Source organism: Rhipicephalus sanguineus, chromosome 7, assembly GCF_013339695.2.
Source record: "Rhipicephalus sanguineus isolate Rsan-2018 chromosome 7, BIME_Rsan_1.4, whole genome shotgun sequence".
NCBI lineage: Eukaryota > Metazoa > Arthropoda > Arachnida > Ixodida > Ixodidae > Rhipicephalus > Rhipicephalus sanguineus.
In genome coordinates this window covers 26,832,035-26,973,173 of record NC_051182.1, presented here as the reverse complement: position 1 = coordinate 26,973,173, position 141,139 = coordinate 26,832,035, and the positions used below count along the sequence as shown (strand labels likewise).

General features: G+C 48.7%; 1 protein-coding gene and 1 long non-coding RNA gene across 4 annotated transcripts; both read right to left on the bottom strand.

The window, feature by feature from the left end:
- Window positions 1–50,991: 50,991 nt before the first annotated feature.
- Window positions 50,992–92,991, bottom strand: LOC119399341 (uncharacterized). 3 transcript variants are annotated; one of them, XR_005184802.2, is made up of 3 exons: window positions 92,865–92,991; window positions 72,323–72,437; window positions 50,992–51,301 (listed from the first exon to the last, which is right to left on the bottom strand). It is a non-coding gene; the product is annotated as an uncharacterized LOC119399341 (long non-coding RNA). The 3 variants fall into 3 exon arrangements; XR_007416828.1 differs by lacking the exon at window positions 92,865–92,991 and adding an exon at window positions 91,563–91,580; XR_007416827.1 differs by lacking the exon at window positions 92,865–92,991 and adding an exon at window positions 78,999–79,039.
- A 21,355-nt stretch (window positions 92,992–114,346) lies between these two features.
- LOC119398566 (uncharacterized) lies at window positions 114,347–114,754 on the bottom strand. The gene has a single exon (XM_037665403.1). It carries the CDS (start codon window positions 114,752–114,754, stop codon window positions 114,347–114,349), a length of 408 nt encoding a protein of 135 aa, XP_037521331.1.
- Window positions 114,755–141,139: the final 26,385 nt, after the last annotated feature.

The window sequence follows — 141,139 nt, the reverse complement described above, 5'->3', positions numbered from 1 at the left end:
GAAACGCTCGACGTTGACGCGCTGCACACAGGGACACCTGCTAGGGGCCGAAATCGGGCTTTTAAATTGTTTTTTTAATTCTGGGTATTCCCAGATCGTAATTAGAGTTGAAACACGAACACTGGGACAAAAAAAAACCCCCAAAAATTACGAGCGAGGAGCGGTCGAACCCATCACGTCGACGCACCGTGCATTCCGAGCCTGACACGTTACCGCTACACCACACTTGGAAAACGACAGATGTAATTTTTCTTCATGTAATAACTAATTCGGGTAGCCAGTATTTTCAATTTCTCAGAAACGCAGATCTGAGTCTCTTCGTGCTCGTGACAAGCTAACAGCAGATAGTTAACTTGTTTATGTGCTGCCTAGGATAAGACGTCTATCTGGCACGTTTTGCCGCAAAACATATTAGCGTAACCGCAGATGTGTTGTGGAAGTCGCACCGACTTGCTTAGCGATTAGTCATACCTATGTGGAAAACAACGTGCATCTTAACTTCACACTGAACAATTTAGTTTTGTTCACCCGTTTGGATATATTTTCTCCCCTTCTTCTTTGCATTCCGCGTATTATGCAGCCGCAGTATTTCACTCTAGCCGAACTGACCATTAGGCTTAGAGCTCTGATCCGTACGCCACGATCCCTGTGAAGGATGTGGATATTCAATGACGAACAATCCAATAACCGTTCAAACGTATTTTTGATCATAACTGACTCAAAAAAGGTCATATTTGCCTCCTAGACTACACAAAGAAGCTAAAAACGCCGAGACTGGGCGTTACAGTGGCTAACTGCTGCCGTTGACGTGCGGCTTTCGGAGGTACGAGCCCATATGGAGAGACTAACTGCTACAGTCGGTTCATGTTGATTATCAGATTAATACTAATATCACATTTTGTAGCGAATGATAACTGCTTTCGATGAAGTTATATGAACTACATTCATGACACTAGGTCACACACCTCAGTGAAAGCGCACGCGGCCGCGCTCGACAGATGAATGTTGTAAGCGTACATGTACATCCGTTGCCTAACTAAAACTAAAGCTAAATGTGTGTAGGGAACGGAAATGATTATTTTGCAAAAATTCGATAAATTTTCCTTTCGAAATCTCGGGATCCATTATCAAATCTTCTACGATGTCCATCCAGCGCCTGATTTTTTTCCGCAGTGCAGCTCGTGTTCCCAGTGCGCGGGTAGACGCTGCACCGCGTGGCCAGTGCCTCCCAGTGCGCTCTCGCTGTAAGATACTGGGCCACACTGTACGGTATTACCAGTCTCTTTCAGCGTACTGGGCGGCAATAACCACGCGGTACGGTCTGCACCAGTTCCTCCCAGCGCGCTGTAGTACACTGGGACGCATTATGCAGCGTTTCGAGTGCAACCCAGTGCGCTGAAAGGCAATGCGACGAACTGGAAACGCTGTTTTACAGCGAAAGCTGTTATGAGATCAGAACAAGGGCCGTTTTTGGCGCCGTAGTTGTCGGCCGCCGCGGGTGTCCGTAACCACTATCGCCCGAAATAAGAAAAAAAAAAGCTAAATAGGAAAAAATATCTGGGATGGAACGAGGTCCGAACCTGGGCCCTCTGCGTGGGAGCCCAGTGTTCTACCTTAGAGCCATGCCGGTTTTTCTCTTGCTTTATTGCCTAGCTTGAAAGTGCGTTGCAAAAAGACCCCATACAGGCTTTATTCTGGGAAGGAACCACATTACCATGTAATGTAGTGTGGTAGAAGAGTGAAATAACATTTAGGGCGTCACAAAACGCGAATTCTGTAACCAGGCGTCACACAATGCGAACTGAGCAACGAGTGGGTTGTTGAATGCTTCCAACCTATTACAAAGGGCTCTGCCATAATTCTTTTTGCGTAGTGGGTTCCTCGCAAGTGCACTTCTATTGGTTGCCAAGGAAGCCCATAAGACTCCCATGATCCATTTCTTCAGGGTATCAATAAAGTTAATTCCCTCTCACTCTCTCTCATTCTTTCTCACGTTAACGTATGTTATAAAGCATGGTGCGAGAGTTAAAGACCGGGCGTCACACAATGCGAATTACGTAATTAGTGGGTCGTTTACAAAGGGCTCAGCCATAATTATTCAACATCATTAACCGTCGTATCAACAAAGTACACATGATGCCTTAGAGAAGGTACCCATTACAAAGGGCTCAGCCATAATTCTTCAGCGTCATTAACCACCGCATCAACAAAGTGCACATGATGCCTTAGAGAAGGTACCTCTCTTCTCCGCAGAATAACGAATAATGGCGTGATGGGTGCCTTCCAACTTCACAACAATTATGATTTATGGCGTAGTGGGTACGTTGCTAGTCTACTTGTATTAGTTGCCACAAGAGAATTTATAACGGGCTCTAGAAATGCCGCTCTTCCAGCTTTCCCTGTGACTGTGCTGCGCTTTCCGCGCAGGCCTGGCGTTCTGCTAGGGTTGCCATGGACTTCTTAACCTATCACGGCGCCGTCATGAACTTAAGAACCAAGTCGATGACTCTATCGTGGGACAAAGCGACACCGCCTAATACGAACCCATGTCAACATGCCCTCAACGTGCTCGAGGATCAAGTCACCATTCCGCCTAGATACCAACACCAGAAGCGCTAAGCCGATGTGTAGCGCTTGTGCTTGCTAAGATGGTGGCCCTGGAGAGTGCTACGCTGAACAACTTCAGTAGATGACGCTTAACTACAATTGACGCTAACCAGACCTGACGCCTGAATCAGGAGTTCATATGTGATGTTTATAAAATTAGATAGGCAGCAGTGCTACCACAACAGACGTTCCACCAACATTGCGCCTGCGTAGGGTCTTTTTCCAGAGAATTTACAAGACCTGGCGTCAACCTGTGGTAGAACACCTGACTGCCACGCAGAATGCTTGGGTTCGATTCCTGCTGGGACCCTGATATTTATTCTTTGAATTCACCGCGTCAACGCTACCGATGTCAGTTTTTCTTAACTTTCTCGCATTTAAATTACCAATGTCTGCTCTTGCCATTGCTGCGTAGATATAAACTGTCAATCACCTGTGGCGCATACCTGCATACCTAGCCCGTGGTATAGGGGTATGTGCCTTAGGTATCTGGAGCAAAGGGTTTGACGATGTACGCGACGAAATTTTCGCGTTCGTCATGTCATGACCAGCCAGACGTATTCGTCGAACCCTCTTACCCTCCCATACTAATTTTGGTCTACACCAAGTTAAGGAGGCATTCACCAGAGCACGCAGACGTAGGCGGCTAGCTAACTAGATAGATAGATAGATAGATAGATAGATAGATAGATAGATAGATAGATAGATAGATAGATAATAGATAGAGCAGATAGATAGATAGATAGAAGATAGATAGATAGATAGATAGATAGATAGATAGATAGATAGATAGATAGATAGATAGATAGATAGATAGATAGATAGATAGGCTCAAGTGTCTTATGTTCGCTAAGAAATGTTTCGCATTTACAACAAGACCGAGTAGAAGAAAAGGAAAAGAACTGAACACGAACAACATCGAAAAAATACAGAGCGATGGGGTTTGTGGTTCTCCTTGAAAGGATGGAAAGGGGGTAGTTATTGTGCAGAATCAAGGTTTTCACAAGTAAGCACCACATTAAAATTGAATTCAGGATGTTCTGAATACTTAGGAATTCTTAAAGATCAGGTTTAAATATCCCTCGTTTTCCTTGTCCGTTTACCGACTGAGCTGGATTCTAGAGCTACCATTGAAACATCTATATCCATTAGCTGTAGTGTGGTAAACTTGTCAATACGATATGATTTTCGAATTTTCCGTGTCGGGGACAGATTTTTGACTGAAGTAAACAAAGTTTGATCTCATCAAAACTGGTTTGTGGTGTCGTGTTGTACTGTATTTTATGGAAATACATGACACTACAACGTGACTAGAGCGCGGGAGCACCTTTTATTAAATTTACGAATTAACATTGCCAGAACACATTTTAGATAGAATTGACAATGGAGCAACCTCAGCGCTTATTCTTCTATAGCCCTGCATGTTTCATTGCATAAAATGTGTGCTCTTCATTACCTATGCCTGTGGCTTGTGCATGATCAAACTTATCGGATGACATAAAAATTACTGCAATATTAGAACATCGGGGCATTTGATCACGTCAGTGTAATCAGTGAGCGAGGAATCAGAATGACTCGTTTTACCTCATATGATACCATTATTGAAGTTATCTGCAATGAATATGTATGCGAAAGTTCTTTTGAATGGGTTTGTGTTGCGGACGTGTCGTTAAGGCCAGAGTATTCTAATGCCCTTCTGCACAAGCCCTTATACAGCAGCTACAAACGCTGTGACGCGGCCATTGTAGGGAAGACAAACACGTTACTGGCCCCTACATAAATAGTGTATAGGTTTAGAGAAAGCTGTTAACCTTCAGCTAAGCTAGTACTCCGAAATATGGACTGCCTAATGCATAATCCCGATAACCACAGACATGGTATTTGCATGCCCGCTGCCAATGGTTACTCCTTTATGCACTTTCTTGTATTCGAAGCCCGCACAACCCAGGCTGTTTTGTTATGGGCAACACAGCCGACTAGGGACACAAAGCCCACCGGTGGTGCGGTTGGTTGAAGCGTCCCACCTTCCAACACCGCGGTCAAATTTGTTTTCCTTGGCCACGGCATGGTTAGTAGAGGATGCGTTTTTCGTTGCTTATATACCTGCAGGTAATGATCGAATAATGAAACCACTGTGCTAAAAGCGCTAGTTTCGTCCGAAAAGTAGCAGCAAGAAACTAGATGGGCGCATGCAGCCTTGCAGCAAACACGGACTAGGCAGCTCCAGCTCGTGCGTCTCGCAGGGCTTGTGATGTGGCTGCAGTGCTGGACTTTCCTCTTCATTACAATTTATCCCCCGTCGAAAAAGAACCCACTCTGGCTACTTATGGAGAACATCGTACGACGGCATCGTAATAAGTCTTCAGACGCTATTCGTGGACGGTTTCACGACCCAGAAAGCGTTGGTCTGTTGATAGTGTAACTGATTCGATGATATAGTTCACAGGTGAGGTCTACGCAACAACACGGTACGGTCCCCTATATTTGGAAACAAGCTTGTAAAAGAGGCCAGCAGGGTCGAATGGAACCCAAAGCCACACAAGGGATTCCGGAACAAAGTCAGAATGCGGGTGGTCATCGTCGCACCGATATTTTGTCTCCGGCATCATTGACAGCGCACAACAGCTTCTTGTATCTTCTTAAGCCACAAGGGTGGAGAACGTGGTTATTACCCTGGATTCCACGGCCAGCTCGAGCTGATGGTAGTCTTTGAGGTCGAGCTTTGAAAAGTAGGCAGCACCATTTAGAATGCTGATGACATCTGCAGTGGGCATGATGTGTCTTCTTTAGCAATGACCGTGTTGGCTTCTTGCATGTCGACACACATTCCACTGCACTAGGGTCATCACGTTTGGGAACGATGACTATCGGTGACACCCAAGGTATTGGTCAGGAGACTTCCTCAATAAGGTCAAGCCGCTCCAGGCGTGTGAGTTCGTTCTCCAGGCTTTCCTCCATTGGAAAGGGATGCGACCGGTGTTATCGGGCTACTGGTTTGAAGTCTTTTGAGATGTTAAGCTTCACTTGGAATTCTTAAGTCTCCAATCTTGCCAAACAGCTTTGGGTAACTCTTTCTTCGCATCAAGGCTGCAGTGTTCAGCGACGAGCTGAAGTATCGTGATGAACTGTAGGTCTGATGCTCTCTCTATAGCTTCAGGAGGATCGGTGCGCTCTCTGACGACGTATTCGCAATGCCCCCGAACTATAGGTGGCGCGCCGTGCGATTCAACATGGCGCCCGGAGGAGGTTCAACCCCTGTTTGTTAGCATAGGAACAGATAGGACGTGCGGACGTACGGCCCGTGCCACTTTCACCGGATGAAGTCATGAGCTGCACTGAATTGGATATGAGACCAAAATACTTTCCCAAACCATGGAAAGTGCTAAGTACTCGCCACCTAATTATTTGCTGCGGTTTGAAAGGTTATATTTCCGCTCAGTTCCCGCGCATCAACGATGATGCGTGAAATCCTGTGCGTGCTACATAAAACTGCATGAACTAGAACTGACGTATGAGCCGACCGGCACTCCGAGGTAGTACGTACCGAGCCTGACTTACGGATTTGCCCAGTAGTACGCCGACAGCGAGTAGTGCCATCGCTGCTGCACGGGACCGCACGTTTAACGTGGTGATGGTTTGCAAACATATTACGCCGTCGTCATTACTTGCGCAGTCCGGAACGCGGAGTTACTTCTTCAACGGAACACAAGCATTTAACATCCCATTCAGTAGCACTTGTGTCACAGCCATGCTGAGACTCTAGCCGTGTGCAACTCACTTCACTCGCATGTTGCAGGTTCGATCAGCACGATCGAAACATGAATATTGAAAAGAATGCACACGTATGCTTTTCGCAACGTCGAATAATTCGACGATGGAAAACATTCGTGGAATAACAATGCCGTTCGGAAGCTGCCGGTGAAGTACAGGAGAAGTTAGCCGAGAGGCGGGGATTGTGGCCGTGACTGCACGTCCCATCACTCTAACCATTTCGCTTCGCTGGTCGAGCTCGAGTGTGTTGGCGGCAAGCGGCGCTCCATAATATCCACAATAATTGTGCTACATGCAACGCACACGAAGAACTATGCTTTTATTTTGATCGCGCTCAAGGATATTACACATTAAATACAATCAAAGTGACTTACGAGCGTGAAAGAACATTACCGCACGATGTGACGTGAAATGCAACTCGCCCCTCATGAGTTAGCAGCTGATCGTTCATCGTCGCTGTCACTCTCGGTGCTTTCACAGCCTTCTGCGTCCAGTGAAAAGTCCTCGTCGTCAAGATGGTTTCTTTTGACATCACTGCTGAAAGCAATCTGAAGAATATCCTCCGCCGAACGACTTCGACCACTCCGCGTCACCATGTTTACAAGTAGAGAGACGTTTAGGCGCGGACGCAGGCGGACGCGCGAAGAACATATTTTGCTCTCAAACCGGTCAACAAGCAAATCTCTTGCAGTGTGCTGCCACCTATCAACAAACGTACAAAAACAAGCGGCGCAGCGCTGGCTATGAAACCAACACACTGGTGAAGGACGGCGCTGAAAGCGTTCGCTCCACGAAAGGCGTGGAGCAGACGCGTCTTCGAATGATTGAAACGTCGCTCGCACGATTCATAACAGCGCTTTCCTGACAAAAACATAAGAGACCCTATTTTATTGTATCACCGACTTGAAAAGTTATTGTGAGCACATCGCGAGCCCGCGCGACCTCCGTACGTACAATGTTATGGGATTCATGCACTACAAGAAACACTGACGAATGCTATGTGCAAGTAAAGCAGGGTGAGCTTCAACTGAAAATGTCAGACGATAACATTTAGCTAACCTACGTGGCTACAGAAAGCCTCGCGAAGCTGATAGTATGTGTACGCTGTGGGCTAGCATTGAAAGCGCGAGTTGCCACATATTTTCACGAAAACTTCGCGTCTCGCAAGAACGAACCAGATTTCTCGTGTCACGGAGGGCCCGGTTTGTTCACTGATGCAGGGAACATGCAAAGTCATAGTGTTCGTTTCTTCCCAACGCGTTAACACTGAGGCTAGCACAGCCGAACAAGGGAGCGACTACGTAGTGCTGCCATTTTGTCGTCTACTCACCCTCTTCGAGAGGACGCTCCTGAATTCCGCTTGGAGGCGCGACAGTCTATGGGCATTGCGAATACCTTCTGCCACCTTGCGGAAAAGCGGCGGCAACTCGAGCACCTCCGTGACACGCGAGGCGCATTGGCGGAGCGCCGCGTCGGGCCACCTGTTATTCTACCACCGTGGCCAAAACTACCGACGATGACGTAGTTCTAGTCACGCCCACACTTTCGGCGCGTTCGCGTGGGCGTAGCAAGACGAACTTTTCTTTCGCGTATTTTAAAGCTCCTGCTGCCACAACAGCGAAAAAAATTACGCCATCGTCGACAATAATGTTGGTCCTTGTTAACAACAAAGTTTAGCGAATTGTAAAACCACTTCAGTATCCCTTTAAGCGGCCGCGATGAAAGCCCCCTTGACTGCAGTAATGCCCCCTGGCGGGAGGAGCTGTCCCTATACCAAACTTGGCCCGAAGTTTCGTGACCAGTAAAAAAGTATTGAGGGACTATGGTACAAGTCACCTACTCTTCGACGTCGTTTTAGATGCGAAGCAGCTTTTTCTCGGGGCTGTGTCCGATGGTGGCGTCCGCGCTCCACTGCCCATGCCCCTACTCTCTCTCTACTCTCCTACGCCCCCCCCCCCCCTATCGCGCGCCTCATTCTCCCCCGCGCGACGAACGCCAGCGCATGCGCGTCCCCTCCCCTCTCTCTCCTCTCCTGCGCTCCCCCCTCTCGCGCGTCTGCCTGCCGACCGTATTCCCCGCTCGCCCTGTGAGAATTAACGACCAGGCTAGAGGGAAGACACGATGCGCGTAGCATTCCTCTTCACGTTCCACGATGCTTTGAATGGATAGATGCAGCTTACGGCGTGGGACTTCGCCCAAGCGTAAGAAGCCAGCTCCTAAAAAAAAATTACACCATCTCCCGTTCAAGCGAACTATCTCCCCGCTGCTTCGCTTCCACACGTGGTTCCCTTTAGCGGGAGATGGTGTAATTTTTCTCTTCTAGTATTGATACCATGCTCGACGTCTTCCTCTTCTCTCATATTTTCACTCTACCTCTCAATTGTGACAGCCTCGCATTAGATCGATTCCCACGGTACGTGGGATCTGCCATATTTTTTAAATGCAAAGCATTTCTTAGCGAACTTCTGCGATTTTGAGCGTATATATCTATCTATCTAGCCGCCTACGACTTTGTGTTCTCCTGGCCGTTTTAAATGCGAAGCATTTCTTAGCGAACTTCTGCGACTTTGAGCGTATCTATCTATCTATCTATCTAGCCGCCTACGACTTTGTGCTCTCCTGGTCGCTTGGTTCATCGAATGTGCACCAAAATTGGTATGGCGTAACATGACTGTATTACGAACATAAATTACAGGTCATAACATGAAAATCATGACACGCATGTCATGTACAGCATGATTTACATGCTACGCTCATGGTGCGCTGGCGGCCGTTTCTCTAGTTTGATATACACCAAAATTGGTATCTTGCGACGTGACTGTGTGACGAACATAAATAACACGAGTTAAGATGAAAATCATGACACGCATGTCATGCACAGCATGACTTACGTGCCACGCTCATGGTGCGCTGGCGGCCGTTTCGCTAGCATTATATAACCAAAATTGGTATCTTGCGACGTGACCGTGTAACGAACATAAATAACACGAGATAACATGAAAATCATGACACGCATGTCATGTACAGCATGACTTACGTGGCACGCTCATGTGGAGCTGGCGGCAGTTTCGCTAGCTTGATCTACCCCGAAATTGGTATTGCGCTACGTGACTGTATGACGAACATAAAAACTCGAGTTAACATGAAAATCATGACACGCATGTCATGTACAGCATGACTTACGTGCCACGCTCATGGAGCGCTGGCGGTAGTTTCGCTAGCTTGATATACACCAAAATTGGTATCTTGTGACGTGACTGTGTAATAAACATAAATAACACGAGTTAAAATGAAAGTCATGACACGTATGTCATGTACAGCATGACTTGCGTGCCACGCTCATGGGGCGCTGGTGGCCCTTTCTCTAGCTTGAGCGACCCCGAAGTTGGTATTGGGCGACGTTACTGTTTGACGAGCATAAATAATAGGAGTTAACATGAAAACCATGACACGCATTTTCCTCAATGACATACAAGACGATGTATGCAGCTCTTTGCTCGCTGCTTCGCATTACATCGATTCCCACATTGCGTGGGGTCAGCCGGCTTTTAAATGCGAAGCATTTCTTAGCGAACCTCTGGCACTTTGAGCGTTTCTATCTACGTATCTATCTATCTAGCCGCCTACGTCTGGGCGCTCTCATGATCGCCTCCTTAACTTGGTGTAGACCAAAATTTGCATGGGAGGGTAAGGGGATTTGACGAATATGACTGCCGGGTCATGACATAAATAACGTTATAATCCTGTCGCGTACGTCGTCAAACCCTTTCCACTAGACACGTGCGGCACATACCCGTTTACTACGGGCCGCGGTGTACGGGTATGCGCCACAGGTGATTGACAGTTTATGTCTACCCAGGAACGGCGAGAACAGACATTGGTAACTTAAATGCTAGAGAGTTAAGTAAAACCAACATCGGCAGCCTTGACACAACAAATGGAAATAATGAAAATTAGGATCCCAGCAGGAATCGAACCCAAGAATTCTGCGTGGCAATCAGGTATTCTACCACTGAGCCACGCCAGGTCTATAAATTGGTTTGGAAAAACAGCCTATGCAGGCGTAATATCGATGCAACGTCAATTGTGGTTGTGGTGCTGGCTATCTAATTTTACAAGAAAGCAATAAACACTACATGATACTCCTACGATGTGTACTCCTACGATACGGGCGTCATATCAGATTGACGTCTGGAGTTCCAGTGTTGGCTCCGCTTTCAGAGCAGTCGAATAAACATTACGATTGTATTCCTAGGATTCAGCAAGCTATATTGAAGCATTGCTCGACCCCGGAGGAATACATTAACGAAAGTTACATATGATATCCACATCACCGCATCGTAAAGTGCATATTTGAAGTCTAAGGCGCGAATAAGACACGGAAGAAGAATAGGAACGCACGCACGGAGCGCCTTATTCGCGACTTAAACTTCAAATATGTTAAACCAACAAGCCCAATCTGCCATTCTTACATCGTAAAGTGAACTTCGTCCACCAGAACAACGAAGTGTCTTCTTCATTTCTTAAGAGGCTGGGCGATGGCCTCATGCTGACCGAGGATGATGTCAGATTGATTGACAGCCATTTGTAGACTAGGCTACGTAGGCCACATACGCCCAGGTAGTGTACGAATAGGAAAAACACCATCCACTGATGTTGGTCTACGTAGCACTATCCAGGCCTACCAGCCTCGACGGCCATGCCTCACCAACGTGGAAGGTGGCTTCAGGTTCCGACATGTCGCCGGCTCTGTCGACAGACAATTTGTCGACGAAATGACCGAGGCATCCACGAATTCCAACAGCTATACTATACCACATACTTCAATACATATGGACCCCTCTTCACCACGGTCACGACCAGTTTCTATAACAAGTCATGACCAGCTGCTGGTGCTCAGTGATCACGGTGATGATGCCCTTGTTCAAGAACTGTCAAGAACTTCTTGCACACATGCACACGGGTTCGTGAAACGCGCGTGCGTTCTCGGGACACGTATAAGCACTACATATCAGCTTACCGCTTCTGGTGTTGGTAATACCCACGTTGTCATTGGCAGCGTTACCCAACCGTAAACAATTGCTTATATAACACATATGCAGCTCTTCAACACATATTTGTGTGCGTATAAAATGTATACAAATCTTTAGCGTCATTTTGTAACGTGTCGCTCAGTAAAAAAAGTTACGCCACAGTCACCTACCCGCCGCACGCTTCGCATAACATCGACTCCCACGGACGTGGGACCTGCCGAATTTTTTTGTTAATAGTATGTATACCAAAATTGGTATAACATAACATGACCACGTTACGAACATAACTGACAGGTCGTAACATGAAAATCATGACATGCATGTCATGAACAGCATGATTTACATGCCATGGTCTTGGGGCTCTTGCGGCCGTTTTGTTTATTTGATATATACCAAAATTGGTATGGCGTGACAAATTTGTATGACGAACATGGGTGACAGGTCCTAAAGTGCAAATCAAATACGCATGTCATGTACAGCATGATTTCCATTACATGGTCTCGGGGTGCTCGTGGCCGTTTAAATGAATGGGTACAACCAAAACTGGTACAATTAGACATTTCTGTATGAAAAATATAACCGACACATGGTAACATGAAAATTATGATATGCATGTCATGTACGACATGATTTACATGCCACGCTCATGGTGCACTCGCGGGCGTATCGCTGGCTTTATATACACAGGATTGGTATTGTGTGACGATACTGTGTGATAAAGGTAAATCAGAGGTGGTAACGGGAAAATCATGACATGCAAGTCATGTACGAACTGATTTACATGCCACGTTCATTGTCCGATCGCTGCCGCTTCGCTCGCGTGGTATACGCAAACATTGATATTGCGAGGCGCGTCTGTAAGATGAACGTAAATGAGAGGTGGAAACTTGCAAATCATGATGTGCAAGTCATGCAGGACATGATATACATGCTGCTCATGGTACACTCACAGCCAGTTTCGCTCGCTTGATATACACCAAAATTGGTATTGCGCGACTTGACTGTATGGCAAACAAAAATGGCAGGTGGTAACTTGAAAACTATGAAATGCAAGTCATGTAGGATATGATTTACATGCTACGCTCACGGTGCACTCGCGGCCGTTTCGCTAGCTTGATATACACCAAAATTTATATTGTGTCCCGTGAGTGTATGGCAAACATAAATGACAGGTTTTAACTTGAAAATTGTGCTATGCATAGAATTTACGGCATGATTTGCATTCCACGCTCATTTTCCGATCGCTGCCGTTTCGCTCACTCGATATACACCAAAATTGTTATTGCACGACGTGACTGCATGGCGAAGTAAATAAGAGGTGGTAATACGAAAATCATGACATGCATGTCATGTACGACATGAATTACATGTCATGGTCATGGCGCATTCGCGCCAGTTTAGCTGGCTTTATATACCCCAAAATTGGTATTGCGTCACGCCACTGTAGGACGAACGTAAATGACAGGTGGGAACATGAAAACCATGACACGCATGCCATGTACGACGGCGGGTTCATGGTGCACTCGCGGCCGTTTGGCTACCTTGATATACGTCAGTATTAGTACTGGGCGGCGCGACTGTATGGGGAACATAAATGAATGGTGGTAACATGAAAAATCACGACATAATATACATGCCACGCTCTTGGTGCTCTCGCGGCCGTTTGGCTAGCTTGAAGTACACAGAAATTCGTATAGCACGACGTGACTGTATCGCGAAGATAAATGTCAGGTGGTTACATGAAAACCATAATAGGCGTGTCATGTATGGCATGAGTTACATGCCACAATCATGGAGCGCTTACGGCCGGTTTGCTGGCTTGATATACACCAAGATTGGTATTATGCGACGTGACTGTACGACGAACGTAAATGAGAGGTGGTAACATGCAAATTATCACATGCGTGTCTTGTACGGCATGATTTGCTATCCACGCTGATGGTGTGCTGGCGGCCGGTTCGCTAGCTTGATATACACCAAAATTGGTATTGCGTGACGGGACTGTATGACGAAAATAAATGACAGGTCCTAACATGCGAATCCCGACATGCATGTCGAGTGCGGTATAATTTACATGACACTGTCATTGTGCGCTTCCGGGCGATTTCTTAACTGGATATATACCAAAATTAGTATGGCACGACACGAGTGCGTGTGAACATAAATTACAGGTCATGCATTGTATATTAAAGAATAATAGACGTTTCATTGGCATGGTATATACCGGATTGTACATTCATGCATGCATGGCAAACATGCGATATATAGTGAACTAGATGCCATGGCATGAATGACTTCACTTGCCTCAAAGACAAACAAGGCGATGTAGCAGCTCTTTGCCGGCTGCTTCGCATTGCATCGATTCCCACAGTACGTGGGATCTGCCGTATTTTTTACCGGAATATGTTCATACCGAATATCCAGACATTTATTTCTGTGGTAACGTGGAATTTGGAGTATCTAGCGGCACTGTACAAGCAGTATTGACATAGAAGCTTGGTTTCAAGTGGTCTCCAAACCGCGAACTGAACTAAATTGATTATTAATGGCGGATTTTCTAAGAGTAATGCTAAAACTTGTTTCGATTGTCAGCCTGGCGATGAGCAAGTCATACTTTTTTCACTTTAGTAGCTTTCATTACACTCTATTTGGCCCACTTTGAGCCTTGGAGCTCTGCTTGTAGAATCTACCGTTCATAACAAATAATGGCACCAATTTAGACAATGTCATGCGAGAGCATTTGGCTAGCTGGCAGGACTTTGGTCTGTATCTGCTACCTCTGTACGACGGTGACATAAAAAGAAGTAAATCCGTTTTGTGTAATTCATTCTCACTTTCCGATTTTCTGGCAAGTCGTATAAATACGAGTGTTTGCTAATTTTGAACTATTAAACAAGCTGATTAAGTCCATCACAAGAAGAACAATATCATAACTATATTCTCAAAGAGGTATTTCTGAACAAAATATACTATAAGCGCTACATTACTGCTGAGCAGGGGTATTGCCAAACTCTGCGTTGTCTGTCATGAAATATTTATACATTGCCATGAGACAATAGTAAATGTGCCAAATCTTGTCCAGGAGACGCCAGTGTACATATTGTTTGAATGTTATTTTGTGAGATTCTGCAGATTTTACTTCAGCTCGCCATTAGCTCGTAGAGGGAGTTTAGGAAATATCAATTGTCTATTCGGTCATTTTGAACTGACTTATCAAGGAGCAAGCCTTATAGGTCAGTCCGCAGTTTGCCTCCTTAAACAGGAAGTGTGACCGTCGTCGCAGTCATAGGCGTGAACACAAATGAAGCCAAAAATCTCACGATGACGAAATTTGTGACGTCAGCTGACGGATGACGTCGTAATTGGCACCATCTCTTTATCACAGGTAAGCCAATCCCCGACGCACTGCAACATCACGTGGAGAACGCTTCAAGGCGTTTGGGCAAGGATCAATGCCCTCCACTGATAAGAAATAAAAGCAACCTAACAATATTACCATGGCTCTCGCCTTTTAATTGCCTTAGACAAATGCATAAAAGACCCTACGAATTTTTGCAGGCTATTTCTCGCCCAGCGCCGGCATTCCTCTACAAATTGCCTCAATATAATACGTTAAATTGTTGCAGTCTAGTTCGTACACGATTCAGATGAACAGACAGCTACAAACTAAATAGATACAGAAAAACACATTGGAGCCAGGCGGCTTTTAGCTTAGGACTTTATTTTACTGTGTCCGTTGTGTGGGTAGCTCTCTTTGCATCTTTCATTAATACGTGATGCGAAGCTGAATATTCGTCCATCATATACATATCTAGATTTGACACGTAAGCTCCCCGAGTGTACAGCTCCCGAATACTGTTATTTTTGTCGGTTCAGTCAATTGCCAATGCACGATCCGCTCACCAGAAGTGCATACTGATACTCGCTTCACTAGAGACCAACTCGACATTTTCTGCATATTGATTGGTGCAGTTTTAGAGCCGGTTGTTCATACTTTTTTAATAAATATTTCCTAGTGTATTCTGGTACCCCAGTAAAAAAGTTCACTTGCCTGGCCTATACAAAGCACTCTTCTAGTAATAACGTTTGAAAGTTCATGTTCTTCAAAACGTGAACTTTAATGACGTAGGCTGTGTAAAAGTCACTTCAAATTTACCATGACGTGCGAGACACGTACACAGAGCATCGACACCATTCGAAGCTAAATGATTATTTTGAAAGGCCTTTTAAGCTGTGCGCTTATAATATATTGAAAGCAGTTTGACACTTTCTTCTTGGAGAACTGCATGCCCAACCCGGCGCATGTACTGTGATTCTGGAGTAGAAACAAAGAAAAAATTGTGTAAACTTTTTACGTGCCCATTGGTTTCCTTACCGAAAGTGCGTACAATGTTGCCTGGTTTGTCGCGTAGGTGAGACAGACTTCAGGAAGAAATGAGCTGCTACATTATTGCAGTAAAATTGTTGTAGAAAACAACTGTGAGAATCCCATACCTAGGGATGCACATTCGAAAATGTGGAATAGAATTGTGTGGTGCCTTTTGTAGCAGTCGGAGTTCCGGCGTAGCGCAAGGCTCTTAACATAATTTCGATCACAAAATATTGTGCTTGAGACTTGCCGATGCTGTACTAGACAGTCGCTCTTTTATAATAATAATAATAATAACGTTTATTTCCACAAATACAAAGTTGATGGAGGGGGTGAGAATAAAAGCGACAGTCCGCTTGATTTAATAATATTTGGTTTAATAATAATTGATAATTCGATGAATTCGGCTGCTACACACGTATGGTTTTCTTGATATGCCTAAACATATCCTTCAACCAAGAATACATCACAAGCTTAAATTAGGACGACTCAACAAATAAAAGTATTGTGGTTAACGAGACAAAGACAGCACCCGCACTTCGGAAGCTGTTCTATTCTGTTCTACTTCGTCCTTCTCGCTCTAACTGCCCGCGCGCCCGAACCCCAGCGTCGTTCCTCGTCATCATACTCGGCCATGATTGCGAGCGCGTGGAGCTACTGAGAATACCACTGGTGGGAGCATAGAGTTTCCTACAATACTTACTAGAGGGAACTCTGGCGCTAGTGTCTATGGGAGCTGCAACGCACGACGCCTCAGCCAGCATGGGAATGATGGGTAGTACACAAATTTGTCTAAACTTCGTTCTTTCGGCTCCGTTTGGCTCCGCGTCGGCTGCATCCGCTTTGTCGCAAAACTAAATTCAGCAAAAGTCAGCAGTTCCACTTCACCACTTTAACTTTTTTAGGCTAACCAAATCAAACCTGGTCACGAAGTTCACAACGGTCTATTCTTTTATCCGAAACGAACGCCAAAACACAGCAATAAACAAAGCCACAAGTACGTTTGAAGCCGCAAGCACGAAGACTAGGCAAATTTGTGTACTACCCATCATTCCCATGGCAGCTGAACGATCGCAGCGCCAGAGTCCCCTCTAGTTAATTTTAGGAAACTCTATGGGTGGGAGGAACTGCCTGCATCACAGTGGTCGGTCCCGGCCACGCTGCGACTGTGCTTGGCGATCTACCTCTGTGTTTTCTGGCGGGCAAAATTGGCTCTGTCGCTGTGGTTGGTCTCTTCCATAGTGCGACGTCCTGTGAACACTTGCCGACGATGTCTCTGGCGGCCGGACTTGACTGTTTCCAGATTGCCACAGGTCCAGCGGACGCTTTTCCCGCCGCAGTTCTAAAAACAGGGCAAGACAGTGCGCATTCGCAAATGTTGAATGTTGCACCTTGTGTAGTTGGCCTCGCTGATTGCGGTGGGTCGACGAGCTGCGTCGGTGTGCTCTACCACCACTGTGCGACGAAGTGGGGCCGAGTTTCTCAGCTGATTTTCGATGCAGATTATTATGCTTTTGCGGCAGTGCTCTCGTCTTGTCCACCGAGGTGCTCGAGATCGCGGTCCTTGACAAAGTGCTGCGAGCGTTTGAGCCGTACAGGTAAGAATTTGTGTCACGAGTAGTGTACTGGGGCTCCACCGTGAAGTCCTCGATGGCGGTGACCACGACCGCGACATGCATGTCGGCTTCTTGCACGGAAGAGCACTCAGCTTGTGACATTTGGCCACGCGTTCGCCTTTAAATAACTGCTGTGACGTCCACGAATATGGGTTCGCCCATCCGGTCAGCATCACCAGAGAGACCTGGCCCGCGGAGTGGTAGGGCATTCATCGTATTAACGGAATCCGTGGACAGGTATGGTTGCATTGTTAATGCGTCCACTACGACACGTACTAAGTGCCGAAGCGGTGGCGAGCATGGGGGAAGCTTTTCCAATAGACGTGGGTGGCAAACACTCTCGGCCATTGGCACTCATGTTCTGGCGTCGGTTGCCGAGGCAGAGTCACAGCAAAGCTCGAGTACGTTGCTTGTACAAGGTCCGGCTGCGCAGCCGTCTGCCGGTGAGCTGCAGTTCGCAGTTGCAGCCTCGAGGTGGTGACCCTCCTCAGCTCCGTCCTCGGTGGAGGACGAGTTGGGCTCAATGGAGGCACAGGGAATCTGTCCGAAAGCGGCAATCAGGGCTGCATTCCATTTCGCCCAGTACTACTGCCTGACGCCTACGCACCTTTGCCACGCCGCGGCACCTTTCCGAAGGCGCTCTACGGCCACGGACCATTTCTACGGTTCTGTCCAAACCTCGCGACTCCCGATAGCGTTGATGGCCACCACCCAATTCTCAGCATCGTCCTGAAAGCCGTTGAATTCGGCTGGTTTGAAAACAGCCGGTGGTGGCGGGACGGAAGGCGCAAATCCCAAGTGTGCCGACGCCAAGGCGCCCAGTTTGTTTGAAAGCTGTGTGAGGGCACATTTGAGCTCTCTGCAGTTCTCCGCTAAGCTGGATTCAGTGTCTTGCGAGGCCGCCGCAGCCAACAGGGCATTCGCTGCGCAGAATCGTGGTATAGCAGCAGCACATACTCGGAGCTCCGCGCTGTCAGTATCAGGAAACACCGCTCGTAAAAACAAAGACGAAGCATAGGAACACACCGCATGACGCGCTGAATATCAAAACAAATTTATTCCGGTGAAAAGCGTATATAAATACATATGTAGAGCACCTCATCACAAAGAGAATACAAACAAAGCAGGAAAAAAATACAGAAAACTAAAATGGCATGGTCACCATCTCAGGATTCTGCGTGTGCATGACGCAAACGGATCAATCATGACAAGTTAGCCCAGAGATATTAAATTTCTTTGCGACACATCTTTTTTTCTTTTGACATTGCTATGTTATGCGCCTGGATAATGTCTCTCGTCATTTGATTACGGCTCCTTGCCAGCACGTCACATTTTCAAATTCAGGGCGACAGCCACATTACTTGCAATGAACGCCTAGATGACCACTAACGGCTCGGGTTACGTTATAGTCGTGCTCATGAAGGCTGTCATTTAAACATCGGCCAGTCTGGCCGATGTCGCAGTTTCCGCATGACAAGGGAATGTGGTAGATGATGTTCTCGACACGAAGCACGAATGGCGGCTTGTGTTGCTTGCTATAGGCGAGACCTTAATTAGGAGGGTTGTTAACACGGTTACATAATTTGGAAAGCTTATTTGGCGCACACAAAACAGCCCTGACATTAACTGAACTGCCTATCCGGTTCAAATTATATGACACGTTATGTAAGTATGGTAACCCAGTGGATCGGCGAACTTGCATTTCCCTAAAGTTATGGTTGGCTCTACGTTCCGTGGTCTTATAAGAGTTCATTGCTTTAGAAGTCTTTTGTGCTACAGAAGCCAGCACATCATATGGGTAACCAGCTCCTGTCAATCTAGTCACATGGGCTTGAAAGCAATCAAGCTTACAGTGCACGCACGATTTCTTGAGCGCGTTAGACATGCACAACTTTGCGATTGCTCTTTTATAGCAATAACAATTGTATGGACACTCTCACCTGATTTTTGCCGTCGCCGTGGCCGTCATGTCTCTTATATGTATATGTTTGTATATATGAATAAATAAAAATAATTCAGCCACAAATAAAAATAATTCAGCGCACGACCGGGGGTTCTCACGTGCGACTCCTCGGTCTGCAGCACGCTGCCTCAGACAATTACGCCATGCGTCATTTTTTCTCCAGGATACTAACGGCTGAATACAAACGCACGCGGCGTTTGGTAAAACGCAAGGGACGCCACACGTGACGAAATTAAAATTATGTGAGACGTGGGTCAGGCTGCATTGTTGCTAGCGCTGCGTTTGCGTCGTATCCCTGGCGACCCACGCTCGTTCTCCATTTTGGGGTTGTAGCACCGCGCCACTCGTGGCCAGTCCGCCAGGAAAAAAGAAGAGCGTCCCGTGGCTCGTGGCGGCACGAGCTAGTGCGAATACTTTGGGTCTCTTTGGCTTATGCCACAGGAGGGAAGACGAGACGGCTGAACCAGAGTCACAGTATATATCTTACACCATGACAAGAATCACGAGTATCCGGTTTTGTTCGCTGCCCAAAGGAAGGCGCTGCACGGTCTTGGGACAAAGCCAGCGCAAGAGCCCGACAGTGGCTTGCGCATATGTCCTGGCGCCTTGCAAATCACTTGGGTCCCCAATTCTAAAACTCTCTAGTGTTTCGCGGGAGTTAGGATGTGCGCCTATGACTTGTACTTTGACATACAGGGCGTGGTCGACTGTGCTCGCGCGATATCTCTTCAGGGGGAGTTTTGTACGTCTCGTGCTTTCATCGCAAAGTTAGCGTTGAAGCTGCAGACCACAGGAAGGTCACTTCGCTTGCTGCAGCGGCCGTGTTTGCGAAAGGAGTGAGCTGCTAGCTAGAAGTGCCATAGTAGGGGCTAGCTACTTCAAATAACAACTGTAACAGTTCCCACTCATCCTGTGCATACCTGATCCTGCGCGTTATTTTCATGCGTCCTGTTTTGTGTTTGAGCAGCGCGCTTAAAGTGTCGAGCTTTTATAGTCGTTAGTTCACACTCGCCTTGCGTGTTTTCTTTTCCTGCGTCTTTTGTGCTTGAACAGCGCGCAGCAAGATTCTAGCAGCTTGCCGTTCTTCCTGTGACATTCGAATTTCTTGCTATCGCATTCATTGCTTTGCCGTGGAGGTGAAATTATGACCGATTTATCAACATTGAATGGTCAACTCGAATCAACTTTCCTATCAGGGCGTTAATCTCAAAGCGGAGTTGCGGGATGGTACACCTCAGCTGCGCGGCGCCTGTCCGATGATCCGCATGCGAAGCCAGTGGCAATGTGGGACAAGTATGAAGTGGTGTTTCTGCTCAAGGTGGCGTGTTACTCTTCCGAGGGAGCTTGTACAGCATCCCAAAGCGGCTTAGGTGCCGATGGAGTATTGAACGAGAGGGTGTCGCAACGCGAAGCGAGAGCAGCGCTCCCGTGTAACAGTGGGCCGTGCGCTGTTCTGGTGGTGCCGTGGTATGCCTCACCTTGGGCCACGTCGTCCTTGAATGGTGGCACAGGTTCTTTTGCAATTATAAAGACGACGAGCTGCATGATCGCGGGCGTTTTTTGGATGGCATGTTGTTCGTAGGTGGGGAAAACTTATGGCATGGCAACAAAAACGAAGCCTGTATTTCTACTGAGCAGAAATAAAGTTCATATAACTAATTATTTGCGTTATATGGGATGACTCTAACAACGAATTTATTATTCAAATCTACGTTCATATACGACATCTGACAGCCCCAAGCGTCTTGTCGGCAAGGTTTTCCTCAATACCTAAATGAGCTTCCCACATTCGGACCGTAAGAGATCTCAAGGGCTTTTGAAAATAAGCCAGGTGGAAATCGAAACTTGGTTAGTTTGAGGGTATTTCGAAGTACATCATTACTCCTTCCATTTTAAAACCACTTTTAAAGCCATTTGTCGGACTGCATATTGAAACGTCCATTTAAATCCTTAGTTTCGGACAAAAATCGGCCGTTAAAAGGGTTGATAGTGTAAATAAATAAATAAAATAAATAAATAAATAAATAAATAAATAAATAAATAAATAAATAAATAAATAAATAAATAAATAAATGAGAAAGACCGCGGGTTTGCGTGAATGAAAGTGAGCAATATGTACATTTTACCAGCCGCACTGCTTCGTACACTTTGCGTGGTGCTCAGGTTCTCAACAAGCTTGGAGTGCCTACCGCTGCTGGATGACTTCTTCGTTGGCTTTGTGTCGGTGCGTTCATACCACGTTGTTTGCGCAGAAATGAAAACGCAAAGAAATACTGTCTATAAAGTAGAACCAATTAAATAGTTTACGTTAATAAAAGTTACAACGACAGTTTCCTGAATGCGCGATTTTTAACAGCGAAGCTGTCAAAGCTGACGCTGAGACGTCCGTTGACAAAACAAAATGCTACATCTCCCAGAAGAGAACTCTGAGGTGATGCGAAGCATCGGGGGTGGGGGGGGGGGTCCGTTGTAATAATTGCGTAGACGAAGGCGAAACGGTTAACGAATGTCTTTATTGAGCAGCGTCTGGTACTTGAGGTGCGCACTTTGCTTTGAAGAGGATGGCTTTGTGGTCGCTGAAGTGAACCGCGAGAGGATCTTGGTGCAGTGGGTGGATCTTGAAATTGGTGAAGACGTGTCAATGCATGTGCCGTAAATGGTAGTTGGCTGTTCTTTTCGGTCGTCGAATGATACGTGTTGCAGAGAGTGGTGTGATGACATGTGACATTAAAGTCGCAAATGAGCATGAAATGATGTGTGTCTGCGTATTGCTTTTGGTAGTCACCCATGGCCTCGTCGATGTACGTATGATGCTGACGCTTGATTGCGCCAACCCACTAAGTGACGGGACTGTTGCTTCCATCACACTTCATCGAACCATCACACTTCATCGGAAGCATCAACGGAGTCAAGCGGAGTGAACCGAAGCAAGCGCTGAACTGAACGCGCGCAGCGCTCAGCCAACATCTCCGAGAACTTTTCAGGCCTGCGCGCAAGAATTTGACGTCTCAAGCCGTCGGCCGACCAACCCATCCGACGAGTTCGTTTACCTTGCATTCAAATCCTCTGTCTCCCCTGAAGCGCGTGTGTCCACGTCGTTGCTGAGAGCACGTTTCATGTATTTCTGCATTGGCTGGAGAGGAGAGGGGACTAGAGGAGGAAAGTAGCGCATGCGCCGCGAGAGCAGAGGCGAGACCGCAGGAGAAGCGCAAGCAGGTGGTACGAGAGAAGAGGAGAGTGAGTGCGGAGAGTGCGCAGTGTGAGTGCGGACGCCGAGCACGCGGGACATGCCGCCGCTAAGAAATGCTTCCCATTTAAAACCCCTGCTGCACCGTTGCCATAGAAACTAAATATAGGGAAACCGCCGCGGCGCCGAGGAGCAGCCGCCGCCGAGCCGTCGCCGTAGCAACAGTCACAGTTTCTTATACCGGGGCTCAGCGACAGCGACTTCAATACATTCAGAGCGGCAAGCTTTGCGCGTATTCCGGATCCGCCTGTCGCCGTCTCTTGGCTGCCGCTTCTTCGACCAAGCACGCTTGATCCAATCGCCGCCGGCTTTGTGATTCCCGTGCTGCAGCACGAGCTGAGGATCAACCAACTTCGCTGTGCTAAGCTGCGCGCAACTTACCGCAAACTTCCCGCATTTTTGTTGCTCTGTATAAACAATTCACAAAATCAAGAAATAATGTTGCTCGAATACGAAAATGAAATGAAAATGTGGGCTGGTTATAACAGTGACAATATCATATTACCTGAACTCACCAACGCGCCAACTTCGCTAGCATGGGCATTCTAAGAGAACGAAAGGAAGAGATTGAATCAAAGACACGGAAATTAACAAGGACTCGGCTCTGTTGATTACCCTGCGCCGGGGAAGAGAAAAGGGGAGGAAAAGCTTGGGAGAAGAAAAAGTCTACTGTTCATGCCAAGGAAGTGGTAAGAGATCTCTTTCATATGTCGCCGGTGGCCTGGCAGCTTTCAAAACTTTTGAGGCCTTTAGTCGCAGTGAGAGCATTGCCCCAGGGCCTTTGTCACCGTGAACGTTTTTCTGGCTAGCTCATCTAAAGCTGTGCTGTGGTCAAGTGCTTTACCTTCAAAGGACAAGCAGTAGCACATGACGTGCAGATAAGCGTTCAGAAGATTATTTCAAATAGGAAGCCTGCAAGTAGAGAAAAATATGAGCATGGACCCTAATATCTGCTGTTGATTAAGTGTCCTCACTTTTAAGAGCGGAGCTCTTTAAGCTTTTCGTTGCGCCGGGTAGCGCGAAGAGGAATTACCATCATCGTGAACCGGTACGCGCTCACTTCTTCCTCTTCAACTTCTGCTTCGCTTCCGCAACACGTGCAGCGGCATGGAATAGAAAAATTATGATGGGCGAGTCTGTTGCGTGACTAAAACTTAGTGACATCACGTAACAACTAGTCAGATTACAAGAAATTACGTAACATCACGTAATAACTAGCCACGCGACTAAAATCACATTGGGTCATTCCACGCCAACTGTCCCAGCATTGGCGCTCGACCATCTGCGATTTGAATGAAAAAAATCGAGGACTATCTATCCAAAGCCTTCCGCTAAAATATTTTTGGCAAAAAAAAACTTTTCAGTGTCGCAAACCCTATGTGAAGTTTTTCGGAAAGCTCTAAACTATGGCTCGGAAAATGCGTTTTCAAAAACTCTCTTCTTCATATATTAGGCTAGGACAAATTTTTCCCTACATAACGATCGCAGGCTTCTCACTTAAAATAAGTTTCACGAACGTTTACGCTCTCGTGGGTTTTTCATGCGGCCTTAAATATTGACAATATGACCCATATTGGGGATTTTTTCATAGAAAGGCGACATTCAGTGAAATGTAATATTTTGATTTAACTGATTGCCAGGAAGTTTTACTGTAGCCCAAGAATAGTTTGAGACGTATATGGCGTGAAATGTTGTGTAGAGCTGGCGACAAAGTTGAAAGAAAGTTCGTTTTCGCACATGTTTAGTCGTAAATTTAACAGTGAGGTGCTCCTAGTAAAATTATGCTAAATAGCGCATTTACTAGCAACATTAGTTGTCTACTGACTGAGAAAGTTTTAGCAAATTACTTTTTGTTTTAAGGAAGAAAAAAATTTTTCAAGTTGTGTTCTGCTGATGTCCATTTTTGCTCGTGTTTTCTCTTTGCAGAAACGCATCCAGCGGTTAGTACAACCTACATGGGCGCGAGGTTCGCCACGGAACAGCTAGACAACATAATAATCACTGCCCGTGCTTATTCGAATGCTTTACTAGCGAGTATTCGCCTGAGTAAAAGAGAAATACGAACTGCGCTAGAGTGAATTTAACCACATGCAGCTGTCCATTGAAGGCCGGCATAGTGTGCTTACGCAACAGCGGGAAGTGACACCGATGCGTGCAACAACCCGTTGCCTGCGCACAGATATAAAAGTGGCAAAAGGAACAGATTAGTTGCTTTAACAAAGCAGATCACTTGCACTTGTGACGAACACAATCGTATATAAGCATAGGCGTGCGCAGGGTTCCTCATCAGGGCGGGGGGGGGGGCGAAGGTTCGTCGCAGCGAACCCCCCCCCCTACTAAGTAAATGTACGAGGCTGATTTTACGCCCCCCTCCTCTTAGGTGACAAGGAGGTCAATGTATGGGCTGAATTTGCGCCCGTCCTTTTAGGTGATAAGGGGGGGGGCGCCCCCCTGCCCCCCCTGTGCGCACGCCTATGTATATAAGTGATGAGTATATAAGTGAATCGTATGTAAATGATGATGTTTGACCAGGGACCGTGAATTGGTGCAAAAGTACAACATGCGTTTCATATTACAGCAACTGAACTTTTCCTTAATCGTAGTGTTCTTCCCACTTTTATATCTGTGCGCAGGCAACGGGTTGTTGCACACGTCGGTGTCACTTGCCGCTGTTGCGCAAGCACACTATGCCGGCCTTCAATGGACAGCTGCATGTGGCTAAATTCACTCTAGCGGAGTTCGTATTTCTCTTTTACTCAGGCCAATACTCGCTAGTAAAGCATTCGAATAAGCACGGGCAGTGATTATTATGTTGTCTAGCTGTTCCGTGGCGAACCTCTCGCCCATGTAGGTTGTACTAACCGCTGGACGCGTTTCTGCAAAGAGATAACACGAGCAAAAATAGACATCTGCAGAACACAACTTCAAAAATTTTTTTCTTCCTTAAAACAAAACGTAATTTGATAAAACTTTCTCAGTCAGTAGTCAACTAATGTTGCTAGTAAATGCGCTATTTAGCATAATTTTACTAGGAGCACCTCAATGTTAAATTTACGACTAAACATATTCGAAAATGAATTTTCTTTCAACTTTGTCGCCAGCTCTACACACCATTTCACGCCATATACGTCTCAAACTATTTTTTGGCTACAGTAAAACTTCCTGGCAATCAGTTCAATCATAATATTACATTTCACTGAATGTCGCCTTTCTATGAAAAAATCCTCAATATGGGTCATATTGTCAATATTTAAGGCCGCATGAAAAACCCACGAAAAGATAAACGTTCGTGAAACTTATTTTAAGTGAGAAGCCTACGATCATTATGTAGGGAAAAATTTGTCCTTGTCTAATATATTAAGAAGAGAGTTTTTGAAAACGCATTTTCCGAGCCATAGTTTCGAGCTTTCCGAAAAACTTCACATAGGGTTTGCGACACTGAAAAAATTTTTTGCCAAAAATAATTTGGCGGAACGCTTTTGACTTTCGATAGATAGTCCTCGATTTTTTTCATTCAAACCGCAGATGGTAGAGCGCCAAGGCTGGGACAGTTGGCGTGGAATGACCCCATTACATCACTTAATAACCAGTCACGTCACTAAAAAACACGTAACATCACGTAACATCTGGTCACGTGACTAAAATTAGGTAACATCACGTAACAACCAGTCACATGACTAAAATCCCGTAAGATCACGCAACTAGTCATGTGACTAAAATAATGTAATGTCAAGTAACTACTCGCGTGACTGAGAATCACATAACATTACGAAACATCCAGTCACGTGACTAAAATCACGCAACATCGCGTACTAGCTAGTCAGGTGATATGTTCCCGCCATAAACCACGTAACAGCTATTCACGTGACTAAAATCACGCCATCACGTAACAGGTAGTCAAGTGGCATGTCTAGCCACGTCTAGCCATACTCAGTACTACTAGCAAAAACTTAGCATCTCTAGCAAAAGCTTGGCATTACTGTAAAATTTAGCAAGGTTGAACACTAGCTCCCCTGGTGGTTCCAGCCTTGTGCCACTAATGCAAGCTGAGCACTTTTTTTCACTGTGCTGTAATACTAGGGTTTCGAGATGTCCAGAATAACGACACATAATATCTAAATCTTTAACTCCCTTTGCAACATGAACATAAAAATTTTTTTTACCCATCCTGGAAATTAATAGCTGTTGCGCAACCAGGGTGGTGGTATGGGGGGCTCACCGCCCACACCCTGTCACAGATTTTACATTTATATGTGTATATACACACTTATACGTGTTCGCACAAAAACATGCTGCGCATTCTCACGTAAGAGGCCATACCTATCAATCAAGTGCGAGTAGTGGTCTGCGTGAGAGATAGCTGTTCACTCTCTCGACTTTTCTCTTATGTCCGTGTTTCCACGTCATGTCTTCTTAACATGAATACCTACCAACTAGCTCAGCTATATTCTAAGTTTGCGATTGTCTTTACTTCTGTATTTATTTATCGATTTACTCGAGTAAGAATGACAGGCAAATATACTAACGCACCGAGATATATCCATTATTTATCTGTTTTATTTATTTATGCATAGTTTATTAGGCCCACGACTCCAAGAATATGCTATCCAGCGAGTTGGGTCGTTGCCCTTTAAGGCTGGAGGACGCGGCAGCGTTAAGGACAGGCAATACTCGTGATATTTCTGGGGAAGAAAAAGATACTATAACTTCTGGGGAGCTATTATCGATGCTTTCATCCAAAGGAAATGTCCACAGTCCATTTCGGCAGGGCGCATTCAGTGATTCGAAAAAGCGGTGAGCCGTGATGTGACCTCAGTCTTGACCACGCCGCCACACCGAACCCGCCAGCACATTCCTAGCGTAAGAAGAGAGTGGACGAAATTCACAAATACAGGAACTTTTCAAGTCTGAATTTGCATATGAATGTGTCCCAGATGTTTGAGAACGATGCAGGGAATGCGTACCGACCTTACAGCCGCGTTAGACGAGCAGCCGCATTAAACCTAAATCAATGGCTAACACGATGAAAAGACATGTGCACCGAAAATCGGATCTCTCAGGGCTGCGCTCGTTGCATTGAAGCGCATTCCGTCCCTATCATTTGTGTCGAGAGTGTTTGAAAGCTTCGTGATATCATGATGGCGCTGCAGAACAAGAACCGGAAACAGGGGGCGCGCTTCTCGCCTAGCTTCCGCCATTCAGCGGCCGCTGAAATAGACAGTTAATTACATGGACCCATCGAGAAGAGCTCCTCCGGCGAAGTGTTGTATTTTATTTCCAGATTCCCCATTCGAATTAAAAGAAAGTACTAACGGCGGCGCGCCGCAAATATTGCGCTGCGGCGGCGGCGGCGGCGGCGGCGGCGGCGGCGGCGTGATCTCGCATGGGACTTCGGCGGCGGCGTGAGCGGCGTGACCAAAAACAAGCGGCGGCGGCGGCACGGCGCGTCGGCGCACACCTCCAGATTGAAGTCATGGATCCGATAGGCCTACTGTCTTCTCGGCCGCCATTCCTAGCTGGTGGCGGCGCAGTGCCGTGATTACGCCGAAGATATACAGCGCGGCGTCGCGACGTGTCGAGAGCAGCTCCAGACTTCGTGGGTGTGGCGAAACGTAAAAGCAGCACGACACACTCATCCACGCATACGTGTGTATCAAAGGCAGCGAGCCGTAGTTCCTAGATCGGCGAACTCCGAGCGCGACACAACCGGCAACATGCCAGCTCGAACACAAGTTGGAAGACTGACCCGAGCGAGGAGGACGATTAGTTCCCTTCACAAAGGTTTGCACACGGAACGTATCCATGCACACGGCCTGCATCTCCCGCGTCGTTCATCCCTTTGCAGACTAACTGGTTTGCACACGGCACGCATCCCTCTCCGCTTGCTCCTACGACGGTCTAACCGTTCATCGCGCGCGCCTATTGGGCTTCGTTACTCCTCGTTCGGGTAATTTTGCCTTAGAGTGTACCAGCGATGAGACTCGAATGTTCGATGCCACTTGTATAAGCGGCTGACGCTCTCCTCGACGCTATCAGTGTAGTACAGCGTGTATTGCTGTAGTTTGAGTTTGCATTTCCCGGGCACAGGTTCGCCAAATAAAGTTTCATCATGAACTGATGCCTTCGTCAACGTCACGACCACGTAATATCTGGTAGAGGTGCTACTCGTTCATATTCCGGACGCCCCCATCAAGCCGGAACCCAGTCCAAGTCGCAAAAACATTGACGCCAACCCCAGCCAGTGAGCCAGCCGCAGATAATGAGGTCAGGCACCAGAGTATGGGCTGCTACCCGATAAGAGCCGGAAGACAAAGGGCATGACCACGACGACGACAACGATGACAGCCCCTGTTCCACCGCCCGCGACAGTCGTGCTACAGCAACGTAGGGAGCTGCGAACCTTCCGCAGATCATCATTTCACGACCCGGAACGGAAACCTACCTCGAGGCGTAAAACCGCGTCGTCATTGACTGCAGAACCAAGTCGGTATCTCTCTCGCCGGACAAAGCGACACCACCAGATACGAAGCCATGTCACCACGTCCTCGTGGACCAGGTCACCATTCCGCCGCGCTCCAGCGTCCTACTTTCCGTCGGCATCGAAAGGTCTCAACACCTTGAAGGCGTCATCGAGAGCGATCAGGGTTTGCTGCTGGACCGTGACGTTTGCGTCGCAAGACACATTGCTCAGTTGCATGAAGGAAAAGGATGCGCAATGCTTACGAACTTCAGCCAAGAATACAGACACCAGTGCAGGGGCATGACGATTGCATAGCATACATCGAGGAAATCGTGGCCGTCGGCGCTGCTTTCACGCTTTCAGATTCTGACGAAGCTACGCGATGACCGCAATACCACAACCATCCTTTGACGTCAACCCAAGTATTCCCGCATGCCAAGGCCAACAGCTCTAATGCCTTCCGCGGCAATGCAAGGACTGCTTCTCATCGTCAACAAGGGTTTGACAAACACCCCTGCTATGCACCGTATTGTAACGGAAGAAAATGCTCGACCACACCGTCAGAGTCCCTACCGGATTCGGACGCGAGAACGAACGACAAGTCGACGAAATGCTGCAGGATGACATCATACAAACATAGAAGAGTCCGTGGGCACCATCAGTAGTCTTGTTGAAGAGAAAAATGAAGCTTTGCGTTTCTGTGTCGATTACCGTCGCCTGTAGAAGATTTCGAGGAAGGACGCATATCCCCTCCCACGAATAGACGACGCCTTCGATCGACTTTGTAACGCAAAGTACTTTTCTTCAATTGAACTCAAGACGGGCTATTGGCAAATTGAAGTCGACGTGATAGACCGTGAGAAGAGCGCATTCATAACACCCGACCGCCTGTTTGAGTTCAAGGGCATGCCATTTGGACTTCGCTGAGCGCCTGCGACATTCCAGGAGGTTATGGACACGGTGCTGGCTGGATTAAAGTGGCAGACTTGTCTTGTCTACCTGGATGACGTCGTTGTTTTCGCTCCCTACTTTGACGAACCCCTCCAAAGCCTCGGAACACCGCTTCAGGCAATCAGGTCCTCTGGCCTAACACTCAAACCGGAAATGTGCTGATTCGCGTACGAAGAGCTTCTCTTTCTAGGACACGTCATCAGCAACTCTGGAGACTACCCTGACCCGCACACGAAAGCCGTCATCGCTACATTCCCGTCCCCCGCCAACAAGAAGGCTACGCGTCGATTTCTCGCCATGTGTACCTATTACAGGTGATTTGCGAAAGCTTTGCACCCGTCGCCGAGCGACTTACTAAATTGCCCATTACCCACGTCAGGGTAAATGAGAAACGGCGCAAGTCGGAGCATTTGAAGAACTGAAACGACGCCTGCAAACGCCTCCGATACTTGCTCATTTCGACGAAAGCGCCGATTCGGAAATCCACACTGATGCAAGCAGCGTAGGACTCGGCGCCGTCTTTGTGCAGAGGCCTGGCCGACTGGAAAGGCTTATCAATTATGCTAGCCCTTCGCTAATCCAAGACGAATTATGATAGCCCTTCGCTATCCAATTCCACATCAGAAAGGGAGTGCCTTGCCATCATCTGGGCTACGTCAATGTTTCGCCCCTACTTCTACGGCAGGCTCTTCAAAGTTGTGAGCGACCACCATGCCTTGTGTTGGCTAGCTAACTTGAAAGACCCTGCAGGTCGGCTCAAACGATGGAGTCTGACACTTGAAGAATTCGACATTACCGGCGTTTACAAGACCGGACAGAAGCACTTTGACACCGACTGCTTGTCCCGCGTACCATTGATCCGCCGCTGTGTGACGATCTCAACGAAGACAAGCTTGTTGAGATCGATAAGTGCCGCCGACTTCGCCGAACTACAGCACAGCGATCCGGAACTGAGAAGGCTGGCAGAGTATTTGGAAGGCAAGATCACCGTGGTATCCAAGGTGTTCAGGCGAGGATTGGCGTCATTTTTTCTTGCAGAACGATGTCCTCGTAAAGAAACTCGCCTGCCCAAGCCAAGTACCCTGTCGTTGTACCTTCATCGCTGTGTGGCCGGGCTAGTTGGTATTCCATAGCGTTAGTCCTCGTCGGTTACTCGTCCTTGTGTGTATCACGTGCTGTTCACGTCGAGGTTGTACATTCGTCACTGCGACCAGAAATTATGCAGGCCCTGCACGACGACGCAACGGCCGGCCACCTTGGTTTCTGCCACACACTCGCAAGGATGCAAGAAAATTACTAGTGGCTACGCCTTACCGCCGACATCGTTCGTTACGTGGGGACATGCCGGGACTATCAGCGACGCAAGACACCGCCGACAAAGGCCAGTGGGATTCCTTCGGCCAATTCATCCACCTCGTAGACCCTTCGAGCAGATGGGGATGGACTTTCTGAGACTTTTCCGAAGTCAACGTCCGGCAAAAAGTGGATCTTCATAGCCATGGACTACCTCAGCCGCTATGCCGAAACTAGGTCCCTGCCTAAAGGAAATACCGCCGAGGTAGCCAACTGCTTCGGTGAGGACATTGTCCGTCGTCATGGCGCCGCAGAGGTCTTCTTCACCGACAGAGGTACGGCCTTTACTGCTAACCTAACTAAGGCGGTCTTGGAATACGGCCAGACAAGCCACTTCCGTACCACCGGCTGCCACCTACAGAGCGATGGCCTCACCGAGCGTCTAAATACGACGATCGCCTGACAACCGAACACAAACAAATAATTCTTACAGCTCTGCAGGAGCTTACACGTGAGGGTGAGATCGACCCACAGTTCGAAAAGCACTTGTTACGGTACATTCGGCACCAGGTCGTTTTTACATGCTCCCCAAAATTCATAGACAAAAAACACTGGTCGACCAGTATTATCAGGAACGCGCACATTATAATCTATATCTAGTAATGTTGACTCTAATCAAAAACATACCACCCACACATGAGTCTTTCTTGCTCGACACAAACCATTTTCTTCGGGAAATATCGAACGTAAAATTTCGAGTCGACACATTCCCCGTAACATTACACGTTAGTTCACTCTACACAAATATACCGCATGACGATGGTATCAGGGCATTTGTAGAATTATATGGCAATCACAACCCTGACGCATATTCAAGCAAATGCGTAATTGAAATTTTAACGAGACTTGTCCTGGAACTGAACAGCTTCGAATTTAACAATCAGTACTACCTTCAAATGAGCGGCACGGCAATGGGTACAAGAATGGCCCCAAACTACGCTAACATATTCATGCACCACATAGAGTCCAATTTTTTTTCATCCTGTGATATCAGAGATTCATTCTTTAAACGGTACCTAGACGACATATTCATGATTTGGACTGATTCATAAAACGAACTCATCAAATTCATACAGGCATTTAACCAAGCACACCCCGACATTTATTTTACGCATTTCTACTCTAACACTGCAATAAGCTTCCTGGATGTACACATTCGAATAGAGGATGGTGCGTTGGTCACTAGTGTATAGAGAAAACCTACGGACAGGCAACAGTACCTGCACTTCAATAGTACCTCCACTTCAATAGTACCTGCACAGGCAACAGTACCTGCACTTCAAAAACCAGCATTCTTTATTCCGAAGCACACAGATTCAATATAATCTGCTCTCGCACTGAGATTTCCACAAAAACACTACACGTATGCGCGAGGTACTCCTCCATCAAGAATACCCACCAGCTATCATTGATGACGCCATGCAAAAAGCAGCAAATCTGGACGGCCAGACTACTACACCAACAAAATGATATCGATCAGCAGCGCAAGAAAACTCGTGTTAACTTTCACAAACAACCCATCGATTATTATAAGATCTTTAAAAAACACTTTAATACATGGGAACAGAGCAAGGGACTATCCAAAATTTTCACTTCCCCTCCGGGTGTGGTATACAGGCGGCCAAGTATCAGGGATTATTTAATAAACTGAAAGATAGGTACACAGCCTCACATTAGGTGTCGCCCTTGGGGAAAAGGAAGATGCAAAGTATGCGAACACATGGAGACAACAATAGTGGTGGAAAGCTCACTTTCAAATTTTAAGCACAGGATAAGTGGTGCACCCAACTGCGACTCAAGCACCGTGATATACCTTTTGGAATGTGGGATATGTAACATGCAATACGTAGGCCAGATAGACACGCCTTTTAGAATTAGGTTCAACAATCATCGGTCACGTGTACGTTCCCTGCCCGGCCTTCCACTTTCTAAAGCATCACACCTTTGACGGTATCAGTGTTACACTCCGAAAACAAATTTCGAACAACCAGAGAACGGGAACAGCGGGAATTTTACTTTATCTACAAATTCAAGACGATGAAAAATTATGACGGCTTCGCACTAGTGGTGCCAAGCCTGAAGAAAGTGCAGAGCTAGGTGGCCTTCCTTGTTTCTATTTATTTTTCTCTCTCTTTTTCTATTTCGCTTTGTTCTTCCTATCTCTTCTTCATCACTGTTTTTTCTTTCTCTCGCCATTCATTTTTTCTCTTTATCTCTCTCTCTCTCTCTATTTCTCGCTTCCTCTTTTTTTCTAGCTTTGCTCTGTATGTGTGTTTCCTTCTATCTCGTTGTTTGTCTTGCTCTGTTTTCTCTGTGTCTGTTTCTTTCTATCTTTCTCTGTCTACTTCTTTCTATCTCTTTCTATATACTTTTCTCTCCTCCTCAGCCTCACTTCCCTTTCTGGCGCCCTTGCTATTCAAAGCTTTAATTATATCTCTACCTCTTTCATTGCCGCTCTCTTTCTATCTTTCTTTTTGTTGGGCTGACTGTTGCCTTCGTCATTTTTAGTGGACCAGTGGAGAGTAGTTGGATTTACCCGATTTCCGTGGCACATACACGTCTATGATAATGAGTAGTGAGATTGACCCCTTTATGATGATGATAGTTTTTTGGTTCGCCGGGAAAGGAATGATTTGCTAAACAGCTTCGCTGTTAAAGCGGAATAAATGAACTACCGGGGCACCCTCTCCGCATTACGATCATTAAAATACGCAAACGCCATTCTCCAACGAGCCCCGGCCCCATGCCGCCTCTTGCGAGAGTAAATGAGAACGCTCCTTGGTGCAGCTGTAAGGTTATGCGTCTCACTAACCAGGATTTAGTCTGCCACTTCACTCACGGCTGGCATGCACAAATAAGTGGTCCCGGACGTCGTACAGTGTAGTGTACGTCGCATAGCACTGTACTTAAACTATCATTACACTAACAAGCTTTTAGACCGTCTTTTTCCTTTACACCACTTCTCTTTTTCTACACCTTTCTTGCTCTCAAAAACAGCTAATGCGCTTAAGGAATATTGACGACGTGGCAACACTACTGGCCTCTTCAGATCTTACACCCTCGCCGACACGTAAAAGCATGCGCTGAAAGCCCTCATTCCCCACCCCACCAATTCCTTTAACACGGTAAACGTCTAGGAGCGACATTAAAAATGCCGCCCGTGGCCTTACAACTGAAGGTGCTATACTAGACGCGCAGGGTCATTACATTGTCCATTTAGGGGAAGGTGGGGCGCGGATGATTTATTGTTGTAAAGATATGGTATCGCTTTCTAACTAACACAATGTTCGGGTTAAGCAAAATCCTTCTTACTGACCCTCTTGACATCCTTTTTTTCGTCCTTGTTACGTTCCTGTTTCCCTTCTTTTCCGTCCTTTCTCTTCTACTCTTAAAATGGTAGAAGAGCCACACAGACGCTGTAAATATTGTTATGTTATGGCTTGAAGAACCCCGGGATCCCGTCGAAACATCGTAGTAATTACGAAGTAATGAAGTTCAACCAAATTCAATGGCGAAACCTAAACAGAAACATGTGTGGCAACACACTGCGCACAAACCGGCGCAGCCTCCGCCTCGTCACTATTCAGCCCGGCGTGACACGGCTTCATGCTACACCACGCCTCCGATAAGGGACAGCGCCACCGCAGCGTCACCGGAGGCTTACGTCACCGACGGTGGCTCTAAAACCAAGCTGCCAAGCTCGGAAGTAATCATTCCTTCGCTACCCGACTGAGCGCAGCGTCGGTATGCTCGCCCCGCTGCTGCTACTCCGTTAATAAACAGTTGTTACGTTTTATGTTGGGATGCGTACTTCCATTGACACGGCATCCCACATCTGGTGACCCAGAAACCGAACAAACCGCACGGCTATGGCCGACACGGAAGCCCTTGCCGCTCTTCGGCAGCAAGTGGAACAAATTCAACAGCAACTTCAGGAACAGCAGCAGCGCATGCAAAACGGACCGCATTCGCTCGGCGATTCCGCGAAGCCTTTGTGGACTACGCCCCCCAAAGCTCCGTTCTAACGGTCGCTGTCAATGCAGATGCTGCTACCACTGCGGCCGCTACCGACCTGGACATCTGGCGTGTCTCTGCCAAGCTTCCGCCATTTTGGGCGGACTCGCCCGAGGTATGGTTCGCCCAAGTCGAGGCGCAGTTCTCCCTGGCACGCATCATACAAGACCGGACCCGCTACGACAACGTCGTCGCCAACCTGGACGCCCGCTACGCCAACGAGGTCCGGGATATCCTCGCCAACCCACCAACGGCCAACCTGTACGAATACCTCAAGACCGAACTCATCCGCCGGCTTTCACTCTCGGAAGACCAGAAAGTGCAACAACTTCAGTCCGCAGAACTTGCCGAGCGCAAACCTTCGCAGTTACTCCGCCACATGCGTGCTCTCGCGGGTAACATGGAAGTCCAGGAATCTTGCCTGCGATCACTCTGGCTCCAACGACTTCCACTGCACGTTCAGGCAATTCTGCGGGCTCAGCTGACGCTACCTCTCGACCAACTTGCCGAGGTCGCTGATTGCGTCATCGAGGTCTCCTTGCCGCAGTTGTCGCCCACCATCCAGGCTGTCGCCGCACCGATGAACACCACCGAGCTTGTGTAACATGTGTGACTGTTTTAACAGCAGACGCCCTGGCCGTGGGCCGCGTTCTATGTGCTCCTCAACGCGTCTGTGCGCACGGCACTCTCACGTGCGGAGCTATACAAGAAAGCCTAATACAAGCCTATACAAGAAAGCCTAATAAAGGGAACAGGGTTGTTCGTTACCCAACCACACGGTGTGTCGTTTGACTCAGACGCTTGCGTAGACGCTTGGTAGACGACGAATAGAAACAGCGCTAGACACGGGACGAGAAGAGGACACATACACGGTGCTGTTTCTATTCGTCGTCTACCATGCAGAACCAACCAGCCCAATCAAGCACATTGTTATAGCCTAGACGCTTATGTTGCATGGTGTCAGAAGTGGTCGCGGCACCCCAACATGAATGGCTTAAAGCTACCTTCACCACTACAGTTGACTGGCAACGTCAGAAATAACTGGGAGCTCTTCAAGCAACGACTGGACCTTTCCCAAACGGCTACCTCAGCAGACAATCCCAAGACAGAAGCAATTAAGGCGGCCAAAACTCTTGAGCGCTGCGGGGGATGAAGCACTTGAGGTTTACAACAACTTCACCTTCGCCGAAGGTGAGCTCAAAGATGACTATCAAACGCTAGTGAAGAAGTTTGACGAATACTGCGTTGAACAAGGCAATGAAGTGTATGAACGCCATGTCTTCCGTATGCGAGTTCAAGATGAAGGGGAACCATTCGAGCGTTTTGCGCGTGATCTAAGGACGCAAGCCAAACTTTGCAACGCGACAAAGTAAAGAAACGCAAATGCAAATATTGTGATCGCGTGCATGCACCGCGTCAATGCCCAGCCTACGGAAAAACGTGCTATGCATGTAACAAGAGGAATCACTTTGCATCGTGCTGCCCGAGCTCGCAAGTCCACGACATTCAAGAGCATCGTGAAGAAAGCTTCGATGTCCTTCACGTCAGCATCTGTGGAGTAACCACTCATCCTGCAAAAGACTGGAAAGTGCGTGGGATCATCTCTGGTTGTCAGATTCATTTCAAGGTCGATACAGGTTCCCAGGCCAACTTGATCCCTCTCAGCATCTTTCGACGCATCTCGAACGCAACCGCGTTGCTGAAGAGCACAGCAGTATTGACTGCCTACAACGGGTCCGAGATCAAGCACCTCGGTGTCGCCACAAAAGCACTACAGATAAACGGCACAACGAGAGACACTTCTTTCTTTATCGTCAAAAAGGGGCGCCAAGCGCTCATTGGATTGAACGCATGCCTCGACTTCGGCATCATCCCAGCAAGCATCGATTCAGTCAGACGCAGTGGAAACGCAGGCCCCGAAGAGGAATTTGCCCATCTCTTTCATGGAACAGGCTGCGTACAAAGAAAGTACAGGATGGTTCTCCGGCCAGATGCCATTCCAGTTGTGCAACCTGCTCCTAGGGTGCCAGTGGCACCGAAGAAACCACTCCGCGACGAACTTGCACGCATGGAGAAGGCGTCCACCATCGCCAAAGTCGAAGAACCCACCGAATGGGTAAGTCCCCTGGTCCTGGTACGGAAAAAGAATGGCGCTTTACGGGTGTGCATGGACCCCACAGAAGTAAACAAAAATATATTGCGTGAGCACTACCTGATGCCTATTCGCGAAGACATAGAAAGCGAGTTGTCAGGCGCTCGATTTTTTTCACGCCTTGATGCCAACTCTGGTTTTCATCAGATACCTCTCGATGAAGCTACGTCACGGATCTGCACGTTCGCCACTCCTTTTGGACGCTATCGGTTCTTAAGACACTGACGCAGATCTTTGAAGGCATCCCAGGGGTACGCGTTTACGTCGACGATGTTCTTGTTTGGGGCGCTGACAAAGCACAGCATGACGAACGCTTGCGCATCGAACTTAAAAGGGCAGAAGAGGCAGGACTTACATTTAACCCTGAGAAATGCTCGTTTGGTGAAAAGGAGCTAACATTTCTAGGTGACACGATCAGTGAAGGCGGCGTGCGCCCAAGCCCCGAATTGGTTGAAAGCGTCCGAGCAATGCCCGCGCCGAAGGACAAAAATTCAGTGAGAAGAATGCTGGGTGTAGTTAACTATTTTCGAAAGTATGTACCTAGACTCAGTGATAAAACGTCGTTGCTCCGAAGTCTCGTTAAGGAGGACACTATTTTTGAGTGGACCGAAGCCCATGAGCGTGAATGGCAGGGTGTTCGCGAGGCTTTGTCATCTCCGCCGCTGCTGGCGTTCTTTGACGAAAAGAAACAAACGAAGATATCGGCAGACGCGTCGGCAACCGGCTTAGGCGCATCATTACTGCAAGAACACCAGAATGAATGGCGCCCGGTCATGTACGCATCGCGAACGCTAACTGAGAGCGAAACGCTATACTCCCAAATCGAGAAAGAGACGCTTCGTATCGTGTTTGCGTGCGAGAAATTTCATCAGTTTACTTATGGCCGCAAGATATTGATAGAAACGGACCACCGACCTTTGTTGGCAATCGCAAAAAAGAACATCGGAGAAATGCCGCCCAGACTACAGCGTTTCTTTGTGCGTCTCTTGAGGTACGAATATGACTTGCAGTACGTTCCAGGCAAAGATCTGCTCTTGGCTGACATGCTCTCCTGTGCGCCCGTGCTATCTCCTAACTCGGAAACTGCGGAGGATGTGGAGGTTCATGCAGCCTCTGTCGCTTCGTGTGTCTGCGCTGGAGGATGGCCATTCACCTGCCCAACTCTTACAGGGACGCCGCTTGCGCACCAACGTTCCAGAATATAGCGAAGAGCTGGGACTCCCAGTACTCAAGCGTCAACAGCAGGCCAAGGGCAAGACGTTGCACCCTCTACAGCAAGGGGACACGGTGCGTGTACTGGATGACAGATGCTCGAGCAAGGCCAGAGTGCTTCAAGAAGTGGCTCCCCGATCCCACATCGTGGAGACAGAGGATGGAAAGTTTTTAAGGCGAAACAGGCAACACCTGCTTCAAACACAAGAAAGATACCACAGGAGAGAGGCGGGCTTCAATAGCACCGCTGGAAATAGCGAACAAAACGAGAGGCAGGAGCCTCAGCTTCAGCTTCTGCAGCATGGCCCAACTGCACCAAGTTTCGGTGGTCATCCGCAAGCCTGCGCACATGACTTCACCCAATGTGAGGCTTCGCAAGCAGACCACCGCAGGTCGACCTGTCAGCGCAAGGAGCCCCAACGCCTGCAATACGATGCGAACTTTCGTCAAGTGCCATAACTTCTCTTCATGTCTCTCTGTTGTGAGTGCGCGTTTCATTCCTTTTCTTTTGTTTGTTACTGAAAGGAGAGAAGATGTAACATGTGTGGCTGTTTTAACAGCAGACGCGCTGGCCGCGGGCCGCGTTCTATGTGCTCCTCAACGCGTCTGTGCGCACGGCACCCTCACGTGCGGAGCTGTATAAGAAAGCCTAATAAAGGGAACAGGGTTGTTCGTTACCCAACCACACGGTGTGTCGTTTGACTGAGACGCTTGCGTAGACGCTTATGTTGCAGCTTGCACGCCGTATAAACGACATCGACCGGCAGCTCACCTTCAGTCGAACAACGCCTGGGTGAAGGTCTTCCGATGCACCAACGCCGCCACTCGCAAAGCCGCGACCGTAACACCACTTCCTCGCGGCAACCCGACAACAACAGCCACCCGCGTTACTACCACCGACGCTTCGGGGACAGAGCCCGGCAATGTCGACCACCCTGTCCCGCTGGGCATGCGGAAAACGCCAACGGCAGCTCGTAGAGACGGCCGCAAGCTGCCAACCCAGAGGCCGTCGCATCTTCGTCACTGACCAAATCACGAAGCAGCGTTTCCTTGTCGACAGCGGTTCCGACATTTGCTGCTACCCGCGATCCCATCTTCAAGGTCCTCGTCCGCCTACGTCTTTCGAGCTCAGTGCGGCAAACCGCTCCACCATCAAGACGTACGGCTCGCTCCGCCTGCACATCCAGCTCAGAAACTTACGCCGTGACCTTCACTGGAACTTTGTCATCGCCGACGTCGCCGAGCCAATCATCTGCTCAGACTTTCTGGCCCACTACAACCTCCTTCCGGACTGCCGCAACGACCTCCTCATCGACGCGACAACGGGACATTCCACACCAGGCCAGCGAACGACCGCCCAACAGCCAATCATCAAGGTACTCAGTGTTGACAACCATTCGCCATACCACGCCATCCTCGCAGAATTTCCCGGATTGACGCGCCCCAGCGGACTGCCACGCAAAGTGCAGTACACCACCGTGCACTACATCCTGACGACTTCAGGCCCCCCGGTTTTCTGCCGTGCCCGTCGCCTCGCCCCGGACCGCATGCGCATAGCCAAAGCAGAGTTCGAGGCCATGCTCTGCGAAGGAATCGCCCGCCGCTCTGACGGTCCATGGGCCTCGCCACTTCACCTTGTTCCAAAGAAGACCGAAGGCTGGCGGCCCTGTCGGGACTACCGTGCCCCCAACGCACGCACCATCCCGGACAGGTACCCCGTCCATCACATACAGGACTTCGCCCATCGCATTCATGGCTACAACGTGTTCTCCGTACTAGACTTGGTGAAGGCCTACACACAGATACCCGTCAATCCGGATGACGTCCCGAAAACCGCAATCATCACTCCCTTTGGCTTGTTCGAGTTTCCCATCATGAGCTTCGGCCTGAGGAACGCTGGACAAACCTTTCAGCGCTTCATCGACGAAGTCGTCCGCGGCCTCGACTTCTGCTTCGTTTACCTTGACGAAATACTGGTATTCTCCCGCGACTCCGAAGAGCACCACAGTCACCTTCGTCTGCTGTTCCAACGCCTCGATGACCCCGGTCTACTCGTCAATACTCAAAAGAGTACGCTAGGCGCTTCCGTCGTCTACTTCCTCGGCCACGAAGTTTCATCTGAGGGAACTCGGCCGTTGCCCGAACGCATCTCGGACCTGCAAAGTTACCCTCAACCCACCACCGCTAAATACCTTCGCCGTTTCCTTGGCATGCTGAAGTTCTACAGGCGTTTCTTGCCACACGCAGCCGACTACCAGGCTCCCCTCCATGACGCTTTGGCTGGGCTACGAGGAAATCAACCTGTTACGTGGACACCAACGTTAACGAAAACTTTCGAAGAATGCAAAGCCGCCCTCTGCACCGCCACGCTCCACACCCATCCCGTGCCAGACGCTCCCTTGGGACTCTTCACGGACGCATCTAGCTTCGCCATCGGCGCCGCCCTTATGCAACGCGTGGACAACACCTGGCATCCCTTGGCGTTCTTCTCCAAGAAACTCGCAGCTCAGAAAACGACCCCTTCAACCGCCAGTTCCACTGACGAAACCACGACTACCGCCCCGACAAATTTACCAGCCTACTACAGAGAACTTCTGGCGATATACGAAGCAGTGCAACACTTTCGCCATATTCTCGAAGCACAGAACTGCACCATCTATACAGACCACAAGCCCCTTACCTACGCCTTCGCTCAACGTCGCGACAAACTCCCGCCTGTACAGCAGAACCAACTCTCGTTCATTGCACAGTTCACCACCGACATCCAACATGTCAGCGGGAAAGACAACGTGGTCGCTGACGCGCTTTCACGTGTAGCAGCCATCAGCTCGGTGCAGATAACAGCGGACGTCCTCGCCGAGGCTCAGACTACAGACGCCGAACTGTAGGAACTTCTCAAGGGCAGGTCCTCACCACAGCTGCAACAAGTCCCCATGCCAGGGTCGACAACCACAATCTGTTGCGACATGTCGACAGGACGAAGCAGGCCCTATGTGCGCCTGTCCCATCGTCGTGGTCTTTTCAACCAGCTCCACAACCTCAGCCATCCCGGCATGCGCGCTTCTACACGCCTCGTGGCTGACCGCTACGTCTGGCCCTCCATGCAGCGAGATTGTCGCACCTGGGCGCGCTCCTGCATTCAGTGCCAACGCGCTAAAGTCATCAGGCACGTCACGTCACCACTCGGAACATTCCCTCAGCCCTCTGGTCGGTTTGAGCACGTCCACCTCGACATCATAGGACCCTTTCCCCCGGCTGGCCCCTACCGCTACTGCCTCACCGCTATCGATCGGTACACTCGATGGCCCGAGGCATGGCCCCTCGAGGGAATCACCGCGGAAGACGTCGCCTCGGCCTTCCTCACCGGCTGGATTGCTCGTTCCGGCGCCCCCCTTTTAACCACCGACCAAGGACGACAGTTCGAGTCGCACCTTTTCAGGCTCCTCGGGCTGACCGTCGGTTTCGAACGCTTGAGGACCACCAGTTACCACCCCTGCGCCAACGGAATGATCGCGCGTTTCCACCGCCAATTCAAAGCAGCCATTATGTGCCACCCGGACTCAACCTGGCTCGAGGCCATCCCAGCCGTCATCCTCGATCTTCGCGCCACCTTCAAGCCGGACATCCACGCTACACCAGCAGAGCCCGTCTATGGGGAACCACTCCGTCTCCCAGGTGAATTTCTCGCTGCACAGCCATCCAGCACTACGACGTCAGATCCCACCGACTTCGTCGCCCGGCTCCGACGCACCATCGCCGCCTTACGCCCGTCACCTGCAGCCCACCACTGCAAGCCTACACCTTTCGTCTTCAAGGAGCTAGCATCGTGCACGCACGCTTTCCTCTGCGACGACACCGTCCGCAGGCCTTTCCAGCCACCCTACACCAGACCCTACCTGGTCGTCCATCGCGACAACAAAAATTTCACTCTGTGCCTGAACGGCAACGACGTCCGCGTCTCGATTGACCGGTTCAAGCCCGCATACATCGCTGCGAACGAACCGGACAGCGCCACTCCATCCACAGGCATACATCCACAGCCGCCGACGTCGCTCCGGTCACGACACGCTCTGGACGTCTGGTACACCTCCCAGATTTCTACAGACCCTGAGGGCTCTGTACTCCGCGGGGGGGGGGGGGTGATGTGGCAACACACTGCGCACAAACCGGCGCAGCCTCCGCCTCGTCACTATCTAGCCCGGCGTGACACGGCTTCATGCTACACCACGCCTCCGATAAGGGACAGCGCCACCGCAGCGTCACCGGAGGCTTACGTCACCGACGGTGGCTTTAAAACCAAGCTGCCAAGCTCGGAAGTAATCATTCCTTCGCTACCCGACTGAGCGCAGCGTCGGTATGCTCGCCCCGCTGCTGCTACTCCGTTAATAAACAGTTGTTACGTTTTATGTTGGGATGCGTACTTCCATCGACACGGCATCCCACACATGGAAGAACGCAACTGCCATATTCTTCGGAGACGTCCAAAATAAGTGAATCACTTTTTCTGTAGCGCTAGGAATCTTAAGAAGTTAGAGACATGACTTGAGATAGTAATTAAGAAAGTTAAATTAATTAATTTTTTAATTAGTGGAGTTAGGTGACTGTGTCAATTGAGGAATTGAAGTTCTTCGTGCCAGAAACCCATCCCAACATTGAGATTTCGAAAAACCAGCCTCTAGTAATAATTACGAAGTAATGAAATTCAACCGAAATCGATGGCTTTCGCTGTTGAAAGCCGTTGCATTTCGTTGAATTTCATTACGCGACAACGATTACTAGAGGACGCTTTTTGAAATCTCGTAGCTCGGATGGGTTCCTCCCATGAAGAACTTCAATTCTCCCATTTGACACAATCACCTAACTCCACTAATTAAAAAGTTAATTAATGTAACTTTCCTAAGTACTGTCCTAAATGATATCCTTAACTACCTTAAGATTCCTGCCGCTACAGAAAAAGCAATTCTGAAAGCCCCGAGCAAATATCGCATTTTCCAGATTTTTTTAGAAGGCTGGACACATTTCTTGAAACACCCTGTATATATGTATATATATATATAAGGCGATGGTGATCTACACAAAAACGCAAAGTTGCATCCACCTATTTCACTCTCGGCTACTGGTGATGCCCACGGAGTCTTCGGTAGCTGTATGATGTCATCCTGCAGCATTTCGTCGACTTGTTTCTTTGTACCATCTCGTTCTCGCGTCGAAACACGGTAGGGACCCTGGCGGAGTGGTCCAGCATTTTCTTCCGCTATGATACGGTGGCTAGCAAGGGGCATTTCTGGAACTCATGATTATGACAGCGAGAAACAGTGGTTGTTTTGCTGCATAAGGCATCGGAGGTGTTGCTGTTGGCAAGCGGGAAGGCTTGGGTTGACATCGAAGGATGGTTGAGATATTGGTGTCGTCGTCGTAGTTTTGTCAGAATCTGAAAAGATGAAGGCACCGCTGACGGCCACGATTTTATTTATCTATGCAATTGCCGTGCCCCTGCTCAGGTGGCTGTATTCTTTTTTGTTTGTTAGCATCACGCATCCTTTCCCTTCATGCAACCGTGCAAGGCCTCTTGCGACGCAAATCTCGTGGACCAGCAGCACACGCTGATTGCTCTCAATGACGCCTCCGATGTCTTCAGATTATTCGGTGCCGACGGAAATTATGACCCTACAGCGAGGTTGAATGGGGACTTGATCCTAGAGGACGTTCAAGGCTTGATGACATGGATTTGTATCCGGTGGTGTCACTTTGTCCGATGATAGAGTTATCGACTTGGTTCTGAGGCGATGACCGAACCGTAATGGTTTAAATCCATGTCAAGTGTGACATCGCTGGAGCATATGTTGCAGAATTACGAAGCTCACAGGATAAATCCGATTAGGTGACTCTTGCTGTGAAGACTCCAGATGGCGTTATTAGATGGCCGCCAGTGGCCCGGATTTAGGGGCCTTCCCAAACAGTCCAAATTTTCCTCAACTTCGCGGCGAACGGCCCATTGACGTGGGAATAGTTGGCCCCTCTGTTGACGAGAGCGGCGACATTGTGGCCGTCGATGAGAACGCTGACGTCACTAGTTCGTCGTCTTGCGTTGTGGTTAGGCTGTGGCGTCGGATCATGGCTAGTGCCGTTGCTTCTACGTGGTGTCGTCGGGTCTTCTTCCCGCAGAGAAGTTTCGCCGTCAGCGCTCCGTTATATATATATATATATATATATTGTAATGACGAGAAACAAGAGACATAGACACAACGCCTGTTCAATAGGCCGGCTGTTCTATTCTGCCTCGTCTTCTTCGCATAAGCCGATCGCGCGCTAGTGCTCTGTGCCGTTCTTCATCATTACACTCGGCCACGCTGCAAGTATGGCATCCTGTCAACATTGTCTTGGCTGTAGCCGTCCTGGACACCTCACCGGCATATGCAGCATTAATGTCTGGTGGTCTGCATTGGCTGCACCTCAGTGGTCGGTCTTTCCAACGGTGCAGCCTGTCAGGACCTTCTTTCAAAGACAACTCAGGAGGGCGGAATTGGCTGTGCCGTAGTGGTCGCTGCACGCTCAGCTGACAATTTTGTTGCAGCAGTGTGGGGCGCTGGTCTCCATCCCCGTTTGCGCGCTGGGCAGGCAAAAACTTGCACAGCGGAGAATGCGTACGAGCTTGGACAAGCTGTGGAGCATGGTCGTGGTTCGGCGTAGCAGCGTCTGCGTTGCTGTTTCTGCAATCGTTAGTTCTGCGGTAACAAGGACCAAAGGTGGTCTTTGGTGTCTCCGAACCGCGTCCGTACACGTGAACGCCCCCGTAGCTTCGTTCCACGTCGGAATTCTTGAAGTTTTTCGAAGGCATCTCACTACTTTGTTCGAGCTGGTCGCCGTCCGACCGGTCAGTGGCGGATCCCACGACGGCGAGAGCCACTTCGTCCTGATCCGCGCGGCGCTCAGGTGGTGTACCAGGTGTCAGAGTAGAGCATGTGTGGTCGTCAGCAGACACGCACGTGGGACTGCCGGAATGGTCGATACTGGCTCCGTCGGCCTGGAGCGCAAGGCTTCCGGAATGGCCGATGCCGGCTACGTCTGCTCGGGTCGCATCGATAGTCTCCGTATTGGCTTTCTTGAGCGAAGCGTTCGCACCCTCGGCCAGTGACTGCCGTGAAGCCAGCAGATGTTTGTCCGCCTGGTCACAGAAGGTGCTTTTGGTGTCAGCAGACACTTCGGATTGTAGTCTGTCGACTTGGGAGCATAGGGCCGGTGCGGTACTTGGAGTCAAGCGGCTGAGGTGGACTCCAGAAGAGTCTACGGTGAGGCGAACTTCGCCAGAGAGGAGGTAGTCAGCCCCTAGGATCATATCAGTGGGCAGGTCCTCGAAGACGGGAACGCCGGCAAGGAACTTGCTCCCGGCTTCGGTTTGGAGGTGCAGGTCTAACGCCCCGACAGGAAATGCGCAACCACCGAGGCCACGCAGGGGTGCCTCAGGCCATGGTTCGAGGTTCGCTGGGGCATGGCGTCGGTGCAGCGCCGTGCGTGGAGCGCCAGTTTGCACAAGAGCCGTAAGCTCGCCGATTCCGAGCACGTGGACCTGCACGGTTAGAAGTGGTCGCGTTTGGTGGTGTGTGGCTTGATATCGTGGAGCTGGTGGTGTAACGTCGATCCGGCCGAAAACAGCAATGAGCCTGCCACTCCATTCGGTCCAGGAACGTTGCTTGACACCTTCGTACTTGTGCCATGCCTCGGCACCACCGCGAAGGCGGTCTATAGCCACCAGCCATTTTTGGTTGTCGTGCCAGGCATGGCGAGAGCCGAAAGAATTGATGGCCTCAATCCACAGGGCAGCGTCGTCCTGGAAGCCTCGGAACTCCGGCACTGCCCAAACAGCCGATGATGAAGCGGTAGATGCGAACACGGAGTTGGTCGACGCCAGGACGTCGAGCTGCTTAGACAGTTGCGTGAAGGCATGCCAGACCTCCGCGACTCTGTCGGGTGAGGCGCCCGATGAGCAGGAAATCACGTCCGCGGAGTATGCGGCGGTCGCAGTACTCACACCGACGAGATCCACGGCCAAGGGAGCGTGGACGGCGTCTCTTGGCGGCTCAGATATTGGTAGACTCTTTGGTACTCGATCCACACCTTTGGAAGCGTGAGCTGCGTTCTCAGAAAAGTTCCCGGGCGCCGTGAGGTCGTGAACCGGTAGCGCGGCGTCTGTAAACTGAAGTAAAGCCGCCGAGGAGGCCTGGACGCCGTCCCCAGATGGTGCTATCAGCGCCGGCAGGTTGACAGGTACCGAGGAGGCATGGACGCCGTCCCGGAACAGCGCTTGGTGCGGCGGCAGGTAGGCCGGTTCCATGGCCGAGGAAGCGTGGACGGCTTTCCTTGGATGGCGGCTCTGGAACACCGATGACGCACGAGCACAGGCGGTGTGGGCCTTAAGGCTTCGTTTTCGACGACTGCGCCATTGTAATGACGAGAAACAAGAGACATAGACACAACGCCTGTTCAATAGGCCGGCTGTTCTATTCTGCCTCGTCTTCTTCGCATAAGCCGATCGCGCGCTAGTGCTCTGTGCCGTTCTTCATCATTACAATATATATATATATATATATATATATATATATATATATATATATATATATATATATATATATATATATATATATATATATATATATATATATGCGAGGATGAAGTTCAATGGATCCGGTGGGAAATGCAGTCGAGAAAGGAAGACAAAACGTACGAAACAAGCTTTACTAACGTTTCGGCAGGAGGGCCTGCCGAAACGTTAGTAAAGCTTGTTTCGTACGTTTTGTCTTCCTTTCTCGACTATATATATATATATATATATATATATATATATATATATATATGTGTGTGTGTGTGTGTGTGTGTGTGTGTGTGTGTGTGTGTATGACACGGTGCGCCATGGACATGAGCTAGCGCGGTTCTCTCCGAAGATGACGAGTGAGCGAGAAGAGCTTGCGCGTGGCGTTTCTCAGCCATCTTGTTTGGTTGCCGATTAACTGTTGTTAATATCTATTAAATCGTCATCTCGCCTCCATCACATTTGGTGGAGAGGCGTGGTCACAATATATATAGTTTTGCGGATAAGGGCTCGTGGATCGGCCTCGAGTAGGGCCGGTCCGCGACTGCGCCCGCTGCGGTTAGAGGAGTACTTCTTTGCAGACTAGTTCGTTCATAGTTGTAAACTCGACTTGATGCACAACCAGCAAAAAATGGGGGAGACAGGAAAGAGCGCTCTTTTCTGTGTCCCTCCTTTCCTGCTGGTTGCGCAGCAAGTCGAGTTTACTGCGGGTAGATTTAGCGGCCTGGTGACGGTGATCCTGCGAGGTACTCTGCGATATCAGGTGGTCTTTCACCCCGCTGTGGAGGTGTCGCGTCGGTGGCGAAACCACGCAGTCCCATCTATCGGTACTGGTAATGGCGATTGGTGTGGCCAGTTTCTCGATAGTAGTGTGGGTGGTGATCGGGAGTGCGCCAAATGTCGGTCTTCCTCGGAGTGTAGTGTTGACGGACAGGCGGGTGGTATGGCATCGGTGCTGGCGGCTGGCTACGGAACTACGGCGATGGACCGTCCTGACGCTGGCGTGGAGGAGCGTTGCGGGGGGCGGTGGCGGCGTAGCTGATCGCTTGTGTCTCAGGCTGCACTGGGTGAGGTGCTACCAGTGACTGTTGGATTGCCTAGCTTAGGACGCCAGGGATCGAATCCACCAGAGGCTGCGAGGATGGGAACAATTTCCGCAGCTCCTCCCACACCATCACTCGCATGGTCTCGTGTAGGTCGTGCAATTGCGGCGCTTCAACGTCCCCGTAAATAGTAGTGGGCATGCGGCGGCTATACTGCCTGGTACGCACCTCAAGGGCCTTTTCGATCGTCGTAGCCTCCGCAAGAAATTCCGGGACCCTCTTTGGAGGTTGCACACAAGTCCGCCGAGAAGTTCTTGCACTCCTCGCATCAGAAAGCGAAGTTTTTTCGGGAGAAATGGCTGGATCGGCGTGGCGAAAGAGACGAGTTATTTCTTTGGAGTACAGCCTGATATTTTCGTTGGCAGCTGCACACGGGTGTCCAACAGGGTTTCGGCCCTTTCTGTGCTGATCAGGTTCGTAAGCGTGGCAAGAAAGGCTGTGCGCAAGAGCTCTCACGTTGTTAGCATGGGCTCTTGGTTCTCAAACCAAGTCATTGCGCCATTTTAAAGGTTGAGATAGACGTGGCGAGGCTTCTCGTCCCAGTCTCAGTTGCTGAACGTGGCAACTTAGTGAAATGGCTCCTGCGAGCTTTCCGGATCCTCACATGGTGATCCCCTGAAAGTCGGCGGCTCTCTGGGTTGGTGCATGACGACCGTAGTAGGCGGGCGAGGAGCTGTGATCGTCCATGCGGTCGATGTCGTGGTCTTCGGCTGCCTGGTGGCTTAGGGAATTAGCCCGTGCTCCGCCTGCAGTCCCTACTGCCTGCGGCTAGTTCGACGGCCCGGGTTGTCTTTAGCGTCGACTTCTTCGCGGCTTGGGCTTGGGTCAGCGCTTAGCGGGGGAGTCCGGATCATGAACGGAGCAGCACCTCAACCAGTGTCAGGTGGTCGTGACGTCGAAGAAGGCAGCAGTTGACAGGTTCAAAGAGAAACTCTTTACGGGGCGAACTTAGGGCTTAAAAATGATACGTCAAAGTACAAAAAATACACGCTGTAGACCGGTGGTGGTGACCACAGTGTCGGCCGTCGGTAATCTGATCTGCCGTAAGGTACGTCGGCATTTCTACAAGCGGCATCGTCCATATGAGCCTTATCGCTGGTGCTCCCGTAAGCTCTCGAATAAACTTGACTATTCGCGTCCTGCGCATAATCTCAACAGAATAATCTCGAACAATCGCGAAGCTTCCAAAAACATTGCCCCGCAGTCCGCGCCGAGCGTTGCTAGCAGTCTGTGCGGGTGAAACCCGGACACAATATAATAAAGCAATAAACACGCAGGGCAATACACCTAGACGCAGGTGTCTTCGGTATAGCTTGATAATTTCGCCGGATGTGGTAACAGTTCCGCGAAACTAGCGAGTGCAAAGTGAAAGAGTGGTTTTGGAATAAAGCGTCGAACTTGAAGTTTCGTGCAACCCGTTTTAATATATTTCGGTATTGGGTGGATTACAAGGCGTTTGTTGCTGTCTCCTTGTCATCACGTCTGATCTTGAATCATTGAACCTTTATCACATGCTGCGTCTTCCATACTTCAAGGTATGCCGCCTGATTCATGTTTATGAGCTACATTTTCACGCATCTTTTGCCCTGTTCATCGAACCATGAGGCTGGGGCGTAGGCAGAAACTGTTTTCGGGGTGGGGGGAGGGGGCGCACCTCCTTGATCTGAAGTGGGAACAGGGCAGGCAGATGTGGCCGAGTGTCATTGTGTGCTCGATATGCCATGGCAAAAAGAAATTCGGGAGCGGGGGGGGGCACGGGCCTGGTCAGCCCCTGACAACGCCACTGCCATGAGCACGCAGTGGAACAGAAGTATGAACAATAGAAATTGGTTTTACATTTTACCATTCGGGCGTTTAGAACAGGCTTCAACAAGGTGGTCCTCACTCGCCGTCTTCGTTTTCTTCTGCACGATGCCCAATGCATCAGTAATGCATTTTGAGACCATGAAAATTTATGACTTCCTTACACTTTATGGGGTCTTTGGTAAGTACGGCGAGCCTTGTACACAACTGTTATTTCCAGTGAAAACAATAATAAGTGCCTCCATGGTAAACCATGGTACAGGGGCGTAGCCAGAAATTTTTTTCAGGAGGGGCAGCTCCTTGATCTGAAGTGGGGGTTGGGCAGGCAGACGTGATCGAGTGTCATTTTGAGCTCTGTATGCCATGGCAAAATAAAATTTCGGAAGAGAGGGGGGGGGGCACGGGCCCGGTGTGCCCCCCCTCCTGGCAACGCCACTGCCATGATAATACAACAGACCGCTGCAGCTTTTGTATTGCGCTGCGAAGTTCCTGCAAGATACACTAAAATTGCTCAGTATAAGTGGCCCCTTGTCCGTAAAACTCACATCGAATCGTTTTGCTTGTGCAATAGGTAACCGGGCACAAACTAAATAATTCTCCCCGTTTTGTGTATATTTCTTTTGCTGTGATTGTGTTCATTAGTACAATATACTGGATAGCACGTTCAGCAGCACTTGTATTGTAGCGCGCGCTTGCGCGCTCACCTTAAGGGTTACTACCGAAATACCACGAACAATGACAGAAAAAGAATACGTTGTAATCATAATGATGGCAATTGTTTTATTACTGGAAAATTATTGCGACCATTAACTGGTTACGAAATCCTGATTGCATATTGCACCCAGCTTTTATTTTGCGCTCTCACTAGAACGTCTCTTCAATAAGCGCCTTCTGCATTGCCTATGTGAAAATATAGTTCAAAATACTCTACTTGCTAAGGGCTCCTTTGCATGTGTAATGGGGGCAGCAATGGAAAAATTTCTCTGGCGTTTTTCCACGTTTAGGCGTTTCAAATCCAACTTCGCATACTTTTCCTGGAGTTGGCGAAGGAGGGTCGCAGCTGAAAGAAAAAAATATATTTTTTTTAGCGACGGTTGTTACATGCATTCCGAATTTACTTTAGGAAGTGTATAAGAGACCAGATAGGCCAGTTTCGAAGATAACACAACTGAGGGGGTCGAAAACAATTTTCTAATCATCTGAACGCGTTTGCAAAGCAGCGTAGAACCAGGAAAATGTGAAGAAAGTCCATGTGAGCATGTCCGTCGCTGTTTGCAGAATGTACGATCTGTCCGTTGTGTACATTTGCTCAAACGGGTACTTCTTTTTATCGAGGTCCCGATGACTCCACATACTGAGACTGTCACTTTCCACGAAAGCGTCTTGTAGCGGCGCGTAGAATCTGGACTACTTGCCTGCCTTTTCTCAATCAGCTAAGCGGCAATAACAAAAAGGCAGCCTTTCTGAAATTGGTATGAGAATATCAGGTACACCCTGACAAGTGTCGAATATGTAGCTTGGTGAACGCCAAAACTCTCACTGTAATGCCCTTTTGAACACAACCGGCGTGATAGCGGATCAATAAACTGTGGTGGCTTTCAGCGTCATTTGTTTCGGGCTCCCAGCCTTCCATAGAAGCCTTCCATAGAAGCCTCACATGGGAGCGTCCAAGCGGCCATCAATAACCTACGCAGCTGTCAAACGCATGTGTGACGCGAGGCCATTTCGTCCGCCACCCTGATAAATAAGTTAGGCAAGAAGCTTCTTTTGGCAACCAGTATAAGAATGTGAGGCCACGGCGTAGAGGCAGGGAGAGTGAAGTGAAATATAGAAGAGAGCAGGAAGAACAGAGCCCATGCTCCCCACCACCATGTGGCAGCATGGGCTATGTCGCAATTATAAAAGGGAGTGGGTACCCGGCGGAACTGCGAATCGAGTCCTGTTATTATCGCATTGCAGGAGGTGATATAGCACTTAGCCATCACTGTGGTTAATTACCTTTATCTCGTCTCAGCGAAGTTGTCTTTCCTCTTCACAAACTACTATACTATAGTATTGGCCTCGAGGAGTTACGGAGTCGCCCTCTATCGGACGCGCCTCGATTGCGTGCAAGGCAGGATACCGCCGGCGCGCTCCCCATAGGTTTTGCTGTCAGCGCACTACAAAAACACCTCGCGGAAGCCCTCCAGGGCATTTCTGTAAGTACTTTCGAAATGAACTGTGTTCTTTAATCTCAAGATAATCATTTTCGACGAACTGAAGGCACAAGATAGTCTACAGTCGCTGTCTCTTTGCAGAAAACCGAGCACCCGCTTCACGCTGTCACCGCGTTGGAGACCCCTGAACCGGCTTCTTGCGTGAAAGGTAGTCACTCGCTGAGTGCAAACTATGTGAAATATCGCGTTAGAGTAGACTGCCTGTATAACCAAACGGAGCATAACAGAAAGAAGCCTCAAGCCAGCGATCGCACGGGTTCGCGACGACTGACGGTGCCTCTGCATGTAAGAGCGTCTGCATGTATGTTCGTACTGATGGTTTCGCTTTTGCTACGAGCGCGTTTTGGCACCGCGCTCTGATCTTTAGGCCGCAAAATATGAGAATTTGTGAGTAAACAAACAACTACTGTTGCGCGGACGCTATCAGAGCAGTTCAAAAACAATTTCCTTACAACTGCGGCTTCGGTGCGCATGGCAATTTTGTGATCTGCCGTCCCGACGATTCAGTGTTTTTTTTTTCTTTTTCGGTCTAAATTCGGGTACGTTTCAATGTCATTTGACAAGCTGTCTCGCACGGCGTATTGATCGGTCTTCTCAGCGCGCAAATGCCGCTGCTTCTGTTTCTTTATTCAGCGAATTCGTTTCGTTTGGTGCTCACACAAAACGTGAGCAAATGCGACGCCTTTTTTTAATGTTCCTTAATTATTGTTCCGTTTGCATTCCAGTGAACTTGCCGCTCTCTGTCATCAACAAATTCATAGACCAAAGCTTCACCACTTCGAGATTGCTGGTGGAAGAAGAACCAGTCTACGAGACCGAGCATGTAGTAGCATTCGACGCCTATAGGAAAAGAAAGAAAATACAGTAACGTTTGCCGGACTTGTTCTGCAAGCGTCGGCTGTGAACTAGGACCCACATGAACTTGAAATAGCGGTGAATAAAATAGAAGTTATTGCAGCAACCAGCAGCCGCAAAACAGGATAGTAATTATTTGGCGAGTACCCCAGCAATTTTGGCAGCAGTGTCGTGTCTAACGCTAACAGGGTGGCATCTTTCCCACGTAAATAAATGAGGCTCCAAGAAAATACATGGAGTTGGCCGGTGGGCCGATCACGGAGGCAATGCAAAATTTATGTAGCTTATGAAGCAATGCATGCCTCATCAAATGGGAAGGTTGCCCGTCGGCGTCCCGCATCGGCGGCGTCAACACGAGTGATGCAACAAATAATCGTCACGTGATGGTGTCACCATATATGACGTCATCATGATGTCAGAGATCGCCAAAATATCTAGCGTCATTATGACGTCATATATCATCATCATCATCATCATCATCATCACCAGCCTGTCTACGCCCACTGCAGGGCAAAGGCCTCTCCCATGTTCCGCCAATCAACCCGGTCCTGTGCTTTCTGCTGCCACGTAATACCTGCAAACTTCTTAATCTCATCTACCCACCTAATTTTCTGTCTCCCCCTCACGCGTTTGCCATCTCTTGGAATCCAGTCAGTTACCCTTAATGACCACCGGTTATCCTGCCGACGTGCTACGTGGCCGGCCCATATCCATTTCTTCTTCTTGATTTCAACTATGATGTCATTAACCCCCGTTTGTTCCCTGACCCACTCTGCTCTCTTCCTGTCTCTTAAGGTTACGCCTATCATTTTCCTTTCCATCGCTCGCTGCGTCGTCCTCAATTTAAGTTGAACCCTCTTGGTAAGTCTCCAGGTTTCTGCTCCGTAGGTAAGTACCTGTAAGATGCAGCTGTTATATACCTTCCTCTTGAGGGATAGTGGTAGATTAGCATTCATGATTTGATAATGCTTGCCGAATGAGCCCCAACCCATCCTTATTCTTCTAGTTATTTCACTCTCATGGTTCGGCTCCGCGGTTACTACCTGTCCTAAGTAGAGGTACTCCTTTACAACTTCCAGTGTCTCGCCACCTATCGCAAAGCGCTGTTCTCTACCAAGATTGTTCCACATTACTTTAGTTTTATGCATATTAATTTTCAGACCTACTCTTCTACTTTCCGTATCCAGTTCAGTAATCATGAGCTGCAATTCGTCTCCCGCGTTACTCATCAATGCAATGTCATCAGCGAATCGTAGGTTACTGAGATACTCTCCATTAACTCTTATCTCTAGCTCTTCCCAATCTAGGGCCCTGAAAACCTCCTGTAAACACGCGGTGAATAACATTGGAGAGATCGTGTCTCCCTGCCGTACGCCCTTCTTTATTGGGATTCTGTCGCTTTCTTTATGGAGGACTATAGTGGCTGTGGATCCGCTGTAGATTTCTTCCATTATGTTTATATAGGCTTCGTCGATGCCTTGATTCCGCAGTGCCTGCATGACTGCTGATGTCTCCACCGAATCAAATGCCTTCTCGTAATCTATGAAGGCTATGTATAGGGGTTGGTTGTATTCCGCGCATTTCTCTATCACCTGATTGATAGTATGAATATGGTCTATTGTTGAGAATCCTGTACGAAATCCTGCCTGGTCCCTTGGTTGATTGAACTCCAATGTCGTATTAATTCTGTTAGCAATTACTTTTGTAAATAGCTTGTAGACAACCGACAGTAAGCTTATGGGCCTGTAATTTTTCAGGTCTTTGACGTCCCCTTTCTTATGGATCAAGATGATGTTGGCATTCTTCCAAGATTCTGGTATCCTCCCAGTCGAGAGGAACTTCGTATACAGGGTGGCCAGTTTCTCTAACATAATCTCTCCACCGTCTTTCAACAGGTCTGATGTTACCTGATCCTCACCAGCTGCTTTGCCTCTTTGCATTCCCTTTAGGGCTTTCTTTACTTCTGTCAATACTGGTGGGATGTCAGATTCTTCTGCGCTATTACTCCTTCTTACGTTATCATCCTGAATGGCTCGGCTGCAGTACAGATCTCTGTAGAACTCTTCCGCTACCTCAACTATTCTATCCATATTGTTTGTGACCTTGCCTTCCTTATCCCTTAATGCATACATCTGATTTTTGCCTATGCACAGTTTTGTCTTCATAGCTTTGAGGCTTCTTCCGTTCTTTAGAGCCTGCTCAATTCTCTCCATATTATACTTTCTTAAGTCGGCTACTTTACGCCTATTGATTAACTTCGAAAGCTCCGCCAGCTCTATTTTGTCTGTTGCAGTTGAGGCTTTCATAGCTTGACGTTTCTTAATGAGGTTTTTCGTCTCTTGGGATAGCTTACCAGTGTCCTGTCTAACAACTGTACCCCCGACTTCCACTGCACACTCCTTGATGATACTAGTCAGATTATCATTCATTGCGTCAACGCTAAGGTCGGTTTCCTCGGTTTAAGCCGCGTACCTATTCTGAAGTGAAACTCTGAATTCCTCAACTTTCCCTCTCAGAGCTAGTTCATTAATCGGCTTCCTGCGTATCAGTTTCTGCCGTTCCTTCCTCACGTCAAGTTGAATTCTAGATCTTACCATTCTATGGTCACTGCATCGGATCTTGTTAACTACTTCCACATCCTGTACAATGCCCGGGTGGCCGCACATTATGAAGTCTATTTCATTTTTAGTTTCGCCATTAGGACTCCTCCACGTCCACTTACGAGTAGCCCGTTTTCTGTAGAAGGTATTCAAGATGCGTAAATTATTGCGTTCTGCAAACTCTACTAGTAACTCCCCTCTGGCGTTTCTAGAGCCGATGCCATATTCCCCAACTGCATGATCTCCAGCCTGCTTCTTGCCTACCTTTGCATTAAAGTCGCCCATCATATTGACGTCATTATATGACGTCATTTGACGTCATATAATGTGACGTCAAATGATGACGTATTGACACGTCATGGTCGCTTTGCATTGCCTCCGTGATCGGTCACGGAGGCCGTGCAAAACCGCGTTAGGCGCAGAACGCTTTTGGAGGGGGGCGCGGGAGAATCAGTACATCGACTGACAAGAAGAAGATGGCTTTCGCCTTCTAGTCACCTTTAACGAATGCATAAGGGACCCTGTGCGTTTTTTAATTTAACGTATCTAAACAATGACTTGCGCATCTGCAGCCGATTTTGTGGACGCTGAGCACGGGGCCGACGATCAAGAGGTCGCATTGGAGGGTTCTGAGATGGCATCGCACGTGGTAAAAGGTAGCGCTTTTAGGATTCTGTGGCAGATAAGCATCATTTGCCGGCGGGAAGCGCGCGCGAGCCATCGTCTCAGTGCGCGCTGTCTGCTACTCACCGAACATCGCAGGCCCCACGCAGTAACAAGTCTTCGTCGCGGAAGTGCTTGTTGCACACAAGACTCGTAGCGGATGGCTACTTGCCGGTTCTTAGCTTTACAACCCATGCTTCACGCTGTTTCTTGTCCCGCGGTTACCAGTGCAGGCTGACACTGGGCTCCTTTGCGTAAGCGCGGCACTGCGGCACCGAGCGGTAGAACCCCATATTCGTCGCTTTCGGAGGCAGCCACTCTATTACAATGGTTTCAATTGAGTAGAAAATGAGAGAAAACTTCCGAATTTCAACAGACCGCAGCGCATGTGGGACTTGAAACTCGTTTTGAAAGCACGCGGCAGTGCGCCACAAGCAGCCGACACGGCCGCTGAGACCACGTGATCCTGCCAAGCACGTCACGCCGACGGTGGCGCCGGCGTTTCCAGTGGTGGGCCTCGAGGCCATATACACACGCTCTAACCACTCGAGCACTGCTGGAGAAGCCGGACAGTGCAGGCCGGCTTAGTGCAGGCCTCCCCGTCCTTCGTGTACTTGCCACAATTTTTTTCATTAAGTGGAGCATTTAGGCCGCGTAGTAAATTGAAGTGGTGCTATGCCTGATACTGAAAAGCTCCGTGCTTCAGCTTCTTACAGTGCCCCTTGTACAGCCAAGGAACTGAAGAGCTTCATGAGGTTTACCTCGTATTTCCGGCGCTTCGTCAAAGGCTCCGCCAGTCGTAGCATTTGTCTGACTGCTTTGCTAAAGAACAGTCAGTGGACGAGGGCGTCACAGCAGCAGGCTGCCCTCAGTGATATTGTCACGGTGCGTCATGGACATGAGCTAGAGCGGTGCTCTCCGAAGATGAATACAACGAGTGAGCGTGAAACGCTTGTGCGTGGGGTTTGTCAGCCATCTTGTTTGGCTGCCGATTCACTGTTGCAAATATCCATTAACCCGTCATTTCGCCTCTATTATATGAGGTCGAGCTAATGGGTACGACACGCCTCGCAACGGAACTCCGCAAACGCCGTCGTTTGAAGGATCTATCTACAACATGGCGCAAGATGCGGCGTCTGCATCTGCGCCAGGTCTCTCTGCGGATGAAGAAGGTGTGGCGACTGCAGCTGCGCCTGCGACAACAACGGTCGTGCTTGAACACCCCCGGGATCCTGGCGTGTTTAGCGGATTCCGGCGATCTCAATGAAGTGGACGTTGAGGATTGGTTGGCAGAGTACGAACATGTGAGTGCTCGCAACCGTTGGGGTCCGCCTCTTATGCTGGCCTATCTGATGTTATACCTCAAGGGAACTGTCAAAGTATGGTATGAGAACCACGAAACTGAACTCGGGAGTTGGGCGACGGGCAAAGAGAAAATGTTGGACTTGAAAAGCCCGTCGGACGAAAGATAGCCGCGAACAAAATGCTCGCGTCTCGGGCGCCGACTTCCACAGAATAGTACATCTTGCGCATAGGAGATGTGCTACCATTGAGTCGCAATGCCAATGCCGAGATGCCGGAGGCCGGCAAGGTTGGACATATTCTTAAGGGGATCGCGGACTACGCCTTCTACCTCATAATATGCAAAAATTATTCGACAGTGGACGCCATTATAAAGAATTGTCGGCGCTTTGAGGAAACTATGAACCGGTGCATAGACAGTGTGTTTGCTCGGCTTCCGAATACGGCTGCAACGTCGTCCTGCGAAGACCGCGCAAGAACACCACCGCCAGCTCCAGCTTCATCAGACCTCCAGTTTCACTCGAGTTGTATGCCGCGAACTTGAAGCCGTGGCCAGTGCTCCAGCTCACACCCCTGCAAGTGGCACGACCCCAGTCACTGCTCCCATGGTTCAAGCCATCGTCCGTCAGGAAGTCACCAGCATAGGCATTTACTCTGTGTGCTCTGTGACCAGCCCACAGCAAACTTCGAGGCGTCCGCCCTCATGCTATCACGAGCAGCAGTTTCCGGCATGATATCGCGACCCTGCTGCTTTGAGAACCACCAACAATCGATCAATTCATTTTCTATTCGTTTTCACTGCCACAGCATCCGCCATGTAGCCCGTTACTGCGATACCCGCTGGTCCTCGCTACCTCAGCCGTCATCGGCCCCTCACCGGCGACAGGACAGCACCCGCTTCGCACCTCTCTCCAGTCTTCTTCGCCTAACTTCTACAAAAGCTTCACCAGCCGCTCTCCGTCATGGCACGGCCACCGGACGCGTTCGCCTTCAGGATTTCGCCAGTCGTCTCGCTCACCGCAGACTTGCCAACCGTCGTCCCCATTCAACCCTCCTTTGGCCTATCCGGACGCAGTATTTTCTAGTTCTTCCATAAATTCTCTCTAGATGCTTTCGACGAGACGAAGTTTGTTAGACGTTAACATTGTTGGTGCGGGTATTTCTGCGCTTATCGATACTGCAGCGCAAATTTCTGTAATGAGCGCAAACCTTCGCCGCCGCCGCCGCATAAAGTACCCACGCCTACCGATTCCCGCACGCTCCGAGTTGCTGTTGGAGGAACTCCTGCTGTTCAAGCAATTTGCACAGCCCGTGTTTGTATTGCCGGTCATCCTACATCAATTCAATTTGCGTCATTCAGAAGTGTCCTCACGACCTTATCCTTGGCTTAGATTTTCTGTAACGTCATTCTGCGCTCATTTATTGTGCGACTGGTGCTCTTCAGCTTGAGTTGCCCCAGCTTGCTGAATTTCCTGCCGGCCTACCTCCACGTTTATGCTCTCGCCATTACGTCCGGTTGCCTCGACAAGCTGCTACATGAGTACCTTTGTCGTCTTCATGCGGTGTGCCCGATGGTGACTACCTCGTGACTCCTATTGTTGACGTACTCATGGCCCGAGACGTCGCCTTTGCTGCTTCCTTGACTTATAATACAGTAGCCATTCTCCCTCTCAATGTCAGTCTGTTGACTCCAGTTATTCCGCATGGCATGTCTTTGGCCACCATCTCTCTGCTCGACAATTGCAATGTTGCTGATTTGGACGACGATGTTACGTCTCCGTGTCACGATTCTAATCTCACTTTGCCTCTCGATGTCATTAACAAGATGATCGCTCCCGATCTCACCAGAGCGCAAGCTACCACTCTCCATCGTCGGCTAGCATCCTATCGTGACATTTTCGACTTTTACGACCGCCCTCTGGGCCAAACATCTGTAGTGACTCACCTGATCAACACAGGTGACACCAGTCCTATACGCCGGCGTCCATATTGCGTATCTCAAAAGGAACGTCAAGTAATTCTGAGTGAAGTCGATAAAATGCTTATAAAGGCGTCATAGAACCATCGCCCAGGCCTTGGGCCTCCCCGGTCGTGCGCGTGAAAAAGAAGGATGGCAGCTGGCGCTTTTGTGTCGACTATATGTATTACCATTTGCCTCGAATTGATGACGCCCTCGATTGCCTCCTTGTTGCACAATACTTTTTATCTATGGACTTCGGTCCGGCTAATGGCAAATTTCCGTCGACGCCACTGACCGCAAAAAAAAACGTTTCTGTTACGCCCGATGGTCTCTACCAGTTCAAGGTCATGCCGTTCGGACTATGTAGTGCCCCGGCAACTTTCGAACGTATGATGGACTCCCTTCTCGGAGGATATAGTCGTATGCCAGCATATGTTACTTAGACGATGTCGTCGTCTATTCACTTATGTTTGACAGCCATCTCACACGTCTGTCGGCCGTGTGAGATGGCCGTGTGAGGAACAAGATAAACTGAACCTGGCGGCCTCTAATTGGTCTTTGCCGCCCATGTGCCCTCTTAATTTTTATGGACTAGTGTGGCGAGTACTGTTATTCGCCTATTTTACGCGGAAAATTGATGTATAGATATAATAATAATAATTCTAAGGTATGAGCTGGACCACAGTATGAACCAAGGAAGAGAAAGAACGGAAAATTAGTTGGTTCGGTCTATGTACGTCATCATCGTGCCATCATTGCCTCACCTCATCTGTAAATAAGCATATTTAACCTCAATTGTCTTGGAGTTTAACGTCAAAAACCACGACATGATTATGATAAATGCCGTAGTGGAGGGCTCCGGAAATATCGACCACCTGTAGTTCTTTAACGTGCACCTAAATAAAAGTACATATAGGAGAGAGCAAGCATAGCCACGTATTGTAGAGTATGCAAGGAGTGGGAACGAGACATCTGAGAGGAGAAAAGCCTAGTCAAGCCGGGACCAGCTACTTGCCCAGCAGCTCTGCTGTGACCCAGACTTGCCGACTTAGTGCAACATGCGCTGATTTTTTGGGCATATGACGGCGTGTTGCGGGGTGTCGCAATGGTAAAGACCTCGATTCGGAACTTTTGACTGCGGCCATTCCAAATCAGGAAAAGAGCGATTGTCTCTGCATGCTTGGTTCCGGCGATAAAAAAATCGTGTTTGCACACTATGAAGGCGAGCTTTGATCTGCAAGTTTGGCGCCTCTTATCGGCTGGATTTCTCAGTGCGGTAGATTCTTCTGTAGTAGAAGCATTTTACAGAAATGAAAAGGCAAGACTCATAAGTCTGCTCTAAACTGTCAAGAAAAGAAAGCAAGACCGGTAGTTATCCCTTACTCGCATAAAGTCGCGCATAACCTTAAGGGAGCACTGACATCAAATTTACGCATGTCAAGATTTTTGCATCCACGAGTAGTTATCTACCCCCTAGTAGCGATTCACGACCGAAAATGCAACTGAGGGACGAATAACTATCTGTTTTATTGATTTATATCACCGGTATCTAGCACGATTCAAAACGGCCGGCAAGCCCGCCATTTCTTAGCGCTGGCAGCGCTCCCTCGCGGTCAATTCCAGACCGCGCCCAGTTTACCACTTGTACACAGAAAGGAGTGACGTGAGGATCAGCTGCTCAGCTAACATTTCGTCTGCTAGGCGCGCGCGTTCAGTCATGCCTTATCACCAGCATCGCCGTCGTCGCCGTCAAAAGTGTCGACTAGTGTTGAAGACGGCATTCTGGAACTTAGAATCACCGCGATACGCGACGTCGCGAATCATTTTCGCTTCGACGCTTTGCAAAACAGCGATTCAAAAATGGACGCTGTTCCAAGCAGCAACGAGGAGGTGCCCGGGGACGCACGCTTGGGCCATACTCGCTGGTGTGTCTCAATTAGATATATTAGAGAATTTTAGCGTGCACAACATTCCGGTATACGCAGAGGTGTCTATGGAATATCGGCATAGCGAATGCACACCAGCGGACAAATAGAATACGATAGGTTTCTACAATAACAATTCTGCGCCGCCAGATGGCCCCACCTATCCGGCCTCTCACGGTTACGGCTGCAGTAACCCGGTATTACGCTAGCGCAAGGAAGTCCACGGACGAACTAACATTCACTAATAACGCTACATACGTGTTACTTGTTAGCGATGATATTTATCTATAAGCTGCTCCACTTCGATAACTTGTGGTCGTGTTGGCGTGTACCGTACGTGTAAGGAAACGCCACGCACTTTCCGCTTTTTCCGCGCCTCGACGGGCAGGTCCGTACTACGCAGCGGTTCCCCAACATGCTGGCACGTAGTCGCTCCGATTGATCGCACTCGCGCTGAGGATCACACGACAAATCAGTCGATACGACAGGATGCATCGCAGGCACGGATCGGGACAGCGAGGAGAGCCACTGGCTGGGAGTGAGAGCCGGTGAGAGCGTCGCCTGGCGTCGGCGGCAGTCGGCGGCACAATAAATACGCTCAGATCATCGACGTCATTGTTACTAGCGTATCGTCACTCAGGATGGTATGGTCGGAATGTATCACACTTGTTACGTAGCACTAATCATCGAGGTCATTGTTACTAGCGTATTGTCACTCAGGATGGTATGGTCGGAATGTACCACACTTGTTACGTAGCACTAGTCTCGATGTCGCAGCGTGATCAATCTTCCGTTGAGCTTTCGTACGCTGTTTGCCCTCGAAATAAAATTACTTTCACGCGACGGACGCCATTCAAATTGGGCCAAGGAGACCTATGCATACCGAGCAATCGAATGAAGGGCACATCTCTACTTTGAAATTTGATGTCAGTGCTCCTTTAAGAAGGTTACTTGAAGGTTTTACGTTCCTGTGGTCTTTTCTGTGCCATGTAAAATATCTAGCGTTTGTAAGCCTGTTGTGAAAGCTGGTGATCTTAAACGATGCTGCAATAAAGCAAAAACATGATCATTCTTTTGGGGAGCGTTCTGTGGCTGTGGTACTCATGATGCGTTAAGCTGCCGTAACGTATACATCGGTTAAACTGTCATATATTAATGTTCGCTTATAGGAGCACGCGCTGTTCATAAAAATAGACCGGGTTCGCACCTACCGTTTTAGTGTAAGTCTTTTACACGTGTGAATATGTTTTCTTCCACCTTGACCTTGAAGAAAAATCGTGGTGCAGTTGCAAGGGAATTCGCTGAGGATTACGTTATGAAACTGTTTAGTAGTAGGTGTGTAATCGTCTTGCATAGCAATAATTTTTTTCTCAGGATGGCTTTTTACTTTTGCCTTTTGTGCATGTGCGTACTCTTAGGTATAGTGAGAGTTGTTTCGAACATAAACCACGTTGTAATGTGCGCTTGTACTTGTTCCCTCGTCTACGTCTTTGTCCCGTGTTGCGCCGCTTTCCTGTATTTAAGTGTTACAGCGCACCGCTGCTTGCCGCGCGGGCGGGAAGATGCGCGGGAAACCGCCGCGGGGTCATTTCCGTAGTAGCTGCTGCTCTCGGTCAAAAAGCCTGGTTTACCATCGTTCAACCAGGCAATTATATTCCTTGCAATAACGAACTCGATTGGCTAGAGCTGCCAGTGCGAAGGTTGTTCACGATGAAGACGAGCTCTGAGTCGTGAGCTTTCGCACTCTCTAAGTTTTCGACAATGCTATAGGCAACGGATAGCGCGACAGAAAGTCGGCATCTTAATGTGGCGTACTGCGTCCATGTAAAATGGCGAAATCATATTCTTGCAGTTCAAGCGACCATCGTGCCATTTGGGGGTCAAGTTGGTCGAAGGCTGTGTCCAGATTAATTCGTTGTTATCTGTGAGAGCTATGAAACAGAGATCATACATATAGGCTAGAACCTTAATTTAGAGCCGGGCACTACATTTCTGACGAGTGACGGCGCCGTTCCACATCTGAAAGCTGGCGGATAGCATATAACACATGCTGCTCGCCAGTGTAATCTTCTTGCCGCACCATGTCCAGCTCCGCCAGCGTCCGTGTGCAAGACAATAGAAGTATATTCGTCATAATGAACAAGAGTTGGTGTCTGCAGCAACGCTTCCTTAATATTGTGACGGAGGCGAGATGACGGTTTAATGGATATTTACAACAGTGAATCGACAGTCAAACAACATTGCTGAGAAGCCCCATGCGCAAGCGCTTCCAGCTCACTTGTCGTCATCTTGGGAGAGCACCGCGCTAGCTCATGTCCATCACGCACCGTGAAATCACTTTCCGGTGGCGGAAGCGCCGTCACGGCGCTTGGCATGGCAGTGAGAGAATATCAGGGCAATACGGCTTCAGTCTGGAAACCTGCACAACGTCCGTCTGGTGTGAGGAGGCCGAAGAGGCAGTGTCCAGGGGTGTGATCTCATAATTCACGTCACTGAGTTATTGTAACACTTTATAGGGGCCTTAGTAACGGGGGAGAAGCTTCTCTGGTAAGCCGACCAGGCGGTATGGTGTCCAGAGAAGGAATAGAGGTCCCGGCGGGAAGTGAACGCTTCGGTGGCGACTGTCATAACGGTCTTTTTTGGTGTTCTTGCGACAAGGTCAGTCGGTCATGGGCAAGCTGACTAACTGTATGGATTCGAGCAGCGATATCGCTGGCGTATTCAGTAGTCAAGGGTGCAGCCGAAGGAAGGAGCGTGTCAAATGGTAACGCTGGATGTCTGCCAAATAGCAAATAAAACGCCGAATAACCAGCGGTGTCATGTCGTGAAGAGTAGTACGCAATGGGGACAAGTGAGAGTGCTCTGTCCCAGTCACGATGATCTGGTGAGACGTACATACATTGAGAGCATCTGAGTCAGCGTTCGGTTCAGACGCTCGGTCGATCCATTCGTCTGTGGATGATAAGCGGTGGTAAGCTCGTGCTCAGTGCAGCAGGCACTGAGCATGTCATCCACAACACGTGACAGGAAGTACCTCGCTCGATCGGTAAGCAGCTGCCGAGGGACGGCATGATGAAGAATGACTTCATACAAGAGAAAGTCAGCGGCGTCTGCGGCGCAACTTGTTGGCAATGCTCGAGTGATGGTAAAGCGCGTGGCGTAATCTGCGGCGAATGCAACCCATTTATTTCTTGACGTGGACGCAGGAAACGGGCCCTGCAGGTCAAAGCCAACACGGAAGAATGGTTCTGCAGGTATGTGGATTGGCTGTAGGAGGCCCGAAGGTAGCGCAGATGGGTGCTTGCGGAGTTGGCAGAGGTCGCAAGCAGAGACGTAGCGGACCACATAACGCTACATGCCGGGCCAGAAAAAGCGACGTCGCACGCGATCGTAGGTACGATAGACGCCAAGTTGACCAGCTGTCGGTACGTCGTGGAGTTCTTCGAGAGCACTGGTACTTAGATGGTGGGGTAGCACAAAAAGTAGTTCCGGGCCATCGGAGTTGAAGCTGCGACGGTACAGAATGTTGTCGTGCAACTCGAACAGGCGAACGGAAGGGTCTGGTGAAGCGGAGGTTAGATGGTTGATGACGGAAAGTAACGATGAGTCCCGTCGTTGTTTGGTGGAGCTTCCAATCAAAGCGGGGATGGAGAGCACGCATGAACCGGCAGGATTCAAGGCCAGTGAGGTCGGGCGCTTCACGTGGATCACGTGAAAAACATCCTGCGCCTGTGTGTAGTCGTTCCCACTTGTAGTGGACCACGAACGAGTATTCCTGCAGACGCAGGGCCCCGCGACCGAGACATACAGATGGGTCCCTTAGCGATGAGAGCCAGCAGAGAGCGTGATGGTCTGCGACTACGGAACAAGTTCGGCCATACAAGAAGGGCCTGAACTTGGTCACTGCCCACACTAAAACTAGGCATTCACGCTCAGGGATGGAGAACTTCCGTTCGGCGGGCGAAAGAAGACGACTGGCGTAAGCAATTACTCGATCCTTGACGTTCTCTCATTGGCCGAGGACCGCCCCGACTCTATGGCCACTGGCATCGGTCCGGAGCTCTGTACGCGATGATGGGTCGAAATAGCCCAGTATTGGTGGCGTAGTAGCAGATGAATAAGGGCAGAAAAGGAGTGTACTTGCTCGACACCCCACGTGAAGGGACCATCCTTCATTAAGAGATCAGTAAGCGGTCGGGCGATGTCGGCGAAGTTGCGGACGCATCGACGAAAATAGGAACATAGTCCTACAAAACTTCGGACGTCCTTGGTTGAGCACGGGACACGAAATTCTTGTACTGCTCGCACCTTGTCTCAATCCAGTTGAATACCGGCAAAACTCACAAGGTAGCCGAGTATAGTCATTTGGCGCCGTCCGAAATGGCATTTTGCAGAATTCAGCTAGAGAGCGGCTCTTCGAAAGACATACAGAACGGCCGACAGACGTGTGAGATGGCTGTCAAACATAAGTGAATAGACGACGACATCGTCTAAGTAACATAAGCTGACATACGACTATATCCTCCGAGAAGGGAGTACATCATACGTTCGAAAGTTGCCGGGGCACTACATAGTCCGAACAGCATGACCTTGAACTGGTAGAGACCATCGGGCGTAACAGAAACGGTTTTTTTTGCGGTCAGTGGCGTCGACGGAAATTTGCCATTAGCCGGACCGAATGTCCATTGATAAAAAGTATTGTGCAACAAGGAGGCAATCGAGGGCGTCATCAATTCGAGGCAAATGGTAATACATATAGTCGACACAAAAGCGCCAGCTGCCATCCTTCTTTTTCACGCGCATGACCGGGGAGGCCCAAGGCCTGGGTGACGGTTCTATGACGCCTGTCGCGTAATTAAGACCCGAGCCCTAGACCAAGCATTATATCTCCTTTATTCAACTGCTCGTGTCTACGTCTTCTTTCTTCTCTTTGTCCTCCTGCTTGTTGCCGCGCGGCCGCAATCGTTCGCAACAACGCCTTTATAAGCATTTTGTCGACTTCACTCAGAATTACTTGGTTCCTTTTGACATACGCGTTCCTTTTGAATTACTTGACGTTCCTTTTGAGATATTTTACTTGGCACTGAAAAGACCACGGGAACGTAGAACCTTCAAGTAACCTTCTTAAGGTTATGCGCGACTTTATGCGAGTAAGGGATAACTACCGGTCTTGCTTTCTTTTCTTGACAGTTTAGAGCAGACTTATGAGTCTTGCCTTTTCATTTCTGTAAAATGCTTCTACTACAGAAGAATCCACCGCACTGAGAAATCCAGCCGATAAGAGGCGCCAAACTTGCAGATCAAAGCTCGCCTTCATAGTGTGCAAACACGATTTTTTTATCGCCGGAACCAAGCATGCAGAGACAATCGCTCTTTTCCTGATTTGGAATGGCCGCAGTCAAAAGTTTCGAATCGAGGTCTTTACCATTGCGACACCCCGCAACACGCCGTCATATGCCCAAAAAATCAGCGCATGTTGCACTAAGTCGGCAAGTCTGGGTCACAGCAGAGCTGCTGGGCACGTAGCTGGTCCCGGCTTGACTAGGCTTTTCTCCTCTCACATGTCTCGTTCCCACTCCTTGCATACTCTACAATACGTGGCTATGCTTGCTCTCTCCTATATGTACTTTTATTTAGGTGCACGTTAAAGAACTACAGGTGGTCGATATTTCCGGAGCCCTCCACTACGGCATTTATCATAATCATGTCGTGGGTTTTTGACGTTAAACTCCAAGACAATTGAGGTTAAATATGCTTATTTACAGATGAGGTCAGGCAATGATGGCACGATGATGACGTACATACACCGAACCAACTAATTTTCCGTTCTTTCTCTTCCTTGGTTCATACTGTGGTCCAGCTCATACCTTAGAATTATTATTATTATCTCTATACATCAATTTTCCGCGTAAAATAGGCGAATAACAGTACTCGCCACATTAGTCCATAAAAATTAAGAGGGCACATGGGCGGCAAAGACCAATTAGAGGCCGCCAGGTTCAGTTTATCTTGTTAACCATCTGTGCCGAGCGCTTGAGCAGTGAAAGAGCGCCTGCCGGTTCATAAGGATGACAATACTTTATCTACGACCCACGGCAAACCTCGACCGTAACAGCTATTCTGTAAAAAAACTCCTAATGCGCGCATGTGCCACAGAAATTGGGCAAATCGCGCAACTCGCCACACTGGTCCACCTAAAGTTAAGGGATCGCACGGGTGGCAAACACCAATTACAGGCCGCCAGTTTCAGCTGATCTTGTTAACCATCTGTGCCGAGTGCTTGGGCAGTGAATGAGCGCATGCCGGTTCATGAGGATGACATTATTTTATGTACGACCCACGGCAAACATCGACCATAAGAGCTCTTTTGTAAAAAGAAGAGTCAAGACAAAAAACCGTTCGGCTTCATCTTTACGTGCCGCATACTGAATGCAGGCGCGATCTCCCTGTCCAACTAAAAATTCAATCTTCATAAGACACAAAGTGCTGCGGACCAGGGATGACACGCCGATAATGCCAACAGCACCCCGTTTCTTTTAGGAATCACAGCTTAGAAAAAATATAAAATGTTACCGAGGATCACGTTCAGTTTATCGGCTGTTACTGCGGGGTTTAAGAGCCGTTTCTCGCTACTTTTACTGGTTGACGTGTTTCTGAATGTTTATATTAATTGTAATCTCGTTCGATAAATACGCGCGTACTTTATTGAACAACGTGTATTTTCTCGCGCAAACGACGAAGTGCAAGTACAGCGGCCGTGTCAGTGTACTGATTTGCAGCTTTATCGCACTTTCAACCACATAACCGATCGGCAGAAAGCAAACTGAATGCGGAAGAAAGTATGCCGTCATGTTAGTTCAATAAGGTGTACCAAGAGGTGACCCGTAAAAGAAGCAGTGGCAGGGAACTATGGGATGCGGCGGCTTCCGGTTCGACGCACCACGCGGGTGAGCAGCGGCACGCACGGTTTTTTTTGTCTGCTCCGTAAAAAAATGGTCTACCTCTCCGTCCATGTTCCAGCGATGTCAGTGCTTAATAAGATGATATTCTGTTTTAGTTAAACGTGAGTGCGATGATGAAAAACCCCGCCAGCCGTGAAAGGTAAGGATATTGTTTACTGCACACAAATGATACGCAATTCTGTTGTACTGATCGCGGGTACTGTAACTCTTTTGCTGGAAGATCAGTCGACACAGAGAACAGCTTTTATTGTATAATACGTTCCTCCACGTGAGAAGCATCATTTTAAAGATCTTTGCTAGGCGCGCCTGCGCGAAAATTTTGTTCTCGATATAATATTCGCAAAAATAAAAAATAAACGCCAGGCCTGCGCTGAAACCGCAGCACAGTCACAGCGAAAGCTGGAAGAGCGGCGTTTCAAGAGCCCGTTAAGCTCTCTTGGGGCTACAATGCAAGTACACTAGAAAGGTACCCACTACGCCATAAATCACAATTTTTGTGAAGTTGGGAAGCACCTACTAAGCCATTATTCGTCATTCTGCGGAGAAGCGAGGCACCAGCTACACGTCTGTAAGGCATTATGTGAACTTTGTTGACGCGACGACTAATGACGATGAAGAATTATGGCTCAGCCCTTTGTAATGGGTTGGAATCTTTAAACGGCCCACCAGTTACGTAATTTGCATTGGGTGACGCCCGGTCGCTATTTCCCTCTCCCGTCATGCTGTATAACATACGTTGACGTGGGAGAGAGACGGGGGGGGGGGGCAAAGAACTTTACTGAGACCCCGAGGAAGTGGATCATGCGCTTATGGGCTTCCTTGGCAACCTATACAAGTGCACTTGCAAGGAACCCACTACGCTATAAATCATTGTAATTTTTGAGAAGTAGGGCAGCAGGCACTGTGCCATTTTTCGTCATTCTACAGGAGAGCGTTGGTACCTGCTAAACGTATGTAAGGCATTACGCGCACTTTGTTGATGCTGTGCCTGATGACGATGAAGAATTATGGCAGAGCCCTCTGTAATGGGTTGGAAGCATTCAACAACCTACTCGTTGCGCAAATCGAATTGTGTGACGCCTGGTTACAGAATTCGCGTTGTGAGACGTTTGGTGCTTATTTTACTCTTCTACCACGCTATATTGCATATGCTAATGTGGTTCCTTCCCGACATGAAGCCTGTATAGGAACTTTTTGCAAAGCAGTTTCAAGCACCGGCATGGCTCAGAAGTTGAATACTGGGCTCCCACGCAGAGGGCCCAGGTTCGAACCTCGTTCCATCCTAGAATTGTTTTCTCTTTCGTTTTTTTTTCTTATTTCGAGTGATACTGGTTACGGACACCGGCGGCGGCGGCGGACAACTACGGCGCCAAAAACGGCCGGCTGAAATGATCTCATAACAGCTTTCGCTGTAAAATACGTGCGTAAGCTTGCTATTAGCGCGGAATACACACAGTGGTGAAATGGCCTTGGAACACTCTGCATCCAACGTTCGGTATCCAAAGGCTACCAGTTGCGGAGGCTCTCTTCACAGCCACGGCGCACTTCATTTTTCTTCCTTCGTTACACGGGATCCTATACATACATTTGCCTTTAACGCTCGAGTTGGAGGAGCCGATGGCTGAACAGCCGACCATGGTTTTGCAAGGCGATGACAAACAGGTGACCGCGTGCGAGGATGCCGAACAATCAGAAGCCTACGGTGGAACGGTTCGCCGTCTACTTGCCTCGAGCCGGAAACCGGCAGCAGACAGCGCATCGCACAATCCCGCGGTTGGGTTCCTCTCCCTCGCTCTTTTGCCAGTCACCTATTGACAAGTCTGTGTAGGGGAAGTGCCGGTGAGTGCGCCCGGCGGCTTTCGGTGGCTTGTGTGCGTTTGCTGAAAGCGCGTCGCAACGAGGCTCATCGCTTCTTGTGCAGACACCGTACGCTAGAAATAATGGTTCATTCAAGTTAAGAAATACCAAAGCTCTACTGCGGAGCTACTCGTATTCGTGGGCATTGCGTGTCATTAAACCCAGAAGTCATAGGCGTGCGCAGGCTTCCCCCTCAGGGCAGGGGCGTAGGCAGAAATTTTTTTCGGGGGGGGGGCACCTCCTTGATTTGTAGTGGGGGCCGGGCAGGCAGATGTGGTCAAGTGTCATTTTGGGCTCAGTATGCAATAGCAAAAAAAATTTCGGGGGGGGAGCCACGGGCCCGGTGTGCCCACCCCTGGCTACGCCACTGCCTCAGGGGGGCGAATGTTCATCGCAGCGCCCCCCCCCCCCTCCCGATTAAGTCAAAGTATGGGGCAGACTGTGCGCTCCCCTCCCCCTTCTTGGGTTACTAGGCGGCTGTACTGCACTGAGCCGAAACGATAGGATCATTAAACAAGGTGCTGCGCAAAGGAAACATGGGCAAGGAAGTGAACGAGGACGGGCGCAGTCCGTGTTTCCTTCTCCGTCTTTCCTTTGCGCAGCACCTTCTTTAATGATGTACGACCGACTCGCCCAGCAACATGCATTATTGAAGTACGATAAGGTCACAGCTGATAATTGGAAATTAATAATGCGAACGGCGCTGAATATTATGCAGTTTCATAGTAACAGGCCGATGTGCCTACACATACTTACATCTTCTTGCCACATGTTACTTACTCATGTTCTGTGTATGTTTCCTGTTTAAATACGCACAACAGAGCTTTGCCACCAGCATGGAAAGGGGGGTCAAGACATCGTGGGTATATATACCGCTTACCGTATATATGAGTATCGGTATGGGGTCGAACCTTTAGGCTGTTTTAAAGGAGATTCGATTGAACCGTCACGACAATGGGACATACACTTCTTTGTTTTAATGTTTTGTTATATACGTAAGGTGATAACTTACATAATATCAATCATTCTTCTGTGTATACTGTTGGTTTATTGTTAGTAAGTGCACGTAATATGTCGAAGACCGGAAATAAAGAACGGGAAAAAAAGCAGAAGCGGTATATGCTCAGTGTTGCCGTGTTGCGTATATTGTGTGCGGATGTTAGTTCTGCATATGTGGTTTGAGCTTCAGAATTCTCGGTTATCATGTTGGCTGTTAGATTGTAGAAAGCGCTCGACGGATATCTTGTTTTTTAACACTAGTCCTAGCAGCAATAGTGATTATACTCATGGAGGGAATTCATGCACCTTAGCCCAACTAGCACTGTAAGACTCGGTGAGGGAGTAGCGTAGCTCCTACAGAGAGGAAATGTCACTCAATTTCAGAAGCGTTACTTTCCTCTGGCGAGGGAGCTTGTTCAATCTCGTTCAGCCGGAGTACCAGAACTCTGTCGAGAGAGTGGGCCCACTCTGTGCAGCAGAGAGTTCCCAGCACTCCTTAAAAGGGAGTGAAATTTGTAACAAGCCTTTACTCCCTGCAAAGGGGGTTGCTAGCACTCTTAACGCTGTCAGTGCTGTTGCGCTCGTAGTCACGCTTCTGTTGATGATGATGAACTGACTAAAATTGTCAGTCACTAACAAGTACAATAAATTACAATTTCTTGTGTTTTATAGAGCTGTTCGCTGAAGTAGTTCATCCAACAACGTTGTCGACAGATATTGGTTCTATACAAAAGGTACCTACTACTTTAACTGAAGCTGTTTTTGTGTTGCAACGCAAGTCACTTCCATGCACAGTTTCGGATCGAAGTGCTTCTGGCTGTTATTGAGCCGAAGCGAGGAACTCACAATGCATACATCTGAAACAGAGAACAGTAGTCCAATTAAAGAGCTAGAAGAAAGAAGAAAAAGGCACATCCCAGATCGACTGAGATCTACTGACGCGAGGTAGGCTGGCAACTGTAGTGGCCAGCCTCTTGAAAGAGAGCAACGAAATTAATCGGTGTGCGCGCGCTTTTGAGACTTGAACGTTTTCTAAAGTTAACGCCCATTTTGTATCGTCGCACCTGTGTCTTCTAGCATCCACCTCATAGCCTGATGACATTTTCTGGTCACAGACCAAGAGCGGCCATCCTCGATCGGTTCAGGTGCAACAGGACGGCACTATGGAGAAAGGTGGTTGCGTGAAGGGAAAAAATTACCAAAGTGATGTAGTACATGATGCGAAGGGGTGGTGAAGGGTTGCTTATCACTCGTGGGCGTGGTATGGCTTCATGCGTACTACGTGGACAACCTCGGCACGTGGAGCTCGTCGGATCAGATATGTGGGGCACCACCTTGTGATTCACATCACTGAGGTAGCGCACTATCTCCGCAACGGAGAGGTCTCCTACAGGTGGAGCAGTTTACTGCATCTTTTGTAGCTTCTTAATAACAGCCTTGATGAGCCCTCGGCAAGGCACTGATGTCATTGGCGAGAGTGACCAAAGCAACCCCTATTGAATGCACGGCATCGCGGTTATACTGCCTGGCACGCTGTTGAAGGGCCCTCTCGATAGAGGTGGCTTCATCGGGGAACTCCGTAAGTGTCGCAGGCGGGCTCCGAATGAGGCCGGCAAAAATGTCTTCTTTGACACCTGGCATTAGGTCGCGAACTTTCCTGGCTTCACTGATACACCGGTACCGCACGCCTGAAAAGCCGATACATGCCCTCTAAGGATGTTGATACCCTTTCGTTTTGGCCTTGAACTCTGCTCTTCATCACACACTCAGCTCTCTCCTTCCTGTCCACTCTCGCAAAGGCGGTGAGGAACTGCCGACGAAACTAATTTCACGACGTTGGCGTTCCCTCATGGTTCTCAAACCAAGTTCTCGCGGAATCTTCGAGAGCGTAGTACACATAGCGTACCTTACGCTCTTGGGTCCAGTCGTTATTTAATGATGGCAACACGGTAAGGGCTCGTTCACACAGCCGTCAAACGCTCCGTCACGTCACCGTCACGGCACCGATTTCCGTCAGGGGAGGGGATTTCCGAGACGTTTTCTCCGGAAAAAGAGTGTGAAACATCGTGTATATATTAAACATCAAACTTTTATTGTACTGTTGGTTTACGTGGTCCCTTCATTATCACTTGTGATCGGTGAAATGCAAGGAAGAAGTCCGCTCCCGAGCGAAAGAGCGCCAAGAGCGACCGCATTCCCCGCTCGCCCTGTGCGAATTAAAGGCAAGGCTAGAGGGAAGACAGGACGCGCGTTCCACGACGCGAGGTCGGTAGCATGCCCAACGAAAGCCAACGGAACGCGATCGTGCAAGTGCTCCGGCTTCATGGTTCCATTTAGCGTCCCAAAACCAAAAATATTGCTCAAGGTGTGCCTTGCGTTTTTCGTAGAAATAATTTCTTTATCATTACATTAAGACGAAAAGTTGAAAGCTCACTAGAGTGTATCGCCCGCAAAGTATGTCTTTTAGTGTGATTTAACTCTCGTACGGCAGGGTCCTCGCGCCGTTGCCGGTCCACCTCGCCCGTTGACGATCGGGCGAGGTGGCTACATGCAACTACTACTACTACACTTTAAGAAAAACATCTGGCGTTCTTTCGTTCTGCTTTTACAAAACATCTGGCGTCTTTCGTTGGTTTATTTCATCAATCAACGGCGTTTTGAACAAAATTTTTATTGTTTAATCACGCACAGGAGAAATCTCACCAGGCACTACCTTGGAGGTAAACAATGGCTGCTAATGGCAATGAGAGACAGAAGAAGTCGGCTTTTAGCTAACACTTACACTTCTACTTCTACTAACGTTTCCTACTGGAACATGCCAATGGCTGCTAATGGGGAATGAGAGACAGAAGAATTCATTTCATTTCATTTCATTTATTGATACTGTCAGCCCTTTTAGCGGGCTATTACAGGAGTGGAATGGGATCATATTAAACAGAAATGTGCATAAGAGAAACATAAGAAATGGAACCTTCACTACTGGAACACATATCATTTCGCAGCACATATACATACAACAAATCTATCATAATTGCTAGGCAGGTAGATTTAAACAGAGAAGTTCGTCAGTGAAAAATAAGGAAAGAGAGCATCACTGCCGAAACACATATCAATTTTGCGCAAAATATAATACATAACAAAACACATAATAAATAATATGAAACACATAATGAATATCATAACCTAGTTACAAAGCACGTAATTCATACATGTAATCACAATCTTAACGCATGGCATCAAAGTACACTATAGGTTTTATTTCTTCTAAAAAGTCAGTAAGTGATTTAATTTTCACAACCGAATCTGGCAACGAATTCCACTGCTGAATCGCCCTAGGAAAGAAGCTGTACCTGAAACAGTCATTATGAACTTTGGGGGGCGGTATGTACATACTGTGTCTGTGTCTTGATGTTTCTTGCGTTTTTATTTCAAAGTACCTGTCGTAGCTTATTTTAACGTGATTATGAATTATTAAGAAGATGAATTTCAGCCTTTCATATTCGGTTCGTTTTTGTAGAGGTGAGAGCTCTGCAAGTTTACATAATTCGGTAGGTGAATGGAAACGGCGGTATTATTAAATATAAACCTAGAACTAAGACGCTGTACTTTGTCGAGTTTCAAATAGTTAGTTTGGGTACAGGGATCCCAAACTACTTTAGCATATTCGATTATGGGTCTTAGCAAGGTTTTATAGGCTAAAGTTTTAATTTCGGGAGAGGCACAGTGGAGGTTGCGTCTCAGGCCCCATAGCACCTTGTTAGCTTTGGAACAAAGTTCCTCAACATGAAGATTCCAACGCAAATCGGGTGTAAATATGAGACCTAGGTATCTGTATTGATGAGCCTGAGCAAGTTCGTGACCGTTAATACTGTACGGATACCTAAGAATGTTCTTTTTTCTAGAAATGGACATAAAAACAGTTTTTGTTGGGTTAAGCTGCATTTGCCACTTATCGCACCAATTTTTAATTCTCTCTAAGTTAAGATTAAGTTCAGCCTGGTCGCTCGGTGATTTTACATTTTGTATAGTATGCAATCGTCAGCAAACATTCTTATTTGGGCAGTAATATTTTGTGGCAGATCGTTTATAAACACCAGGAACAAGAGGGCCCCAAGACACTACCCTGGGGCACCCCAGATACCACAGGAGATAAACTAGATTGGTGATGCCCTAATTGGACAAATTGTTCTCTGCGTGCAAGATAGGAACTGAACCATCGGGTAAGGGCAGAATTTTTAAAGGTATAATCAATTTTAAGTAAGAGCTTATTGTGCGACACCTTATCGAAAGCCTTTGCGAAGTCTAAGAATATTATGTCAGTTTGACCGCGGGTATTAATTGTGTTCGAAAGGTCGTGTACAAGCTCAATAAGCTGAGTAACGGTGGATAACCCTTTCCTAAAGCCATGTTGACAGGAAACAATTAGATTATGTTCATCGAGATAGGTTAGCAAGTGCTTCGATACAATGTGCTCTAATATTCGGCTTTTAGTTAACGTTAAATTCGGCTTTTAGTTAACGCGCACGCTGCGAATTTTTTATTGTTCAACAACGCACAGGAGAAATCTCCCACCGGCACCACCTCAAAGGTCAAAGCGTAAGACTTGTTACTCACTACTACGACCACGACGACTACGAGGGACGAACGGGTGCCGCCTTAAGGAGCTTCGCCCCTAAAAACGGTTGACGCCGATGTAGAGCAGTGCTCTACGTTTCCGTCGCCGGCACGGGGACGGAGCCCCGCCCCTAGGAAACGAACCAATCAGAAGTTTACGTTTGGCGTTCCGAGTTCTGAGAAGAGCCACGCGTCTAGCATACGGCCCCCGGGTCCGTGGCCTTGGAACACTGAACGCGCGCCTGACTGAATGTGTGTGTGTGTGTGTGTGTGTGTGTGTGTGTGTGTGTGTGTGTGTGTGTGTGTGTGTGTGTGTGTGTGTGTGTGTGTGTGTGTGTGTGTGTGTGTGTGTGTGTGTGTGTGTGTGTGTGTGTGTGTGTGTGTGTGTGTGTGTGTGTGTGTGTGTGTGTGGTGCGAGGAGGAGAGCCCTCTGGAGTCGGGAGAGCGCCAGCGAACCATTTGAGCTGCGTAGACGATTCCTCTTTTGGTGCATCAGTCGGTCAACACTGCACAAAAACGTGCTGCTGTCGACGCTGAAACCGCCGTCGTCTGTTCGTGCACTGCTACGTCGCGTCTGCTGCACGTTTTTTTGACGTGACGGTGACGCGAGGGGTGGTTTGACGGCTGTGTGAACGAGCACTAAAAGTGCTCAAGCCAGTCGTCGGCATCTTCGCAAGCAGCTCCGTGAAATGTCTTCGGCGTCCTGGCTTGGTTGACGACAAGCTGCGCTGGTGCTTGCGCGGTAGCGTTAAGAGGTGCTTGCAGCGAGAGGTTGCTTTTAGCGCTTCTCCTTTGTAGGCAAAGCTATGACAGCACGGCCAAACAAGTCTGGCGTTTTTTTTTTTCTAAAAGCGCCAAATGCACATTAAAGAAAACTCAGAAAAACGCACCTTTTTGCTACTGCCAGTATGGTCCAGCCTGCTCCAACAATTTCTTGCCACTGTGTTCCTGTCCCCTAAATGCATCAAATCTATATTGCGGATGTACGGTATAGCATTATGTTGCGATAAAACTAACACCATCCTTGTGCTTTTGTCGGTAACGTCCGTCGTCGCATGGGCCTAAAGGCGACGACTAGACTTGAAGAGCGAGTGGTCCTTCCTGGCAAAAGGCGCAGTATTCTGGATTGTAGGCAGCGTTTTCTTGTTCTTGACATCTACTGAAGGCCTTGAAAAGTACTCCAGCTCTTCTTCCGCTACTCCTGCTCTTCCGTGCTATTTGGGATCACTTCTTCAAGGAAAAAATTGGCGCCCATTATCTTCATTTCATATATCCTTTATTTCAAATATGCCGTCTTGGAGCAAAAGAAGGACGTGATACTGCAGAGCTAAACTCAAAATGAAACGGTAAGACGCAAAATGAAGTAGTACAGCCGGCCTCTTCATTTTTATCTTCGAGTTTTACCCTGCAACATCATGTCCTTCAGTAAGTGGCAACTCGCTCTAGAAAAACTAATTGTGAAACGTAAACACGATAACAAAGCAACGAGGACACAAATGAAACAGATTTGATGAGACCATGTTGATTGTTTTGGTCATGATTGTTGACGCAGCGCTAGTTTAGTGAATGTGGCTGTTTGATTGAAACAGATGTAGCATTTGGTTCATTTATGATTAGAAACTGCCCTTTTCAGTTCACGTTAGATCAGGAATTGCCCCATTTTGATTCCAACTGTTTTAGAAGTTAAAATACTTAGGCGCGCTTTACACTCCCGTGGCTCTTTGGCTCTTTTTGAAAAAAAAAACGCCACAATCTACGCAAGCGTACACAAGTGTACACTATTTAAGAACTGCACCAAATGAAATAGTTCCTACTAATGCGGTTTCGGCCGATACAACATGGGAGCACACGTAGGAAACCTTTTCAGGGAGAGTTCACTTGGCAAGGCTACCTGAGTAACGCAGTGCGTGTGCGATGTGAGATGAAGAGAGCGTCTGACTCGGGCGGCTGCAACATTACTTGGTGCTCCAGAAAATAGCGGACGCTATCCTCACTCTCATTCTAGCACCATCAATTCGCTGCAGAATCACAGTGATTGCATTTGCATGTCATTCTAGTGCGATTCCACAATTTTCGTGTCCTCCTGTCCCTGTCTGCAAATACATATTCCAAAAGATTTGGTCGACTAGCTAGACCCAGTCAAAGGCATATATCGAGGACGCCTAATAGTGTTGCGGGACTCTTTTCTTCTAATAATCTATAAATTATTCAGTGATACTGCTATCTCTACTGCGTTTGGGCGGTGAATGGCGTGGATTGAAACTTGTCATGGCCGGGTCGCGAGCCCAAGAAAGAGGAGATAGGCACCAAGTTGTAAAATGATAAGTAGCTACAGGGACAACGGTGCACGCTGACAATATTTGTTGAAGAAGTAGGGGGCGGAGGAAGAGAAAGACGGAAGGACAGGGAGGTTAGCAAGGAGTACCGCAGTAAACGACCAAGGACGTCAGCGCGGTCTGATGCATTTCATTCAAGTATGTTCCCAACGTCCTCGGGGATGGCTGAGGTAAGACGGCGGACACAGAACAAGCACGTTAGCGCCATTTCCTGTGAAAAAATATAGGGCAAAAATCTGGTTACGTTGTGTCAGATGGAAGCTTGCAGCAATAAACCACTGAAAAGTCAAGATCGATTTTGCGATAAATTTCAGAAACTGCTTTAGCCTTACGTGGGACGATAAGGCGCCGGTGGACAGGTATGTGTGAAACCTAGTTGAAAAGTGAGGGTGTTGAGCACGCAATACTAATAGCGGTACGGAATGGTAACTTTTAACATATAAATGTGCTACACGAAGTCTTGCTTACCACCTTCGATGACAACCCTTAGAACACACTTCTGAAGCTCATCTTCAACAACGTAATGGGAAGATATTGTCATGAAAAAGAGAAATAGTCGCCAAAACGAACTTTCCTTTCTTCTCCATGCCTCTATTATGCGCTGGTATTGACAGCTCGACGCACGTTATTTCGGAGGGCTCTAGGAACAAGCAGGGTCAATGGATATGCCATGCTCTTCATGGCAAGTGATGTTTCTCGTGCGTGTGTAATACGTCATTGCAAGCGAACGTTTCCGAAAGATCAAGTTGTTTTTGTATATCCATACTACGGAGAAACCTTGTATATGCCGATGGCAGCATTCTCGAACTGACGTCTCCATAAATACGTCTGGAACGTTTGGGCTCCTGGAATTCAGACGACTCGTGATAATTGCATTGGAGCTGTGTGTAAAGGCATGCCGACTGTACTGAAAGAGAGTCACGCACAGAAGATATTTCAGTTACTACAATAGCTTTAGGACCACGCCATCAAAGACAAGAGTGCTTTTACCGCGACAGAAGATCCAACCGAGTAAAAAAAAACTACCCGATCAATTTTACACTTATGAAATAATGCAAAGCGGCACGTTCGGTAATTTTATGGATAAATGCTATTCTACTAGACGACATCCAGATAAATGTTTTATACTCCCATACCGCGCTACCTGCTATGTCGTGAGGTGCTTACGCTTCTGATATCCAACGTTCATTGGCCGTGAAAAGTGCTGGCATTCCATCGGGTGCTTACGTTCATGATATCAAACATTCATTGTCCGTGCAAAAATGCACACATTCGAATGCGCAATGTGAGATATCTACTAACGACGACACCACGTCTAAGACAATGCTTAATGTTTGTACAAAACGGCCCAGGTAAAAAAAAACAGATTGTGGGCAGCTCTTGCAATCTAAGTGAATGCTGGGGAAGTGCAGTGCACGCCCTGTCCCTGTGTTTCTCTGTTCGCAGCATTTTTTTTTCGAACCCGCACCTCGAGATTGGCTCGATACCGGCGTTTTGCTTGTGTATGTATCTGGCTGTCACCTAGGGATTTGCCTTACGTTCTCGCCGTTAGGCTGCTGTGTCCTGTTTTCCTGAAGTAGGGTTAAGCAATCGACGCAGTTGGTCTTTGTCTGCTCACTTAGCCCTGACGGCGGATTCCGCTCTTCGTCGGCACTTCGTCGGCACTGCGTCTTGGGCGAGCGAGCGCGGTCGCTCTCGACGAGCCTCCTCAGCGGCGTCCATCGCGGAAAAGACCAACGTCCACTGGAAAGACCAAGTGGCCAGACCTTGCCCGACGGAGAGAGGCGCGATAGCCTGTGGCGCAGTTTGCGCGTTCGTGCAGTGGCAGCAGTGGACGCAGTCTATCGGTCGACAACGTACACGCGACAGAGACGCTATCAGCCCGGCCGCAGCCACGGCCTCATAGCTTTAGAGTGTTATAGCATCCCTCAAGAGAAGGCCTGCGCACTCCCTACTTGACGTCACAGACCTCGCCCGACGGACCGGGACGCCATCGCCCTTGGCGCAGTTTACGCTTTCACGCAGTGGCAGCGGTTGTCGCACTCAATGAGCCGACGCTGTACGCAAGACAGGGGCGCCATCAGCCCGGCTGCAGCTACGGGCTCATGCGGCGAGGCTCGGCGGCTGTTTCGCTTGAAACTGCGTGATCATGCGGATGGCGGAGGTAGCTCAACGTTATGTTCGCCATTGCCCGTAGGGTTCATTCCTCTCCGATCCAGCAAAAGCTGACACACATGTACAGGCGGGAGCATAAGCATACGGACTACGGGATCACCTGGCAGAACGCATCCACGCACCATTTACCGACGCCGCGCCTGCTATCGAGATCTACACTGAAGCGGCGGTGCACATGCACGTCCCTTCATGATCAGGTGGGTTCTCATGCCGCTTTTTTTGACGTGGTTATCGCGCTCGTAGGCAAAACGTCAACTTGGTGTCGCATTTTTTGCACCATCGCATCTGTGCCGTTGTTTTACGTAGCGGCTGCGCCGGGCCGCCTCGAGCTCCTGCCGCGCATCGCCTTTTTACACCGGTTAATTAACCTATCTGGGCATAGCTAGCATCGTATAACCTAATAAAGTCAAGTATAATTAATAAAGTTTTCTGGCGACACCACAAGGCGTCACCAGAAAACTGAGCCATGCCTGCCTTTGCCGCATTAAGCCACGTTTAGCTTAGATGAGCCTAGTTAGGTCAAGGTAGTTATAGCCGTACCTAATTAAGCCTAGTTAAGCATGGTATCACTTAATAAAGTCAGACATAAGTAAATTTATTTAAGCTAATTCTAGTTATTCCTTGCCCAGCTTGCAGTTGCCATATTAAGCTAAGTTAGCTTATATATGAGCTTAGTTGAGTCAAGGTAAGTATAGCCAAATCTAATTAAGCATAGTTGAGCATGGTATCTTAGTAATCAGAGCATAATTATTCTAATTAAGTCAAACCTAATTAACCTAGCAATCCAAGTCAAATTCCCGATGAAGCTGGTGAAGCCACGCTCACTAAGATACTAATTACAACTGATTGTGTTGAACATAAGTAGCTCAATTAGGCCCAACTAGCACTAATTAGGCATAATTTAGAGGTAATGAGGTTTGGACTATGTAGCTTTAGATATCGCAGGATTATTTAGGCGATGCCATTCTCAACTAGAGAAAGAGAATTTTATTTGAAGGCAGAGAGGTCGGCCTGAGCTAGTGCGCTCTAGCCTGCTACTCTGCACTGGGGACAAGGGAAAGGGGAAAAAAAGGAGTGATGAGGGGTGATGATGGGGAGAGGAAAGAGATATGCGTATATACAATAATACAATAACCATGTGACGTAGTGGTTCGCTATAGTCTTGTGTCCAGTTCTGTGCTCTTACGGAAATCTATCACAGCCTTGATAGCAGTTGGTGACTTTGTCTGGTCGCACATAGCTGACAAAATACCCGTCTCACTTAGTGTTGCCACACCGATTCCTGCCAACGTTGAAGCAAGTGTATTACGTTGCGACACGTAAAGTGGGCAGCCACAAAATAGATGTGCTGTTGTTTCATGTACTTGGCATTGTTCACAGTTCGGGCTGTCCGCACGGCGGATGAGGTGTGCAGAGCGGCTAGTGAATGCAACTCCCAGACCAATCCGGTGCAGCAAACTGGCGTTGCCTCGGTTCATTCTAGCCGGGAGGCGAAAAGTCATTTCCGAATCTATTTCCCGCAGACGCCTGTAGCGATGGTCTGGCTGAGACCAATAAGTGGTTATGCACTTTCGCATGAGCAATCTCAATAAAGAGTTCACGTCACCTCGCGTGTACGGCACTCTCACGTCGGTGGGGGGTTAGAGACAGCGGCTCTCTCTCTTCAGCATCAGCAAGCTCGTTGCCTGCCAATCCACAGTGTCCAGGAATCCATTGCAGTGCAATTGAGTGACCAATCTTCTGCGTAAGGTCGAATGCGGGAATGATTTCTGAAGCTAGTGCATAATATTGTCCCCTTCTTGAGCAAGATTCAATAGCTTGTAATGCGGATTTTGCGTCTGATAGTATCGTCCATTTACGTGGTGATTGTCCGCACACGAATTGGATAGCTTCCCGTGTCGCAACAAGTTCTGCAGCTGTTGAAGACGACCTGTGATCTAATTTGTACTTCCGGGAGGTACCCAGATTAGGAATCACAAAGGCCGCAGTCGAAGAGCACGGAGTCACAGATCCATCGGTGTATATATGCAAAGTGTCGTCGTAACGTTGAGTCAAATATGCCAAGGTGAGTTGTTTGAGAGCAGCACACGGAACACGACGCTTCTTCGTAATCCCGGGTATTTGAACGGACACCAGTGGCCTGTTCAGCGTCCACAGTGGCACTGTGGGGATGATGACTGGTGTAAAGTCAGAAGGGATGACGTGCCTGTGTGTATCGAAGCATCGTGAGTAGGTGCAGCCTGGTCGATCTCTCTGGAGCGAAGACAAGGGATGGTTTGCGTGGTGAGTCAGCAGTCGAAGGTGGACTCGAAGGGGCTCACAAGACAAGTAAACCTCTATAGGGCATGTACGTGATTCCTCTATGGTGCCAGAGGTTGTTGTACACCTTGGTAGCCCTAGGCATGCTCGCAGCGCTCGCGCTTGAAGGTTCTCCAAAGTACGGATGCATGTTGCACGCATACTCGAGAGCACAGGTGCACTGTACCGTAGATAGCCAACAAACAATGCCTGGTACAACTGCAGGAGACTCTTCTCAGAGGGGCCTCATTTTAGTCCTGCTACAACTCGAAGAACGTCTACAAAACTAACAAGTTTGGTCCGTAGTGCAGCGACATGCTTCGTCCAAGGTAGGCTGCGATCAATGACGACACCTAGGTATTGGTAGTGCGTGACAGCAGGAATCACTGCTCCGTCAGCGAAGATCGGGTACCGCGTCATTGATTTCTTTGTAAATGCCAATGCAGCACACTTCGTCGTTGAGAGTGGCAGGCCTTGACGGCGCAAGTACTTTGACTTTACTGATGTGGCGTGTTGAAGTCTTGCTCGCAGTTGCGGACGCGTTGCTCGAGATGCCCATATGCATATATCGTCAGCGTAGGCGCTGACTTTGACAACGTTAGGGAGCTCAGCTGCAAGACCAGTTAGGGTGATGTTGAAAAGTATGGGTCTGAGGACCGCGCCTTGTGGAACTCCACGGCTGACGTGGTGCCGGCCCGTGTCACCATCAGGCTTCGACATGAAAATGGTACGTCCCTTAAGATAGCTGACTATCCACGCGTGAAGGCGGCCTCCTACGCCGATGTCTTCAAGCGCATCAAGAATGGCCTCATGAAGGACGTTATCGTAGGCGCCTTTAATATAAAAAACATTGCGCCTACTAGCCTCCGACGTTGTTTTTCTTTTTCTACCGACGAAACTAGGTCAACGAAACTGTCTATTGACGATCGACCCCTTCGGAAGCCATTCATTAAATCTGGTAAGATGACATTGTTCTCCAATAGCCATTCCAGTCTCGTCAGCACCATGCGTTCCATTACTTTGCCGACACAACTGGCTAGGGCAATTGGCCTATACGAAGAAAGTTCGTGTAAGCACTTGCCTGGTTTCAGTAAGGCCACTATACGACTGCACTTCCAGTTGTCTGGGACTGTTGCCGTGTCCCACGTAGAATTGTAGTAAGACAAAAGAACTTTCCGGGCCTCCTGGCCAAGGTGACAGAGAGCAGAATAGGTGATCTCATCAGGCCCTGGCGCAGACGAGCGTCGGGAGGCGGCAATCGCAGCGTCGAGTTCGTGTATAGTGAACGGCACGTCGAGGCGATCGTCAGAAGATGGTGGTGAGGCGCAGTATGAAAGCGATACCGGTGAGAAGGAAGTGCCTACCAGTAATTGACAATAATCTGCTACGCCTACTTCACTCCGGCCTTGCTTTAGTGCGACAGCTCGGAAAGGCGACAACTGCTGTGTAGGTGTCTGAAGGCTCCGAACAACTTGCCATATCCGCGACAGAGGCTTCCTGGGGTCTAGAGATTCACAAAATGTCCTCCACCTTCGTCTGTCGAGTTTATCGAAGTGTCGTAATATATGCCGTAGTGCTCGGCGAGATGCAGACAAGTCTGATGGTGATCTCCTCCTCCTATACTTTCTCTCTGCACGACGACGGATTGCACGAAGGTGTTCGTATTGTGCATCAATCTGCGATCTTGGTTCTGGTACACTGACATGCCTCGTATTTGCAATTAGGGCTGATGCGATGACACTCTCTATTCCAGAGAGAGATTGGATGTTGGTACACTGGGAGTTCACAGAGGTTTGGAATTCTTGCCATTCCACGCTTCGCACTGAAAAAGGAGCCGAATGGCGGAATGCTTGCAGTTGAATGTATGTCGGCAGATGGTCACTTCCATCTGTTTCCATGTCTACACACCAGGAGGTGGTTGGCAGGAGAGCCCTAGACACGAAACAAACGTCCAGAAAGCTGCTGTACGATGCGCCACGAAGAAAAGTTGGCGATCCATCGTTGATGGACAGCAGGCCCTGATTTAGTAGAAGATCAGCAATGTCCCTGCCGCGGGTGTTCTTTGAAGCTGAGCCCCGCATGGGATGGTGTGCGTTGAAATCCCCAACTAATACATGTGGACCTGGGCAAGCTTGGAGCACAGATAAGAGGTGAATGCAGTCCATACGGCTTCTGGGGGGATATATCCACCGATTATTGAGAGTGAATGCCGTTTGTGTTTCACCGTGAGGCATATATATTCATTTGAAGCATGAGAGGCCACATCATGCCTGACGAACGTTAGGTCACGACGTATACATATCATCACTTTACTCGCACTTCGGTCGTCGCGAGACCACAGTGTCACGTATCCGGAAAGCCAGAAATACGACACCATATTCGGCTCGCATATAATAACCACGGGAAATTGGTATTTAAACATCCGTTGTCGAAAGTCACACAACCGGCTTCGCAAACCTCTGGCATTCGACTACATTATTGCAGATGCTCGAACACGCTCTTCGAATGAATTTGCCATATTATTCTAAGGAAGCGCTACCAGGAGCGGTTCCAGCACGTTGAGGATCTGCACTGCTGCATTCGCGCCCGGCGTCTGTAGCTCGCAGAGAATAGCACGAATGGACTTCAGCAGGTTCTTCAGCATATTCTGAGTCTTTTCAAAGTCTTGCCTATCGTTATGAGCCACCGTTGGAGATGCAGCCCATGATGTAGTCTTGCCTATTGCTCCAGACGGTAGCGAAGGCCATTCAGCATCTGAAGCATCGGCGTGCTTCGCTGGCTCGGCCTCCTTTTGTGCGTCACTCGGACGGGGTGCTCTACAGATGGGAGTAGAGGCGTTATGCTACGCATTCACGTGTTTGTCCTGAACTGTTGTTGATGTATCAATCCGGTGGCCACTGTGGTTCCGTTGGCGCCTGCGTTCGGAGCGGCGTCTATGACGGCGGATGGATGAGACAGCTTCCCTATGTGTCGAGTTGTCCCTCACCATCTTCCGTAGGGCGGGCATTTCCTCTTTTATTTTGGGGCAGTCCTTCGAGGTCGCTTCATGTGCACCAGAGCAGTTTGGGCGTTTCAAAGGAGCAGCAGCATCGCAGTTTTCGACTTTATGAGGTCCGCCGCACCGCTGGCAAGTAATCTCACTTTTGCAGACTACGCTGACATGTCCCAGCCTGCAGCACTTGCGTCACTGCAAAGGCCGTGGCACGTAAGGGCGCACAGGATGTCGGACGTATCCAACCTTGACGTGGCTAGGCAGAGTCTCGGAATCAAACACTAGCTTGATGCAGCGAGACTGCCCGAAGCGGCGGATATTCAGGGCTCGCACGGTCGACGTTACAAGTCTGGAGGTCAGCGTCAGTGATGTCACTGTCCACGTCGTTTATGACGCCAGTCGTTGTTCCTTTTCCGCGAGCGAGGAACGAGCGCACTGAGATAGTCCCCAATTTTGTGACGGCCTTCAGCATCTCGAGAATAGTCTTGTTTGTCACGTCGACTGACAATATGTTCTTCCTGCCATTTATACGAATTTCAGTCACTTGCGCAGGTGCGACTCGCTCAAAATATTCTGTTAATGACTGCCTGTTCAAGTTGTCTGTTATAGAGGTTATTGCTTGCCGGTATCCAGCGCCGGTTGCGAGTCCCTTGAAGATGACGTCTTTCGAAGCTTTCGCTTCAACCGGCGGGAGGTGAACGTCGCGAAGTCAGCTTCCGACTCCATCTCTTCCACGGACGAGCTGTCGGTGGAGTCACAAGGAACGGATACGACGGCACGGTCACTCATCTTCGGTCCATCGGCGGGCAGACGGCTGGGCCCCGCGTTCTCGTTGGGGTGATGGTCCCCCATCCCGAAGGATGACGTCCTCCGTTTCGCACGATCAGTGAGCGTGTCAGGAATTGTCACAATTAAGAAAAAAACGCCAGGCCTGCGCTCAAACCGCAGCACAGTCACAGCGAAAGCTGGAAGAGCGGCGTTTCGAGAGCCCGTTAAGCTCTCTTGGGCTACAATACAAGTACACTAGAAAGGTACCCACTACGCCATAAATCACTATTTTTGTGAAGTTGGGAAGCACCTACTAAGCCATTATTCGTCATTCTGCGGAGAAGCGAGGCACCAGCTACACGTCTGTAAGGCATTATGTGAACTTTGTTGACGCGACGATTGATGACGATGAAGAATTATGGCTCAGCCCTTTGTAATGGGATGGAATCTTTAAACGGCCCACCAGTTACGTAATTTGCATCGGGTGACGCCCGGTCGCTATTTCCCTCTCCCGTCATGCTGTATAACATACGTTGACGTGGGAGAGAGACGGGGGGGGGGCGAAGAACTTTACTGAGACACCTAGGAAATAAATCATGCGCTTATGGGCTACCTTGACAACCAATACAAGTGCACTTGCGAAGAACCCTCTACGCTATAAATCATTGTAATTTTACTGAGACCCCGGGGAAGTGGATCATGCGCTTATGGGCTTCCTTGGCAACATATACAAGTGCACTTGCGAGGTACCCACTACGCTATAAATCATTGTAATTTTTGAGAAGCAGGGCAGCAGGCACTGTGCCAATTTTCGTCATTCTACGGAGAGCGTTGGTACCTGCTAAACGCATGTAAGGCATTACGCGCACTTTGTTGATGCTGTGCCTGATGACGATGAAGAATTATGGCAGAGCCCTTTGTAATGGGTTGGAAGCATTCAACAACCTACTCGTTGCGCAAATCGCATTGTGTGACGCCTGGTTACAGAATTCGCGTTGTGCGACGTTTGGTGCTTATTTTACTCTTCTACCACGCTATATATTGCATATGCTAATGTGGTTCCTTCCCGACATGAAGCCTGTATAGGAACTTTTTGCAAAGCAGTTTCAAGCACCGGCATGGTTCAGAGGTTGAATACAGGGCTCCCACGCAGAGGGCCCAGGTTCGAACCTCGTTCCATCCTGGAATTATTTCTTATTTCGTTTTTTTTTTCTTATTTCGAGTGATACTGGTTACGGACACCGGCGGCGGCGGCGGCGGCGGACAACTACGGCACCAAAAACGGCCGGTGAAATGATCTCATAACAGCTTTCGCTGTAAAAACTGAGAGCAGTCCAAGGCACAAGTATGCCCAAACGCACTTCTTCTTCCTTCCTCCTCTCTCAACTAGGCTGTCAGGTTTGTCTATACATATCTTAGCCCAGCTTAATTAGGTTAATTAAGGGTATTCGCATAAATATGCCACATCAAACTCAAATATGTCGGGTGTGCTTGGTTCGACCTCACATAACATAATGAGTCCCACTTAGATTTGGTCTTCGGTTCGGGTGGGACCGGGGATTCGAACCTGTGACCTTTTGTTCCGTGCCGCGATTTGTTCAGCCGCTCGGCCACCACGCATGCATCCTCTAGCGTTTGAGTGTCTTCCCGCATTAGACTATTCGCCGGTGATTGTACTATATTTAGTTATACCGATCTTGAACTCCATCAATCCGACTTTGTCAGTATTATTACTTGGTGCAGCACATGGTTAATGACCATGAATGAATCCAAAAAAGTTAATGTCATTTACTCAACATAATGCCGGTATACCAACATCGTACGTTTTAAATAATGTCGAAATAACACTGAGTAATAGGTTAAGAATACCTTGGTCTCCACTTCATTGGGTATATGTGTGCATTTAAACCTAGGAGTGTTAGTCAGCGCCGATCGTAGCCATGGCGGCGAGTGTGGGACACTTTTTTTCTGCCTGTAGGCGTCACGTAGTACGTGATCTTTGTACGAGCTGGCAGTTGACGAATAATCCCTCCAATACTATTGGTGCATAATCACAAGTCCCGGATGCGCGACATTCACAAGAAATATAACGCTGAGCATGAGCACCATGTTTTGTCTGTCACTTTGTCTCTCACTCGCATCTGTGACTCATGTAGAGTACATCGCTTACTGGATATAAGCGCAACTATCCGTGGCTTTAGCTACACAGATTGTACACGGCGACCAGTTCCTATGACGGAGGGATCAGCCATGTTTTCTTAACGTCACGCGAACGCCGCAAAACGCGAAGTGAACGCGCCACTCCGGCAGCCTGGCTCTGTATACAATGCGCCCGCTTTTTGCCACGCGACCCTTCGCAAGGCCTTTATTAAAGAAAAGCCTTACAGCGAAAGAGAACATTTAAAGACGGGGTAGGTCAGAGCATTGAACTTGGAGAACATGGTCCCGGCCCCAAGTGCCGCTATTGTCTGAGGAGCTTTGGCTCACTACTTCCAGGCTTTCGAATTTCACCCGTTAACAAACGTGAAGGGCAAAGAACTTGAGTGAGGCGAATGGTTAATGCATCAGACTTAACTTCTGTGTTTTTGCATGACAGAACCTAGACATGATTTCGAGACACGTGGTAGGGGTGTACTGCGAATTAGTTTTGACCAGCTGGCGTTCTTGAACGTGTTCCCAAACCTAAACACATTGCTATTTTTGCAGTTCGCCTACTCCGTACTGTGGTTTTGATGGCCTAGAATCCACTCCATGCCCAAGAGCTCTGCATTGCAATACCGTGGTAACTATGGTAACACAGCGACTCAACAGTGTCGGAATCAAGAACTTGGTTATAAATTGAAGGGGCAGAAATAAAAAGCACCTCTTTGCTCCTCAGCCGTGTAGACTTCCACTTTCGGAGAATGAAGACGAGAGACATTACATCTAATTCTGTCAATAGTCTTTATAAGGTACATCAATTTACTGAGCAAAAACGAGGGAACGAGGATGAAAGAAATGAGTTGTCATAGGCCAAATTGTGCTTAGCGCGAAGAATAATAACATTAGTGAACTTTGGTTTCGGGATGAATTTTGATGTCTTCATGATATACTAAATTTTAGGGGCGAAGCTCCTTTGGGTGTGGGTCTGTCCCTCCTCTGTAGTATGTAGTAGTAGTAGGTAGCCACCTCTAGTTCTTGGAGTGTTCACTAGATGGCGCTGTCGTAGCCACCTCTAGTTCTTAGAAAGATCCCTAGGTGGCGCGGAGGCGCTCCCTATGTGGAGGCATAATACGACAATTTAATGGGAAGCGCTTTACTGTTTGAAGCGTGATCGGGTTGCCTTAGAACGGGTAGTTTTAAAGCGAGATTCAGTAAAGAAGAAGAACAATGCACGTGCTGCGGGGAAGATCAGGAAACGGCGGAGCATGTTCTGATTGAATGTGGAGACATCCACCCAGGTGTACGTTTGGGCACGAGCCTACATGACGCCTTGGGTTCTAGAGACAATGGAAAGCTGAACACACCCGCGATTGAAATAAGTAAGAGACGGTTAGAGTATTGGAGGCAGAGAACTAGAGAGAAATGACAAAAATAAATATTGGAAAAAGAATAAGGACATTCTGCCGTAAAGGGCAGAGAACGGAGCTGAAAACTTTTTTTTTTTCTTCTGGAGTAAAATAGATTTAATTGAAGTAAAGACACTTGGCCAACGCTAAAAGTAAAGTTTTTTTTTTGTCGAGCCTGGTGGCACACTTGTCACCACCCCGTTATAAAGGGGACGCTCATAGCATCCATCCATCCATCCATCCATGTTGCAGATGCGTGCTCTGGTCCCCCCCTCTCTCGCCTCGCGACGCCCACGCTCCGCGCTCTCTGTGTTACAGAGGCGTGTTGCAGATGCGGTACCGCAGCGGTGGCTTCATGGTTGAGCGTCCGCTTCTAATGGGGGAGGTACCGGGTTCGATTCCCAGCGCCGACAGGGAATCCACCGGTTTTTCCAAAGGGGTAGAGGAGTACACCTACCTGGCGCTCGGTTTTTAATGGGTACTCATCTCGAAAGATCGCCCCATAAGGTTCTGCAAAGGCCCCTGGGCGCACCTTAACCCTCCACAGTATTGGTGAAATAGTTGAGCATCCGCCGCTGCTGTGGGAGGCAGAAAAATTGGGGGACGCTTAAGCTTCGCCTTTAAGAGTTGAACGCGATAGCGATGTCCTGCCCCTAGTGCGCACTTCGAACACTACGAGTGTTTAACAGAATGCGCGCACTAAGGTGTGTGCCTTATGTAATGGGTAGCATGCTTTAAACCAGGAGCAATTATGCGCGAGAAGTTTTTTCGAAGTTGCGATGCACCCACTACGTGGTCTTAAGGGAATACGCGCAGCAATGTGTGTGCCTTTTGTAATGGGTGGCTGTCTTTAAACCACCAAGTCGTTATGATATTCACATGGTGTGACGCCCGATGGCAATGTACGCTTGTACCACGCAACATTACTGCGATATTACATCTCGTACTGAGACACCCGTATAGAGGACGCGCATTTTTGGGAAGCATGAAAGTTACTTTCAGTGCAGCTCCAAGCAGAGGCGTGGTTGTGTGGTAGAACACCTGCTTGCCACGCAGACGGCCTGGGTTCGATTCTCACTCGGACCCAACATTTTTATTATTTATTTTATTTACAGCTTTTTCGATTTTTCGGTCACGGACAAGATGATGATATTTCGCTCACAACCAACGGAGCCGACACCGACGGCGGAATTTCTGCGATACGAGCTCTTCAACGCCGTCGCGTTAAAATTGCTGCCGCCGGGTACCTACCGGTAAAATAGGGACAAGCGCACTTCCGGCCTGGTGCTCGGCAGAACGAAGTTCATAGTCCCTTGGGAGGGCACCCACTCTGTGGGAAATTGGTGGCGTGGGGCGTGGGACCGCAAGACCTAAAAATAAGGTCATCCCCTTTTTTTTGGTTTAGAAGTTAAAAATACTTTGGAGCGCTTTACACTCCCGTGAAATATAGCGCAGTTTCGGTTTCTGCATTTGGCTCTTTTTGAAAAACAAAACGCCACAATCTACGCAAGCGTACACAAGTGTACACTATTTAAGAACTTAACCAAATGGAATAGTTTCTACTAATGCGGTTTCGGCCGATACAACGTGGGAGCACACGCAGGAAATCTTTTCAGGGAGAGCTCACTTGGCAAGGCTAGCTAAGTAACGCAGTGCGTGTGCGATGTGAGATGAAGAGAGCGTCTGACTCGGGCGGCTGCAACATTACTTGGTGCTCCAGAAAATAGCGAACACTATCGTCACTCTCATTCTAGCACAATCAATTCGCTGCAGAATCACAGTGATTGCATTTGCATGTCATTCTAGTGCGATTCCACAATTTTCGTGTCCTCCTGTCCCTGTCTGCAAATACATATTCCAAAAGATTTGGTCGACTAGCTAGACCCAGTAAAAGGCATATATCGAGGACGCCCAATAGTGTTGCGGGACTCTTTTCTTCTAATAATCTATAAATTATTCAGTGATACTGCTATCTCTACTGCGTTTGGGCGGTGAATGGCGTGGATTGAAACTTGTCATGGCCGGGTCGCGAGCCCAAGAAAGAGGAGATAGGCACCAAGTTGTAAAATGATAAGTAGCTACAGGGACAACGGTGCACGCTGACGATCTTTGTTGAAGAAGTAGGAGGCGGAGGAAGAGAAAGACGGAAGGACATGGAGGTTAGCAAGGAGTGCCGCAGTAAACGACTAAGGACGTCAGCGCGGTCTGATGCATTGCATTCAAGTATGTTCCCAACGTCCCCGGGGATGGCTGAGGTAAGACGGCGGACAGAGAATAAGCACGTCAGCGCCATTTCCTGTGAGAAAATGTAGGACAAAAAGCTGGTTACGTTGTGTCAGATAGAAGCTTGCTGCAATACGCCACTGAAAAGTCAGGATCGATTTTGCGATAAATTTCAGCAACTGCTTTAGCCTTACGTGGGACGATAAGGCGCCGATGGACAGGTATGTGTGAAACCTAGTTGAAAAGTGAGGGTGTTGAGCACGCAATACTAATAGCGGTACGGAATGGTAACTTTTAACATAAAAATGTGCTACACGAACTCTTGCTTACCACCTTCGACGACAACCCTTAGAACACACTTCTGAAGCTCATCTCCATCAAAGTAATGGCAAGATATTGTCATGAAAAAGAGAAATAAAGTTGCCAAAACGAACTTTCCTTTCTTCTCCATGCCTCTATTATGCGCTGGTACTGACAGCTCGACGCACGTATATAATGGACATGCCATGCTCTTAATGGCAAGTGACGATTCTCGTGCGTGTGTAATACGTCATTGCAAGTGAACGTTTCCGAAAGATCATGTTGTTTTTGTATATCCATACTATGGAGAAACTTTGTATATGCCGATGGCAGCATTCTCGAACTGTCGTCTGCATAAATACGTCTGAAATGGTTGGGCTCCTGGAATTCAGACGATTCATGATAATTGTATTGGAGCTGTGTGAAAAGGCATGCCGACTGTTCAGAAACAGAGGAGAAAGAGGGGGAAGCGTAGGAGAGGAGAGGGCAATACATATCACGTACTGTCGAAGCGCATTGTCTTTAGGGAGCCTTCATGTGTGCACGCCCCCTCCGTTTTTAACAATGCCACCTAGAAAAAAATTCAGGCCTGCTCACTGCCGCCGTGACGTCACGCGTCTTGACCGAGCGAGCGAACGCGCGGGAGACAGTGAAGCCATTGCCGCTATCGTCTCCTATGAAATGGTAAAGCGTTCCCGACTAGTTTTACATGCGAAACAGCTTTATTTTGCCTTTTGCGTCGGGATTGGCGCTGGCTTAAGAATGTGTTATGCTTTAGAGTTTTTGGTGATTGGTCTGTAACCGACTTATTATTCCACTTAAAAATAAGAAAAAGATCGTGCGCTATCGAAAATGTGACCGATTTATAAATGCGAAGGTTGATGGCCCCGGAAAGTGACGAAATAAATAAGGTAACTTTGATTCATACTTCATTCTTTATGTACACACACACACGCGCACACACGTCACACTGTCCATAAGATGCGCAGAAACTGTTCCTGTTCATTTGGTAAACCGAGAAAAATTGTCGGCACTGCGTCCAGAGGTCCAGAGTCAGCCGAGTAGCCCCCATGGGAACTACTACTGTCCTGCCGGTTCTTGGATTGGTGTACTTGGTAGTCGTCCTTACAACTCCGGCGATTTTTCGAGGTCCATGGATCTCAATAAAATTCGCTGGGTACGTTCCTTTTCACGTTCCCGTTATATATGCCAAATTCCAAGCTGGAGACATACGCAGTTCATTGCAAATGAATTTTATTGATTGCCCCGACTCTCCCCACCTCGCTTCCCAAAATTATTAGCAACATTGGGTGCGTGACGTCATTTTTGTTAAGCGGAAGTGACGGAACCGAGGGGCCCTTAGAGCGTCTGCTATCCGCAAGGCAACAATCGCGAGTGTTTGGCGAGCGCTTCGTTGGCTGGGCGTGTGAATTTCAGTTCCTTGTGGTAATGCGTGCCATGGGTGGCAAGTGGTGTCGCGTCGTGGGCTGCACCACGATTCCCCATTGGCAGTCACGATACACTCGCACCTAACGATTACCCTGCGTCTCTATATTAGAGTGTTTTAGCTAGCAATGCCGATTTACCGCACGGAAAGTACGGTAATACCGTACCGGCTAAAGAATCTACATGCGTGAACACCACGGAAACACTTCCCGTAGCATATACAGGGTGCACCGTGACCGGGCCTATCGGTATACGGTGAGCTGCGCATCGTGCGAAATACGTAACCTAATGGTGCGAAAGGTGCCTCATACTTGGCTTACATTAAATTCCTTCGGCCGTACCAACGCGATGTTGAACGCCGCTATTGCCAAACTTATGCACTCTTCCCATAGCAATATTAAGAAGCTTTAGTTAGTCCGCGAACTTCTCAGCGATAGCATTTTACCCAACGGCCGCACAGACTTCAGCTCCCTGGACAGGTGGTGCCATCTGGCGGTGGAATGTGCAACCAGGCAAGCAAAGAGCTAAACAGGTGTGTTCCACTTCACACCTGTTTAACACCTGGTCAAGAGGAATGACCATTGCAGTTGGCCTCCAAATGCGTCGGAATCACAGCTGTCATTTTCCGACAGCTCAGCTTGTGCACGTGACACGGTCAGTCACGCACAAGATTTTCGACCGAGTCACCTTTCAAATGAGCGTCTGCTCTTCGCCGCTTTCGCAGCTTTCATACTACGCGCTGGCGGGACCGGCATGCCTTGCATGATTTCCGGTTTTGTAACCACTTATACGTCACGCGAAGACAGTATGCTCGGTTGGGTTTCGGTTTCGGTGTTGCGCTTTTTTGCTTATTTAAAATTATTCTCCAATTTGCCGAGTGTTTCTGCTATCGGACCCGTGACAGGAGCGTCTCAGGAATATAAAAGCACCATTACTTTGACATGGCCAAAAAATCGCCGGAGTTGGCCTTGAAATCGAGCTCACACACCTGAAAATCATTTAAGAAAGCGGTTTATCACAGGCTTTGCGCTCCACTGTGCTCCTTATTTGCTCAGTTACAAAACAACAAAATTTATGAGGTGTCTACAGGCATCCCAATTCGGCTGACTTGCAGCAGTACACATTTCAAGGAAACAAATTAGGCGAAGGTGCTGGCGAGACTGGCGCATAATTATAATGCCGCAAAAAGTGGTCGGAGTAAGAAATACTATGTACAACCACGGCCGTGGTACAACACAGATGCACGGCGCCACGCACCGACACTCCTTAGCGTTTCTCAGTCAAAAGAAGTTCGCGGTGCTACGCGCAAATAGCGAAATGTTTACCGACCCTGTGGAGATAGGTTTAGCACAAAGCTTACCCTACGAGGCGACCGTGAAGGGACGTGACGTTCTCCACTGCCGCAGCGAACAAAGACGCTACGGCCGGGTTCGTCGATTCTCCGGCACGGCGCAGAAAAGGCACTCGAGGCAGGAGGTCAACAAACAACACAGGGTTTATTAACCCAAGATGCAGCACAGTACGACAGTCACGGGCTTGGAGGCCGTAAAGGGAACTCCGCAAGACCGATCGAGTACACCTGCCAGCGGCGCTACGACTACCACACAAAGGGCAGCAGTCGAGCGCACGGACGAGAAGCCGCCTGCCAGAGCAGCACGTCAACCTCTCGTGCTAGCCTGAGAGCATCTCACGCGGGCAAGCCCGTGCGAGACAGAAGCGAGCTCAAGGGGGAAGGGGTTGTCACTGGCGGCCAATGAAGACAGGCGTTGCGCAGTGACGTAAACTAGCTTGGTGGCGTGAGCATGTCGAGGCATGCCCAGACGCGTGCCCGCGCGCCGGGAAGCTGACGCATGGCTCGCACCAGACAAAGAGGCCTGGCGCTGCCGCCGTGGTCTGCCGATTAACGGCGGTTCCCGGCGCTCGAGCCGCGCGGGGCCAACACGCGCGCTAGCTGGGGAACGAGGCGCCAAAGGGAAGGGCGCGCTCGATTCCCACATTCCCACCTCCTAAAGACCGAGGCCAGCCGGTGAAAGAGGCTGTCCGAGGCCAAGTGGCAAGGTCGGCTCAGCCGCAAGGGGGCTGGCCAACGGGGCAAAGTCCAACAGGGGGGTGTCGTCTTCCCGAAGGTACAAGTCCATAGGTCGGCCATGGTCACACAAAAGTTCCACCAAAAAGTCCACCACCAGGAGGAGCCCACTGCCGGAAGAAGGTCCGCAGCCCCGGAGGAACGGGGAAGACTGCACAACGGCGGGCAGCCAGCCCTCTTGAAGTTCGGCGGACTGGAGAGGTTGGCAGCCGGGTACGTACGAGGCGTGGCTGCCAGTTGCATGCGGCAGACAACCACCGAAAGTCGCTGGGACGGGGGGCCTCACAGGAACGGCAGGCTGGGACAGCAGGCAGCCCGGAACGGATGCCGGAGCGACCACGCTCGGGCCTGGGCCAAAGCTTGAGTGGGCGGACCAGCCGCCGAGGGCGGCTGCCGAAGCTGCCAGGTCGGAAAGGCAGGGTGGAGGTGGCTGCAGGGCAGAAGGCAGGAACCAGGCCCCCGCAGGAAGGACCAGAGAACAGCAGGCCAGCTGGTTCAGCAACAGGCTGGCGGCACGGTTGAGCTAGGCGCAGGGGGACGACAGGGCGAAGCAGGAGTGGACAGTAGTGCCCCCGGCATAGCCGGCTTGCCAAAAAGGGTACCTGCCTGACAGTGCTGCCCAACAAAGGGGGCGCTTGCCAGGTTATGGCTTGGACAACACGTCAGAGGGTATTTTCGGCCAAGAGGGCCTTCTACCACTTCCATACGTGTGCCGCCGTACCTTAGCGCTTATTCTCCATTCGCTGTCATGGTATGGAATAAAGTCCAGCTACCTGTCAGTGGGAGAAAGATTGCTTAGATGCGTTTCCGCAGGTTTTACCGATGGCGTGGCTTGGAGCCAGCCTTCTCACGGCTTTCCTGCGGTTCGGTGACCGCCTCCCCCTCTCCCAAGTCGCTGCTGCAGCCAACGAAAGGGTTTGGGGGCGGCTGCATGAGCCCGGGGGCTTGCCCGCACGAGACTTCACGCATTGCCACACGTGGAGTGAAGAGCGTCACGTTTAAGGCCTGGCCAGGTAGCAGAGCGGCACAACTTTTAGAAAGTCTTACGGCCACTCGCATGTGCGGCCAACCGCGAGTCGTGGAAATAGCCGAGGTGGCTTTACTGAGACTGCGGGGTACCCCCACCCTAAAAGACTCCTGGGGAGCTTCGTCTGGTGGGATGTGGAGCGCAGGAGAACTCCGCCGGCGACAAACAGATGCGAATCCAACGTGCCCGCAGCAATACCAGACTGCGTAAACGGCACACGGGGCCGACAGCAATACCAGACTGTCAATACGCGCCCGCTCCTTGGGAGCACGGCTCTTGGAGCCCAAAACGGATCGCACTGCTGTGCTTTGGTGTCTCTTCTCTGCTTAACAGGATACCGGCTGAAGTGACGTGCTCACCCAAGAAGATCGACTCAAAAGTCAATTCGCCGTCGGGGTTCGCTCCTTTCGACCCATTGGAGCCAGAGGCCCCGGAGTCTACTCGGTGCGATTGCTCTCGGGAGAGGCGGACACAAGTGTCACACCGAAACGGGGGCACGCGACAAGGCGTGAGCCACGACGTTTAAACTCCCTTTCCGGTAGCAGGCAACAAAGCTGTATCGCTGCATAGTCAACGCCCAGCGCGCGAGGCGGCTCGAAGGCTCATGCAAGCGCTTAAGCCAGACGAGCGCCATGGGGTCTGTTTCCTCCACCAATGGCACTCCATTGACATAGCAGACAAGCTTCCGGCGAGCGAAATCTCGAGTGGCGTCCCGAACTTAAATGCAGCGGTAGCCACTACGAGGGTTGCAAGTGGTTGTAGGGCGCCGAAAGGGACGACCTCGTAACCACCGCTTGGGAAGTCAGTCACGATACCCGTGCGCGCGAGTCAAAGACGCGAGCGAGAATCACGGGCAGCGAAAGACCAGGGAGATGCACAAAGCGCTGTCGGCGCGCGCGATTCTCCCAACGCACAACCAACCGCCAAGCGCTGCACGAAACAGCGGTTCTGCTCGCGAGATGGAATGCAATGTTTTGCCTGGAGCCGTGCCGCAGTTGTGTGCAGCGGCTCCGAGGCAGGCGCCGCCGTTTGAGGGTCGTGCGCCTGTTCTCCGCCATGCACGCCAGACCCAAAGGGGCCAATAAACGGCACAAAGAAGAGTAGGGTTTCCGCGCCGACGCAACCGACGGATGCATGATGCCTCATGCGACGGGCAAACTAATCGACAACGGAGCACGGTAGCTCACATTTGCCGAAAGCGTCGCCAAGGCGCGCATGAGGAAAATGATCGTCGGAAAACGCGGCGACGGTGTCGCCTATGCGAGCTGGCTCGCGGACGACACTGTCAAACCTTTACGCCCGTGACAACGATGGGCCAGCGAGCGTGTGAACGCCAGCACCATGTGGCCTAGGAAGGCACGCTCCGGTGCGGCGGTTTGGTCACTCAGCTGCGCTGCTAACAAAGGAAGGCCAGCGAGCGGAGACGACGCATTGGAGGGGCCCGAAAGCACATACTCCGCGTGTGTCTCGAACAGCTGAGAAAACCCGAAACTGGCGAGGCTAGGACTGTAGTCCACATTCGAGCGGTTATCACCAAAGGAGCCCCAAAGACGGGATCTCTCCAGGTGGCCGAAAGCCGAGGGCCGCTAAGGCGAGCTTACCTCGTGCTGCCGGCGTCGTCCGCATCGAACGAGATCAAGTCCGTCGCCACGGGATCAAGCAGCAACGAGCGCCTCAGAGGGACTGCTCCGCTGCCATGACGAAACCAAGTTGGGCGCCAGTTATGTGGAGATAGGTTTAGCACAAAGCTTACCCTACGAGGCGACCGTGAAGGGACGCGACGTTCTCCACTGCCGCAGCGAACAAAGACGCTACGGCCGGGTTCGTCGATTCTCCGGCACGGCGCAGAAAAGGCACTCGAGGCAGGAGGTCAACAAACAACACGGGTTTATTAACCCAAGATGCAGCACAGTACGACAGTCACGGGCTTGGAGGCCGTAAAGGGAACTCCGCAAGACCGATCGAGTACACCTGCCAGCGGCGCTACGACTACCACACAAAGGGCAGCAGTCGAGCGCACGGACGAGAAGCCGCCTGCCAGAGCAGCGCGTCAACCTCTCGTGCTAGCCTGAGAGCATCTCACGCGGGCAAGTCCGCGCGAGACAGAAGCGAGCTCAAGGGGGAAGGGGGTTGTCACTGGCGGCCAATGAAGACAGGCGTTGCGCAGTGACGAAAACTAGCTTGGTGGCGTGAGCATGTCGAGGCATGCCCGGACGCGTGCCCGCGCGCCGGGAAGCTGACGCATGGCTCGCACCAGACAAAGAGGCCTGGCGCTGCCGCCGTGGTCTGCCGATTAACGGCGGTTCCCGGCGCTCGAGCCGCGCGGGGCCAACACGCGCGCTAGCTGGGGAACGAGGCGCCAATGGGAAGGGCGCGCTCGATTCCCACAACCCTGAAGGAAAAAAACGCCTGTTCTGAGAATATACTGCCACGCGCGTTTATTGCTCCATTTTTATGAGTTCGGGGTGCGAGCAGCGGAACGCAAAGCGCATCTCTCGCACCACTTGTGAAGTCGCTTGATTGGAGCATGAAGGTGCGCCTACTTCGTTTCGCCGTCGTTTTGCAGCCAAGCTATGGTGACCATAGCCAAGCTCACCGCTTCTCGGTAAGACGCGCTCGTCAAAAACGGGAAATCTATGCACTCTCTAGAGACGCTACATCATCGCGGGGGTGAGCGTCTGCGACGCTCAGCTAAATGTGCCTTATATAAAGACGCTAACAAGTCAGAAGTGCACATGACATTATTTTATCGAGATAACTGAACGTGTAAGAGGTGGTGGCTTTAACACATCTGAAATGTAAGTAGCATAGACTACACTCTTAAAAAATGGAGTGACCCTCTCTCCTTTAAGGGAGAAACGGTGATGTCCCCAATGTTCGTCTTCAAATGGAGAAACCGTTCCTCCCTTTTCAATGGAGAAACCGTCAAAACCAAGATGGCTGACGCCAAGCCAGTGAAGCGAGCAATAGATTTAGGCCTAGCGAGCGCATTGATTCTCGACTGATAAAGAGTATGCGGCACTGGCAGTCACAAAAAACGGTCCCGCTGAGCTTAATATCGAACGCTATGACAATAAAATCAAGCAGACAAACCTGTAGTGATGAAAACCTCGCGAAACGGAACGACGGAACTCGTACGTTTCGCTCGGCCAGCGAGACGGCGTTCACTTTAAAAGAGACGGTTACTGCAAAGGGGCTCTCACCCGGAGACTGTACGTTAGGCTTGCTGTCTTTATTTGTCGAAGCGTCACACGGTGTAGCGACGTTATCTACGCGTTTGAGCCTCCAAAATGTACATTTTGTCGCATCAAAACTACCACATCAAAACAATCCCGGCGCAGCAGAGCATAGTTTTGATAGATAGATGTTCAACTTCATATAAGTAGGTGGAGCTATGAGAGCGCCGCGGCCGCGAAGTAGGTGGTAGCTCGCGCCATCTAGAGGGATTAAACGATACTAAAAAAAAAGTTGTTTCTGACTGAGGCGGCGTACGTTGATACTGCACACGGCATTTCGGGGAGGTAGGCCCATTCATGGATTACTCAAGGACACCGGAAAATTGATACGCACACGTTCACTAGGCAGACACATAGTACGCACATTCAATTCAATACATACACAATTCATTCGCATGTATACAAACAACACAAACAATTCACTACAGACGCATCCGTACAGACGTTTACACATACCCCTCTAAGAAGCGCTGGCCCTTATATAGTCACTGAATTACAGTGGACCATGGCGGCACAAAGATGCGTCATTTTTCTTCAACTCTTTACGATTTCATTACGCCGACATTATTAAATAGTAGCTATGGCTTAGCCAAGCGCACCAGTTAATCTAAAGCCGCATGATAATGAACAATATAATTACAAAGAGCTGATTAATTTAGTGCGAAAACCACCATATCGAGAACCGTTCATACCATTCCGACGACATTTTGAAGTAGCGCCATCTTCCGACAGCGGCCACAGATGAAAATTTTCTCTCTGATTTCTTTATTTACTGTGTGAGGGCGCAACATCGGCAACGTAGTTCAGATTCCGTCGCCTTCGTCGCGTCGACTTCGTTGAGTGGTTTGGCGTTAACATCTGTTCAGATTCTGTTCATGCGTTGACCACAAGTATGACGATGGGCCATGGATTCTTTCAACTGCTAGCCCTTCAGTGACAATGCTTCTGATGCGGTACGGCCGTCTCATTTGTGTATACGTACGTTACAACGCGGGTCGTGCGAAGAAACAAGACAAGAATGGCCTCGCACTGGACGGTGGTCTTTCTAGAGCGATGTCAGTGGCTCTTGGCGTCGCGGCAGCTCGATTACTTGAGTAGAGAAACTGGCGCTACACCGCGCGAATTATGGAAAAGAACGCTACCCACACTACGTGTTCTGTAATATTTCAGTACGCTGTACCCAGTGCTGGGCAGTATCGAAGATACATGTATCTTAGATACTATCTTAGATACTCTATGGTTATCTTGTATCTGTATCGCGATACGTCTCGAAAGACGAGTATCTGTATCAGTATTTCCGATACATTCGATAATGTATCGTGTATCTTAAGATACAAGATACTTCTATCGCAACACAACCGTGCGAAACAATAATTGCTGGCCAAGCTCCGCTTCTCAAGCTGGTACTGGTGCCACTAATCCATCTGAATATGACGTTATTTTTAACGCGATAGCGTTAGAGAGCTCGTGTCGCAGAAATTCCGCTGTCGGCGTCGGCACCGTTGGTTGTGAGCGAAAAATCATCCGTGAGCGAAAAATCTAGAACGTAGCAAATAAAATAAACGACAAAATTTTCCGTCCCAATGAGGATCGAACCCGGGCCGTTCGCGTGGCAGGCAGGTGTCTTACCACAAAGCCACAATTTTAATTGCAGCTGCTTCGAAAAAAAAACACTACATAAATGTCATGTAGTGAAAGGAGTCAATGCATTTTGTTCGCAGGTGTCACGACGAAAACGAGCCCATACGGCGATTTGTAGGCGCAATCGCGAGGCCATCAAACTACGTCGAAAAAGGCGGATAGTGCAGCCATCGCCGCTAAATACACACACCAACTTTCAAACAGCTCTAAAAACGGACAACTATGTCCATCTAGCGGAAAACATATCAAGCCAGCGCAGCAAACGCTAGATAATTGCTGCCATCTGTGAGCATTGTGAGAATATGTCTCGACTTTTCATGGCATCCGAGAGGGCGGGCGCGCGGCGTATATCTTGGAGGCCACGCGACTCTGCTTTAGATCGAAAGCCTGTACAATTCGCGCGTGTGCGTGCGTGTGTGTGTGTAACATACACTTCATAAGATTGCACTTGTGGTTGAGTGCGCACTGGGGGCCGGATTTCGCTATCGCGTTCAAAACTCTTAAAGGCGAAGCTTAAGGGTCCCCCAATTTTTTTTACGCCAGTGTCATCCAGTGAGTATTTTATTTTTAACGCCAGAGTTCATCCGGTGAGGGTAGAAGATCAGGAATACAAGCACGCGGACGTCGCCAACCCACGTAGCTTTCGTTTTTCGATTTTTTTCTTTTTAGTTGCGCCAATGCCGCGACACTTACTCTTAGCCACTGTCCTGCGCCGTGTACTCCACTGCGTGAGGCGTCTATCGCGCAAATTCTGATGTTGTTACAGTGACGTTTTGAAGATTTTCTTGCGTCTTGCTCCGTAACGCACTGTGATGCGTGCAAGAATGGGGTTGCTTTGCGTCGCGTGGATTTTACATATCAGCGATTTGAAGGATCTTGTGGATGTAAGTTTGACTTGCATGTAATAAATTAATTAATATGCAAATAAGATTCTAACAATATTAGCACCACTGGTACTGATGCTAGCTACCTAATAGAGCAAGCGTTTACCTAACAGAAAGTATCTTGGCGTACCGTATTTTACACTTCCATCTACATTTATTCAGATAATTATGAAATCATAATTTGATTATTAGCACAAGTGCTTTCTTAGCTGTCATTTTGCATCACATACATTACTTTGCTCTCTGCACTGTTTTTCCGGTCTGGTCACTGCAGTATGTCTTTTGTAACGCGCTCCCAAAATAAAGTTTCTGCTTTATTCTTCAAACTGTCTGCTTTATTCTAAAAAGACAGGGCGTGCAAACACGGACACCAGATACGGCGTTAATGTTGTTTTCACGGTTACCAATAAGCTAGGTAAGATTTGTGCCGCTGTGCAAAGGAAGAATGAGGGAGTAAAAGACAAGAAGCGGACCGATATTTGTTACGTAAAACACACCAACAAATTCACTGATTGCCGTACGAGTGTGGTGTATAAGGTCCCTTTCAGCTGCGGCCGCTTCTACGTAGGACAGACGGGCCGATGCATCAACCAGAGGTTGTTGGAACATAAGAGATCGCTAACAGGAGGCTCACCTTCTATTCTATCTTTACATTGTCGAGATTGTAAGTGCACGCCAAAATTCGATGAATGCGCAGTGTTATACCGGCATAGAAATGAAGAAACGCGCCTGATGATTGAAGCATGGCATATCGAGAATAGTGGTAGCGAAAATGCAGCCGCCGCGGCCGGGATTCAATCCCGCGACCTTCGGGTCAGCAGCCGAGCGCCATAACCACTAGACCACCGTGGCGGGGCATAAAGATGAAATCAAATGCCTTAACAGTTATCTTCCACGTAGACCGCCACGCGTGCCGGATTGATAGCTTCGCCTGTTGCATGGGCATGCGCAGATAAGTTTTCGTGCCTTCCTTATTTTCGGCCGGTACTGCGTCTCTTCAGTTGTTAGTCGGCGTTTGTGGTGTCCTGACTTCTTTCTTGTGTCCGTGTTTGCACGCCCTGTCTTTTTAGAATGAATACTTACCAACTAGCTCAGCTCTCTGTTATTCTGTCTGCTTTATTTCCACTACTGTTCACACATTTACACTTTGCCAAGGCGATTTTGAAAACAAATATATTATGAGGGCGTGCATTGAGTATTCAGTACAAAATATTCTGCTTGCCGCTTAGGAAAATAGCGAAATTGAGTTTGCATTATAATAATGGAAATCATTAGGAGCCATCCTAAAGATGTTATGAAGGGGATTCGAGAAATGTTTTACTGAATGCTCCGTTTCACTCATGAGCGTTCCAACGAGCTGTTTCAGGCAATTTTCCATAGGCACTAAATTTTCTTATCTCAACAGGTAAGCTGACGATACTTCATGATCATAGCTATTGAGGGCGCCGTCTGTATTGTGTTTCTGTACTCATTCAATGTGAACGCTTGATACACAACCACCTCTCCATTTTACTTATATTTGTTTTCCTGTTTTAGGCCTTAAATATTTTTCGTATTACTAATCGCTACCTAATGGGAGCTATAGGAGGCAATAGCTCGAATAGCGGCGGTGTCTTGCAACGCTTTGTGCAACTATACAATACGTCTGAGACATTTCTGTGTTGCACATGTTCTCTCGTTGAAGAAACATTGCTAAAAGATTGCACGTTAGTGAGTATATGAACAAAGAATCCCTTACGCCACCAGCTAAGTAGAACATAGAAGTTCTTTGCAGTTTTACGTCATCTTCGTATACACCAGGGGCCTCAAATTCAGCTTATAGCCGGCGGGCCGCAGTCGCGAAATCTAGCTCCAAGGACCGGGACAGTGAAGATGGTGGGGGTCGGAGACAGTTTGAACAAAATGACGTCGCCATTTGAAAGGAAGCCTTTCTCATATCTCATATATGGGTCATTTATGAAGGGGACTTGGAGTCAGGATTCGAGAAACATCGATACCGATGTACACAACGAGTCAAATCTGGACGCGGATTGAAATATAGTTTTTGTTCCACGGTCATGTTTCAGCACATGGTCACCACATGTTCTTCACGAAAGAAATGCTTGAGACCTGTCACGCCTGTGTAGCTCACGAACATACTTATTTAGAGAACAAAAAGAAATGGGACGGAGACGGTCATATGTGCTGGCCGGGCCGATAGCGAACGGTCTCAAACCCCGTATGCACCATGCGTTCTCTGCCCCCCCCCCCCTCCATCCCCAGCGTTGTTGCTGCTGTACACCTGTCCGGATATACAGTATTGTGCAAACTCTCTATTACGGAGAAGGTAAAAGTCCACACCGATATTTGCGCCCGTCGCGCGAAGGCTTCTTATTGACGTTATTTTGATTATATGGCAACCCGCTAGCTTGTCGGCAAGCTGAGCAGCGACTCCCGTCAATTGCAAAAATGACAAGCAAGAACCGCTGTCAGCGAAGTGTATAAAGAGTTGTCCTGTGAAGAAGCTAAAACAAGCCCCAATAAGTTGTTTTGGAAGGAAACTAATGTACTTTGAGCAAGAAGGGCAAAGCTTTGAGATACTAACAGACATTTTATTCGAGTGAAACAAAATAGGTCAGAGTTAAGAAATTTTCAAGCAGACATTTTCGTGTATAGGCGTTTGCTGCTACATTATATGGATCTATAATAACAAATTTGAGAATGTATCGAAGTATCTTAAGATACAATTGCCAAGTATCGTATCGGATACAATTATTGCGGCAGTATCTTGTATCTGTATCTCCAATACTTCTTGCCTGAGTATCGTGTATCGTATCGCGATACAATTTCAAAGTATCTTTGCCCAGCCCTGGCTGTACCTATATGCTGCTCTGCTACTGTTACGTCACGGTATTCGCCTGGCGTGTGAAATTGTGGTCATTGTGCGACAACTGTGTAGTTGTCGTTGTGGCGGTGGTTTGTCTTGCGTTAGATTTGGAATACACTTTTCACAAAGGTGAGTGAGAGTGTTTGTGATTACCCACTGTGCACAGCTGTCATTAGAAGCGCCTTTTGTGTTGAGTTTCGCACGCTAAAGCAAAATCCTGAGAACGAGAGATACATACTGCACGCGTGCATAAGTCGGTCCTAATTCTCAGTGATGGCATGCGTATTCCAAAACGCATGTGATTGAGAATTTTGGCTTAATTGACAGAAGTCATTGACTTATTTCTCAGATATGTGCAATTATGATGCAGGTTAACGTTAAAATGCGGCCACGGCGGCCACATTTCAATGGGGGCGAAAGGCAAAGAACACCCATGTGCTTATGTTCGGGTGCACGTTAAAGAACCCCAGTTGATCGAAATTAATCCGTAGTCCCACACTACGGCGTGCCTCATAATCATACGGCGGTTTCGACACGTCAAACTCCAGCAATTATATGTTATCGTACTTTCACGCATGCACTGTCCAGTGGTATCACGTTTGCTAAAATGTTGTAAAAATTAACCTTCATGCTTTATATTACTTGTTGTATTGATAAGTGCTATAAGTGCTGTGTAAAACTAAAAACGCGTGCTCTAGCCAAGTATGTTAACGCTGAAGAAAGTTGAATTATTGGTGTACAGTCTAAGGTGTTCATTAAAACAAGACTGTTTTGTGAAGCGGGACTTACTGTATTTATGACAAGCAGATCGTGCGCAAACGTATACAAACAACACGAGACACACGGAAGTATGCGGCGCATCGCGCACACGCCGAGCCTATAAAAAAAAAGAAAAAAAAACGCCACACACGTTACTCAACACATAGAACAAAAAACAATGAACGTCACTCGTGTGTTGCTCGCATCAATCCTAGGTACAAGTAATTGCACGCGACTGGCCGAGATCGGTAGCACTGGATAGTCTGGTCTGAGGCTGCCGAGTGAGCGCGAAAGGGCAGCCGCTCTCCGCAGCACGGAATCACGATTTAACTCGGCGTGCGCATGCGCGCGCGCGCAAGTCACGTGGTTGAGGAGAAAAGTTTCTCCTTTGGCGCTTGCCGCAAGGGGGCGCGACGAGTAAATCGTCCGCAAAGGAGAAAGTCGTGGTTCCGAAGGAGGAACGGAGCCCGTTGCTCCCTTCTCGTTCCCTTTTTTTTAGAGTGTACACATACCTTTGAATCACGGAGAGAATGCATATCGATGTCATCCCAATGAACGGCACGCTCTCATTTCTCTTTTTGGTCCTCTTGGCAGAATGAAACCACTGGAACCTTCGGTACATCGCCAATATCGGCGACACTTGGGCCCACAGCACTGCTCCATTGGGAGAGCTTGCAGTTGTACAACATTTCGTGAACGAAGCACATCACATCACCACGCAGCACTTCACAAACATAGACCACGGTCTTCAAGCAGACGCCAAAAGAAACACCAGTATACCACGGCAGGCTTCGTCAGGCTTAGCAATCCTGCTCTCTCGAACGGCGTGAGCATGCATGCGCACGTCTACTCGGCAGGAGACGCGGGTCAAAAATGACTGACGTCAGAGGCCATGCCCGGAGTAGTGAGCAGGCCTGAAAATATTCTAGAGGGCGCTGGTTTTTAAGACTGGTTATGGGAGAGGGGAAGTGGAGAAGGGTATGCGAGAGGGGAGTCGAGAGGGAAGGGGAGAGGAGTAGAGGACATGACGAATGGTGAGGGGGAGTGGGAGAGGAGGCGTGTGGAGAGGGTATGCGCATGCGCAGTAAGGGTGGTCACGCCACACACCACCACCACCACCACCGGACAGATACTGCCGTTTACTGCCGGCTGCCTGGAGATACGCCGGACAACGGAGACGTGACAAGGTTAGACTAAGAGGAGCTACGCCCCTAAAAAAAACTACCAGAATCAATTTTACACTTATGAAATAATGCAAAGCGGTACTTTCCGTAATTTCATGGATAAATGCTATTGTACTAGACGACATCCAGATAAATATCTATGTTCCCATTCCGTGCTACCTCCTATGTCGCGAGGTGCTTACGCTTATGCCATCCAACATTCATTGGCCGTGCGAAAATGCTGGCATTCCAAGGGGTGCTTACGTTTATGATATCAAACATTCATTGTCCGTGCAAAAATGCACACATTCGAATGCGCAATGTGAGATATCTACTAACTAGGACACCACGTCTAAGACAATGCTTAATGTTTCTACAAAAGGGCCCAGGTAAAAAAATTGTGGGCAGCTCTTCCAATCCAAGTGAATAGTGGGGAAGTGCAGTGCACGCCCTGTCCCTGTGTTTCCCTTTTCGCAGCATTTTTATTTTTTGGCGCCCGCACCTCGAGATCGGCTCGATAACGGCGTTTTGCTTGTGTATGTCTCTGGCTGTCACCTAGGGATTCACCTTACGTTCTCGCCGTTAGGCTGCTGTGTCCTGTTTTCCTGAAGTAGGGTTAAGCAATCGATGCAGTTGGTCTTCGTCTGCTCACTTAGCCCTGACGGCGGAATCCGCTCTTCGTCGGCACTGCCGTTCTTGGGCGAGCGCGGTCGCTCTCGACGAGCGTCCATGGTGGGAAAGACCAACGTCCACTGGAAAGACCAAGTGGCCAGACCTTGCCCGACGGAGAGAGGCGCGATAGCCTGTGGCGCAGTTTGCGCGTTCGTGCAGTGGCAGCAGTGGACGCAGTCTATCCGTCGACAACGTACACGCGACAGAGACGCTATCAGCCCGGCCGCAGCCACGGCCTCATAGCTTTAGAGTGTTATAGCATCCCTCAAGAGAAGGCCTGCGCACTTCCTACGTGACGTCATAGACCTCGCCCGACGGACCGGGACGCCATCGCCCTTGGCGCAGTGTACGCTTTCACGCAGTGGCAGCGGTGGTCGCACTCAATGAGCCGACGCTGTACGCAAGACAGGGGCGCCATCAGCCCGGCTGCAGCTACGGGCTCATGCGGCGAGGCTCGGCGGCTGTTTCGCTTGAAACTGCGTGATCATGCGGATGTTCGTTTTCGGTATATAACTGCATTGCACTTAAAAAACAATGGCGGAGGTAGCTCAACGTTATCTTCGCCATTGCCCGTATGGTTCATTCCTCTCCGATCCAGCAAAAGCTGACACACATGTACAGGCGGGAGCATAAGCATACGGACCACGGGATCACCTGGCAAAATGCAGCCACGCACCATTTACCGACGCCGCGCCTGCTGTCGAGATCTCCACTGAAGCGGCGGTGCACATGCGCGTCCCTTCACGATCAGGTGGGCTCTCATGGCGCTTTTTTGACGTGGTTATCGCGCTCGTAGGCAAAACGTCAACTTGGTGTCGCATTCTTTGCACCATCGCATCTGTGCCGTTGTTTTACGTAGCGGCTGCGCCGGGCCGCCTCGAGCTCCTGGCGCGCATCGCTTTTACACCGGTTAATTAACCTATCTGAGCATAGCTAGCATCGTATAACCTAATAAAGCCAAGTATAAATAATAAAGTTTTCTGGCGACACCACAAGGCGTCACCAGAAAACTCAGCCATGCCTGTCTTTGCCGCATTAAGCCATGTTTACCTCAGATGAGCCTAGTTAAGCCAGGGTAGTTATAGCCGTACCTAATTAAGCCTAGTTAAGCATGGTATCACTTAATAAAGTAAGACATAAGTAAATTTATTTTAAGTAATTCTAGTTATTCCTTTCCCAGCTTGCAGTTGCCATATTAAGCTAAGTTAAGCTTATATACGAGCTTAGTTGAGTCAAGGTAAGTATAGCGAAATCTAATTAAGCATAGTTTAACGTGGTATCTATTAATAATTAGAGCATAATTAAATCTAATTTGGTCAAACCTAATTAATCCTAGCAATGCAAGTCGAATACCCGATGAAGCTGGTGAAGCCAAGCTCACGAAGATACTAAATGCAACTGATTGTGTTGAACATAATTACGCTCAATTAGGCCCAACTAGCACTAATTAATCAAAATGTAGATGTAATGAGGTTTAGATTATGTAGATTTAGATATCCCGGGATTAATTAGGCGATACCATTCTCAACTAGGCTGTCAGGTTTGTCTATATTTATCTTAGCCCAGCTTAATTAGCTTAATTAGGAGTATTCGCATAAATATGCCGCATCAAACTCAAATGTGTCGGGTGTGCTTGGTTTGACCTCACACAACTCAATGAGTCCCAGTTAGATTTGGTCTTCGGTTCGGGTGGGACCGGGGATTCGAACCCGTGACCTTTTGTTCCGTGCCGCGATTTGTTCAGCCGCTCGGCCACCACGCATGCATCTTCTAGCATTAGAGTGTCTTCCCGTATTAAACAAATCGCAGGTGATTGTGTACTATACCGTAATATATTTAGTTATAACGAACGTGAACTCCATCATTCCGACTTCGTCAGTATTATTACTTGGTGCAGCACATGGTTAATGACCATGAATGAATCCAAAACAAAGTTAATATCATTTACTCAATATAATGCACGTATACCAACATCGTACGTTTTAAATAATGTCGAAATAACACTGAGTATAGGTTAAGAATACCTTGGTCTCCACTTCATTGGGTATATATGTGCATTTAAACCTAGGAGTGTTAGTCAGCGCCGATCGCAGCCATGGCGGCGAGTGTGGGACACTTTTTCTGCCTGTAGGCGTCACGTAGTACGTGATCTTTGTACGAGCTGGCAGTTGACGAACAATCCCTCCAATACCATTGGGGATAATCACATGTCCCGGATGCGCGACATTCACAAACAACATAACGCTAAGCATAAGCACCATGTTTTGTCTGTCACTGTCTCTCACTTGCATATGTGACTGATGTAGAGTACATCGCTTACTGGATATAAGCGCAACTATCCGTGGCTTTAGCTACACAGATTGTACACGGCGACCAGTTCCTATGACGGAGGCATCAGCCATGTTTTCTTAACGACACGCGAACGCCGCAAAACGCGAAGTGAACGCGCCACTCCGGCAGCTCGCTTTTCGCCACGCGACCCTTCGCAAGCCCTTTAATAAAGAAAAGCCTTACAGTGAAAGAGAACATTTAAAGACGGTGTAGGTCAGAGCATTGAACTTGCAGAACACGTTCCCGGCCCCAAGTGCCGCTATTGTCTGAGGAGCTTTGGCTCACTACTTCCAGGCTTTCGAATTTCACCCGTTAACAAACGTGAAGGGGAAAGAACTTGAGTGAGGCGAATGGTTAATGCATCAGACTTAACTTCTGTGTTTTTGCATGACAGAACCTAGACATGATTTCGAGACACGTGGTAGGGGTGTACTGCGAATTAGTTTTGACCAGCTGGCGTTCTTGAACGTGTTCCCAAACCTAAACACATTGCTATTTTTGCAGTTCGCCTACTCCGTACTGTGGTTTTGATGGTCTAGAATCCACTCCATGTCCAAGAGCTCTGCATTGCAATACCGTGGTAACTATGGCAACACAGCGACTCAACAGTGTCGGAATCAAGAACTTGGTTATAAATTGGAGGGCAGAAATAAAAATCACCTCATTGCTCCTCAGCCGTGTAGACTTCCACTTTCGGAGAATGAAGACGAGATACATTACATCTAATTCTGTCACTAGTCTTTATAAGGTAGATCTATTTACTGAGCAAAAACGAAGGCACTAGGATGAAAGAAATGAGTTGTCATAGGCCAAATTGTGCTTAGCGGGAAGAATAATAACATTAGTGAACTTTGGTTTCGGGATGAATTTTGATGTCTTCATGATATACTAAATTTTATGGGCGAAGCACCTTTGGGTGTGGGTCTGCCCTTCCTCTGTAGTATGTAGTAGTAGTAGATAGCGACCTCTAGTTCTTGGAGTGTTCACTAGATGGTGCTGTCGTAGCCACCTCTAGTTCTTAGAAAGATCCCTAGATGGCGCGGAGGCGCTCCCTACGTTGCAGATGCGTGCTCTAGTCCCCCCCCCCCCCCTCTCTTGCCTCGCGGCGCCGACGCTCCGCGCTCGCTGCGTTGCAGATGCGTGTTCTATATCGAGAATAGTGGTAGCGCATGCGTGAGCCAACCGTCGATTAACTTGCATAAAGATGAAATCAAATGCCTTAACAGTTATCTTCCACGTAGACCGCCACGTGTGCCGGATTGATAGGTTCGCCTGTTGCGTGGGCATGCACAGATAAGTTTCCGTACCTTCTTTCTTTTCAGCCGTTGTGCGTCTCTTCACTTGATAGTCGGCGTTTGTGGTGTCCTGACTTCTTTCTTGTGTCCGTGTTTGCACGCCCTGTCCTTTTAGAATGAATACTTACCAACTAGCTCAGCTCTCTGTTATTCTAAGCTTCATTTCTAGTACTATGAGCTCTTTTCCGTGTTCTCCTACTTATCTGAACAATCCTGCCTCTTTGGCTCCTTTAATTGCTATTTGCTTGGTCCGTGCTAGAACTTTTTCATGGTTTTCTAAGAATAGAGTTTGCCCAGTTGAAGTTCAACTTTTGTGCGGCTTTCTGCAACCATCCACCGGACATGCCAGGAGGATATGTGCCATATTGACCGCGGAATCATGGCGTCAAGTGAGATTTTACCAGCAATGCCTCAAGGTCCGTTGCTCGACTTCGCGTGACGATCGCCGCCAGAAGCAGATGTACGCCGACTGCATGAGGGTAGCTAACCAGCATGCGGAATTCATATGGGGGGTAAAACTTCGAGAACGTCAACCATGTAAGAGGAAGATTATGTCTGCTGTTTCACTGCAAAATAACTTGCTAGTCCTTGGAGGAGCTGCCTTAGATGATAGTCACTGCAAGACCCTAGCCTTAGGTGCTAAATACTGTTTTAAGCAGAACCTGAATCCAATAGACGTTTTAAGTTTGCCGCGTACAATCACTAGACTTGTTCCTGAAGAAGAGCATTCCCACGTCATTTGAGACTGCGTTGCTACCATCAAGGTTTCTAATATGCATCTCAAGTGTTCTGATCCTATCCGGCCTTTGGTTAATTACTGTGTCGAGAAGAAACTCAGGCTAGTAATTTCAGATGAGGAAGGGTATTTTGTAATTATGCTGGACAGTTTGTTCTCAGAAAAAGCATTAACAGCCATAGAAAAGAATTTTAGGACGCTAAAACTTAAGCCACCGGTAGTTAGGCAACGTGCTGTCGACCTTTTTTAAGACATAATCTTGAGAGAATAGCTTGTAATGTCAAGAAGGCTAAATCACTTACTTTAGAATTGCTATTTTTTTCAGCCAAAACGCATAAGAACGAGATCCCATTTCGAGCAATCGTTTCAGAGCAAGGCACCTGGCAAGTCGCTGTATCTAGTTATTTGCAGAACTGCTTAACCTCTGAGTTTTTCAGACCCTTTTTGTATGCGTAATTCTCAGGCGCTAGTTCAGTTCTCTCAAAGGAGAACCCCGGCTGTTGTAAAGCTTTTAGTATGGATATTGAAGACCTGTACTAGTCTTTGCCGCATGAGGACTTGTTAAATTGTGTTAATGAAAAGTGTCGCACCATGCAGATTGGCCGTGACGTCGTGAATATGAGGTAGCGGATAACGGTCGGGCACGGTTGCTCGGTTGAGGGCTCGATGATCACCGCAGGGTCGCCAGTCTCCTGGTGTAGACTTTGGCACCATGTGTAGTGGAGATGCCTAAGGGCTAGCGGATGGGCAGATTATGCCGAGCTCGAGCATGTGGTCGAACTCCTGTCGTGCTACTTGAAGCTTCTGGGGGGACAGGCGGCGTGGGCGTGCGTAAACCGGGGGCCCTGTGGTGGAAATGTGGTGAAATACATTGTGTGTGACGACCCCGCCGGTCTGTGGCGGCCGCGTCAGCTCGGAGAATTCGCGCAGGATAGCCGTAAAACGGGCGGTGCCCGGTGGTATCACGAGCGTAGGGCTGAGGAGCGGATGCTTAGACGGCTTTCCACACACTTCTGCTTGTGAGAGGGGATCCTGTATACGCCGGTTGCGTACATCGACAAGCAGTCCAAAGTGACGCAAGAAGTCCGCTCCCAGGATAGCAAATTTTACGTCAGCTACCACGAATATCCACCGAAATGTCCTCTTGAAGCCCAGGTCTAGCGAGAGTGAGCGGTGCCCGTACGTCGGTATCGTCGTGTTATTTACAGCTTGCAACGGTGACGAACACTGGCCTTTGCGATCGGCTGGCGACGTCGGCACCACGTTCACTTCTGCCCCAGTGTCGACCAGGAAACGGGTGCCCTTCTCGCGATCAGTCAGGAAGAAGACCGACGGGCGACTTTCCGCTGAGCCGGTGGCACTTGTCGCCGTCAGTGCTGGCTCGGCGCGTTTCCCGATTTCTCCCACGGCGGCACGCAATTCCGTGCAGTATCACCGAACTTACGGTGGTACCAGCACAGCTGCCGCTGTTGTTCTGTAGCACGCCGCCGTGTGCTTTGGCTTCCGCTTGACTGTAGTGCCGCGACGGCGTCGGCGAGGCGGGAAATTTCCTCACGAATCTCCAGCAAGGCGGGGGAGGGCGAGGCTTCGGCGAGCACTGTGGCAACTGCTGGCGTGGTGACGGCCATGAGTCGGTCAGCCATTTCGGCGATCTTGGAAACGTCCGTCTCTCCGGAGGCCGTGACGCCTATCCGCACGGTTGCGGGCAGTCTTTCAAGGAAAAGCTCCTGCACCAGGCTACTGTCGAGACTTGCTGTGCAGCCCGCTAGTTGCTGCATGTGACGCAACAGTTGGCTGGGTCGGCGGTCGCCCAGTTAGGTCTCGCGTAGCAGCTGCTGCAGGCGCTCCGGTTCCGAAGGGGTGAGACGGCGAATCAGTGTCTCTTTGAGAACTCGATAGGCATCTTCGGCTGGTGGGGCAAGCAGAATGTCGCGCACCTCGCTCGCTGTGGCAGGTGGAATATTGGCCAACACGTGGTGGTACTTGGTGTGGTCGGCGGTGATGCGGCGGGCGGCGAACTGCGATTCTACTTGGGCGAACCAAAGTGCCGGGTCGCTGGTCCAAAAGGGAGGAAGCTTCACGTCTAACACAGCTACTGTCGGGCTGGCGACGGCGTCGGGGTGTTCCATGTTCGGGACTGCGGGTCACCAATTGTTGGCACGCGTGAGCGACGCAGAGACGAGGCGTGTTGTTGAGAGTCTCGGTACCAACTAGTTTATTTCTCCGCCAACCGGACCGGTTTCCCCTCTCTCCCTCTCCGCGCCTCCTTCGTGCCTTTGTTACGGCACAGAGGGAGAAAAAGGAATGTCGTTCTCTATCCGCTGGCAGCGCCACGGCTGCACCACGGCGCATTTAGAGTTCACCACAGTTCTGCCCCTCCTGTATGCAGTCGCCGTCGCCACCTCCGCCACTTCGAGAATTGATCCTATTTTGCCCGTTTCCTGAGCATTTAATTTCTTATCCAAAGTAAGTAGTGCATGTAAAACACGAAAAAGAAACAGCTTTCACCTTTTCAAACAGTTGTTTCGGGAGATACACAAGCTGAGAAACTACGTAGGCGGGCACGCCAGCAGCGGCGGCGCCGGATTCACCCGGCTGTGCAAAAGTTAGATATATTGGGGCGCGCCGACTCGCTGCTGCTTCACCTTCTGCGAAATTCAGTATTCACGGCAATCTAGATCCAAACCATGCTCTCGAGGAACGCCTCATTGTCGAGGCTGTGAGTTTTGGCGTGCTGCACGGGTAGCTTGCAATTGCGCCGATGAGAGCCAACGCCGATGCCCTGGCCGGCATGATGAGTTTGTGGCCGCCCGTTGTACATCACGTGGAAAGGCGATCCGCTTTCTCGTGGCGGAAAAATCGGTCTCGGACCGCTTTTATCGTGTCGGGCTCGCCGCCTGGTTTTCCTGCCGCTTAGGCGGCAAAGCGAGTGAACTTCCCGTGGTTTTTGCCGCTTTCGCCCCCGTCAAGGCCAAGTGTGAACGCGCCTTCAGTGAGGCGTAACCTTTTTTCCCATTTTCGCCAAGCCTCCGTCTCGCCCCTCAAGCCATGCGACATGCGTCACGCTTATGACGACGCCGGCACAGGGTAGACTAAGACAGTTTCACATTTAAATAGGTAGAAAAGAACATAGTAACAAGGAAATCACGTCTCTTACTGCGACCGGTTTTAAATGCTCGAAACTGTGCCTACCTTGTGTCCCCCTTGCCCTCAGTGCATGGCATTCGTTTAACGAAAACCCCATGTTTCATGCGTTCTTGTCTTCAAAAGCACATCGTCGCATCCGCGCAGCTTCCTCATCGCCAGAGCGTGAAAAAAAGTTCTACGTGGCTCTGTTGAGACTTTAATTGATGTCAGTTCGACAAAGTGCACTTGAGAGTCGACCGCGCTAACCACCTAGTGATCGGCCTGCTTTTTTTTTAAGTGCGAAGCATTGCTTAACGAACCAAAGGCAATTTGAACGTATCTATCTAGCTGCCTACGTCTGGGGGCTCTCGTGGTCGCCTCCTTAACCTGCTATTGACCAAAATTGACATACGAGGGTATCAGGGTAAAAAGAAAATGACGAACATGGCTGCTTGGTCATGACAAGAACAATCCAAAAAATTTGGCAGATCCCACGCACCGTGGGAATTGATGTAATGCGAAGCATGCCGCGGGAAGGGGACTGTCAAATTGAGCAAAACCTTTACGAAATGGCGCTAAAGATAGGCGCCAATGGTATGCGCACCCACATATGTTGAAGAGTCGCAAACGTGCTACATAACCAGTTGTTTACAGCTGCGTAACGATGCCAACAGCAACATAGGTATTACCAGTACCAGACGCGGTAAGCCGATATGTAGCGCTTATACTTCAACGCACGCACGGTTCACGAATCCGTGTGCATGTGCGGCGGGGGATCTTGACAGTTCTCACGTAGATGGCAGCAAACGCAATGCCTCTGTAATTGTGATTGATGTGCGCGATGCAGACCTCGCCGATTCCACTGCTCGTCTTTGTGTATTGTGGGATGCCGCCTACGCTGAAGTTTCGCGTCGCTGTGTTCTTATATGTGCCCACGCCACCGCAACTGCAATGAAATCGCTTCCTGTGGACGACACATTGGAAATCTGCGATTGCAGTGGGCTCATCGCTCCAGGTTTCAGAAAATGCTAATGCGCCAATTTCTGTGAGCAGAGCGTGTTTTCCGAGGTCGGGCACGTGCGCTTGCACAGACTACATTGAGGGCGGCCAGAGTGGGGTGATTGTTGTGGTTGTGGCACGGAATGAAGGTGGTAGCCTGGTCCGAGACAGTGTCTAGAGGCCTGTTTGCTAGCCGGCTCATGTCGTCGTCAGACTGTGTCGATAGAGCCGGCGACATGTCGGAACCTGAAGTCACCCTTTGCGTTGGTGATGTATAGGCCGTCGAGGCTGGTAGCCCTGGAAAGTGCTACCTAGACCAATTTCAGTGGATGGCGCTTATCGTATCCGAAGACTACCTGGGCGTATATGGTCCTTCGTCGCATATATAAAGTTATGGCGTTTGCTTACGCTAGCGGAAACGGTGCCCTCTTACACGATTTATTTTTCTAGCATATGTCGTGGTTGTGGTAATTCGCAGTCCCACGTGCGCTCATTTCTATTCTATTGAGGGTGTGTGGCAGTGATGTACTTCGTCCTGGCAGGGACGAGAATGCCTACCGCGGACGTTGGAAATGGAAGCCATGGTCGCAAGATGTTGCCGTGCTCGTCACGCTCGATGGAGCAAAAGGTGTCCATGTTTCCATTTGAGGCCATCGCTTACACCGATGTGGGGAGTGATCATGTACGGCTTTCCGATGCTCAGTTAAATTGAGGCCGGCAGGCTACCCATGTCGCTCGCGTTCATGTTGGCCTCCTTGGTCGGGGCATCCCTGTGTATATTTGTTCTGCAACTGAAGTTGGAAGTTCTCGCTTGTGTGTGTGTGTCTTCCTGTTTTCGTCCCGTATTCATCTAGCAGTTTAAAACCATTTTAAAACCTATCACACCTCTACTTCGCCTGAAGCAGCACTCGGTAGCGTGTTAAAGCTCGCTTGTGCGGATGCACGCAGTATCTTGGCAAATGGTGGAGTGGGGGAATAACCGCGACGGTGAAGAGGCGTGTAGAGACGGAAGAGTGAGTGCCACAGGAGGTGGCCTCCCGTCTCAGATGTATTCTGGTCATAAGCGTGCGCAGGGTTCTCCTTCAGGGGGGGGCGAAGGCGGGTGAAGGTTCATCGCAGCGCCCCCCTCCCTATTAATATATGGGGCAGACTTTGCGCCCCCCCCCCTTTTATGTCCTTAGGGGGGGTGACCGCCCCCCTACTTCCCCCCTCTGCGCACGCCTATGACTTTGGTACCCACCTGGGCATCGGCAGAGCCGTTGGCGCTCCTCTGTGTGCATTCAAGAGAGGCTGGATAGTAGGAACAAATGGTGTGTGAAGCCAGCTGAACCTTTCAAGCCTTGTAAGGCAGAGTGTGTTGAGAGGCGCATTACAGTCTTTGCCAAAAAGTGACCTAACATAACCAGACAAAGGAATATAAAGCAGAGCAAGAGAAGCTTCATGCAGATCAAGATCGACTTGCATATGCCAAGAAACAATGCTTATCTGTAGTAAATTCTAGCAGAGCTCTTTAAGTGTGCTGCCCCTATTTATATTTAGATAAAATAGTAGGGTTTGTAGGGAGCTTACCATACTACTCGCTTAATACCGGCACAGATTAATGATATCTAGGACGATTAAATTATTGACATCGTTGTCTATTATAGGCTTTTTGCTTGTATAAGCATTTACTAAAAGAATGCAGGTGTACTACTATACCTCTACGCATGCTAAGGCCGCTCACTTCATGGAGATGCACTTATGAAGATTCGCACTTTATGGAGTTTCTTATAAAATCACCATCTCGCGATTTAATGAATGTTTTCATTCAGCGATATATGGTGAAGTACGTTTTTACAGATTGCAGAAATACCTGAATCTATTAGAGGTACTCAGAAGCGCGGTGACGGTGTTATATGGCGACAGTTCGCACGTCACGTTGCCTTTCATCACAGCCTATTGACACGTATGCAATAGCTAACATATTGTTTCAAAAAAGAAGTTACTAACTTGGTTTCGACTTATTCTCCGCCTTTATTAACGTTCTGTAACCTTTTAAGCGCCCTAATTTTAAAACAATTTCTCGGGGTTGGTCGCACCACTAGACAGTGGCCCAAGTAATATACTAACGCTGCTGAAGGGATAGGATGAATCTGGCAAAGCCGCTCGAGGTATTTAGACGCCCGTGACATCACACGTATGACAATACCTTAATCCCATTTTCATTTGACGCACGCATTGCGCTCATACTTAAATGAGGCGAAATCACTAAGATGTTTTTTCTCGACCCCAAGAAAACATTTCACGCTGAAAAAGTGTAATATTGTCCCGTGGTCGTGACGTCGACAAAGACCGCAAGCGACGTGTCGAAGATGAAATCTTTATTTAGCCGAACTTGTGGCCGAGAAACGCAAAGTTAAATTACAGCAATAGACATGGTATGCACTGATGACGGCGAACAGAGCGTCGACCGTCGATCGACTGACAAGCGGTCAAGCGCGTCGGCATTTATACATGTGCCGTCGAATATTCCAGCGTTATTGCTGGTTGTCGCGCAAGCTCTAGAGTAAGCTCGAGTGTTCGCGTCTTGCGCGCAATCTTAAAAAAAACGATCTACAATAATCGCGATGCTTCTCGAACAATGAGGCGCGGTTTGCGCTGAGCATTGCTGACAGTCTTTGTGGGCGAAAACCGAATACAGCGAGAGTTATAAAAGAAACGCACGTGGAAATTTCTTGCAATAAGGTAGTAATATGTTGACGTCTACTGTGTACTTGAGAAGCAGCCGATCAAAAAATTGCTCGGAAACATATGAGACCTCTCTCTTTGTTGTCGTAGTGCCAACACAAATGACTTCCATGTGGCATGCAGGGACGGAGGTATAAACTCCATCTTTTTTCTGAAGGAAACAATATGAATTTTAAGGGTTCGTTTTTCATTGTTAGACACAATATGAATTAGAACTAACAGACAGTAACGCCAAGGAAAGTATAGGGGATGTTATTTGTAATAATTGGGATATAAATGTGACGAAAGTAAAGTGGATGAAAATTAGGGGTGTGCGAATATTCGAAATTTCGAATATTTTTCGAATAGTGTTTGCTATTCGATTCGATTCGCACTAGAATTTTACTATTCGAACTATTCGAACTTCCCAAATACAAATACAGTCAACGTCCAATTGAAAGTGACCCCTTCAAATTTTCAATATGCTTCACCTCATTACAGTCTCGTATTGCGGCAAAGCTGCCTTTCAAGCTCCGTTACGGTCGAATTTAGAAGACACAGTCAACGTCCAATTGAAAGTGACCCCTTCAAATTTTTAATATGCTTCACCTCATTACACTTTCGTATTATGGCAAAGCTGCCTTTCAAGCTCCGTTACGGTCGAGCTTTGCCAAGACACAGTGAACGTCCGATTGGAAGTGGTCCCTAAATTTTTAATATGCTTCACCTCACCACGCTCCAGTATTGCGGCAAAGCTGCCTTTCAAGCTCCGTTACGGTCGAACTTTGCCAAGACACAGTCAACGTCCGATTGGAAGTGGTACCTAGATTTTCAATATGCTTCACCTCATCACATCCTGGCAAAGCGGCAAAGCTGCCTTTCAAGCTCGGCTACGGTCACAAATGTACTAACTCAAGAAAACACTGGTCCCAACATGGATATGAAAGATGTGGCAGAGGTGGGGGCTCAATTAATGCTGTTTCGGACCTGAAATTTGGGCAGGAAGTCCGAAAAATCAGAAGCCGAAGCTTTTTAGCGTCCAAAACTTCAGCTGTTCTTATATATCAACGTCTACGAGGCAGATTTGGAACTCCGGACTTGAAGGGAGCACACCCTTGTCTGCCACATCAGTTAGGCTTCCACAGAAGTTGAAAGAGGAGGAGAGGCTGACGAAATGGCATCTTTGCCTATCACGTGTAAAGTGTTGCCGGCAACACTTTGGTTGCACCAAACCATGCACATAAAAACAATTCGGCATCTACATTGCCCCATTCTTGATAAGACAACTATGAAACACCACCCCGCCAGCGCTTCATCAACCTAGCAAAAAGAAACACTTTCATGCTGCTATCTCATAAGAACATACCTAGGGATTCTCTGCAACTTTCGGTAATTTCACTTCGAAGTATTCCAGAAATGTTTGAGAAATATTCGAAAATTATTCGATTCGATTCGCACTCAATCTTTATTATTCGAATTCGTTTCGCACCCAAAATTTTGCTATTCGCACAGCTCTAATGAAAATATAACTTGCCTCCGGCAGGGACCGAACCTGCGACCTTCGAATAACGCGTTCGATGCTCTACCACTGAGCTACGGCGGTGGTCATCTTTCCGTCCACTTTATAGGGTATATATGTGAATTTAAACCTTGGAGTGTTAGTCAGCGCCGATAGCAGCCATGGCGGCGAGTGTGGAATACTCTTTTTCTGCCTTTTTTGGCGTCACGTAGCACGTGATCTTTTTACGAGGAGGCAGCTGGCCAATAATCCCTCGCATAATACCTCAAGGCATCAAGTCTGCCAGGACAAGACCCTTGCTATGAACGAAGGACACAAGAAGAATTTTAAGGGCTCGTTTTTCTTTGTTAGACACAATATTAATGAGAACTAACAGACAAAAATTACAGCATATCCACGAGTGAATGATGAAGAGCTTGGGTGAAGCTCCTGAAGCAATCATGGTCTCGGGATCCGCTTCTCGTTGAGCCCGTTTCGCAGCGACGTCCTTGGCGCGCACCGTCTCGGGATCCGCCTGGCGCCGCGCTCGCTTGGCGGCAGCCTCTCGAGCTCGCACCTCGGGATCCTGCCGACGAGCACGAGACGCAGCGGCCTTCCGCACCCGGCGCTCCTCGTCGTCCATGGTCCGCCAAGCAGCGCGATCCGGCAAGCGCACTCCTCCACGTACGGCGAAAATGAAGGAGAATGAGAGATAACGGGCGCAGCAGCCAATCTGAGAGCAGCGGCACCTATAACGCCATCTAGCGTGCATTTACCCAACCGCCATATTGCACACATCTCTATGGGACAGCGCCATCTAGTATATCGTCACCCAACTGCAGTTTGCACGCATCTCTACGTGACAACGCCATCTATTGAATGATACGGGAGACGCGACGGCGGGGGAACGCCGGATGGAGCAACGACCGACCAGGTGATGCTATAAGGAGCTTCGCCCCTAATAACGCCAAGGAAAGTATAGGGGATGTTATTTGTAATAATTGGTATAAATGTGAAGAAGGTAAAGTGGATGAAAATATAACTTGCCGCCGGCACGGACCGAACCTGCGACCTTCGAATAACGCGTTCGATGCTGTACCACTGAGCTACGGCGGTGGTCATCTTTCCGTCCACTTTATAGGGTATATATGTGCATTTAAACATTGGAGTGTTATTCAGCGCCGATCGCAGCCATTGCGGCGAGTGTGGAACATTCTTTTTCTACTTTTTTTGGCGTCACGTAGCACGTGATGTTTTTACGAGCAGGCAGCTGAACAATAATCCCTCGCATAATACGTCAAGGCATCAAGTCTGCCAGAACGAGACCCTTGCTATGACCGAAGGAAACGAGATGATTTTTAAGGGCTCGTTTTTCTTTGTTAGACACAATATTAATGAGAACTGACAATAGCCCCAAGGAAAGTATAGGGGATGTTATTTGTAATAACTGGGATATAATTGTGAAGAAAGTAAAATGGACGAAAAGATAACTTGCCGCCGGCAGGGACCGAACCTGCGACCTTCGAATAACGCGTTCTATGCTCTACTACTGAGCTACGGCGCCGGTCATCTCCGCGTCCACTTTATAGGGTATATATGTTCATTTAAACCTTGGAGTGTTAGTGAGCACCGATCGCAGCCATGGGGGCGAGTGTGCAACACTCTTTTTCTGCCTTATTTGGCGTCACGTAGCACGTGATCTTTTTACGAGCAGGCAGCTGACCAATAATCCCTCGCATACAACTTCAAGGCATCAAGTCTGCCAGAACGAGACCCTCGCTGTGAACGAAGGAAAAAGGATGAATTTTAAGGGCTCTTTTTTCTTTGTTAGACACAATATTGATAAGAACTAAGAGACAATAGCGCCAAGGAAAGTATAGGGGATGTTATTTGTAAAAATTGGCATATAAGTGTGAAGAAAGTAAAGTGGACAAAAAGATAACTTGCCGCCGGTAGGTTCGGTCCCTGCCGGCGGCAAGTTATCTTTTCCTCCACTTTACTTTCTTCACAATTATATCCCAAGTATTACAAATAACATACCCTATACTTTCCTTGGCGTCATTGTCTGTTAGTTCTCATTATTCTTTTTTCTGAGGGATATAAGACACCTTCGATGAATATGAGCAGCGCCCTCTCTCCAGGATGCCACAGGTTCTGGCGGTCTGCCGCACCCTGTCCTCTTGGCTTTCATGGCCACGGCGGGCTGGCGATGGGCCCACAGCTCGACGATCTAGCCGTTGGCTGTACGTCGGGGCCATCATATTCAATACCATGTGAGATAGGAATGAAGAAAACAATCTTCCTCCGATTTAAATATATAAGATAAAATGGTTTGCGCAAATACAGCACTTGGCAACAATTTTCAGAATGGACGCATGTCGCATGATAATTTGGTGGAGCCAGGAAAGAATGTTGCGCAAAGGGGAAATGAAATAAAACATTTAGGAGCCCTTCTGCTCTTGGGAAAATGGGGACAAACAAAGCTTGGCGTGTACGTTCCTTTCTTTCTTTCCTTCATTTTAACACGAAAAAAAGGCTTTTATGACGTATCCGTCATGGAAATACGTCAGCAAAATTAACGCCATCAGTTGGCAGAAGAAAAAAAGCTATAGGAAAGAGTTTCGTTGAAAGGAGTCGAACCCATGACCTCTCAGTCCGCGGCGATGGCTGGCGGGCGCTCAGCCCACTGAGCTACCGCCAAACACTTTGCGGAGGCGACATGAACGCGCCTTTTATCTTTCACAATTTCCTCTCACAGTGCTCTTGGATGGATGGATGGATGGATGGATGGATGGATGGATGGATGGATGGATGGATGGATGGATGGATGGATGGATGGATGGATGCTATGAGCGCCTCCTTGATAACGGGGCGGTGACATGCGTGCCACCGGGCTCGAAAAACGAAACTAAACGCGCCGTTGCTACGACCGTCCCATTCGGCGCGTTTCCAAAAGAAGTGTAATTTCGTCAACGCTTGAACACCGCGAGGTGGCGGATTTAGCCCAAGCCTCTCTCATAGCATCGATCCATATCGAAAAAAAATCCGGCAGATCCCACGCACTGTGGGAATTGATATAATGCGAAGCAGCCAGCGAAGAGTTGCATATATCGCCTTGTTTGACTTTGAGCCAAATAAAATCAGTCATGCCATGGCATCTAGTTTACCACATATTGCATGTTTGCCATGCACGCATGCATCCACAATCTGGTATGCTAATGCAATCTGGCATGCTAATGAGACGTATATTCTGGTATGTACAATGCATGACCTGTCGTTTATGTTCATTACGCACTCGTGTGATGCCACACCAGTTTTGGTATATATCCATTTAACAAAACGGCCGGAAGCGCACCATGACAGTGTCATGTAAATCACACTGTACATGACATGCATAACATGATTCGCATGTTAGAATTTGTCATTTATGTCCGTCATATAGTCACATCGCGCAATACCAATTTTGGTGCATATCAAAGGAGCGAAATGGCCGCGAGTGCACCATGAGTATGGCATGTAAATCATGCCATACATGACATGCATATGATGGTTATGATGTTACCACCTCTGACTTATATTCGTCATACAGTCGCGTCGCGCAATACAAATTTTGGTGTATATTAATCTAGCGCAACTGCCGCGATCGGACAATGAGTGTGGCATGTATATCATGCCATAAATGATATACATATGATTTTCAAGGTCCTACTTGGCCTTTATGTTTGTCATACAGTCGCGTCGCGAAATTCCAATTTTGCTGTATATCAAGCTAGCGAAACGGCCGCGAATGCACCATGAGCAAATCATGTCGTACATGACTTGCATGTTATTATTTTCATGTTACCACCTGTTATTCATGTTCTCCATACAGTCGCATCACGCAATACCAATTTTGGTGTATATCAATCTAGCGAAACGGCCGCGAGTGTGCCATGAGCGTGGCATGTAAATCATCTCGTAGATGACATGCATGTCATAATTTTCATGTTACCACGTGTCAGTTATGTTCGTCATAAAAAAATGTCTCGTCATACCAGTTTTCGTATACATCCATTCATTTAAACGGCCACGAGCGCCCCGAGATTATATCATGTAAATCATGCTGCACACGGCATGCGTGTCATGATTGCACGTTAGGACCTGGCAGTATGTTCGTTATGAACTATTGTCACACCATACCAATTTTGGTATATATTAAGTTAACGGAACGACCGTAAGTGCCCCAAGGCCTTGGAATGTAAATCTTGCTGTTCGTGACATGCATGTCATGATTTTCATGTTGTGACCTGTCATTTAAGTTCGTAATACGGTCATGTTATCCCATACCAACGTTGGTATATATCCGATTAACGTAACGGCCCGGAGAGCACAAAGTCTTTTAAGTGTAGAGGCATGGCCGCTACATAAAAAAACAGGTGCGGCCTGCTGCGTCACGTCGCCGTCAATGGGCGAGCGCGGGTCGGCTGAGCGGCAGCTGTTTTGGGTGAGGGCGCCACTAGCACGGTCCTCAAGGCAGACGCCGGTTCGTGTTACTATGTGGTCGCCTCAGGATTTATGCGTGTCCGTGTGCATTTTCGTGTGCTTTCTTGTGTGTGACCACACGTGTGAGCAGCTTGCCTCATGTTTCCTGCGCCTGAGTACGGTTTTTTGGTGCGCGCGTGTGTGCCAGATGGTTTTTTCTAGCAGTGTGATGACGCGAAGCTGTTTTGTGCCGCTATGCAACTCGAACGTGTGAAAAGACGCTACTGTGAAGTACCACGTATTCCCATGCGATCTACAGTGTCGGGAAGCGTAATATTCGTAGCAGAGCACTTCTTTCTTTCGCCGCATCCTGACGACAGCATCAAGCCACTGCGCCGACTGTTACCCTGTTACCGGGCCCCCAACGGGTGCGCGTAACGAAAAAAAAAAAAAAGACGAGCATCAAAAGGCGCCCAGGGCGAGCCCCTACTCTCTCCACCGAAGACGCCGTCGCGGTCGCGACAGCCTAACACCCGCGCAGATCGGGAGAATTCAAGAAGTCAAAGTGGAACCAACCGATTCTGCAGACGAACCGGCGAGACGAATCGCTTTCTCCTAGCTTTCGCTGCGCTACGTGCTACGAGCGGAGAGATAGAGAGAACAACTTTATTGGTTCGATCCGGCAAAACAGGGGAGGGGATAGGGATGGAGAATCTTGCGTGCCCGCTTGCCCTACGGAGGCGGGGGCCGTACTACAAGCCCGAAGGCGAGCACTGGCAGCCTCGCGCTCCAAAGGGAACGTGGCACGTGCTGGATCTTGTCTCTGTGGGTAATCTTGCCTTCGTTGTGATGCTCCGTATCTTCGTCCTAGACCTTGCGTCCACCCTTATCCGTTGCCCCGCGAGCGAGACGACGTTTCGGGTTTCTGCCGGTCTAGGAGCTCGAGGAAGTGCTGGACGACGGCCCGTTGAGTCTCGAGGTCTGTGCTGGTAATCTTATTGCCGATCTTGTCTGGCATCTCGATGTCTTGGGTGTTGGGTGCGGGAGGCGAGCATTCCCAGAGTATGTGGCTCTGGGTGGCCCGTGCCTTCTTACACCGTTGGCACGTGTCCGTGTGATATATTTCCGGACAGACGTGTTTCGCCCATACCGGAGTCCAAATTGCTCTTGCTTGTAACTGTCGGAAGGTGGTCGCTTCCTTGCGTGTTAGGTCCCGATGAGGTGGTGGATACTTGTTACGGCTTGCCCTGTACCACTGCAGGACTTCTCCGTACTTGGTGATGGCAAATGCTTTGCTGTTCGCGTTCTCGGCCCTGGCTTCTGCCGGGTCTGCTTCGCGCATATCGGGGAGCGATGACGGGAGCCCGCGTCTTGTTAGCGCGTGCGCCTTCCTGTCTGCTTCCTCGTTGCGGTTTGGACCAACCGACTCGTCCAGCTTGCCAGCGTGTGCCGGGAACCACTTGATGGTGACGTTGGTTGCCAGTCTTCCATTCTGTGCTGTTGAAGTTAGCGCTCTTGCCGTGGTGGGGTATACGCTGTTTTGCGAAATGTTGGTGACCGCTGTTTTTGAATCGCTTATTATCGTGCGACAGTCTGTTGCGTGCATTGCCAGTGCAATGGCGTATTCTTCCGCCTGCGCTGGTGTTCAGCACCGTATGCTTCCTGCGGAGACGAGTTCCCCGGTGCTTGCTCTGAGGATCGCCGCCGTATAGGCGTTCTTCACGTTGTGGTATTTGGCCACGTCCATGTAGTAGCTAGGCGTGTGGATCGTTGCGATGGCTCTTTGTTAGTGCCACCGCTCTTGCCGTTCTTCGTTCTTGGTCATTCTGCGGGTGCATGTGTCTTGGTGCAGGTGGTATCCGGATCTTGCGCATCACGTCTTGGCGTAAGGCGGCCGCTTCCCTCGGTGAGGTATGTGGTATTTCCATGCCTATCCTGTTCAGGATGGCTCTCCCCGTTCTGGTTTGAGCTAGGCGATGGTACTGCGCTGTTCGTTGGGCCTCCATGATCTCTTCGAGCGTATTGTGTACGCCCAAAGCGACCATGTGCTCCGTGCTTGTGTGATGGTATAGCCCTATGGCGCTCTTGTATGCCTTGCGGATGGCAGCGTCAATTGTCTTCTTTTCGTCCGCCCGCCAGTTGTGATAGGACGCCACATACGCAACGTGGCTAATCGCAAAGGACTGTGTTAACCGCAGCAGGCTGTCTTCTTTCATGCCTTGTTGTCTTGTGGCAACCTTGTTGATGAGCCGGATGGCTCGTACTATCTTCGTTTGTAATTCATTCACTAGAGTCTTTTCGTTGCTGCCCTTGTCCCTGAGCCGGAGGCCCAGAACTTTAAGTGCTTTAACTTTGGGGATTTCTCCTCCATCGCCCGTCCTGATTGTGATGTTTACGGGTTGCTCCTTGAAGCGCTTGCCTCGTGGGGTGATTAACATTAATTCCGATTTTGCCGGTGAGCATTTCAGTCCCGTGTGTTGTAGGTAATCTTCGACTACGAGCGGAACAATCACTTGGAATGTTCGCGAAACCGGGAAGGATCCAAACGAGAGATGACGGAGGGCAGGACGGTATGGTGAAATCGGCGAAGTTATGTTGTTTGTGTGAGTCGTGCAGTGCAGTCAGCCGATCTCGGATGATCTAGTGATGACAGCGTGGGAGCACTGTTCAGAAGAGTGTCGCCGAATGACGGTGACCAGAGCTGGAGTTCGTTTGAGTGTTTCCTGGAAGAGAAATATTCCAGAAACGTTCGAAGAATTGTGGGCTGCACATGTTTAGTGAATATTCAAGGCCTTTAAGTGTTCTTGGATAGTTTCTAATGGATGAGAGCGCATTTGTAGCACGGTAAGTTTGTTCCCGTTGTTTTAAGCACCACTAAGCGATGTTGTGAGTTGTAATAATTGGTACCTGGCGAGTGTGGATGTTAGCGTGATGCTTGTACTGCCTTAACTGAGAATATATTTTGTTTGCGTTGTCAACTCTTGGCTCTAACTCTTGCTTTGGACCACAACCAGCATTTGTTGGCGCACTAACAGGACCTAAATTTAAATTTTGTGTGCTTTCGTGGTGCGTTTCGGTGGGCCGATAAGTCAGCCCTTGGAATCTGCTCGACGACTGCCTGCCCATTAACGGGATCAGTGATTGACACTTTTCATTTCAGGTGAGTCAAGCGGGCGGCATTCGTGGAGATTATTGAGGCCCACTCTACAAAACGCTGGTACTCCTAGGGCAAACTGTTCACATATGTGGGGTAATCGGCAGTTCTAATAACTACGTCAATATTCAACCTGTAAGGTGCAACTATAAAACGCGTTACCTACGGCCTGATTGGAGTAAGTGTCGGGCGTACAAACGCGGCTGTCGAAGCGCTCCTCCGGGAACAGCTGTACCAGTGTGGTGGCGCCAGTGCGGGCGCAAGGAGAACTAGGGCCCGGACGCCGTTTCGGCGCCACGCAGCAGGCCGCACCTGCTTTTTTTTATGTAGCGGCCGTGGTAGAGGCCTGGGCTTGTTGGTTACTATTCATACCGGCAGGGTTTTGCAGCGCGCGAACATAGGAAAAAAATCACAGCATATCCACGGAGTGAATGATGATGAGTGGGCGAAGCTGCGGAGGTTCATCGGTAAACCGTGAATCTTCCGTGAATTCTGCCCAGTACATCATCACCGACGTGAGATCGGGCGCGTTTATACTAAAGGTTCGATGAGAGTTATGACGACTTGCAGCTCACTTTAATTTTACATGTACGCTATGAATTTTCATTGTTTAATCACGCACAGGAGAAATCGCACACACGCACTACCTTGGAAGTCAAAATCCAGTGCCTATATATACGGGGTGGTCAGTGAACGGTTGTGCAGCGCGAGCGGTCGGTTTTTTCAATCAAGACGCTGCCTCGCGACGCTGCCTGCGTCGGCGCCGCTGCGCCGCGAGGCAAGATAGGGGGGGGGGGACCGTAGGAGAGGAGAAAAAGGGGGAAGCGTAGGAGAGGAGAGGGCGATACATATCACACACTGTCGCAGCGCATTGTCTTTAGGGAGCCTTCATGTGTGCACGCCCCCACCGTTTTTAAGACTGGTTACACTCTACTAGGACGGGGACGAACGGGTGCCGCTATAAGGAGATTCGCCGCTAAAAGGACAGAGTAGACAGAAAGAGCGCTGACTTCCAACGCTGACTTCGTTGGAAGTCAGTAGACAGAAATAGCGGGGACTTCGTTGGAAGTCAGCGCTCTTTCTGTCTACTGTGTCCTTTTTTCCTATGTTCGCGCGCTGCAAAACCCTGCCAGCACAAAGTCGTAGGTGGCTACATAGGCACCGTTCAGTCGAGTTTGCCAGTCTGACTGCAGCGCCAGAATACATAGCCTAGCGGATAAAAAAAAGCAACCTTGAGACGGCCTCAATGAAATTGGAACGCGACGCGCGCGTTTCGCGCCCTGCATCTGTCGGCGGATTGTGGCCGGGAACCGTGGCCGGGATACATGAGGGACGCGAGCACGCGTCTATTTTCTGCGTGCCCCTAACGGTGAATGTCGAAGACTTTGAGACGGGGCAGCGTGAGCAACGCAGCTCCATCTGGTCAGTGTGCGGTGCCTATAGATAGATACGCTCAAAGTCGCAGAAGTTCGCTAAGAAATGCTTCGCATTTAAAATAGCTCTCCGACGCAGGAGGCGTTGCCGACGCTCGCCTGCCTGTCGCACCACGTTCCCCGCTCGCCCCATGAGAATTAGCGGCCAGCCTAGAGGGAAGACATGGCGCGCGTTGCGTTTCTTTTCGCGTTTCACAACGCTTTGAAAGAGTGCATTTTCAGTATTAGTGTTTATTATGCTCTTGTTGATGCCATCTTTGCGCGGGATTCACCATATGCGGTGTCCACGTACACGTTAAGAACTTCTGCTACCGCAAGGGTTAAATCATGAACATGGGTGTTAGTCGTCCTATGGAGATGTGCCACTAGGCGTCAACGTGAGTACGTCCACATCAAGCGGTGCTATATATGCCAAACAACAGTAGACATTGTACAAACTCTCATATACCAGTTCACTATAAACAATAAACTACTTCTGTGATGACACGTTTTACTTTCGTGTTGTACCGATTCCTATGACGGAGGAATCAGCCATCTTTTTTCACATTGCGCAATGTTGCCTCCACACTTCTTCCTTCCTCTAGCCGGAAATCGGGCTTTCACCCACGTGCGTGGCAGCGCAAGACAACGACGGTCATTCGTGAATAAAATGAAACTATGGAGGGACACAATGAAATGTGGCAACGTGAAAAGACACGTGACCTAATAAAATATCATATTTCGATATCAGAAACGGCTAGTCGCAGACAAGCCCACAATTAAGAGACAATCAATTATAGGAAAATGACATATACAAATGCACATGTGACCGACGCACGTTCGAATACCTAATTGTGTACACCCGCTTTTCCGTACACTCACTGGCGCCGGATCTTTCGCGAATTATGCTGCAACCGACGTAACGCATAGCAGCTTCACAGTAACTGAAGTTACTAGTGAGACTCTCAAAAGTGCCAGCTCAGCTTCCATAGCATGGACTCAAACCGGCGCTTTCAGTGTAGTACAAGGAGGTTAATCCTTGGTATAATCCTTGGTGTAGTATAACCTATGGCATGCTGGCATAGGCATTCAGAGATAAATAAAGCAATAGGAGAAATTAAAGGCAGCGCATTAATCAGGGCTCAGTTCGCCTGACTTCATTTGTTGAGACTACACGGGAGTAAAAATGTGAGGAAGAAAAAGTCCACTGTTGACGTCAGTAAAGGGGTAATAGATGTGCGCTCTATGTCGCAGGCGGCCCGGCAACTTTCAGAAACCGGGCCAGTGTCCTTTTGTGATCTTTAGTAACTATGAGAGAATCTACCCAGGCGCTTTGCCAAAGGCAAAAGTTTTTTTTTTGTTTGTTTCGCGCCTCTAGAGCTCTCGTAAGTCCAGCATTTGATTTTCTAAAGACCGACAGTAGAACAAGCTAGGTGCATAAACATGGAGAATAGTATTTCCCAGAGTGAACCTCCAAGTAGAGGAAACAAGAAAAAGTAGTACCCCAAGATATGTGATTTATATTGCATTATCAATTTTGGGTGTAGTGAAATAAAGGTCGATCATTATAAAAGAAGCAAACGCCTGCAAACGCGGGCCCAGAGAACATAAAGAGACATCACAAACGCCGACTATGAATTGAAAGTAGGTGGTCAGGTGGCCCAATCTTCCCGCCCGCTCTCCGAAAACGTGTATTACTATCACAGCTGCACTGGAACGCAAGCAGTACTGCAAGCGCTGCTCCTGTACATAACATGGATGGCCGAGCTGGTAGCGTTTTGCCGTGGCCGCCACTTTTGTAATGCCGGGTGCGAGAGCAGAAGATGCAGCATTGCGTGCGTCACACGCACAGAGTAAGATGTACGGAGGCACCCACTCCTCTCTTGTTGCCCTAGTTGCCGTAAAAGCCATTTGTTATCTTCATATCGATCTCTCTCCCCATTCGAGCAGGCGTACAAAAGACGCTGCTCACATTGTCCCTCCCCGAGTGAGCCTCTTTCTCGCCACTCTCATGGCGCATTCACACTCTATAAGCGAAGAGAAAGCAAAAACGCCACTGCGGCCGGAAAACCATGTTAGCGCGCATCGGAAAAGTTCACATTTGTTCTGCCCCTCCTACATGCCGTGGCCGCCGCCGCCTTCGCCACTTCGAGAATTCGTTCTATTTTGCCCGTTTCCTGAGTATTTAATGTATTACCGAATTCAAGCAATGTATGTGAAACACGGAAAAGAAATAGTTTTCAACTTTTTAAACCGTTGTTTCGGGAGATACACCAGCAGAAACTAGAAAAGCGGGCACGCCAGCTGCTGCGGCGGCGGATTCACCCGGCTTTGCAAAAGCGACATGTTGGGGCACGCCGACTCGCTGCTGGTTCGCCTTTTGTGAATTTAAGTATTCTCGGCAATCTAAATAGAAAACAGGCTCTCGAGGAACGCGTCATTGTCGAGGCTGTTAGTTTTGTCGTGCCGCACGGGTAGTTTGCAATTGCACCAATGAGAGCCACCGCCGATGCCCTGCCCGCCATAATGAGTTTGCGGCCGGCCGTTGTACATCACGTGGTTTAAGCATGTGCTTAAACCACGTGATGCCAAAGTACGACTTCCCTTGAAGCGGAAAGGCGGTCCGCTTTCGCGTGGCGGAAAAATCGGTGTCGGACCGATTTCTTCGCGTCGGGCTCGCCGCATGGTTTTCCTGCCGCTTAGGCAGCAGAGCGAGTGAATTTCCGGAAAGGTTTGCCGCTTTCACCCCCTTCGACGCCAAGTGTGAACGCGCCTTCAGTGAGGCATAACCCTTTTCCCATTTCCGCCCAGCCTCACTCTCGCCCTCAAGTCACGCGACATGCGTCACGCCTATGACGAAGACGGCGCAGGGTAGACTAAGACAGCTTCACATTTAAAAAGGTAGAGAAGAATATAGTACCAAGGAAAAAAAAACGTTACTCTTACTGCGACCGGTGTTAAATGCTCGAAACTGTGCCTGCCTTGTGTCTCCCTTGCCCTGAGTGCATGTCATTCGTTTAACGACAACCCCAATTGTCATGTGTTCTTGTCTTCAAAAGCGCATCGTCACATCCGTCCAGCTTACTCATCGCCAGAGCATGAAAAAACGTTCTGCGCGGTACCGCTGAGACTTTAATTCATGTGAGTGCGACAAGGTGCACTTGAGAGCCGAACGCACTCACCACCGAATGATCTCCCTGCTTTATTTTAAATGCGAAGCATTCATTAACGAGCCAAAGGCAATTCGAGCGTTTATATATACGTATATATATAGCCGCCTACTTCTGGGGGCTCTCGTGGTCGCCTCCTTAACCTGGTATTGACCAAAATTGACATCGGAGAGTATCAGGGCATGAGGAATATGACGTTTGGGACGTTAAACCCTAGATATTATTATTATTATTATTATTATTAGGCACATGACGAACATGACTGCCTGGTACCGTGGGAATCGATGTAATGCAAAGCGTGCGGCGGGAAGGTAACTGTGACATTGAGCGAAATATCACGAAATGACGCTAAAGATAGGCGTAAATGGTATGCGCGCTCAGATATGTTGAAGAGCAGCAAATGTATTATATAACCAGTTCTTTACAGTTACATAGCGATGCCAACAGCAACATACCACCACAATACCAGATGCGGTGAGCCGATATGTAGTGCTTATACTTGAACGCACGCACGTTTCACGAACCCTTGTGCATGTGTGGAAGGGGTTCTTGACAGTTCTCACGTAGATGGCAGCGAACGCTGTGTCTTTGTTATTGTGATTGATGTGCGCAACGCAGACCTCGCCAATTCCGCTGCTTGTCTGTGTGTATTCGGTGTCTGGTGGCCGGCGAAGTGAGATGCGGCCTACGCTGAAATTTCGCATCGCCATGTTCTTATATAAGCCCACACCGCCGCACCTGCGATGAAGGCGCTTGCTGCGGATGACACATTGGAATGCCGTGATTTTAGTGGGCTCATCGCTCCAGGTTTCAGAAAGTACTAACACGCCAGTTTCTGTGAACAGAGCGTCTTTTTGGAGGTTGTGCGCGTGCGCGTGCACAGACTGTACGTTGAGAGCGGCGAGAGTGGGGTGATTGTTGTGGTTGTGGTACACTGCAAAAACTGTCCTTCAGATTCCTTCAGATCCACGAACAAGATCTACGTAGAACTTACAGATGGCTCTCATTATATGGAAATAGGGAGTACATGTTCGTAAGTGCCAACGGACATATTGCTTTATTTTTATTTAGGGAGAGAGTGTTCTAGAGTCCTAAAGAAAAAGAAAGTCCTAAAAGTCCTAAAGTCGAAAAGTCTTAAAGTTGACTGCGCTGTTGAGTTATTTTCCAACCAAAGACCGTCACGTGGCTACTTTTCTTGCGATAGCAATTATATCGGCACTCTCGGCGGGTTTTTGTCGTCGCCGTCATGTTCAGTATAAAGTCAAAATTGATAACATCCCACCGCGCATCGTAGGTTCTACCCGTGAGTAAAAGCTCGCGAGCAGCGGCGACGATAGCGGCTGATGCAGAGATCAAACTAGCTGGCCTATCTGCGTCACTCGGAGGGCGCATGCGATAACATCCCCCCGCGTGTTAGACCTGCCGTCGATGCTGCTCAAGCAGAAACGAAACGCCCCGCCCGTCTTGAATGAGCATGGAGGGATGCGAGGGGGGGGGGTGCTTGAGCAGCAACTGCGAACTTTGATCCTAAAAGCGCGTTCACGATCGCTTGCGCGCTCGCTATCTCGCAGGCATCAGCAAACGGCTCGTATACTCTTTTACGCGCGCTCTCAACGCGAAGAGACTGCGAAAAGCGCACCTCTCCCTGGAGCGGCCGTATTCTCTTACACCAACGTTTTGTATAGTTATGCGAGATCGGATCCAAAAGAGTTAGCTGCCAGCCTTCCTTCGTATAACATTACAATTTGTTGCCTTCGCATTCATTGCTTCGCGCTTGCGGTGAAACTGTGATCTTTTTTTCTTCAGACACGATGCGTTTACAGAAGGCCTGGGGAGCGTGCAACTACCACTGTTCTCTATGTGAGCGGTTTAAATCTTTAACCTTTTTTTCAGGTCAACCGAGAGTGGTTAAATTTGTTGTTTTGTGCATGTTACCCTCGCGAGCAACGAGGGTAGACAATATTTTGCTGCCGTCCTGACATACTGGCAGACTGTATGCGTCTGTTTGCCGCGAAGTAGGCATGTGCGAATATTCGAGCACTAGGAATGTTCGAAGGAATATTATAGTATTCGAGTTCGCTTCGACACGAATTTAAGGTTCCGAAATTTCAAAGTATTCATAATGAACGAATAGGCGTATATTGGACGGCATGTAACCCACCTGTGAAGGTGGTTTCACTGCAGCCTGAAAGTGCAATGCCGTGAAAGCACCTAACCAACAAAATTGCGCAATGCCGCGAAGCCCCACTTCAAGGTTAAATTAACATATTACTCCGACATAGATTATCATTTTCAGGGGCGTAACCAGAAATCTTTTTCGGGGGGGGGGGGGGGGGGTCAACCATACTTATGTATGTTCGTGCGTGTGTTTGTATGTGTGCGTGAATATATCCGCAAGCAAAATTGAAAAATTTCGAGGGGGGGGGGGGTTGAAACCCCCAACCCTCCTCTTGGCTACGCCCCTGATCATTTTTTAAGTTTAAAAGCTTGTTATACGGGCTTATATGTTATAATATGTTATATGTATAGTAATTTTTAAAGTGTGACGTATTTTATCGGTTTTAACTTGCATCTTACTGAAATTGAAATTCTGCTGCTATTTGATGCTACTAAACGCTACTAAACGTAGCGTTTAGTAGCGTAGCGCTTAGTTTAGTAGCGTTTACTTGCAGCAAAAAGAATGACAGTCGCACATGCCTCGTTCCAATTAAAAACAAAAAAAAACGCTGTGCAGGTTAGTTGGGCCTCGACAATATCTATGCTAATTTTTTTATATATATAATGTGTGATACATACTATTCGAACTATTCGATTCAAAATTATTCGACGTAATCCCTGTTCGCTTCGAACCTAAAATTTGCTTTTCGGACATCCCTACCGCGAAGGCTTCTGTGCGGCGTTCCACGGTGCCTAATAGACAAGGACACAAGGAACATGCGGCGCTGCTACGTATTGGTGAAAAGCGTCCCTTTATGAAAGCCTCCTTTCGGGACTGTGGCACGGGAGTACAAACCGGTTCGCTGCAGCGGCGGCGGCCTGCGCATCAGCTTCTCTGCAGTGCACGATTGCTAGCGGCGTTTCGAAAACAGATGAGCAACTCCGCCACATAAAAGTAACATTTACAGTAACTCTAGGGTGCAGTAAAGCTTTAGGGTGCACTTTAGGGTGCAGTAAAGTTCCTCTGCATGACTGCAAAAAAATGCCCTGCATGACTGCTGCTGTGGCGAACCCGCTTGGAACCTGCTTCGGAAACGCACGCGTTTTATTTCAATATTTAACGTGCTCCGTGCTCGTTAACGTTATTTTCCCTGTAGTTTGATAACTGCTGAATATCTTCAGCCACAAATATTAATAATTTAGCGGTTCAAGCGAGCACCGAGTTCGGTTTCAGGCGCCAGCAATATGCACGGGAGCGAGCGGCGCGTCGTCTGCTATCGCTGCTCCTTGGACCCCTCGAGAGGGCGCGCGTGTAGTTGTCGCTACCTTTATAAATATAGGGACCTTACCCTAAGGGGTGCAGGCGCTCGCAGCGACCCGTAGCGGCCGCCGCTACGGTCGTCGAAAATTAAAGGGGGGAGGGGGTAAGGGCACCGGTACCCTGTTCCTCTTAGATCCGACCCTGGAATTTTCGTGGTTGTTGCAATTTCATTCCGAGCTGCGTCTTGAGAGGTTCGTGCATGCTCGCGTGCGACTGCAAATCTTTCTAGCCTCTCCAACGCAACATGCCCAAAAAGAAAAAGACAACCTGTTCCATGACGTTATGCAAAAGAACTCGTGCAATGAAAAGGCATCGATTCTCATTCAGAGCTTCTACGGATCCAGTATACCTGCAAGAGTGGGCGTGAAACATCAAGGGAGGTCCCTCATGTGTACATAAATTTCATTTGACTGTTTGCTGATTCTTACTTTTAATTAATTATTTTTCTTTTTATATGCACCTATCTTTTCCTTTCACTGTTTACTAACATTCTGCGCGAAAATATCTGTCTTTGCGTCTCATTCACTGTTCATTTTATTTTTGTTCTTGATGTAACCGCTATAATTGTCAATGAATATTTCAATCATTGTACTCAAACATTACTGCGTGAAAAAGAATGTTAATCAACTAGAACGGAAACCCCGAATCTCCTACATGTTTGTTCTCTACGCCAGCATGTGCCGTTCAGAAGAGGCTAACCTGCCCGAATAGTCTCCAGAGTTTGCTTTTCTTCGTTTTACAATTTATCAGCGCCATGTGTGGCCTACACATCGAGCTTACAAAGCTTGGTTTCAACGGGAAACTCCACAGAGCGCAGGCTCACACGCGCGAAAGCACGCCAGCGAGCGTCAGCGCCGTCTGCACGCTGGATCGCGCAATCTTTCCACCTGGCATGCGCGCTCACGACACTAAGGAGACCTTCCTAGCCCGTATAGTTCTGCGTTCATGTGATCGTCGTGCCGAGTTTTTGTGCGGTCGACTTTTAACGCGCTGCCTCGCATTGTGTGTATTGTGTGTTGTATTTCGTGGTTACTGACGTAAGCGCAACTATACGCGGTACCAGGCAAGTAGTCACCAGATGCCGACCGTGCGACTTCAATCTCTGCGACTGCTTTGTTCGGTGTGACCGACGGACGCGATTCATAGTTTTGAAGAACACCTTCTTCAAATGTTTCCGCACGTCAGTGAGTAGTAGCGCCGCAATCCTTTGTCGACGACGCGTTCTGTGGCCCTGGAAAATGCCTTGACGCTCGGGGACGGCCGGTAGCTCGGCGGTTCCTCGCTTGGCGCACCATTGAAAACCGGCGGTCATCCAGTAGTGTACGCTGGCAGCGTATTTTTTATTGCCAGAGGTAAGTGAACGTTACGCTTCGCCTTGTCGCCTTGTCGCCTTGTCGCCGAAGAAAATCGTATAACGTGTTGGTAGTGTTTGCGGTTGTAGTTGTGAGGATTGTGCTCGCGCATGACATTTGTCAAGAACGTAGTCGGTAGTGTTATAAAGTTTTGGTAATTAGCTCGCTTGCACGCACTGCTCTACGCTAATATTTGCTGAAAGGAGACAACATTTTTGTCAGGCTCACCATTGTCATGCGTTTTATGCATGTCTCTTGACAAATTACTTGGAGTAACGCCGTGAAACCGAAGCTTCAACATCCATTTCGTTCGCACGAGCTCTGAAGGAATAATCATCAGCCACCTTGTGAATCGTGAATCGGTACAGTGGGAGAAATAAAGTGTATTTAGGGATGTTTCTTAGGCGTGCATTTTATTTGTCATTGAGTAACGTGACCCTCAAAAGCGTTTAGGTTAGCATTCTTGGACATTGCTTATCATCTTTCAAGCAATAGATAACATAGATTTGCTAAAAATGCAATTTCTGCAGCATGACATTGTATTTTGTTCAGTTGTTTGCCCCATTTTTATCCTTTATGCACGTTGACCTAATTTGACAAGCCGTACTTTCAGCTGAATTTTCAATTGCTTTTAGCACTATATGTGCGTCCGTGTATTGAAGTCCCACCTCTCATCGCATAATAATAGCTTGTGAAGAACAACGCTTGTCTTGAATTAGCCATTTATCAGAGTTCTTCCTCCCTCCTCAAAGGGCAAGGTGCTGCTGGCACACCTGCTTCGGCTTTTCTTAACCTTTTTTTTTTTGAATGCTGAAGTTTTTTGCAACGTACGCAGGTAGCAAACAGCAGTGCCACGACAAACAGTGGAGTGCTGACCATGCAGTCCAGAAGGTGGCTGAGGCAAGTATGCTATTGGAGGTGCTTATTCAGGCAGAAGAAATAAGCATCTATAGCCAACGTAAAGGTAATGTACAAAGTTCCATTTAACGAAGAAGAATCTTGTTTTGAGCTAGTCATGTCGAAGGGAAACAATGAGTGCTAGATAAATGAGATGGAAATGCAGAGTAACAATGTTATATATGCCAGCAACCAACTTAAGTTTATTCATGCAAAAGGGTTATTTCCAACTGGTTCATTTGGGGGAAGAGCCCACAGTTTCCACGAATGGGCATACCTGGTAGCCGTTGCACAACCTGTTACTGTGTTCTCGCACTCATTATTATGTGCCACTTACTCTTGTGATGTTCCACCAAGGTGAAATTACTTCACATAAACAGCAGCGAGAAGGCTCTTGCTAGCCAGTTCAATTAAGACAGCGTTACCGTAGCTTTTAGTTCCAGTAAACCAGCTAAGCTGTATAGAAGAGCGTACTCCATGTGTTTGTCACCATGGACAGTGCATTTTGCCTGGGAACATGGCTTAGTTTTGCAAAGGAAAATGTTGCCTTTCTGTAAAATGTGGTACTGGGAAATGGCATTGTGCCAAAAATATTAAGGTTTATGACTTCTTGCAGCACGCATTGTTGTACAGGGATGTTAGCGTTTTCATAAATGCAATGCATGGTGCCTGATGAATATAGCGGCCCACTTTAAAATTTATAACTTCATGATTTCAGTATCTGGGACAGACTTTACTGGATACGGTTTGTTTCTGGAAAGCTTCAACCTATCTTGCAACTCTTCAAGGCCAATACTGAATGTGCTGTGTACATTTGGCTGCACATTCTCATCACGTATGCTAAACAACAGGCTTGAGTGATGTGTGGAATTCTTGTCAATCAATTTTATTGATTATCTTGGACGATCTATTCTGCTTCCCACAGTTATTGGGTGCTTTGTGTGCATGTGCTATGCATGCTAGAAATGAAAACAGTGAATGCAGCTGGCAGCATCAACGAGTACAATGCCCATAGGCTAGTATGAGGTGCGAAATGTTGCCACTGCTAGAATTTACATTATGTGTGCATGGTACAGCTGATTGTGTAATTTAGCACTTTCCAGCTACTTACGCAGTTGGAGCAGATGTCGATCATGTTTACTGTGGTATGGCACGGCCACCAAGTTCGTGCATTCTGCATACCAGGAAACCTGACGCGAGCAACGTATTGCTGTGATGGCGGCTAAGTGAGAACGAATGAGTTGGTCTTCTCTGTCCATTTGTCAATACCATTACACAGGCTTGTTAAGTGCATTCAAGCGGCTTTAGCAATGCACTTGCAGCTACAGAGCCAGTAAAGACAGCCAATTTCATCATCAGAGTTCACTCTGCAAATCCCACTTCCATAAAGGGGCATTGTTTTGTGATAGTTTAAAGTCAAAACTTGCTCAATTAAACACTTCTTGGTGTCTGACATTACAGGAATTAGGATAATTGTTATATTCTCATGTGAAAGTATATGCCATTTTTTTCATATTCTTACTTTGCATACACACTTTACGACTGCACCCTCCCCAACCGAATCTTTACTAGTGCTACTTCCTGTTATGGGTGGAAACAATTATTGAACTAAAACCAGGCCAATGAAAGCAGTATGATGCCCTGTAATGTAGGAGGATGCTGCTATTGCAGTGTTTAGTCTAGAGCTGATTTAATGAGAAAGGGCAGCAATGTAGGTCATCTGTGGATATTTGCAGACCATAATTGTGTGTGGTCATTTTGGTTATCGCAGGAAGCATCTTCAAAGAGCAGTGCTACAAGGATGTGAGCAGCAGTTTCCCTTCAACGAACGGGTCAAATTCATGGAAGCCACGTGCCTGCTGCTTCTGGCCTACACAAACATGCAGCCACCATAGTAAAGTTCTTGCAAA

Coding starts and splice junctions, on each gene's coding strand:
- LOC119398566 (XM_037665403.1), bottom strand. CDS start 114,754: ATGCAGCAACTAGCGGGCTGCACAGCAAGTCTCGACAGTAGCCTGGTG.